Source organism: Panthera onca, chromosome A1 (genome assembly GCF_046562875.1).
Source record: "Panthera onca isolate mPanOnc1 chromosome A1, mPanOnc1 haplotype 2, whole genome shotgun sequence".
Classification (NCBI taxonomy): domain Eukaryota; kingdom Metazoa; phylum Chordata; class Mammalia; order Carnivora; family Felidae; genus Panthera; species Panthera onca.
In genome coordinates this window covers 137913523-138057701 of record NC_138339.1, presented here as the reverse complement: position 1 = coordinate 138057701, position 144179 = coordinate 137913523, and the positions used below count along the sequence as shown (strand labels likewise).

General features: G+C 44.7%; 1 protein-coding gene across 1 annotated transcript; it reads left to right on the top strand.

Annotated features, from left to right (window-relative positions):
• The first annotated feature begins 37855 nt into the window (after positions 1–37855).
• PRDM6 (PR/SET domain 6) lies at positions 37856–143927 on the top strand. Its single transcript, XM_060636266.3, has 8 exons — positions 37856–38037; positions 38528–39140; positions 48070–48377; positions 110164–110291; positions 113882–114006; positions 126365–126707; positions 135186–135362; positions 142918–143927. Exons 2-8 carry the CDS (start codon positions 38543–38545, stop codon positions 143030–143032), a joined length of 1794 nt encoding a protein of 597 aa, XP_060492249.2. The 5' UTR covers positions 37856–38037; positions 38528–38542; the 3' UTR covers positions 143033–143927.
• Positions 143928–144179: the final 252 nt, after the last annotated feature.

The following is a 144179-nucleotide window of genomic DNA, read 5'->3' as shown; positions in this document are numbered from 1 at the left end:
AAAAATTCGTTGCTTTGAGACCATCTTCCTTGAGTTGTCCACATGAAGAGACAAACATGCTAACTACATGACTGTAGATTTCAGCTATCCTACAGACATGTACAATTAATGTGCATTTCAGTATTATAATAAAAACTTTGGTTGTTCATGAGTTCAAGCCCCACTTTGCTCTGGCTGCTATCAGCGCAGAGCCTGCTTCAGATCCTCGGTCTCCCTCTCTCTCTGCCCCCTACCCTGCTCCTGCTTTCTGTCTCCAAAATAAACATTAAAAAAAATTTCTTAAAAAAAATTCAGAATTTCTGATCATTACCTCATGGTTACTCTAGCTGATAAGGTGGTTATAAAAGAATCATATTTATAGAAGTATCATAGTTATTCAAGATTATCATATAATCTTGAATTACACACTTTACACAGTTGGCACAAACACTTATAATGGAGTAGAAAAAAAACACAACAGAGTTTTCTGGATGACTTGGCAGATTGAACATACTTGTCTAATTTTGCTCCTTCTTGAAGCCCTATGAAGACCACGGTAAAGAGGTTTAAGGTAAAAGATAAACTTACCAGGCCAGGATGGATATAACAGGAGATAAGAGCACCGTTTTGTAAACTGAAAAATGGATGGATGGGAGGCGTTTTAGCAAATGCAGGGAACCACATTCTAAACCTGGAGTGGGGCAGTGAAGACCCAAGCTGACTAGTCTGTACAGTCCTCACAGGCTAGGAACTGGCCGCAGAGGAGGCTTCTGGAATCTGAGGGGGAGGGTTGGAATGCAAAGCAAAATCAGGAGGCCTGATGAGAGCTGTTGTAGCCTGGAATATACCCCTCACTGCCCTCCACCCTGGACATCGGCCCCTCACCAGCCCCGTGGGGCCCTGGAGGTTAATTTCCTGTAGAAGTCCAGAGGATGTCCAGACTGGAAGATGCCAGGCAGCACTAAGCGGGAGGGCGGAGAGGGGGGCTACCATATGTAAACAGCAAAACCAAGCAAATGTTTGTGGACTAAATAATCCTCTCAGCCTTTTCTGCTGTTTAACTCTCCAAAGACAGATTGCTCTACAGCGAAACCCACCGTGAGGAAGCCCAAACCAAACATCTCAAAACTTCCTCTCGGCTTTCGTTTTCGCCACGTTAAACATAAGCCAACAGCCAAAGATTGCCAAACATCTGAGGGATGTCACTAACCCTGAAGGTAGACGCTAAAATCAACCAAGAGGGAGAAAACCAAATTGGAGACATTAGAAGCAGTGCAGAGAGAAGAAAACAAGGCAAAACACCCCCCAATTCATTACTAGTTTCAGAGAATTAAGGGAAGATACTGCATCTAGGGAACAAATGCTATTAGCCAAAAAAAACCCAAAACAAACAAACAAAAAAACAAAACCCTAAAGACTTCTAAAGAGCAAAAAATAACTTTTAGAAACTAAGAGCAAAATACCAAAAATAGTGCTAGGGTTGGGATGAGAAATGTTGAAGAAGAGGGGTGCCTGGGTGGCTCAGTCGGTTAAGCATGCGACTCTGGCTTAGGTCATGGTCTCATGGTTCATGAGCTCAAGCCCTGCTTCAGGCTCTGTGCTGACAGCTCACAGCCTGGAGCCTGCTTCAGATTCTGTGACTCCCTCTCTCTCTGCTCCTCCCCTGTGAGCATTCTGTCTCTCTCTCTCTCAAAAAAAAAAAAAAAAAGTTAAAGAAGAAAGTTGAAGAAATTTTCCAGAAGATGGAGAAAAAAGATAAAGAAATGGAAAGTAGAAGATTAAAGACAATAAAATTAGGTAACTAATACAGATGTTTCAACAATAGCTTAGAAAAAGAGAGCATAGAGAAAAGAGGGGGAGGAAGCAAAAAAATTTTTTTTAATTTTTAAAAAGGTTCCCAGAACTGAAGAACACATATCTCAACTGAAGGAGCCACTAGGTGTCCAGCACCATAAATTATGGTGATCCACAGCAAAGGATGTCATTTTAAATAGTTAAAATAGGAGGAAGAGTCTAAACGATTCAGAAAAGGAAAAAAGCATCACATACAACGGATTAGGAATCACGAGGTGCCCAGGTGGCTCAGTCGGTTAAGCATCCCACTCTTGATTTCCGCTCAGGTCGTGATCTCATGGTTCGTGAAATTGAGCCCCATGTTGACTGTGCTGACAGCACAGAGCCTGCTTGGGATTCTCTCTCTCCCTCTCTCTCTCTCTGCCCTTCCCCAGCTGGCACTTTCTCTGTGTCTTTCAAAATAAATAAATAAACCTTAAAAAAAAAAACAGTGAAGGAATCAGAATTCACATTTCTCAGCTGCATCATGGGCAGCTGTAAGGCAATTGAGGAGTAATTCCAAATTCTGAAGCAAAGTTATTTCCTGCCCAGAATGCACTGCCAGCCGAAATATCAGTCCAGTGTAGAATAAAAACATTTTCAGATGTGAAAGCTCTAAAAATGTTTACCTTCTGTGCACCCTTTCTCAGGAAGCTCCCGGACACTGTGCCACCAAGGCAAGGGAAGAAATAAGCCAGGAAAGAGGAAGACACAGCATGCTGTATGCAGAGCTGGAACACATGAGCATGGTCACAGCAATCCTCAGGATAATTGGGAACAGGATGCCAGGATGACAGCTGCACAACAGGTGAGGAGGGAAACCAGTCCCGACTGGAACAGTGTGACTCAGGAGATAGACATCGTCCCTTATGTTCCTCTTTTCTCCTCATGAACCTATTAGAGGCCGTGTTCTGCCAAAATGAGGGGGTGCGCCAAGCATGAGAGTCAGGAGACAGGGATTCTAAACCTGGAGATAGGCAAAGGCAGTTCCAGATGGCAACCAAGGGAGAGTAGAGTTCTCTAAGAGAGATGTCTAAAGAAATAAACCCGTGTGTGTGTGTGTGTGTGTGTGTGTGTGTGTGTGTGTTAATAAGCCCATACGTATGTGTGTGTATATATATATATATATATATATATATGGCCTATATATGTGTGTGTATATATATAGCCTATATATACACACACACTGATAGACTGTGCAGGGGCTACTTAATGTTTTAAAAGGCTATTGAAGGATGGGTGGCTCAGTTGGTTAAGCATCCAAGTCTTAGTTTTGGTTCAGGTTATGACCTCACGGTCATGAGATTGAGCCGAGCGTCAGGCTCAGTGCTGACAGCATGGAGCCTGCTTGGGATGCTCTCTCTCCCTCTCTCTGTCCCCCTCACCCCTGCTTGCATGTGCTCTCTCTCTCAAAATAAATAAATAAATATTTAAGAAACTAAAAAAAAAAAAAAGCTATTGAAGGTACAGGAAGAATTAGTAAGAAACTAAGCAAAGACAGTAAGAAAATGAAAAAATATCAAGGCACTTATTCATTTCAGGAAAAACAAAGAGTATACAACATTGAATATGTTTACCCAAAAATTGTACTGTAATGATACTGGGAGGATGGGGGATGTGAGAGAGATAGATGCTGGTATACAAAACCTCAGTCCTTAAATCCCTTAAACAGAAAGTCACATGATAATGTCTAAAAGAGAGGAAGCAAAGACAGCATAATTACATATAGTATCTAAGACTGATGGTTGCGACTTACTTGTTAAAGAATTCATCAAAAATGTGAGTGCATAACTATGTGGATGTAGATACATGTTTTTTGTAATTTTTCATAATAAAAATTTATGGATAAAGTTATAGGACCTAGAAAAACAAAGCTGTGTAAATGCTGGAAGCAACAATTCAAAAGGGTACTCCCGGGGCGCCTGGGTGGCTCAGTCGGTGAAGCAGCCGACTTCAGCTCAGATCATGATCTCGCAGTCTGTGAGTTTGAGCCCCGCGTCGGGCTCTGTGCTGACGGCTCAGAGCCTGGAGCCTGTTTCAGATTCTGTGTCTCCCTCTCTCTGACCCTCCCCCGTTCATGCTCTGTCTCTCTCTGTCTCAAAAATAAATAAACATTAAAAAAAAATTAAAACAAACAAACAAACAAAAAAAACAAAGGGGTACTCCCAGAAGACAGAGATGAGAGGTATGGTAAAGGGGTGAGTCAGGGACCAGTGTTTTTTATAAAAAGCCTTTTTAGTTGATACTTTCTGACTTTGTGAATGATGAGCATACCTCACTTAGATAAAAATAAAAATTTACTCAAAAATTTTTATTATTTTTTTAATTAAAAAAATTTGGGGGGGCACCTGGGTGGCTCAGTCGGTTAAGTGTCTGACTTCAGCTCAGGTCATGATCTCACAGTCTGTGAGTTCGAGCCCTGCATCAGGCTCTGTGCAGACAGCTCGGAGCCTGGAGCCTGCTTAGGATTCTGTGTCTCCCTCTCTCTCTGCCCCTCCCATGCTCATGCTCTGTCTCAAAAAAATAAAAACATTTAAAAAAAATTAAAAAAAAAATTTTAATGTTTATTTAGTTTTGAGAGGGAGAGAAGGAAAGAGAGAGAGAGAGACTGAATATGAGAGGGGGAGGGGTAGAGAGGGAGACAGAGAATCCAAAGGAGGCTCCAGGCTCCAGACTGACAGCACAGAGCCTGACTCAGGGCTTGAAGCCACAAACTGTGAGATCATGACCTGAACTGAAGTCGGACGCTTAACCGACTGAGCCACCCAGGTGCCCCTGCTTAAAGATTTAAAGAAAGAAGAGAAAAAAAGGACTCAAGGTCCAATTACATTCTACTCACTACTAGTTACATGACTAGGCAAGTCCTTAACCACAAAGACCACGGCGTTCTGAACTGTTCTGTGGAGAAGTTCCACTGGCCCCTCTACTTCAAGTCGAAATCATTGCTACTCTCTTCAGATACAGCTTATTTGTTGATTTAAACCTTATCTTTCATAATTACTTTAAATTTTGTGTGTCTAAAGGTCCCAAACTCTTTCCTGATTGTCCATTCGCGCTGAATAGAAAAGTAACTCTTGATGATGACTTTAGCTGTTTGTCACAGAAATTGGCACTTGCACTTGGGTTTATCTTCTGTACGGTCAACAAGAAAACCTGGTCTTCCTAGATTCCTAGTCTTTAACATGGAAAAAAATATGGAGCATGTGGAACAAAAATAGCTCAAATGTAGAATCACTAGGGAAATAATTTGGACTTACATAGTTAAATGAAAAATCTCCAAAGTCATATTCGCCAGAATTACATCCAAGAACAACGTTTTATTTAGCAACTAACTGAGATGAATAGCAGCTTCAGTAGCTCTAAGCAAAGGCCCTATTCATCAAATTTAAGGACACAGGCAAAGGAAATTGATTCATTTCTGGACCTGATTGAGTTTCCACAGTTGGATGCATTGGAGGGAGACACAGCCTGAATGCTTCAATTCTGTGGTCATTGCCTGCATGTAATCTGGTCTGGAACACCCTGCCCTTATGTCCTCAGGTCCGACCAATTCCCCCACATGGAAGGGACTCTTGCAGCTGTACCACTTTCATGATAATCAATGAGATCTTTAAGAAATACTTGTGATCTTTCCATGGAAGCACAGCTTTCTCTTAGGAGATGCCTGTATTTAGGAAACAGGAAATGCGTGAAACATTGGAATACCCTTATGAAAAGGAAGGCTTAACTTGGTGCCTTGGACGAAGGTGGTGTTCCAGCAATGCTTGTTAAATCAATCACAGGTCTCCTATTAAACTTACCATACTTGACACAGTTACAAGATTTATGTTCTCCTCCTCCCCCTCATCCTGAGAGTCTGCTTGGGAGTCAGAAGGCCCCTCTCCCATGCCATGTTATCATTACCATTTCTGTAGTTCTTTTGAGTCACTGAGGTGCACTGGCTTTAGAGATGTCTTAACTCACCTCTAGACTGTGAAGGCAGGGGCTGTGTCTGTCTAATTCACCCTTCACAAGGCACCTAGCAGGTGCTTAGAAAATACTTGTTAGAGGAACAGGCTTGGTTCTTGCTCTCCAGTCTCATCACCCAGGAAGCTCGTTGGGTGTCTAGATGCTAGGTTCCGTAATTAACTCATTAACTTGGGTTTGTAAGCCTTGCTCCTAGAGTCCAAAGACCCTGGGTTTGAGCCCTAGTTTGACCTATTGATTATGGGGCCTCAGACCACCTACTTAAACTCTCCGAGCTACAGTGTCTTCATCTCTAAAAAGGAGGTGATAACCTTCACAAGATTTTGATGAGAGTTTAGTGAAATTATATATCTAGGATGGTCTAAGAATCGAGCACATCATACGTACTCAGCAATGCTGGATTGTTTCTGTTCACCAAGCAGGTTCCTGACTAATAGAACTTGAAAGTAGTAAGAAGGGGCTGCTAACTAGTTTTAATGGTTTAAAAAGGCGAACAGAACTGTTATATGGACTTCAACTTTTGTTATATTAACAAAAATGTTAAGCTCTTTAGGGAAATGTATCAACTTACTGTCTTATGTTAGTAGGCAATCTTTCTCAGAACATGCATGTCTCAGATTAATTAAAAATGAGCTATTCATATATGTAACTTAGTGTACAAACACTCAAAATTTAAGAAGTGTCCTTGGTTTCTTAGAACTACGTTGGATCTTTGGTTATATAGGATGACCCGTGTTTGGGGCCTGGCTCTCACCTCTGTAATTACAACAGGCTTACAGAATTTGGAGGACTGGGTGTTCACCTCTGGACACTTTGAATGTGTTTAGCAGTGAAACTGAACCAGTTTTGGGGTGCCTGGGTGGTTCAGTCAGTTGAGCGTTGGACTCTTGATTTCAGATCGGGTCATGATCCCAGGGTTGTGGGACTGAGCCCTGAGTCCCGGGCTCTGTGCTGAGCTTGGAGCCTGCTTGGGATTCTCTCTCTCTCTCTCTCTCTCTCTCTCTGCCCCTTCCCTCTCCTCAAAAAAAAAAAAAAAAAAAAAAAAAAACAGTTTTACAACAATAAGAACACATATTCCAACTAGACTAAGTGAGTATAATTTTGCCTGAAACTCATCACAACTGCACACATCTAGTTTCTGTTAGAGGATTTTCTTGCACATTACTAAATAGTGGATAATGACTCATTTTACCACATGCTTTTATTATTAGATGGCCAGAATCTCACAGTGGCATGAAATGACTATGGCCTTCTAAAGAAAAATAGAGTAATATTTAAATAGTCCAGATTATTTGTGAAATCCTGTAAAACCCTCAGCTCACTTGCATTTTACTCTTTAAAATGTTTCAAGACATGATCAGCTAGAATGCTTTGGGGAGATAGGGTAGAAATATAAAATCAAAGAAGAGTAACAATTTACCAGCCTCCTGAATACACTATAAAAACCCTAACGATTTCATGAGACTTCATCTGTTTATTTGTTTATCACCAAATTCCTATGGGACTGTTTGTGGCATTAAAAAAAAAGCAGAAGGGAGAGGAAGAGAGAGATCTTTTGATGTGTTGGTACTATTTCTTAATTTCTTTAATATGTAGAGATTTTTATGTTACTATATATATTAATTAATATATATTTAATATATATCATATATATATATATTTAATGTTTATTTATTTTGGAGAAAGAGAGAGACAGAGTGCAAGCTGGAGATGGGAAGACAAGGAGACAGAATTCGAAGCAGGCTCCAGGCTCTGAGCTGTCAGCACAGAGCCCAATGCAGGGCTTGAACCCACGAACCGTGAGATCGTGACCTGAGCCAAAGTCAGATGCTTAACCAACAGAGCCACCCAGGTGCCTCTGTTATTTTATATTTTTAACTCAAATTTCCCATGATCCTGATTTGAATTAGACTGAAACCAGATTGAAATTGGGAGGGAGGACCTTATGTTTACTAACAGAGCCTCTAAACATTAGGTCCTTGCCACCATGAGATAAATCCTATTTATGCTTTCTTAAACCACAGATGTTTTTACTGTCCCTGCCTATATTCTTATCACTACTCTGTTGAAAATATTGTGAGAACCTACTCCAGGGCAGACTGATATACTACAAGGAACCATGTGTTTGTGCCTGTTGGGCATGTAAAATGACTCACATTTCCGTCACCTGTCCATAAAAGAATTTGTGTCATGTGTTTTATCTTCCTCCCTGAGGGTCAATTCCATAATGAGGCTTGATAGCCTGGAGTAAATTTTGAAGATGTTGCTTACTTATTTGGATAAGGATTGTCTATTTTAATCCTTTGCTCATAATATGTAAATTAATTAAAAATAGAATGTTGCAAGTACATTTATCATAACTCGGATCTTGCAAAAGTATGAAAGGAAGCTCTCGATGTTCTTATCAAGTGTCTATTTTTTAAAAATATTTTTTAACGTTTTTATTTATTTTTGAGAGACAGAGAGACAGAACTTGAGCAGGGGAGGGGCAGAGAGAGAGGGAGACACAGAATCCGAAGCAGGTTCCAGGCTCTGTGCTGACAGCTCAGAGCCCGATGTGGGGCTCGAACTCATGAACCCCAAGATCATGACCTGAGCTGAAGTCGGACGCTTAACCGACTGAGTCACCCATGTGCCCCTGGAGTGTATATTTTAATGACTAATACCTGAATAATCGTATCTAGTATAGTAAAATCTTGGTTTGAGAACATAATTCATTTCAGAAACATGCTTGTAATCCAAAGCAGTTGTATATCAAAGGAAATTTCCCCATAAGAAATAATGAAAACTCAGATGATTCATTCCACACCCCAAAAATATTCACATAAAAATGATTATAATACTGTAATATAATACAAAATAATAAAGAAAATATAAAGAAAAAGAAACAAATTAACCTGCGCTTACCTTTGCAAACTTCTGTGGCTGGTGTGAGGGAGACAAGAGAGGAGGGTGATTGTGTAGGACAACTTTCACTATCACTAATGGAATCACTGCTGTATGTTGGCTCAATGGAATCTTTTTCTTTTCGTGCAAGTTTTTTTTTTAACAAGGAACCTATCCAATGACATTTGCTTTTGCCTACTTCTGAGGATTTTGTGGAAATGTGACATTGCAGTGATGATCACCCCCAATCCCACAGCGAGAGAGAGAGAAGAACCATGGGCTCAGTTGCGATCATGTGACATTTGATCTGTTACCGCTTGTTTTGCAAGACATTACTTGTTTATCAAGTTAAAATTTATTAGAAATGTTTGCTCATCTTGGGGAACACTCTCAGAACAAGTTACTCACAATAGAAGGTTTTGCTGTATCTTATAAAACTGTGACATGACAATCATATGTCCTAAACAATATCTCATTTTGTTCTTACAATAGCCCTATGATGTGGATGGTACAAACATTATCAGTCTCACTTTACAGATGAGGAAACTGAAGCCCAGAGAGACTTTAATTTACATTCCTGTAGTAAAATGGCTAACAAGTAATAGATCAGGATTCAGTCTCTGGTCCTCTTACTCCTAGTTCTGTATTTCTTTTTCCTCTTTTAAAAAAATGAGGTGGGGGTGCCTGAGTGGCTCAGTTGGTAAAGCGATGATTCTCGATTTTGGTTCAGGTCGTGATCTCTTGGTTCGTGGGATTGAGCCCCATGTTGGGCTCTGCACTGACAGCACGGAGCCTGCTTGGGATTCTCTCTGTCTCTCTCTCTCTCTGCCCCTCCCCAACTTGTGCATATTGCTCTCTCTCTCTCTAAATAAACAAATAAACATTTTTAAAAAATGAGGTGAAATTCACATAGGATGAAATTAACACTTTTAAAATGTACAATTCAGTAGCATTTAATACATTCACAATATTATTCAATCACTTACCTCTATCTAATTTCAAAACATTTTCATTGCCCCCAAAGAAAACTCTCTACCCATTAAGCAGCCACTCTCAGTCTCTTGGATCCACCAATCTGCCTTCTGGCTCCATGGGTTTACCTCTCCTGGATGTTTCATATAAACTAAATCATACAGTACATGACCTTTGGTGCCTATCTTTTGGTTAGCATACTGTTTTTGAGGTTCATTCACATTGTAGCATGAATCATTCCTTCTCATGGGTGAGTAGTATTCCATTTTACGCTGATATCATGATTTCTTTATTCTTTGAGGGATGTTTGGGTTGTTTCCACTTTTTAGTTTTTGTCAGCAGTGCTGCTAAGAATTTGTGGACCTTTGTTCAAATAATGTTAATTGTTGCTCATGGATACTTGGATTGTTTCCACTTTTTGAACATTATGAATAATGCTGTGAGCATTCATGTATAGATTTTTCTGTGGGCATATGTTTTCAATTCACCGTGTGTATACCTAGGAGTAGAAAGGCTGGGTCATGTGGTCATGGTACGTTTAACTTTTTGAGGGGCTGCCAAACTGTATTCCGCAGTGGCTGTACCATTTTACATTTCCAGAAGAAATGTATGACGGTTCTAATTTACCCACATTCTCGCTGATACTTTATCTTGTGTGTGTGTGTGTGTGTGTGTGTGTGTGTGTTTTAATTGTAGTCATCCTAGTAGGTGTGAGCGATATCTTGTAGTTTTGGCTTGCATTTTCCTAATGACAGATAATATTGAGCATCTTTCCATGTGCTCATTGGCCATTTGCATACCTTGTGCATATCTTTGCATATGTTGTGGGAAAATGTTTATTAAGTCCTTTGCCCACTTTTGAACTGGGTCATTTCTGTTTTTGAAGAAATTGTGATTTCTCCGCTAAAATTCTATATACCTTCTCCCTTGAAAATTTACCTTCCTGCTCCCTAAGTGTGTAATCATGTACAGAAAATGCAGTTACACATTCTCAAGATATTTTGTGCGTGTGTGTGTACGTGTTAGGGGGTCTTCTTCACTTATGTGTAACATCTGAAGTTCTCCACAGGTGGAGCTCAGAGCCTAAGGCTTGAAGGCCGAGATCCTTCCTCGTCTCTTGGTTCTCATTTGTGGTCATTTGTCAGTCACCATGGTGATGAACCAGGGCTGAGCAGTATGGTGGGTGGCAGATTTGGAGATGTGCGTTTCTATTTAATGGGGACCAGAAAGAAGAGTTGCCTGGCTTGCTGTCGTGTGTCAGACAATAATATGACACCTGCTCTAGAGTGAGAGGTAAGGATAGGGGTGACAGCAGAAATGGCAGAGAAGAGAGAAAGCCACACTCTTTATTTTTTTTTTTAAGTTTATTTATTTATTTTAAGAGAGAGCTCAAGTTGGGGAGGGGAAGGGGCAGAGAGAGTTGAATGGAGAATCCCAAGCAGGCTCTGCACTGTTAGCACATAGCCCAACGCTGGGCTCGAACCCACGAAACGTGAGATGGTGACCTCAGCAGAAATCAAGAGTCGGTTGTTTAACCGACTGAGCCGCCCAGGCGCCCCCAGACACTCTTTTTAGCCAGCTGTCACAGCCGGCTGTTACCATGGCCAGACGGTTGCCTGATGGAGTCATAATCATTTTTATGCTGTTTGTATTTTGTGTAGCTGTTTCCTTCTGTCTGTTTTGATACTGAGTACCACTCTCTGTGAAAGTGCCAGCCTGTCTTAGGTGTGCTGAGGGAAGCACGGGCGAAAGTTCTGTGCAGATTAGGGGCAATATTTTGAAGGGGAAGCAGGGTGCCTTCAGAGCCACACGGGCTGATGGCCGCGGTGGAAATAAGGGTGAGAAGTCACCAGAGGGAGAGAGAGGCTGAAGAGCCAGCCTTTGGGCGGATTTCCTCCAGGACCCCTTCTTGACACGCCTCTGCCTTTATCCCTCACACAGAGCTATGTTGGTTTGCAAATGTGACTGGATAATACTTTGAGATATTAATTTACAGACTTTTGTCACATTCCCCCCTTCACCTCCCATCTTTTAATCAGATGGTTTGCTCTGGTCCATAACCTCAGGAAAAGGAGGTACCGGGCCAAAAAGCAGAAGCACCCTAGAAATTACTTATGTCTGTGCTACCATAGCCCAAATCTTGGGGGGAGCTTAGAAGATTCTGGATCTGAACAAAATGCCCCGGTGGGGGTGCTTTCCTTTCACGTCCAAACTTGAAAAAAGGTTCTCCCGGGCTGAGGCGGGGATGGGGAGAGCTAAGGGGCGAGTGCATGGACACAAACGTGAAGAGGGGTTCCCAGAGCAGAGGGGGTTGTGCCCTGCTTTCCAGGAGCGCCTGGGAGGCACCAAGGCCCCAGGGAGGAACGACTCTGTGAGGTGTGCTAGGCTGAGTCATGGCCCCTCCAGAATTGCAGAATCTATGCATTTGTGACCTTACACGGCAAAGGGGACCTTGCAAATAGCATTAAGTTAAGGAACTCACGATGGGGGAAATCAGCCTGGAGTACCCAGGTGGACGCCGTGTAAGCACAAGGTCCTTGCCAGAGGCAGGCAGGTGAACAGGATCACCGGTGGTGTGGTGACATCACCCTGCTGGCTTGGAAGATGGAGGAAAATGCTGGGAGTCCCAGCACCCAGGTGCTCTCTCCCTAGCCCCCCACAAAGGTGGCAAAAGCAAATGGGCAGATTCTCCCCTCGCACTTCCAGGAGGAGCCAGCTGGTCCTGACAGCTTGACTTTAGTTCCTGAGACCCATTTTGGCCTTCTGCCCTCCAGAACTGCAAGGTAGTAATACATCTGTGGTGTTTGTGGTAATTTGTTACGGCAGCACTTGGGGCTCAGGTGGAGGCAGTGGGGGCAGGGATCCCAGGAGGCTGTGTGGTGAACCTCCCGCGCCCCAGGTGGCACCCAGCAGGAGGCCGGCAGGAGCGCTCAAGGAACCACATGCAGGGGCAGGGGAAGCCCTCCGCTCCCCCCATGACCGTGTTGGTTGGTGACCAAGGACCCAGTTGCCCGGTGGCACAGGAGTGGACCAGAATTTCCTGTCACAATCCAAGGCAAGGCGAGCTCCCTCCAAGCAACATGAAATGTGGGTCACGCAGCCTAAATGAGAACTCTAAATAAAGCAGGTGAGGATTCTTGCACACTGGGCATGGGGGCTGGGATTCCTACTCTCTACATAGAGTTTTCATTTCAACAGAGGGGACGAGGCAGCCATTGTGAGCCCTGTGCTTGCTATACGTGTGTGCTAGTTTTCACAACCCAGTGACATATAAGTATCCCTCCTTACCAATCGCATTTGCTCCTGAAAATGTGCCAGATAGGGGATTTGCAGAACGAGAGAGACTATATTCTGTTATTTTAAATATAAAAAAAAATCATAGAGAACTCTAGGCTTACCCAGAAGTGCAATCAAGTTGCTCCAGATTTCACCAAACATCTCAGATGTCTATACAACCGTTCATCATGGATTTCTGCATCATATAAAATGTTAAGAACACCAATCATCGAATTTTTATGATTATTTATTTATTTATTTATTTATTGAGAGAGAGAGAGAGAGAGAGAGAGAGAGAGAGAGTATCCCAAGCAGGATCCTGTGGGGAAATAGGTTCTACTTACATAAATGGTTAGAAAAAAAGCTTAGGGTGGAAAGCCACCACCATGGGGCAAAAACGCCCGAGGTGGGCGGGTGAGATACTGTAATGGGAACACGAGCAACTTGTTATATCACCTGCAGGAAATCACTTTCCATCTGACGCCAATATACTCTTCCACTCTGATCATAAATTCCACTTGTCACCCAGGCCCTTTGCTTCTTATACAAGTTAATGATTACTATCTGATTGTTTTCTCCATGTTCACATGTGTCAGATCTTGTTTTCTTCACGTTCACCATATGGGTAAGGTCTTGAGCGCTCAGTAAATACAGAGAAGAAACCCCGCTTCGGGTCTCTTCTCTCTTCCCGGATGTTAACCTTTCTGGTATTCAATTCTGCATCCACTCTCTTGCTGGAAAAGAGAGAAGTTCAGACTCATAGTCTGCAACAGGCTCCACATGGTCAGCGCAGAACCCAATGTGGGGCTCGAACTCACAAACCATGAAATCGTGACCTGAGCCAAAAACCAAGAGTGAGGCGTTTAACTGACTGAGCCACCCAGGCACCCCCCCCCCCCGCTTTTTTTTTAGAGAGAGATACAGTGCATGCATGCACATGAGCAGGGGCGAGGGGCAGAGGGGGAGAGAGAGAATCTCAAGCAGACTCTACACTTAGCATGGAGCCTTTTGCAAAGCTTGATCCTACGACCATGGGATCATGACCTGAGTTGAAATCAAGAGTTGGACGCTCACGGAACTGAGCCTCCCAGGCACGCCAATCATCTAATTATTAAACACACTGGTTATTTTGTGTTCGATACACAATATTATACAGTCCTACATACCGACTATATTTTCCATCTGTACTGAAACGAACTGTAATGAAAATAATATGCATATATGTGAAAGATACACAGTGAGGGCAAGTAACGCTAACTGCATCGCTGTAGGGCGCATGCCTGAGATGATTGTGGTGCTCTGTGCAGGGTCCGGCCAAGGTCAGGCTCGCGTTGTAACTTTTTCTCTGCCACGTCCATGAGAATTCCTCAAAACCTGGGCGACTATAGAATTCATGACCGACAGTGGGCCAGTTTTTGTGAGTGCAAGGGGAGCTGTTGATAATCGTGCTGGGATAACAGCAAAAACGGGAAGTATCTGGGGCCCAATGGCATATGTGTTCATTCCACTTAGAGCACCTCTGGACTTTGGAGAATGGATTTTGCCAGCTTCATGGTAAACATTGCGAAAGTAAGAGTCCAGTACTGTCTTATTCCTGGTTTTCAGGCAGGAGAAACCAGGACTGAAAGAGAGCTTCCACTTGCCCAGGGTCACACAGTAATTTCTGCCACAGAGTGGAAATTCAGGCCATCTGTATGGTTCGGGCCGGTTTTTGTGAGTGGTTTCAAAGACTTTAAACTTGGACGTCTTTTCTGAGACTCCAGAGTTCGTTCCAGCCCCACAACAGGCGTGGGCAGGCCTGAGGCCGCTTCTCTTTCCCACCCCTAACTTACAACCTACAGTGCTGATTTTAAGGGGCCATCCTGAATGGCCCTTCACCTTGAGGGCTTGGGCCTGCTTCAGAGGCTTCAGTGCAGCAGGGGAGATGGGACACGGTCGTTCCAGTGATGAAGAGCCATTAATCCATGCATTGAATCTTTGAAACGATATTTACTGCTATTTTGATTGTAGCCATGATTCCTGTCAGGCCCCCTCAAGTAGTTTGCTGGGGCTGCCCTAACAAAACATTACAAGTCAGCTCATTCAGAACAACAGAAACATGTTCTCTCACAGTTCAGGGGCCAGAAATCCTAAATCAAGGTGTTGGTCACTAAGGTCATGATCCCTTGAAAGGCTCTAGGAGAGAATTCTTCTCTGCCTGCTTCTGGTGGCTCCCGGTGTTCAGTGGCTTCAGGCAACGTAACTCCCTCTGTGCCTCCATCTTTTTTTTTTTTTTTTTTTAACGTTTATGTATTTTTGAGACAGAGACAGAGCATGAACAGGGGAGGGGCAGAGAGAGAGGAAGTGTGCCTCCATCTTTATATGGCTGTCTTCTCTGGGCGTCTATGTCTCCATGTGGCCTTCTTATGAGGCCATAGGTCGTTGGATTTAGGACCCACCCTAATCCAATATGATCTTATTTTAAGTACTTGGATCTGCAAAGATCCTATTTCCAGATAAAATCACATTCTTAGGTTTCCAGTGGACGCTCACTTGGGAGAGCTGGGGTCAGTATTCAACCCAGCAGCACCCCCTTTTACTTCTCACAAAGTCACCACCTCTGTGCTCTTGCCAAGGCATGATCAAGCGTTAAACATCCCTGGAATATCCACACGGAGAGAGTCCTAGGTGCCACAGTCTGGTGGCAAAAGATGGAGTGGGGGCAGGGCCAGGGGACTTGTGAGGAAATGATGTCGGCATGATTCTTTTAGTGAGATCGGAGAAAAAGCCATTCCTTTACATGAATACGGTTTAGGGGGGTCAGATTTTCTGGGATCCTTAAAGCTATCCAGTGCCTGGGCACCTCGCTGGCTCAGTTGGTAGAATATGTAACTCTTGATCTCGGGGTTGTGAGTTCAAGTCCCACGTTGGGCTAAAGTTTACTTAACAAAAACAAACAGGGGTGCCTGAGTGGCTGTCTGTTAAGCCAACTTTTGATTTTAATTCAGGTCATGATCTCACAGTTTTGTGAGTTCAAGCCCAGTGTTGGTCTCTGTGTTGACGTTGTGGAGCCTACTTGGGATTTTCTCTCTCTCTGCCCCTCCCCAACTTGTTCTCTCTGTCTCTCTCTTTCCCTTTCTCTCTTTCGCTCTTTCTCTCCCTCACTCTCTGTAAAAATAAATAAAAAGTTTTAAACAAACAAACAAAAAATGACTATCCATAGTCACTTGTTGCCATCACCATTCTTAGGAGAGCTCTTTAGAAACAAGAAATTCTTCTTCACCTTATTTATAAAATATCAATCTTAAAAAATTTTATTAAAAAAAATAAACCTTGGGGCACCTGGGTGGCTCAGTCGGTTGAGCGTCCAACTTCGGCTCAGGTCACGATCTCACAGTTCGTGAGTTCGAGCCCCGTGTCGGGCCTCTGTGCTGACAGCTCAGAGCCTGGAGCCTGCTTCACATTCTGTGTTTCCCTTTCTCTCTGCCCCTTCCCTACTCAGGCTGTGTCTCTCTCTGTCTCAAAAAAATAAAACAAACATTTAAAAAATTAAAAAATAAAAAACCTTTACCCAGACGGGGTAAGTTGAATAGATATTACTTGAATGATTCGATATTTAGAGTTAAGGAATTTGAAAGAAAAAAAACAACTTTCTGTGTTTTCCTCTCATCTTGTTTATGTCCGGTCCTGAACTGTAGAGTCTTGTCTTTTACCGTTTCCTTCCCATTTCTTTTTTTTTTAATTTCACATTTTCTTAAATGTGGTGTATTCTTGTCACATCTAACTATCACCGCATCATGGGCCACATACCTTGCATATCGCTTAGTTTTCCTGATTTGCTTCAATGCCTCTGAAGGAATGTGCCAGACGCCTTGGGGCAGTGTCCCCTCGGCAGTTACTAAACTGTGCACATCTTGGGAACACAGACTGCCCCTTTTCATCTTGGCATCGCCTGTCATTTACAACATGCCTGGGACAGGGATGGTGCTCAACTACATGCTTGCTGAATGAGGGACCACATGTGCGAAAGAGACAAATTTTACCTCCTCTGCTCATTGGAAGTGCTGACCTACTTCACAAGTTTTCTCTCTTCTCTCTCGGCTGCCCCGTTGCATTACGTATTTGTTCCCGTTACTGCCGATAGCAGCCTCTGTTGCTATCTCTGCTCATATGTTAGCACACGTTCTGACCCTCCAACTAATAGCTCTTGTTGCTCTGGGACCTTGTAACAAAGACAGTGTGAGCTGCGAGTCAATGGTGATCTGAATCTTCTAGATCCCAGGTCCATGTTCAGATGTCAGGCACCTCAAAAGCGCGTAGAGAAGATGTCTGGACCCACGTCTGATGAGATGACTACTCACATGCCATGCAGGATAGACACCCTGCCCTGTTGTCTTGTAAAACTGCCCGGTTTTCACAGGAAGAAAATGGCCTAATGAAACTCATGCTCCATGAAGTGAGATGGTGGGTAATTCATGACCCAATTCTAGGACGAAATATGGATCATTCAAAGTGGCATGCTTCCATCTAAGCTTTCAACACTTACCACTTCAGAATCACAGATCCTAGCTTGTCACTGTTTCCAAGCAAGCACACGTCAAGCATTTCCAATTCTAGTTCCCTGGGGGAACTGTTCCCCGCAAAGCTCTCTCCTAACTTCGTGAGGTGTCTGGAGAAGCACTAAGGGTGATTCTCGTCTCTCAAATCGCTGTCACCTTCCCACCATTAATTTAGTTTTAACGGCGGAGGGGTATCCTGAACCGTATACAACATATATCGCATTTTAATCCAAACAAAGAAATGGAGATAAAGACTTTCAGACCACAGGAAATCAAATGAGTTTTCCAACTTCCTCCTCCCATCACACTCGTGATAAGCAACATGACACGCTTAAAGTGCTGGGGGTCATGTTTGGTCTTTCTCTAGATTCCCTCTTTGATCCTGGGTAACAGCCATTTGAAGAGACTTCACTAGGATTCAAACCCCAAGTGATGATGTGTCCTGTCTTTATTTTTTAAAATGTTTTAATGTTTTTTCTTGAGAGAGAGAGGGCAAGGGATGGGGCAGAGAGAGAAGGAGACAGAGTCCCAAGCGGGCTCTGTGCCATCAGCACAGAGCCTGGTGTGGGGCTCGAGCCCACGCACTGTGAGATCACGACCTGAGTCGAAACCAAGAGTCAGATGCTTCACCGACTGAGCCACCCAGGTGCCCCTGATTTGTCCTGTCTTTGCCACCATTTACCTCTGCACCACAAAGTCTGTAGACAATTGGATTGCCGAGCCTTTGGGATACAGCTGATCACTTCACCTCACTGGACAAACTGTCCATTCAGTGTTGACCATGTTTCATGGCTACAAACGCAGTGACTTGTATTGGGCCACTCAAGGGCCTGCCTGTGGCCCTCGATACTGGGCGACCATTCTGTGACTACCCGGTGGCATGCCTCTGTTCCCACCTGGTGGAGGGCAGAGTGACCCCCAAGGCCAGAGTTGGACACTGGAAACATAGCAAGGCATAACGGGAGACGAAGCACCTCATGACGTCACGTGTTAATTCAAAATTCAGCACATGCTAAGAGCAGGAGCTGTTCTAGGCACTGGGAGAGAGCAGGAAACTAAATAGGCAAAGATCCTGGCCCTCAAGAAGCTTACATCCTCTTGTGTGAGACAGATGCTAAGCAAAATAAGAAACAAAAACATGCTCTGTATAAAAGGATGATACAGACCGTGGAGAAAAATAAAGCAAGGAAAGTGAATAAGCAAAAATGGAGAAATCAAGGCAGACCCCATTGGGAAGCTGACATTTCCCTAAGGCCTGAAAGGGAAGAAGGACTGAACCATGAGAACATCAGGGGGGAAGAAAGCATTCCAGGCAGAGGAAAGAGCGAGTGCAAAGGCCCTGAGGTGGGAGCATGCCTGTGTGTCCTGAGGAACAGTGAAGACAACAGTGTGGCTAGAGTAGGGTTGGCAAGGAGGAGAGTGGAAGGAGATAAGGCCTTTCAGATACTTGAACAATAATGGATTTAGCATGGCCTAAGGAATATTTTATTTTTAGCATTAAAAGAAGAAGAAATATAAATTATTTGATGGAAAGGAGAATAGCTGTGGCTATCTTTGATTAGGTCAAGCTCCCTTTTCTTAGCTGAAGAGCAAGAATGTTGGAAGAAGGAAAGGGGCAAGAGAAGAGGGGAGGGGAGAGAGGAAAGGAAGGAGAAGGGTGAGCGTGTCCAGCCCAGCCTGGTTTAGTCCAGCCTCCCCACCCCACCCCAGATCTGTGTGTCAGGACCCATCTGCCTATAGTGGCTGCATCTGGACAGGACATCCAGAAACCTGCACAGAACTAACCTGTCCTGAGGAGAAACTCAGTAGCTACTCTGAGACACATCTTCCGTCTGGCCTGCCTGTGGACTCGATTCCACAGCCGACAGCCAGCTCCGAGTGAGAAGGCAGGATTGAGTTGTATTTTCCTGACCCTCATGGAGAGGAACAGATTACAGGGGACACAGTGTGTTTATCCAGCATTTTGTTCATTGAACAAATATCTCTTGAAGGCCTACTATGTGCCAGGTCCTGCTGCGTGGGATCAGACATTCCTGGCCCCGTGCCCAAGGAACTTAGCCACCTACCACAAGTAAAGGGCACACTATTCAGGTGTTAGGGTCTGCATTTTTTCATCTGAGGTTAAAATGAGGACAAGAAATGCTTGAACAGGGATGCCTAAGTGGCTTAGTCAGTTAAACATCTTGGTTTCGACTCAGGTCATGATCTCATGGTTTGTGGGACTGAGCCCCACGCCGGGCTTTGCCCTGACAGTATGGAACCTGCTTGGGATTCTCTCTCTGCCCCTCTCCTCTCTCTCTCAAAATAGACAAATAAGCACTAAAAAAAATTCTTGAACAGCCTCTGCCCACCCCGAAAGACCTGTGTGTAGATAATTCAGGCAGGAAAGAAGGAGATTCCACTCAGGATGCCTTAAAGAGCCCAGCCCAACCCAACCAAGGCTGTGATATCCTTAAGAAACAATAAAACTCTAAGGGTGCCTGGCTGGCTCAGTTGGAAGAGCAGGTGACTCTTGATCTCTGGGTTATGAATTGGAGCCCCACATTGGGAGCAGAGATAAGTTAAAAATAAAATAAAAAAGAAAGAAACAATACAATTTTAGAAGATGGGTCATTAGGTCCCCTCAACAGCTGGCATCTTTTTATTCCTCACTTCTCTATTATGCTACTATGGGGAGACTCAGTTTCTTGCTCTCTATTTGCAAAGAACTTACTCTTAAAGACTGAAAGACTTTGTCCCAAATTCACACTACCTGAGAGAAGAGATCTGATTGGTCAGCCAGTCCCCCTGACTCCACATTGTGTCTCTGGGCTGAGATCATGGAGAAGGCTACGTAGTCATGGACAGACAGCTATGCTGGTGTCAGGCTCTCTTTCCTGGTCACATTAGCTGTGGCCAGTGCCCTGATGTCATCTGACACACCTGGATGTTACATTTATCCATAACAACCCTCTTACGCCGGAAGTGGTAGAAATGACAGGCACAGTGAGGTTTCCCTATCAAAACCCCAGCTGGGTTTTGTTTTGTTCTATTTTGTTTTGTTTTGTTTTGTTGTTGCAGAGTTTGACAAGCTGATCTTAACACTCCTGTGAGAATCCAAAGGATCTAGAATAAGAAAGAGAAAAAAAAAAAAAAAACCTTGAAGAGCAAAGCTGGAAGACTCACCCTTCCCAATTTCCAAGCTTGCTACACAGCTGCAGTAATCAAGACAGTGTGACGCTGGCATAAGGATAGACATAGATCTCAGTGGAGTAAAATCGAGGATCCAGAAATAAACCTCATGTTTATGGTCAGTTCATTTTCCCCAAGGATGCCAAGACCATTCATTCAGTAACGAAATAGTAGTCTTTTCAACAAAGGGTGCTCAGTTGACTGGATTTCCACAAGCAAAAGAATGAAGTTGGACCCCTACCTCACATCATACTGAAAAGCTAATTCAAGAGAGATTATAGAGTTAAGTGTAAGAATTCAACTATAAAACTTATAAGGGAAAACAAGAGCACATCTTTGTGATTTTGATCCTAATATGACGCTAAAAGCCAAGACAAAAAGAAACAAATAAATAAATTGTACTTCATCAAAATTTAAAACATTCATGCTTCAAAGGACACCATCCAGAAAATGAAAGGACAATTCCCAGAATAAGAGAAGAGATCTAATAGAGACTTGTATTCAGAATACATGAAAATTTTTTGAATCCAATAATAAGAATGCAAATAAGCTAATTTTAAAATGGGGAAAGGATTTTAGGGGCACCTGGGTGGTTCAGTCAGGTAGACACCCAGCTTTGGCTCAGGTCATGATCTCGTGTTTCGTTAAGTTCGAGCCCCACATCGAGATGTCTGTTCTCAGCACAGAGCCCGCTTCTGTCTCCCTCTGTCTCTGCCTCTACACTACTCTCTCTCTCTCTCAAAAATAAATAAACATTTAAAAAATGTTAAACATTTTTTAACATTTAAAAATTTTTAACATTTTAAATGTGAACAGTTAAAAAATGGGGAAAGGATTTTTTTAATTATAATTTATTGTCAAGTTAGCTAACATACAGTGTGCTCTTGGCTTCAGGAGTAGATTCCCATGATTCATCACTTATATACAACACCCAGTGCTCATCCCAACAGGTGCCCTCCTCAATGCCCACCACCATTTTCCCCTCTCCTCCCTCCGCCCCATCAACCCTCAGTTTGTTCTCTGTATTTAAGAGTCTCTTATGGTTTGCCTTCCTCTCTGTTTGAAATTATTTTTTCCTTTTCCCTTCCTCCATGGTCTTCTGTTAAGTTTCGCAAAGCCCACATATGAGTGAAAACATATGATATCTGTCCGTCCTTGACTTATTTCACTTCACATAATACTGTCTATTTCCATCCCCGTTGTTGCAAATGGCAGGATTTCACATCTTCTTTACCCATTCATCAGCTGATGGACATTTGGGCTCTTTTGCAGAAAGCATTTTAAAAGACAGTGTTCCAAAGAAAATATACACGTGGTCCATGAGCATGTAAGATGTGTAACATCATCAGCATCAAGAGAAAATATCGATGAATTTAGTTACATAAAAATAATTTTGAATAATCTGCATTGCATAAACCACCATAACAAGCTTAAATAGGAAACAATATTCTGGAGAAAAGATACAGGCAATTCATATCCCACAACAAGTCCTTATCTTCTTAACATATTAGGAGCTCTTACAAGTAATATTTATAATAACAAATCCCACAATCTAAAGGCAAAGGATATAAATCGAGTTCTTTCTAAAGAACATTTAAAACTAATATAAAAAGATGTCTGTTTTCAATAACAAGTGGTGTAAGTAATACAACTTCACTGAGAAGCCCATTTCCCTGATCAAATTGGCAAAGATCAATAATTTTGATAACACCGTTAATGAGAATTCAGGAATAACTTTTATACATTGCTGGTAGAAACCCATGAAGGCCAGTTTGGCAATATATATATATCAAGATGGCAAGTGTTACATACCCTCTGAATTAGCAATTCCACTATTGGAAATGTGTTCATTGAAAACTGTACATACTTAACAGCCAACTCTCTACCCAAAATAAGGAAATGCCTTTTATGTGTAGATATTGCCAGGTTTCTTTTTTTAACTTATTTCTTTTGAGTGAGAGAGAGAGAGAGATTGAACATAGGCAGGAGAGGGGCAGAGGGAGAGGGAGGCAGTGAATCCCAAGCAGGCTGCATACTGTCAGCTCAGAACCTGTTGCAGGGCTCAGTCTAACCAACCAAGAGATCATGACCTGAGCTGAAGTCAAGAGTCAGATGCTTAACAGAGCCACCCGGGTGCCCTGATATTGCCAGTTTTATTCTTTTATTTTTTAAAATATATTGTTAAATTGGCTTACATACAACACCCAGTGCTCATCCCAACAAATGCCCTCCTCAGTGCCCATCACCCACTTTCCCCTCTCCCCCACCCCATCCACCCTACGTTGTTCTCTGTATTTTAAGAGTCTCATGGTTTGCCTCCCTCTCTCTGTTTGTATCTATGTTTGTTCCCTTCCCTTCCCCCATGGTCTTCTGTTAAGTTTCTCAAGATCCACATATGAATGAAAACATATGGTGTCTGTCTTTCTCTGCCTGACTTATTTCACTCAGCCTAATACCCTCTGGTTCCATCCACATTGCTACAAATGGCCAGATTTCATTCTTTCTCATTGCCAAGTAGTATTCCATTGTATATATAAACCACATCTTCTTTATTCGTCAGTTGATGGACATTTAGGCTCGTTCCATTATTTGGATATTGCCATTTTTAATGGTATATAAATACTCCTATCAAGGTTAATTTCCAACTATTCTCCTACCATCAACCAGAGCTCAAAGTTCCTGAAATTGTAACAAATGGCCCTCAAAAGCCTATGCAAGCCTGCAACACTACACCAGTAAATATTCATCAGAATATGAAAAAGAATATGTGCAAAATTGTGCCATTATGTGTCATAACAAAGATTTGAAACAGTCTAAATGGCCATCAGCAGAGTACAGCTTAACTAATGATTAGATCATAACATTATTTTAAAAAGTTGAGACCGCTCTTTATTCATAGATATGGAACAATCTCTAAGCTTTATTTCTTAAGTTAAAAAAACCTAAGGTACAAAGCAGTGTGCGTCATTTAACATTTGACCAAAAAGTGGGGGGTACATATGAATAGGATGTCTCAGGAACAGTATTTAAAAAACTAGAAGCATTGATTTCCTCAGGAGAGGGGAAACTGGTCACACACACACACACACACACACACACACACACGCACTGATCAGGACTCTGCTGAACACTCTAGGGGGCTCTCTGCAGATTTCTGTGCCTTCTCTATGCAGCTGTCCTTTGAACTCTCTGTTCTGCAGATTCCAGCTACCTTGGACTCCCCCACATCTTGGCTCTGTCTCCTCAACTCCGCAAGTGTGCTGGTCTTCACCTCATTGACTCCTTTGTCAAGGCAGTGGGCTGGGGCAACTGTAGACCTTAACCCTTCTGCTTTCCACTTCTGAAGGATCACAGTCCTTCACTGCCTGGTGTTCAACGTGTTGACAACTATTGTTGTACATATTTTGTTGAGTTTCTTGGGTGTATTGACAGAAGGGTAAACTCAGTCCCTGCTATTCTGTGATGGCTGGAAATACAAGTCCAATAATATTTTTAGAAAGAAATATATAGAAGAATATATTTGTGACCTCGAGATAGGGAAAGATTCCTTAATGAAGCATTAAGCATAGATCATACAAAAATGATTAAGATTTTGTATTTAAGGGGCGCCGGGGTGACTCCATCTGTTGAGCATCCGACTTTGGCTCAGGTCACGATCTCACGGTTCATGGGTTCAAGCCCTGTGGCAGAACCTGTGCTGACAACTTGGAGCCTGGAGCCTGCTTCAGATTCTGTCTCCCTCTCTCTCTGCCCTTCCCCTGCTCATGCCCCTCACCTGTCAAAAATGAATACACTTTCAAAAATTTTTTTAATAAAATAAAAATTTGTATTAAAATAAGGCCCCATCAAGAAAGTGGAACTGTGAGTCACAGAAGGGAAGAAGGTATCTGCAGTGCATACAGTAAACAAACGACCAAATAAGCAGACCAAATAAGAGGGAGGAAAAAAGGAGGCTTGCAAATCAAGATCGAAAAATCAGATAACCCCAGACAAAAGTCTTGCAAAAGTCATTAATGGGCACCACTCAAAAGAGAAACTCTAAATAGCCAGTGACCATACAGAGTGGTGCTCAACTCATTAGTGATCAAGGAAATGCAAGTTAATATCAAAATGTCAAAATTTGCCAATGTAGACCTTAAGAAATACAAAAACTAACAACTCCAAGGGTTAACAAAATATGGTATAGCAAGAACTTTCTTTCTTTGCTTGCAGGAGTACAAATTAATGTAACCATTTTGGAAAAGAGTTTGGTACTTTCTAGCAAAGTTTAAGATATATAAACCTCAGGATCCAGCCTGTCCACTCATGGGTCTATACCATTCAGAACCTCAAGCATACACCTAACAAGATACAGGTTCGGCAATGTTCATAGCACCATCTTTCAAAATAGTCATATAATGAAAACCATTCGCAAGTCCATCAATCTAAAATGGATAAATTATGGTGTATATTTTTATGATACGCGACATTAAAAATCAGTGAGTGAAGTCACATACAACAATGTGAATAAAGCTTAACTTTATAGCTTTGAGCAAAAGAGGCAAGGTTCTAGAGAAAGCATTTGGTATGATTCTATTCACAAAATTCACAAAAATTCAAAAATTATTTGGAGATAACTCTTTTTTTAATGTTTACTTATTTATTTATTTTGAGAGAGAGAGAGAGAGCAGGAGGGAGGGAGGGGCAGACAGAGAGGGAGAGAGAGAATCCCAAGCAGGCTCTGTACTGTCAGCATGGAGCCTGACATAGGGCTTGATCTCATGAACCATGAGATTTAGACATGCACTCTTAGGTGGTAAAACTGTAAATAAAATAACCTAACTGTTTCCCTTAAAAGGTAGCTCATATCAAAATGAATACTCCGCGAAATGATACCTGAGAAGCATTTAACCCATTACTTGGTGCATAATCTATGCTCAGTAAGTTTTAGCCAAAAGTATTTACCTCTGTCCTAAAACCCAGTCCTTTTCCTGGCAAACAGCATGTACTTGAGTTGGGGGTGAGGATGTGTTAAGGTAGCCAATTAAGTCCAAGATGAGTGGCCTCATGATCAAGACGGTGACCTACTACTTAGCCTACTTGTTATAGACTCTACAATGGCATCCATTTCTCCTGAGGCATTTCTTTTTGTATGAAATATAAGTATTCTCAATCATGATTATTGATTTCATATCCAGACGCTTCTTACAGTCAATGAGAAAACATATTCAGCCAAGGCAAGTAAATGTGCATTTAAGAGATCAGCCCAAACACTGGAATGAGTATCTCAGGAGCAACTAGGGTCAAGGTGCAAGAGAAAGGATGAGATCTCTGGTCGAGGGGAACTCACAGGTGCCACAGTCTTGACCACACAGTCTCTGTATGGCTAGGGTTGCGGTTCATAAATAGTTAACCATAGTGTCTCCATGCCATGTGCTCATTCCTGAGTGATATGGTTTTTTTAAAAAATTAATTTATTATTATTATATTTTAATGTTTATTAAAAATAAAGAGAGCATGAGCAGGGGAGGGGCAGAGAGAGAGGGGGACAGAGGATCTGAAGCCGACTCTGTGTTGACAGCAGTAAGCCCAATGCTGGGGTTTGAACTCACCAACTGTGAGATCATGACTCGAGCCAAAGTCAGACACTCAGCCGACTGAGCCACCCAGCCACCCCTGAGCCATATGTATTAACTGGAGTTACCCCTAGGATACCAAAACACAGAAGCCACAAAATTATAAATAGGTTTTTAAAAAGCGATGCACATTGTAAGCTATAACATATAGAGAGTGCTTTCTGTGTCCTAAACATTTTTCCAGGACTAAGGTATTGAATGCTCATGACACTAAGAAACTACGATGGGGTCCTTGAGGTACAAAAATGTTTCAATAACCTATCAAAGGTCACACAATTGCCAATTTTAGTGTCAGAGCCACGTTGGAGTCCAAATGCCACTAACTGTGCTGTCCAGGTATACTGCCTATGTGGACAGTGTATGTCTTCCTAAAGCATGAAAACCATGGCCTCGCCACCGAGGTATCAAGAATAGTTAACAAAAATTGAGAGCCCCCAGGTACGCCTAATTAATCAACACTTCTGTAAACCACATTGTGAATTACACAGATGATTTGGAGGTTTGTGTATGAGGTGAGATTGCATTTGGCTGCAAGCAGAGGGTTTTTTGTCTTGCTTAACAAGAAAGCTAGGGGCAGACAGTCTAAGGCTCGGATTGTAGCTCAGGGATACCACACGGGACCCGGGCTCCTTCTGCATCCTGGCTTTTCCCTGTTTTGCTCGTAGCTTTCTTCTTCAGCAGTGCTACACCTGTACCTCCACTCGTTATATTTGTGCTTGAGGACGGAGGAAATGGGGAAGAGGAACAGACAAAAGTCAGAAGTCTAAAAGGCGTGGCAGCTCAAACTCTCATCTTTTTTTTTTAATTTTATTTTTTTTTAATTTTTGAGAGAGAGAGAGAGAGGGACAGAGTGTGAGTAGGGCAGGGGCAGAGAGACAGGGAGACACAGAATCCAAAGTGGGCTCCAGGCTCCTAGCTATCAATCAGCACAGAGCCTCAACACGGGGCTTGAACCCACAAGCTGTAAGAACATGACCTGAACCGAAGTCAGACGATGAACCACCTGAGTCACCCAGGCATTCCTGAAGCTTTTTCTTCTTAAAAGCATTCTTCAGAGCTCTTTGGTGGCTCAGTCGGTTAGGCATCTGACTTCAGCTCAGGTCACGATCTCATGGTTCGTGGGTTCAGCCCTTGTGGGGCTCTGTGCTGACAGCTCAGAGTATGGAGCCTGCTCCGGATTCTGTGTCTCCCTCTCTCTCTGCCCCTACTCCCCCCTCCCCTCAAAAATAAATAAACATTGAAAAAAATTTTTAAGAATTCTTAGAAGTTTTACCCAAGGATTTCTGCTTGGGTCGCGTCAACTGCTTCTAAGTCAACTCTAGAAGGTGAATAGGGAAAAAAGGGTTGTGCAGATTGCACATGGGAGCTGGGTTGGTCAACCACTGGTGTGGGTCACACAGATCACTTGGCTCTCAGAGCCAAACTCGTTCATTACAGCCTCTGCTCCTAGTAGACATTTATGGTGGTTTCAAGACAGAAGGCCAAGTACAACAAGGAACGAATACAGATTTGCTGTAACAACTGTGGGCTTTTCAACAGCAATATTCCCTATAAAAAGGGACCTGTAGCTATTAGTAGGCAAAGCCTTCCTAGGGGAGGGGCTACCTACTTTAACTTGTTCAGCGTTCATTCATTCATAAATCTTCTAGTAATAACACCCGGTTTTCTTTGGAAAACGATTCCTGTCCCAGTCTCAGTCTCTGGATTTAGTTAGGACTACTGTCCACGCTTGGACAGTCAGTACACTGCATTTTCTTGGCTGCAGTGATCATTAATTCAGGGTCAGCTGGGTGACTCAAATCAGCCCATGTGAAGACGTAACACCAGAACTCTTGTTGGAACAATTGGAAGGAGTGAACTTTTCCCCTGGGATTGCTATCTGGAAGATTAAATAAGGTGAACTTGGAGTTGCTGGGGGCAACCACATGGCAGGTTTTACATGAAATTAAAGTCACAACAGAGGAAGCCAGAGCCAAGAGATAAAGAGAAAGACCTAGACTACATGTTGTTTGAAGCCCTGAATCCATCTAGACCTGAAAACCCATAACTGGACTTTGGTTTTTAAGGTTATTTATTTATTTTGAGAGAGAAGGGCAGAGAGACAGAGAAAGAATCCCAAGCAGCTCCTCCCTCAGCAAGGAGCATCAAGGTGGGGCTCGATCTCACAACTGTGTGATCATGACTTAAGTCTAAATTAAGAGTTGGAAACTCAACAGACTGAGCCACCCAGGCGCCCCAACCAGGCTTTTCATATGTAACCATCAAATACTCCATTGTTTGTTTTTTTTTTTTAGGTTTATTTATTTATTTATTTTGAGAGTGAGAGAGAGAGAGCAAGCACGGGAGAGGGTCAGAGAGAGAGGGAGAGAGAGAATCTCAAGCAGGCTCTGCATTGTCAGCACAGAGCTTAATGCAGGGCTTGATCCCACACATGGTGAGATCATGACCTAAGAGCCTCAGTGGCTCAGTTGATTGAGCTTCTGACTCTTGATTTCAGCACAGGGCTTGATTCCAGGGTCATGGGATCGAGCACCGCGTCGGGCTCTGCACTCAGTAGGGAGCCTGCTTAGGATTGTTTTTCTCTCTCCCTCTGCCCCTCTCCCCTGTTTGCGTGCTCTCTTTGTCTCCAGTTGAAAAATGAATGAATGAATGAATAAATAAGTAAACAAGTAAGTAAGTAAATAAATGAAAAGAAATATATAGCCAGACTATATCATCGCAGATTCTTCAAATCCCAGTGGTCCTCTGTCTTCACACACACGGCACACGGTCACTCAGAGAGTCATGTGAGGTTCATCCTCTCCTTTTTGTCTGGGAGGAGGGAGCAGAGGGACCCATGCCAACCACTTTCCCAACTCTGTATCTGGAAGTCAGAAGACCAGTAGTGCCAATAATCAAATCACAAGTAGAATGGCATCAACACAGATGAAACACTGCTAAATGGGCGTGTACTTCCTTCCATTCCCTTTCAACAAAGAAAAATGTCATCTTGAAAATGCTTGCATTTGTCGTACAAAGCTTTTTGAGGGCTGGCCTTGCGAAGCAACCCTTTGAAAATCCGTAAGAGGATGTGACCAATAGAAGATCTTGTAGGTGACAAAATAATAGTGATGAACGTATTGAAGAGATTTATTGGAATGCTTGGCTGCCTCTGCCGGCTCCAAGATAAACATTTGTTTGAGGAAACAATGGTGAGAAATGCTTCTGTTTGAAAAATGGTTGCTTATGGAGCAAACATTTGATGTTGAAATCTATACTTAAACTGTTAGGTTGCTGCCAAATAAAATACTTGTCCACCCAAACATATGTTTGAATTGAAAAATGCTTGCCAGTGTAGACAGACAAAAAGGAAATGCCCGAACCTTGGCCATACTTAACAATATGTTTAAAAGTCACGTTGTTAATTACTGATTTTTTCAAAATGTTAATTTTCCAATCAATGTCCCAGTGTTACCTGTCAATTACTATATTATAAAGATGAGCTAAGAATGTATTCCATGTTCGTGCTTAGCCTTTTACAAGTTTCACTTAAGAATCTGGGAGTTTTGCCAATGAAAAAATGGTTATTTTTCTTTGAGTCTCAAGAATCTTGTCATTTTTGTGTAATATCTTTCTTTGTTTTCTTTTTGCCGCGGGATTAGCCATAATTAGTCTGTAAGGATCCTTGGGAAATGTATCTGCATATTCTAAAATATTTTCAGGGCCCCTGAGTGGCTCAGTCCGTTAATTGTCCAATTCTTGATTTCAGCTCAGGTCACCATCTCGTGGTTTGTGGGGTCAAGCCCCACATCAGGCTCTGTGCTGACGGTGAGGAGCTTCCTTGGGACGCTCTCTCTCTGTCTTTCCGCCCCTCCCCAGCTCTCTCTTTCTCTCAATAAATAAATAAATAAATAAGTAAATAAGTAAATAAGTAAATATTTTGAAACATTTTCCTACATGATTTTTTACTTCAGAAGTATCTTTTAAACTTACCTCAGGCCTAATATATAAATATAATATTTATATATTTATTATTATACTATTATATTAAGTTATATATATATTTTTTTTTCCTAAAGCTTATTTATTTTGAGAGAGACAGAGACAGTGCAAGTGGGGAGGGGGCAGAGAGAGAGGGGGACAGAGAATCCCAAGCAGGCTCCGCATTGTCCACGTGGAACCCAATGCGGGGCTCGAACTCTCAAAACTGTGAGATCATGACCTGAGTCGAAACCAAGAGTCGACCAAGAGTTGAAGGAGTGGGTTGGAGAGTCATAGACTGTACCATCCAGAGCCTGGAAATAGCATTGCTGAACTTACTGAACCATGGTCCCGTGTACCTTCTGTGCCAATGGCTGTATACTGGAGCTCTCAACAGTTTTCACTTACCGTACTTGTGAGGTGATTGTCAGATTTAAACCTGAACATATTAGGTCAGGAGATTCTCATAAAAACATTTTTCTGAATCTGGACTAGGACCGCAGGGCCCTCAAGGAGCTGGTGCTCGGCCCTTGAAGGAGGGCAGTCATTCCATTGTTATTCTCCTGAGTGGATGAAGGAAAGACAGAGGAGCCTCCCAGTTTATTTTTGGTGGGTCCTTTCCTTGGGCAGCTTGGCTCAGGCAGTTCTCCTGTCCTATAATGCTTTTCCTCACTTCTTCTCCCTGCTAGCCAGAATGCAGGCGGTCCTCACAGCCCTTCTCGTTTGTGAAACTTTGCTTGATCATCTCCTGGCCTCAAGCAATGATGGCTTCCTCTCCTGAACTCTTATGTCACCCACTGGCTCCAGATCCTGGAGATCAGAGAAGGAAAGTGGGGACTCCGAAAGTTATCCCCGGAACATTGAAGGTAGGGGCACTGCAGATTTATACTCTTTTTTTTTTCTTTTAAGATTTTTAAAATTGTTTACTTTTGAGAGAGAGAGAGAGAGCACAAGCAGGGGAGGGCAGAGAGAGGGAGAGACACAGAATCTGAAGCAGGCTCCAGGCTCTGAGCTGTCAGCACAGAGTCTGATGTGGGGCTTGAACCCACAAACTGCAAGATCATGACCTGAGCCAAAGTCGGACGCTTAACCCGACTGAGCCACCCAGGAGCCCCTATCCTCTTTTGGCTTCCCCCAGAAACCTGCACAGGTTGCTTTATCTTGGTCTAAAGGCAAGTTTTTCTGGTTCCAAAAAACTGAGAGTAAGTTTTATGTATCTAGCTAGCTAGCTATCATCTATTTATCTATCTATTTATCTATTTACTTATTTGCCGGGAGGCTCTTATACAGTATGAGAACATAGACTCGCCAGAAATAATACAAGAGCACACTTTAGTGTCATCCTTTGACCCCCTAACTCAGAAGAGGGCAAGAACACCAGTCCATCCAGGAGAGAGTATGATGAGGGGGCAGACAGGACTCCCAGGGCTCCCACAGGGGTGTGTGTGTGTGTGTGTGTGTGTATGTATGTGTGTGTATATATATATGTATGTGTGTGTATATATATACACACATATATATATTACATATTACATATTATGTATATATGTAATATATATATTACATATATATATATATATATATATATATATATATATATATATATATATGTAATCCCCTAAGGTGTGGGTCCGATTTCCTCAGGCTGCTCTGGGACAAAATCTTCAGGGCCCCTCATGAACGGGGCTAACTAGAAGCCATCCTGGTTCCTAGACCGCCGCCAGGCATTTAGGGGGACCCAGCAGGCACTAGGAAGCACCGACCCTCAGAATGCCAATCAACCAAAGCATATGTTCCTAATTTCAAACAGATGCGCTGCAACATGCTTGCCTCGTCCTGATTAGAACTTAAGGCCTACGGGCTTCAGCCAGTTGAGGCAATGCTCTGGTGACCCAAAGCAGCCCGTGTTAGAACCAGGTAGCATTTGCTAGAAGAAATCAGAGGAGATTGTCCCAAAGATCCCTGCCCATAGTCTCTTGCACATAGTAGGTGTCCATTAGATAGTAGGTATAGCTGTTAATTTGTAGCTAACTTCAATTGGTCTTATCCTTAACAGATTCTGGGGAAAAGGGAAGAGCAAATTGGGGGAAATGGAAAAGTAGATAAAGAAGGAGACAGTAAAGGAGATACATGAGTTTCTGAAGGGACAGTTCTCCGTGTCTAATTATTTCTCTTTTACTCGTCAAGACTTGAAAGAGGGGCTGGTTTTCATTCCTTGGCTATTCAGGAAATCTTTAAGGGACCGAACTTCCCCAATATGTTTTAAACTTACGAGGCCTTTGTAAATAATAATAGCTGACTTCCCCACAAGCAGAAGGGATATCTTTAAAGGCTTTCCTGGGAGAATGATCCGGCCCTGGGGGACTGGTAATGGACGGGAGAGCCTTTCACCTCGAGGTCAGCAGGTCAAATCCAAATCAGGCCTGGGGTGGCTGCGAGGCATTGTTTGAGTGACAGCTGTTGGGAAACCCTAGTGAAAGGCGCTGGAGGGTTCGGCTGCATTTCAAGTGAAGTGAACAGGTGCTGTCTGCAGTAATTTTGGCAGAGGATAAAAGAGAGTGGTCAGAAATAGGCCAAGCTTGGGCTCCTGGCCCCAGAGGCCATCTCTGACCTCGCAAAGCGAGGCACTTGCTTTCCCAACGCAGGCGTGACAGGAGGCAAGCTGAGGAGGCAATGGGTCTGAATTGCCAAGGCCTCAGAGGAACAGTTTCATGCTGCAGCATTTCAGGAGAGAGCTGGCTTCTTCCTGGGGAGTTTTCCAGTCCCTTCCACTCCCCACCCCCCACCAACTCTAGCCCTGTGTCTTCCCTCTCACACCCTTTCTTTCCAACACACTGTTTGCTATCACTGAGTAAGGACAAACCAGCCAAGATGCAAAGGGGTCAGTGGGAAGATGGCAGTGATTCACATAAGTGGCGTCCGTTTCCTTGTTTTCAGTTTCTCTGTACATTTTACGCACCATACATCTTAGACTCACAGAGGTGGGGTATAAAATAGGTAGCAGAGAGGACATCAGAATTGGGTAGCTCCTTTATGAGAATCCTTAGGGTGGAAAGCCACAGGAGCCCCATCCTTTTGTTTGATGTTGAAGAAACTGAGGCCCAGGGGGGTTGGGGCAGGCCACTGTGTAAGTCTCTAAGCAGCCAGCAACAGAGGGGACTTGCACTGATGTAAACAATGAGCAGATGTATTTGAAAGGACACTGAGGCGCTCACAGCATCTCGGGGTGGGGGTGGGGGGGGCAGGTGGGAACAGAGAGAAGCAGGGGGAGCCAAGTGTGGCCAGAAGCTGACAAGGCAGAATCCTTGGCGGTTCTTCAGAGGAGGCCCCTTTTACCAAGTTCGCCCTGGGGCCCTGAGGATAGGGCCAGGAATGCCCCCACTCCACGCACAAAGCAGTCATCCCCTTACTGTTAAGTATCTATTCAAATTTCACCTTGGAAGGGGTGCCTCCCCGGACCACCCTATTTCAAATACTAACACCCTTTATCGCTCTTTATTGCACTTATTAGCATCTCACAACTCCTTTACTTGACCATAAACTTCATGCAGATGTGGACTTTGTGATTTGGTTTTGTTTGAATGCTGCATTTCAGAAATCCCCATTTCTGAAGGGGTAGTGCCCACCAGAAGCTGCCTGTGCCCCTAGGAATGGAGCTTCCTCTGGGCCAGTTGCAGAGTTCCTCTGGGAACTTCACAGGGCCGGGGGAGGGGGGTTGGCTGGTCTCTACCCAGAGATTTCCCCCTTTTGCCTGCACTGCCGGGTCCTCAGAAGGCTCTTCCGATGTTAAAGCGGGGAGGAAAGGGGCTTTCTGAATAAGGGCTAGTGAACGGATGTAGACACAGGCAAAGGAATGTTGGAGGCCACGGTCCCTGGGCTGTTCGGATGCCACATTTTCTACCAAGTTTTTGTCAGCAGGCTAGAGGGACCTGTCCGTGAATCTGGCCGAACAAAGATTCCTCCTAGCTGTGTCCAGCTCTCTCCATTTCCCTTTTCCTCCTCCTTCCTTTCACCTGCAGCTGGATAGTTCCCCCCTCCCTGCCATTTCCCAGGAAAATAAATCTCTGGGAGGAGGCGGGAGAGCGGGTCTCAGAGAACCCTTCTGAATAAATGTCTATATTAATGAATTATTAACTCAGCCATCCATGACCTTAAACCTAGAAGCGGGAGCGCCGAGGGCAGAGAGCTGCTGAATCCTTTATTGGAGTCCTGTCAAAGGCAACCGACCATTTGTCCCCCTCCTCCATCACGAAAAAAATAATTAATATGAGAGGCAAACTTTAAAATTGTGTGTCAAACGAAATCAGATAGAGGGTCTCTCTGACCCAATCCTCTTGTCGCTTTCCTGCCCCTTCCTGGCACTCCCTCCCCACTCTCCCCTCCAGCTCCCTTCTTCCCCTCCCAGCGAAGGGTACAATGGGCTTCCCGAGAATAATTTTCAGGAAGAAAAAAAAAAATTGCTGGAGAAAATGATGAATTTGGGTAGTTAATTTATCGATCCCGGCTCCTCTTCCCACTTGTTTTATTTTAGAGGTCATTAATCAATGAAGAAAAACACCACCGTGTCCCCCCGTTTGCATTTAATACACTCACGCTCCTTATTTATTCCTCTGGAACAAATTCCCAGCAAATATTCACCCATCGATTTGGGAGCGATGGATTTTTATAAAGGTTTGATCGCTTCCTAAGTGGTCCAAGTGATTTGTTTCCGCGGTCTTCTTCTAAATAATGAAGAGGAGGGGGGCGGATTTGGGGGGTGCATGTCCTGGCGACGGGTGGCCTCACTTTCTAAACACCCCCACCCCCCACCGACGAGATGTGCCAAGGCGAGCCGCGGGCCCAGGATCAGCCGGTGGGTGGGGGTGGGGTGGCGGCCCCCGCAGCACTTAGTACCCCGGGGCCACGGGCGGTCGGGACTACACAGCTCGGCGCCCGAGGGTGGGGGGACCGCGCTGACCTCTGTCCCAGCCCAGCCCCTCGGGCCTCCTCTGCGTGAGGGCAGGGCCCCGCCCCGCGTGGTGGGCCGACTGGGGAGGCACAGGATTCCCGCCACACTCCCCTCCAGACCTTTGTGTGAGCTTCTGGATTCCCGGGCCTTCTGAGCGCTCGCTCTAACTTCCAGTCACCTCCTTCACGCAAGTTCCCTAAGGCCTCTGGGCCCTAGGGTCCCTTCGCCCTGAGACCCGCCTACTCCCAGGGCCGCAGGGGGTGGGGGCGAACCTGATGAGTCTGGGACTCCACACTCTGGCCTAGGAAGAGGCTGAGGCTCCGCTCCAGTCCCTGCTTCTCCCCTTGGCCCTCACAGCAAGGGAAGGCCAACCTCCCTGGAGGTGCCCCTACACCCCTCTGGCGTCGGTCTCGAAGGTGAGGGTAGAGGTTTGACCAGGGTGGGCAGGAAAATACACGTGTCGCCTCACTGACGCGGTTTCCATCACGCATTAGTGGCGGGACCTTAGGCAACCTACTTTCTGAGCCTCAGTGTCCCCATCTGTAATATGGGGTTAATGATAATGTGTTCTCCGCGCGGTTCCTAGGCGGAATGAACTTGAAGCGCCTACCCGCGCCTGGCCAATCCGAAGCTCTCCCTGACCGATCAGCTAATCTTGCTACGAAGGGGACCCCCCCCCCTCCGGCTTCCCAGGGTGCGGGCGGCAGGAGGCCTGGGGGCGGGACGACAGTTGTTGCAACTAACTAGCGTCTCAAAATCTCGAGATTTTCAAGTTTGTTTGGAGGGCGGTATGGGGAGGAGTTCTCCGAGACGGCCAGCCCTGGGGACCAAACAGTTGAGCGTAGCCGGCGTGGCCCCAAACAAGGAGGCGGCGGGGCCGCTGCCGCAGCGTCCGGGCTCCCCGTCTCTCCCAGAGAAGAGAGAAGCCTCCTCGTTCCTCAGCAATGAACCGGGAGAGTGTCAGAGAGAGACAGCTTGCCCCTTCTCCCGAGGGCCGGCAGCTACTCTTCGGCAGTTCTTCCAGCAAATTAATTGAAACGGGCCTGGAACTTCGTAGTCTCCTTCCGATGGGGTTCAAAGCCCGCGCTCAGAGTGCTCGGTTAGCCTCGGGGGTCCACAGCACGTGGGTTTTCCCTCGTGGTGTTGGCCTTAAACTTGGATACCATCAATCTGTCCAAGAATGACTGATGACCTTGTCACAACGACGCCAGTCAAAACATTTTCGTTCCAACTGTGTTCCAATCAGCGTCGAGGCATCCTCCGTGAGACCCGGACAAAGTCTAAACAGCGCGGTTCCCAGGCTCAGGCGACAGGAGTGGTGGGAAGACAAAAAGAAACAAGAAGAAATCAGTAAGGAGTGGCTATTAATTGTTCAGAGTGGCGGGTGTTAAATAAGTTGGCTTGTTTGGGGAAAGACAAATGTCATTTCTTCCCTCTGAGTGTGGACAGAACTCCGGCTTTGGGAAAGCGCCCGAGCCGATCATTTTCACACACCCTGTCCGTGCCCTACCCCCACCGAGCACTGCCACTGCCTGGAAGGGCAGGGGGCTGGTGCCCAAATCGTGGAGATGAGAGCGCGCAGGGAAGGGCAGCGGGGCATTCCAAGGCACCTGGAATGGTCAGAGTGGGGGTGGGGCTGCTCTCCCAGCCTGCACCGCCGACGCCACGTTTGGGGCAAGAGACTTCTGCACGACCCCCCGGGGCAGCCCCTAGCAGCAAAGGCAAAAAGCTTCGCCGGTGACCGGGAGCAGTTTAACCAAGTGTAACGCAGCCCGGGATACTTGCCGCCGCTGCCCACAAGGAGAAGGAGCGAGTTCCCCAGGCAGACCACTCGAGAGTGGGTGGGCTTAGCGCTAAGCCGTGTGACACTCCACTGCGGCCGCCTCCCAACTCCGCGGCCAGACTTGAGTCCCGCCAGGACTAGCTGCCCTTTAGAGACCCTCGGCCTCACGCCCACCAGCTCACCAAAGCCTGCCTTCGCCGCTGCAGACCGAGCGTTTCGTACCAGTGCGCAACCCGCCCCGCCCCTGCCTCCCCCGGCCAGGATATCTGCTGAGAGTTGCGTGGCGGGCTAGTCGAGCAGTTACTCCTGGAAAAACTGAGCCGGACAAAAGCGCAAACCCGGTACTGGGACTTGGTCCACTCGCCGGCTGGGCGCGCCTACTCCGATGCGGACACCCAAGCGCGTGAGGAGATGCATTCCGGTTTTCGTGTTTCCCCTGCTTTCAGGATCAGGGCAATGAGCTGGTACCTAGAAAAGACTTATCATGGGCAGGAAGAGACAACAGGAAAGCGGGAGACGTCACGCCAAAAAACGAGCGGGGGGTGGGTGGGTGGGAAGGCGTTGGAGGTATCTGTGCTGGAGAGGGGCACAGGCCGTGTGTGGATCCAACCGAGTTAGAACTTCCTTCTCTCTCTCTCCCCTCCCCTTCGTTATTCTGGCCTGCCTACCGCCTCCCCCCACTCTCCATCTCCACCTCTCTCTCTCTCTCTCTCTCTCTCTCTCTCTCTCTCTCACACACACACACACACACACACACACACACACACACACACACACACTTGTATTTTGTGCTGTCGTAAAACCCACGTGTCCAGCCGGGAGGCTGCCAGAGCGTGGAGCCGAGGAACCGGGACGCGGCGGCAGCCGAGCGCAGCAGCCCACCGCGGCTCCGATCCGCGCGGCCCGCGCTCCCGGCTGAACTGCTCTAGCGCGTTCCGCGGGCCTCCACGCCCATCTCTCGCAGCCCGGGAGGGTTCCGGGCGGTCAGATCACATCTTGGGCTCTCCCCTCCGCGGCCCAGGGGCATGTAGCGCACCCGGGACGCACACTCTCCCCACGCCCACCGAGACACACGCACGCACGCACCCGCCGGCGGCTCGGAGTTTCCAGGTAAGGCGCGTCTCGTCTGGGGCCGGTGGTCTTGGGCCCCGGGGATAGGAGGCTGGAGGTCCCGGGCTGGGGGCGGGGGGCGAGACTGTCCCGCCTCCTGGCGCCGGAGGCCAAAGCCGCTCCGGCTCTGCGCCACTCCGGCTCGGGTCGGCTCCGGGCGCCGGCTGAGGGCGGGGGCTGCGTCCTGCCGCCGAGTTCTGCGGGCGAGCGCCCTTGCGCCGGGCTTCAACAGTGCGCGGCGGGAGCCGGGCGCCTCGGACTGGAGGCAAGGCAGGGTGCACACAGCTCCCTTCGCGAGGCGCCGCTGCTTCAGAGTAAACTTTGCGCCCCAGCGGAGTTGGAAAGAGGGAGCTGGGGAACCGGGCTGCCGCAGGCGGAGCCCAGGGCTGAGCCCTTGCTCCACGGTCTTGGCGGTCATCCTCCCCGCCCCTCTCGCACCCAGCCCTGGGCCCGGCTCAAGCGCACCCTCCTCTCTGCCCTCTGCCCCCAGCTTGAGAGGTCGGACATGCTGAAGCCCGGAGACCCCGGCGGCTCGGCCTTCCTCAAAGTGGATCCAGCGTATTTGCAGCACTGGCAGCAACTCTTCCCGCACGGCGGCAGCGGCGGCCCGCTCAAGGGCGGCGGCGGCGCCGCGGGTCCCCTGGGCGCGCCGCAGCCCCTCCAGCCCCCGCCGCCGCCGCCGCCCCCGGAGCGCGCAGAGCCGCCGCCGGACAGCTTGCGCCCGCGGCCCGCTTCGCTCTCCTCCGCCTCTTCCACTCCGGCTTCCTCCTCCAACTCGGCCTCCTCTGCCTCCTCCTGCGCCGCCGCTGCTGCCGCCGCCGCCGCCGCGCTGGCGGGTCTCTCGGCCCTGCCTGTGGCGCAGCTGCCGGTGTTCGCCCCTCTGGCCGCCGCCGCCGTCGCCGCGGAGCCGCTGCCCCCCAAAGACCTGTGCCTCGGCGCCGCCTCGGGCCCGGGGCCTTCCAAGTGCGGCGGAGGCAGCGGCGTGGACGCCCGGGGCGCCCCGCGCTTCCGCTGCAGCGCGGAGGAGCTGGACTATTACCTGTACGGCCAGCAGCGCATGGAGATCATCCCGCTCAACCAGCACACCAGCGACCCCAACAACCGTATGTAGCCGCAGCCCGCGCGCGCTCTCCAGGGGCGCTGGCGCCGTCGAGCGCGGGCGCCCATCGGGGAAGCGGGTCGGATGAGTGGGACTCCGGGTGGTGGGCTGGCCCAGGCCGCGGCTCTGCACGTCCCAGACCGCGGTGGCAACATTTTCCCGACGTTAGAGAAGGAAAGAGAACGGATGGGATGCCGGGTGGCACTTCGGGGTTACCTTGTCCTCCTCTCATTCCCTGCCTCGCAGCCCCAAGCCTTTAAGACCCGCGCTGCTCGAGGACCGGACTTTCAGATCTCCGCCCTCCCGCGGGATTGTGCCCGGGGCCGGGAGGGTCCTAGAAGCATACGCTGGGGAGTGTGGGAGACGGGCTTCGCCTGGCCTTAGTGGGACACGGGAGGGACTCTCAGCATTTCTGGGGCGCGTGAATCCCAGGGCTTGGGTCTCCTTCTCTCTGCCTTCTCTCTGGAGTTAACTACATCAGCTCATTTTCGGGCCGTGGGGTTGCAGGGGACCAGCCGCGAGCTGCTGGCTGGCCGGGCCTCGCTGGAGTAGGAATTTTGGACGACGCTGGGTCAGTCTCTCCCTGCAGGCAGGCATGATTCTTGGATCTTCTGTTTATTTAGAAAAGGGGAAAAAGAAAAATTGCCAACTGCTTAATGAGAAAACATTTCCGACTTCAGGGTAGGGTGGTTCCCTGCGGATCCCGCGTTCTCCGTGCACCCTTGATCGTGTAAACGTTCGCAGTCCGTAGGCATGCTTGGTGGTTTACTTCTTTCTTTCTCTTTTTTAAAATAAGAGTGACAGTAGTTAGTTTCGTACAGTGCGCTTTGTTCCCGAGTAAATGGCAAGTACCTAATTAAAGCTGGAAGTTCTCTTCCCCGCTTCGATCCTTTATTCAAAGTTTCAGACCTCACCAGTACAGGTCCATTGGGAGGTCTTGAAGCAAGATTCTAAATGAAGACCAAGAATGTGCATTGCTTGGTCTCTAGTTATTTTCGTAATATCAGAAGTTATGATATGCTTACACCTAAGGCAGTTGGTGTAAGTGTTAAGTGTACTTCCAGAGTCTCTGGAGAGACTATTAAAGCAGGTTAAGAGAGTCAGGTGGAAAGCAATACAGGATTGCAGAGATCGGCATTCACTCAGCTATTTTCATCTCATTTCTTCATTTAGTTTCTGTATGAGGAAAGTGGATGATAAACATGTATTATCATTCTCCGTTGGACTAAGTCCCCTCTTGCAGAATGTCTCCCGCTCCAAGAACTTCTTAATTCGTTGTAAAAACAAAATAACTCCAGGTTTTAGCGAAAGGGCTCCCAGTGTCGCTACTTTGATGAGAAAACACTGGACGCGAACCTAGCGATGGAGGTATTTTAGTCTTTTCATAAGAGATGGGGATAATTTTTCTGATGGAGGTAATTACAACTAACAAAAAGATCAGTTGTATTTACTTTTTTTCCTCTCTAGAGTTTGAGGCTGAAGTACCGGTTTAAAATGAGGGTTTCAACTCGAATTTGCCCTGCAGTTAAGAAGACTTTTGTATTTCAGAGCTTTAGAAAATTTTAGAAAATTATATTGTCCTAGTGGATTTCAAAAAAATACTTCTACTGAATTTCTTGAATGTGTTGTTTTCAAAGCAGTTCTTTTAAAAAAAAATGTGAATTAAGAAAGACAAGAAATGCTTTTCGGAGAAGATATTTTCTGACCGCTAAGTAAAACATAGTGATTTTGGGCTTAGAGTGCGTCATCGAGCTTGCAGTTTCTCTTCTGAGTTAAACGAGTATTGGAAAAAAATGCCAGCAGTACACCCCAAAAGCCCAGGCTGTGCCCTGAGCTCCTATACTGTTTGCAGAGCAATCTTGAGGTTCAGGGCATTTTCACCAGAGAAGAACCTAGATCAATCTGAGAAAGAACTGGGATAGATTGCTAATTAATATGTGGCTCTTGAACCAGTGTATTGCCCAGGTAACTTTTTCCTCTGGCTGGAGGAGATGATTTATGATTTATCTAAATTATTCCTATCGTGTTAATCTTCTGGTATTCCCTTTTGAGTGGACTGGACGGCTTCCCTGTGCCAAGTGCAGGGGAAAACAGAAAACACGAAGGGAAAGACAGTCAGATCGTCCTATTAGAGTTACACTTCACGTCTCTCCCTAATTAAGGGGCAATTGAGAAAGAAAATAGAAAGCTGAGGCGTTCTGTGTAATGCTGGCGGACCAGGCCTGCCATTCTATCAGAAACTTCTCTGGGCAAGAGCCCTCGCTCTTTTGAAACCTTGGGATGTGTTTTTGCAAAGATGGAGTGAGAAGTGATTGAGTTTAATCTAGCAAGCGGATCAAAACAAAACAGAAATGCAAAGGGTGGGAAACATTTTCCCCCCTGCCTTAGATGGGGGGAAGTTTCTCAGTTACTTGAAAGATGGTGAAAACCACAGCTTCGCCCCATTCCCAGGTTCTAAGTGGGTGGGGGTGGGGGGAGGTGGGGGGAGAGGCAGGCAGAGGGAAGCGCCTATTTATCCTGCGGCTCGTTTTCCTGGTTTCCTTTTAGCCTCTTGCCATCTTCCTCTAAAAGAATTCTGTGAAATGACCATTCAGCATTGCTTCATTTTATTACTTTATATTAAAAAGGATATTGGGACATTTTCTCTTTTTTCTTACAAGGCAAAGAAAGGGACCTCCTTACTTCCCTTATCCCTTTAGAAGAGTAACCCTTTGCCTGGGAGAAACAACCCAGTAACACATAGGAATCATTAACAGTCCTTTGACCTTGAAACTTTATTGGCATCTTTGGCAAATGCCATAGAGAAGGTCCTGTGGCTTTCTTTCTCACACACACACACACACACACACACACTTAAAAACAGCAGAAACTGTAAAAGCTAGCCCCCGTAAACTCTTCCATTGTATTTCTCTTATCTAACTCTGTGGGTTATCGCACAATTGAAGTACTCTTTGAACTGACTCTCCCAATGCTTCTTTGCCGGGTTTTCTTCCCACCTTCCTCACACCGGTCAGCATTGTGTAGTAGAAACGGAGGATGGGGTCTCTCTTCCTTTTCTTCTGTCACTGCCCGCTTTTGCTGCCTGGTTGCCCAAAGCCATTGATTACGTCAGGCTCCTTCGCTTTGGCCTCTTGCGGGGTTCCGGGAGCTGGTGCGTTGCTTAAGACCCCATCACTACTCTTGCAAGGTAGCGAAAGGCGGCCACAGGGCGCCCCTGGTGTTTGTACGAATGATACTGGGCAGTCACTTGGCCGGGCTGATTGCCTCCTCGCATACCTTTCATGTGAAGATGTTCTTTTTTGTGTGGGGAGGGAGGTGGGAGCTAAGTCCGCCCTGAGTGTCTCTGCGTGGAGTAGGGGCACTTTGCAACTTCCCCAGCTGGAGGTCTCTGCCTCCTTCTTTTTCAGAGGGAGCCCTGCTGCACAGGGAACAGTAGTGGGAACAGCACTGGCAGGTGCCCAGGTGTAGGAGTAGGGTGCAAAGCATTCCTGTTGGTAGCGCTACCCTTTCCTAGCGCTTGGGGAGAGGGGCTGTGGGAGAGAAAGAAATCTGGGGTTTGTCCTGTTGAGGGGTTAGAGAGCTGAAAGAAGGGTGAGTATTTTCTGACCTTCCCCAATCTCTTCCCAACCGGTTGGGACACGTAGGTCCCGTTTTGGGGAGCTCCCGAGCCCAGTAACCCCCCAGTGGCGTCCTCCTGCCACCCAGGCACCGGCTTCGCTACCCCCGCCCAGCGACCCCGCTGTCAAGCGCCTGCGACTTAGATTTCAGACCTGGCCCCTGGTGGGAGGGAGGCTCGGAGTCAGTGTGTGGGCTTTTGTGTTGTTCTATTTTTCTTTTTCTCTTTTCTCTCTTCTTGTGTGCAGGCCCAGCCCCATCCCGTAACACACATAATTTAGCTATTTTACATTATTCGTTATCTAGCGCCCTGAAACCGAACATAGAGCCATATATTAGATTGAGGTTAGGAGTGGTGGCGACTGTTTATTTAAGGTGATAAAATGGTCCATCAGCAGTAATCTCCATCGATATGTGCCACCAGGAGATGAAGGATGAGGGGACAAGCCACAATTAATTGCCCTATAGTTTTGTAGGAGAGAGTGGAGTCGGCCCAGGCCCGCTTCGATCTCCTCTCCCTCCTATTCATCATCTCCGCAATGTATATGGCGGCCTCGCAGGGGCAGGGGCCGGCGAGGTTTATCTCGGCCCAATATTCTCTCGCCCGCACACGCTGGCGCTCCCATTTAATTTATTAATACGGTCATCGAAAGACAAATAAAATCCACATTGCCTCCCCGCTTCTTTCTCTCCCTCCCCCTTTTGTCTCTCCCTCTTGGTCCCTGGGCCAAGCCGGCAGCCAGGCGGAACAGGGAAAGCCCAGCGCGCCCGCGATTCGCGGGGAGCTTTAAACTCCCCTCGGGAGAGTCCTCGAGAAGGTTCGGCGCGCCCACATTAGGCTCCCCTTCCCGGTGGCCGGGCTACCGGCCTCGCCTTCTGGGTGTGCCTCTAGAGCCCCTCGGGGGAGCCTAAAAGACCCCTGCAGGGTGGAGGCACCGATCCGTGGGAGGGGCGGCAGTGGCGGCAGTGGCGGCGGCCCTTTCTGGTTTTCTAGGAAAGGCCTTGGCTGGCCGGAAGGGGCAGGGGCCTGGGCGTTCAAGGTTCAGACTTCGGTGCGGGGAGTCCCCCGGCGGGCCTGGCCGAGCCTCCCCTCCAGGCACGGGGCTGGAGTGGGAGGACGCGCGGAGAGCGCGGGTTGGAGTCCCGGGGGCGTGCGCCCCGGCGTGGGAGGTTCCGGCCTGCAGGGCTCAGCCCGCCCCCCCGCCCCGTCGCCGCACCCCGGCGACCCCGCGCCCGCACCCCGAGCTCTCGCGGAGCTGCCAGCAGGCGGCACTCCCGGGGCGCCTCCCCGGGCGGGATCGATGGGCGCCCGCCCCGCCGCGCTCGGCCTGCGGGACCGGGGGCCGCGACCTCGGCGGCGGTCGCGGAGGATTTATAGCTTAGCTGTTATCGCCGCCCAGGCGGAGAGGCCGGGTTCTCGGCGGCTCCTCCGTTTCTTTTCCAGAGGATGAGTGAGGGCGCAGGCGAAGGCGGCGGCCGAGAGGCGTCGGGGAGCCAGGGCCTAGTGTGGCGGGGGCTTCCCGCGGGTCCGCCAGCCTCTCCAGACAGCAACAAAGTCCCGAAACGTGTTAAGTTTCACCTTTCCTAGAACCAGAAATGAAACACCAGAGAAGAAAACCATGGCCTGCTCGGCCCCCTTTACATACTCCATTTTCATTTGCACAAGTAGTGCACGCACTCGAAAAAGATTCAAACAGCGTGCTAGGGTGTGAGATGAAGAGTCAGAGTCTGCTCTTCATTACACTGGGCCTGGCCTTCACAAGTCAGTAGGGAGGTCTGGAACTTGGTGACACATCCTTCCCTTATTCAGGGACCCATCAACAGGAGCACTAACGGATCTATTCAAGGTAGAGGAGGGGACCCTGGTCTCTTCTGTTGCCTAGTGCTAAAATGGCATTTCAGCCTATCTTGCTTGGAGAATCTGATAGTCGTTCTCACAGATGGAGAAAACACTTTGCAAATAATAATGATGAACTGTTCAAAAAATTACCCTAATTCCAGGAGAAACGAGGAACATGCATTTGCTTGCTCTTTATGAATACCAATGGACTTGCATTTTATGTATTGCTTGGTAGGGAATGCTGCGTGTAATGTATATACATTTAATATATACATCCATATATAAAATTCATATAAAAAATTCATCTTGGGGGGTGTAGTTTGGGCGTCTAGCTAGCTTCTCCCTCAAACCTTTTCTAGGTGTTTATGGCTTGTCTCTAGAAAACACCCTCTGAGTACTACCTCACATGTTTTAAGCTTCTTCAGACTCCTTTGGGACTCAAGAGACCTAAGCCAGGGACCAATTATTTTCAATGGCAGAGGTTTTGTAGAGTAAAAAACAACAGCATCAGGATAGAACTGTGTTTAGATGTAATTGGTCAACTTCTCTAGCAGAATATTTTGATGCAACCTGAAGTGGTTTCTAAATTAAGACTCATGTAATTAAAGTGGATTGGCCTCCCTTGCTCTGCTGTGGACTTCACACACAGGTAGTTTTCTCAATACTGGGAGACACTCAGCTTTTGATTCAGCAAAATGCCACTACTGGGTTTTTCAACACCTGCTGGAGGCCAATGAAACATAGCAAGTAGAGAAGTAAAACTATCTAAAGAGGACTTCTTAAAGAAAGGACTAGCCAGAGTTTTACCGCGCATCACAAATACTGGGAGTGTGTTTGCTGTCTGTGGGGGTGGTGGCTGCAGTTGGTACTTTTCCTCATTTTATTACTGATGTAGTCGGTGTGATATTGAACGTGGTGGAGACGTTGGAAGTTGACGGAATCTCTGGGGTTGGACTGATAGGGAGTGAATACCAAATGCTCTTGCTTCTTATCCTGGTTCACTGAGCCAACCAGAAAGGAGAGTGGGTTAAGCAACTCCCTGGGGTGATTTTATTTTTATTTTTATGGGCCTGTTGCCTTTGTTCATTGTCATTTGTTTTAAGTTCTTTTTGCTCAGGTGCTGAACGGTCATCTCTGAGGTCAGACACTAAAATTCAAAATTGTAGACATCACCTCTTCACTTTTCCATACTTCTCACAGCCCCAAGCCCAAGGGTGTGGGAGAGAGATCTAGAAATCTTTGTAATTGACCGGTGCTAGAGCAAATTTTGCATCTCCCCAAGAGTGCTGTCAGTGAAATAATGCTATCGATTATGAGTTTGGGTGTACAATTCTCCCAGCTTTCATTGGTCTCCCTACATCTTTAGGTCTGGAGGCTTTGGAGTCAGGCAAACCTGACTGAATCTTTCTCTACCACTTTCTAGTTTCTGAGCCTTGGTCTCATTACATTGCTCATGAAGCCTCAAATTGCGTCATCTGCAAAACAGGGATCACGATAGGGTGATTGCTCGGCTCAAGATAGGTGTCTGGAACACTATGCGGCGGGTGACTTTGAGTTTTTATTGTCTTTCTTTCCATTCCGCCTTTGTCTTGAAGTTTCTGTTTTCACAATCAGAAGCTTAAGAGGATGTGTGAAGCGTATCTGGAAGGGCTGACGTATGGTAAGTGTAGGACTACCTTCCATCTAGTCCCTGAAGTCAAAAGCAGAGCCTGACGGTATTTACATTAGTGTCTGTTACTGGAAGAGGGAGCTTTTGTGCGATGCAGGTCCAGAGGCATGGACACTTCCTGCCTGTAGAGCCAGGTTGTTGCTTTTCACTTGAGAGGCCTGGGGACGCCTCCAGGACGCTGCAGTCAGAGGGTCCTGTCATTTCCTGGGCTCTCTTGGGAGGAGTGAGGGAATAGCTGACTGAGGGGAAGGCGCAGCCAGCTGGAGCCCTTCTCCACGGAGATAGGATGCTCACATGATGGTCACCCCTCAGCTTGCTGTGAAACAAGGGGGGTTCGCTCACCATGGCTGGTTGCCATTAGGGGTTCCTTCCTTGATGATCCACTTTGTCCAAAGTTACGTGGGTGTTTCCTCTGTTTGAGCACGGAGAGGGCACACTTAGGGTGATCCACCAGGACTGGCAGTGACCAAAGCTAGGCGGAGGTGCTTCGAGACCCCAAGGACGAGCTGCCACCCAGCGCTGGCGTATCCACTGGTGCCCCAGCTCTCGCCTGAGAGCATGCTCTCATGCTCGGTGCCATAGGACTCCGTTGCGCCGGGTCGCGCAGGCGGGTGCCCAGGCTGCCTCCCTGAGGCAGGTCTGCAGGGCCCCGGGCGCAGACACCGCGGCTCCGCCAGGCCCATTAATAACCCGGAGGGCGCTGGGATCCGACAGCGCGGTCGCCGCAGGCCCTGCTTCCCGCGGCCGCCTGGCCTTTTCCCATCCAGTTTTTAGTCGAGGGACACTGGGCATCCACAGGTCCCCCGCCCAGAAGGAGGGTGAGGGATCCCCTTGGCTGCTGGCCGCCCTGAGGAACGTTGGCGAGAGACCTCTTCACAACAGCTTTCCCTTCGCTTATAACTCAAGATAGTCGCATTCAGCCTGGGGATCGGCCGTCTGGGCGGGAGTTGGGGCCCTCTCCACCGAGCCATTATTCTGATCCTTAACGACCCATTATCTTGATCCTTAAATTCGCTCTTCCTTTCTTTGTGGCTTCTGGGAGGAGTTTACACTCCAGGACAGGTACTCCAAACCTGCCAGAACATTCCCCTTTTCCACCCGTGCCCTTCTGGCTGGAGTGGCCAGAGCGAGTGCTGCCGGGGCTCGGGAGGGACCCCAGCGCCAGTGCGCCCTCTTTGGCGGTTGTCTGGGGTTCCGGCGCCACGGGAGCCAAGACCGGCTCCGCCCTCTGGTGCGGGGGCCCCTAGGAGTAGGAAGGACGCTCTGTGCTAGGTGGGTTGCCCACCTGCCCTGGTGATTCTAGAAGTGTTTTCTTTAATTGTAGAAGGTGGAAAACCAGATATGCCCGGGTGATCAAAGTGCAATCTCTGTTGACACAGAAGACAGAGCAAGAGACACGCTCTTTTCGCGTATTAAACACACCTGGAAATCCGGTAGAGCGAGAACACCTGGGAACCGAGAAAGGGAAGTGGGAACTAGAGACCGACGGGAAGAGGGGGAGAGGGACAGACCTAGAGGACAAGACGCGAGCCCTGGGCTCCGCAGAGACGGCAACGCCATCCTCACCTACCTCGCAGGGCTTTTGGGGCGCCCCGGGTCTCGACTCCTACCAGGCCGATGTGGGTGCTGCGATTTCTAGGGGAGAGGTGCATATTTACTTCTCCCCCTGTTCGCAGTGGCCTCCCCTCCCTCGCAGGTGGCTTACCCGGGAGGGGGATGTTGTTGTCCCCGGGGTTTACCCGAGGCTGGGCCGCCTCGAGCGGCAGGTTAACCTTCTTCCTTCCTTCCCTCCCGCCTGTCTCCCGGCAGGTTGCGACATGTGCGCGGACAACCGCAACGGCGAGTGTCCCATGCACGGGCCGCTGCACTCGCTGCGCCGGCTCGTGGGCACCAGCAGCGCCGCGGCCGCCGCGCCCCCGCCGGAGCTGCCCGAGTGGCTCCGGGACCTGCCGCGGGAGGTGTGCCTGTGCACCAGCACTGTGCCGGGCCTGGCCTACGGCATCTGCGCGGCGCAGAGGATCCAGCAGGGCACCTGGATCGGGCCCTTCCAGGGCGTCCTACTGCCCCCAGAGAAGGTGCAGGCCGGCGCTGTGAGGAACACGCAGCATCTCTGGGAGGTAAGTCACTCCCCGCCCAGCACCTTGCCAACCAGCCGGAGCTCTGGCCGGCAAAGAGCCTGGCCCTTGGTGGGGGCAGGGGCGGAGGAAGGCATTTTTGGGGAGAGCCTCCCTTGTTCTCCAGAAGGTAGTGGAGAATAGATTTCTCTGGTCACGCAAATGCCCAATATCGGCAGCACCTGCAGTAAAGAGGTGCGCAGCCAGGAAGACAGGGGCTCCAGGTTTCTGAAGTTGGAACCCCCTTAACAGGCCTCTACTCCAGCTAGTCTCCCTGGATCTTGAGAAAAAGAAAACGCAGGTGAGGTGATAGAGCAGAGGAGGGTGGACATTGGGGGTGTAAGCTAGAAGAATCTGGTGCCCCATTCTGAGCTCTTCCAGGATGTTTTTTGGGCACTGGGCAAGAAGGAACATAAGCCTGACCAGGAGGAAGAGAGCCAGGCTCCTTTTCCCAGATAAAAACAGTTTTGTAAACCCTGAATTAGACTGCAACATGTTTCATAACTTCCCAAGCGTCCGAAGGAAGCAATTCCTGTCGTGAATGAGAAATCACAAATTCTGCTTCTTCTCTGACAAAGTACAGTTCCACCGTCTTCAACAAGACAGGAAATCAAAACATAGGAAAACTCGGAGCACTTTGATATCACCCAATTAATGGCAATACTTCAGTGGCACAATCTTATCTCACGCTATTATTTAAAAATAAACAGTGTACTTGAAAAATGTTAATCTGAGATTCCTCCCAAAGCTTTATGGTTGATTATGGAGATCCAGTTCTGAAGAGGCAGATTCTTGGCCATAGGTAATCCCCCCCCCCAACCAGTTGTAGCCACCTCTCACCCATGGAGTGATTTATGAAATACAAGATGCTATAAGTTTTACTCTTAGGGCAATATGTAGATCTTACTGAGGCCAGGCAGTGTAATGCAGCGGGAACAGCCAGAAAACAAAGTCTCTCAAGTGCCAGCGGCCAAGTTGGTGTGGACTTTAAGTCCCCGTTCATGGTCATTTCTATAGCAACGTGTCTCCCACACTTGGTTCGCTGGCCTGTCAAGATGGGCATGCTCATTGTGAGATGCCCCATGGTCAGTCACCAAAACTCGGGAGACTCAGTAATCCACTCGGATTTTTGCTGAGCACTCTGGCCAGCACTACCTTAGGGCCTGGAGACACAGCATTGTGAAAAACAAACCCGGCCTCCAGAACTGTTACAGGGCTGTTGGCGATGGGCTGCTGGGGCCTGTGTTTGTAAAACCTCCTTGGAAGGGGGAGGAGCTAAGTGTATGAGCTCCCAGCGCACTGGCCCAAGATGACCACGTGGCGGCCATGGGTGGTGTAGACCTTACAGTTATCTGCTAGGGCTGTGGGCCCAGGTTGCAGGTTCCATTTCACTCCTAAATTGGAAAACAGTTACACGTTTTTAATCTTTCAGACCAGGATTCTTGAACAAGGGGCAGATTTATGTTACCAAGTAGTGTTTGCTTTTGTTTTGTTTTTTTGTTTTTTAATAGAAATTTTTACAGGAAAACATGGTGGGAGAAAAATGGCTTGGTACGTGGAGCCAGGTTAGGAGTTAGAGCTCTGGGGTTTGGAAAAACTGACAAGCGGGAAATAAAGCATCTGGTTTTGAAATATTTCCCAGTTGGTTTTTGTTTCTGACTAATTAGTTGTAACCTCCAATGCGGTTTAAAGTTTATAAAACACTTCCAGGCACTTTTCGTGTTCCAGTAGTGTTATTAGGAGTGCTAATATCATAGAGTTAAAGGTCTGCCAGTACTTTTCTGAGATCTTAAAGCAGTTGTTCAATGGTACAGATTTGCTCTATGTGCAAATGTTAAGAACACTGTTATACTGCCCTCGGTTGCCTCACGTTTTGAGCTCATCTATTTTTAGAGTGCCAGGGGACAAAGCCATAAACATGAAAAAAATCCCATCGTTCATTGTTGTTGTTTTTTTTCTTTTTTTGGTTTTTTTTCTTAAAGGATTTGGATTCTTGGTATATTGGCTGGAGATCGCTACACAGATAGAGTAAAATGATAAATCTTAATACTGAAAACTGTAGAGTCTTTCTCTCGTACCTTTCTTTGTACATGAAGTTGAAATTGTTCAGATAAGGAGTGGGACTTGAGGGTTGTTGTTGTTGATCCCTCAGTCGATAGGAAGTGCGTCTTACCTGTAGCTTCAGGTATGTGAGTTGGTTCTGTGCTATAAAAAGACTTGCTGGGAGTATGCACGCATAAATGATTTACGGGCCCCTCTTCCTAATTTCAGGACATGATCTGTTTATTTTTATCATCTGTAAGAACAGTTGGAATAAGCAAACATTGAGGGGATCGAAGGGATATTAAAACTGCAGCCGTGCAAAATATATCTGTCTCCTGGGAGATCCTATAAAATGTGACGGACTGGGGCCAGGTAACTTAGTGCCGATGTCCATTTGTAAGATACAACACTTACTTTAATGGGTTTCAGGTTTTTATTAGTATAATTTTTTTTAAGCTATAGAGTCTGAGTTTGTTAATTTTAAGCATTATGATTTATTCTTTTTCTGAAATGTGCCGATTTGAATTTAGTGAAATTTATAACAGGAGGTTCCAAATGGTGTTCCTTACATGTCAGCCTTTGCTTTCAAACCTGAATTCTACTGTGAAAAAATTTTAATCACTGTATGATTCGTATTAGGAAAGAATCCGTAATCGGGATATACGGTAGATCGATAGGAAACTTTTGGCAATAATTGTTTCATGACTCATGTAATAATTATCCATTGAAAAAACACATTCTTTCAGATATCTTCCAGAATCTCAGGTTGACATAAAACAGACCTTAAAAAACTTAAAAGCAGTTGAAGCATTACCATTTCATTTTAAAAGTCAACTGAAATCATTTCTCTTCTCACATTTTTTCCAAGTCACTGGCTGATGGAGAAATGTCTTTATATTTAGAGTTCAATACTCAGGTCCTGATGGATCTTCCCAGGGTTACTTATCTTTATTTCAGTACAATAAATGGATTGCTAATCTTTTCCCGTCACTGTTTCCAAGTAGATGATGGATTTTTGTTTCAGTTTACAGTTCATTGTTTTTAGTATGGCTGTACTTTATTATACACATGAAGGCTTATTACAGAAACAATCAGATTCACCTTAGTTACTCCTTTTGTTTAATCATTAAAACCTCCATTTTCTTTGTAGAAAATGGCTCTTTAATATTTAACATACATCAGCCATGGAGAGCTTGTCTGATTGTTTTGTCAGTGTGCTATCATCTTTTAGTTAATATTTGCTTTGTGTATAACCCTCGTTCTTAAAAATAGAGCAATTTAAAGAAAGTTAAATATCATTCCGTTACCTTCCATATATTTTGACTCTTTGGGGTACTTACGGAAAATTCTAAGAGTTTTTCTTTTCTCTCTGTCTCTCTCTTTTTTAAGGAAGAAGTCCAAGTGATTTTTTTTTTTTTTTTTTTGGTGTGTGTGACTTAAGGAGATTAACAAACTGAAAGCCAAGTTACTAGTCTTTTTCCTGGGGAGGGGCTGGGTACAGTTTCTTTTAGAATCAGATTTTAATGTGTTTTACAAAAAATAATAAATTCAGATAGTTTAAAACAAAAACATTACAGGATGGATTAAACAATCACTCACTTTGCTTATAGACATTTATTCCGGTAAGAGTTGGATACATGGTATATTTCTAGTTACTTGGCCATAATGAGAAAAATCTTTCTCAATATTTTGCAAAGAAAACATAGTCTTTCTCAGCAATTAGGTCTTATTGATGAGAGTGAGATAATTTTGCTCTAATGTGTTTTCTAATAAAGAAGTGAAAAGGCACATTTGATTCTAACATTTATGAAAACATTATCTCAATTATTAATGTGCCCTTTTTCCCTAGAGATAGATTAATCTAATTGCACATGGTTTCCCCTTTCTGCTTAACATCAGAATTTAATATGACTGGACCTGAGGAATGTACATAGTGTAAACTTGAAATTCTATTGGATATAAAATACGGAAGTTTAAAATAAAGTTACCATTTAAGATAGGCCAGAATTGCTCAGGCCTTTCAAATCAAAGTCTGATTTAACTGGAAATTATTTTCGCCCTAGAAAAATTGTTCTGCTCATTGAAATAAGGTTGTGACTTGTTAGGATTACAGTCAAGGAACTGGAAAGGGCTTTAATTTTATAGAACCTGTCTTTGCCTCAGTAAATTTGAGTGTCTCCTTTTCATTTACACTACGTGAAAACCTTCCATTATTTTTCTTCAGAAAATCAAGGGGGATAACATAATGCGGGTTTTTTTTTTTTTTTTTTTTTTTTTGTGGTTTGATTTTATGCCATGATATTCTAGATTTAATAAGAGGTTTGCTTTTAAGCAAATGGTCTATTTTTCATCATTACCATTTAGCTTAGGTCAAAAGATGTTGATGAAACCAATATTAAAAATATATTACATGTTGCTAAATGTTTATATTTCACAACCATCATACATAATTGGTACTAGAAGGAAATGAATTGATTTCATATTTTAAATGTATTACTTAGCTTTTTATAAATACCCAATTGCATATATAGTACTGTACTCATTTGTATATATTTAGGTGTTGGAAAAAAATCATTTCAAATGAATCATTTCAAATGAAATTAAAGTCATTTAAAAATGAAATTGAAGTCATTCTAAAGTTGTTCCGGTGATAGTACCATAATTATACGGTCCATATTTTTGCTTTATAGACTTTGACGCATTTGGCCTGATTCACCAAAGCACTAGGGGATAGAATTATGTGGCTGTTCCAGTTATAATGAAGTAGAAATTGTGTTTCTTAGTGATTTATCATTTCATGTGATAGACTGCTTGTCAGCTTGGTTTTGAATATGTCAATTTCATGAAGTCCAAATATGATTTCTCCTTAAAAATAAACTATAGTCATAGTACTGTTAGGTTTTAAATTTGCAGAGTAACAGCTGATGTATCTCTTTGGCTTTGCCTCATTTGATTCGAAGATGTCTTTTATAGTGGTGCCCATTTGATAGAGTGCGAGCATTTTGTAGTTTTACATACACTGTAAAACCATCTGCCGCCTCTTGGAATCGTTTCCAGCATTGTGCTAAAAATCAAAACTTAGGACTTAACGTTGGCTTCGAAAAGGGCCCTTCCAGTCCTGGTCCGTTACATTTACATATCGCCCTGCACAGTGCCACTGGTGGTTTTCTGGGTCTGAAAATGATTCTGCTTTAAGAAAATAAATACGTAGAGCAGCCGTTTGGAAATTCTCACACTAGTGAGGTTTAATCTAAATATGCATGTGACATGCCAGTGATTTAACTGCAAATATTTTATGAAGAGTGATGTGTTCTGTATCCATGGGACTATATTTCTCATTAGTTCATTTTATCTATTGTTTACAGATGGCTTTTACTGATGGCATTTTGGCTATGTGAAGAAAATAATTCATAAGTCTCTCGTGTCCACAACCGCATCTTTTCTTACATCCTATGATTTTTTTTTTTTTCCACACTGACTTAAAAACAGGGTCAAGAAATTGAAATCCCAAGCTCAGAGGTTACTGGACAGATGAAGTCTGTCCTCCCCAGTGGTAGCAAGTGAGCTGATGAAAATGTGGCTATGGTAACATTGGGCTGACGGAAGCTTGCTGGGGAGCCTCCGTCTTTTACTGTGTCACTTACGGCACTTTTAATTATTTGAGTAAGTCTGTTTTGCTCCCCAGAAATCACTTATAGTGGTAGTATAACCTTATGGATTTGTTAGCTGAGGAACCACATCCACAATATCCAAAACCTCTTGTTCTGCCGATCTGAAGAACGCCATGCCTAGATCCACTGCTGGATTGCCCCCCCCCCCCCCCCACCGTCTCCCTCTCTCTCCCTTTCTCCCCCTCCCTTTCTTTTTTAGAATCTCGTAGACTCCAAGATTTCATGGGTCCCGACATGCCTTGTGTATTTACACAAGAAATACAGACTCCGGTACAACTACTTAGCATAAAAGCCAGAGAAAGCAGAGCAGGGTAGACTTTTCCTTGTAAGCATTAGCCACCTCGCTCAGATAAGTTACAGAATTCCATTATCCAAATTGTTACACATGTGTGACAGAGGTTGACCTTTCGTCATGTCAATCCTTTTTGCGTGGGCCCCAGGCTCCAGCCTAATGGCTCAAACCCTGATTTACTCACTGTAATAAGGGCAGGAGGTCGAGCAGTTGTCAGGCTGCCTGTTCGTACTCTTCTCGGAGCCCGGTTGAAGGCTGTTAACACAAAGCTTTTCAAAGTGAATTTACAACCCGCACCACTGACAGAGGCCAATCAGTGCACCATAAATGTCAGGTTAGTGAGATTGAGCAGTAAGTAAAGTACTGACAGCACACTATTGGCTGGAATCAATTGGCCAAGGTTTGACTGTGGAGCGCGAGCTACGTGCCTTGGCGGGCGCAGGGCAGGGGCTCAAGTGCGGAGCCTGGCTTTCCAGGTGGGAGTCGGTAGAGGTACCTGGGAGCAGGTGTTTGAGGGTTGAGACGCCGCCCCCGTTTGTTGGGGCGTATGGGTGTAGCCAGCCTCGTCCGTGTTGATGGGCTGCACGGTGTCTGAGTTCACGGCGGCCCCGCCTGCTGACTCTGAGGCTTGGAGGAGAAGGGCCCGGCGTTAGACACAAAGGGGCAAGAGGAGAACGATCACGGTGCGGTACCTTCAGAACCAGGGGACGCGTGCAGTGCGGTCCTGTGCGGCTAAAAGGTAACGTGTTCAGACTCCACAACCCTAACAGGGATTTCCACCAAGGCGCCGACCCACACACAAGCCGCCTCTTCTGCCCTTCTGGAGGCTGAGGGATGTGCAACTTTCACGGAAGTCACTAATGAATGATTATGGGTTCAGGGCCTGAATATCCATGAGGTGTGGTTTCCCCACCACACGGAATGTTTTTATCATTTTGTGTAATGACAGCCTGGACAACAATTCATTTAGCTCTGAAGGCATCAGCATTAAAATGGAGGAATCCATTAAAATGCTGTACGCAAGGATTTATAAATTAGGCAATTTCCTTGATTATTGCAATCATTTACAAAATTGATTGTTGCAGTGTGGTATAGACAGATTTCAGCAACTGTCATTGACAACAAGCACATTCTCTGATATCTATGGTTACTGGTCACTAAACCAGGTCACTGTCCCTTACTCCTGCCTCTCTCCCGCTCCCCCTCCCCCCCCCCCCACCTTGTTGTGCTTGGTCACAAGGTCAGGCAGACTTGCAGAGAACCTTAAAACTCTAAAGTTTGAGTTGCCTTCAGAAGAGACCCACTTGGGCTGTGAGGGTGGGTGCAGGTTGTTGTTATAGTCGTAGCATTGTTTGCACGTGTGAATTCTAATTTTGGAGCCGCACGAGGATGATTCTCATGTGCCTCAGGTCAGTAGCGGAGATTTTGAAATGAGGCCAACCCAAAAGGAGATAATTTTTGCAAATTGCAGCTGTAAATATTTGTTTGATTGAAGCTCTAAAAGTCAATAATGTGTTTTATTTGTTGGTCCTTAGAGTTCTAATTATCCGATAGATATATCGTAGAGTCACTGGATTTTAGGTCAATTAATTCTGGAAGGCATAATAAAGACATTGTTACAAGCGTGAAACGCTCAAAATGCTGCAGATTTTCCTGTTCGAGGACACACACAAAACAAGTCGACTTGGTGCTTAATCACTAACCACAAACCACAGAGTTGCCTTTATTCGTGCAGTCTCAGACACGGGCATGCCCAATGTGTCTGCAGAGCTCCAGCCAATGAAAGCTAGCCGTGCGGTTTATGCTTAGTACCAAATAACTGACTTCGGACATTTGTTTTTCATCATCATTTTGTTTTTAATCATAATTTTTCCCTTTTGGAACTCTAAAAGAAACCGGGGCTTGTAAAATAATAACACTTTGGAAAATTGTTTAACGCTGTTGGGAAGACAAAAACGTTTTGGTTTGTCCTGATTTGAAGACATCAGTATTTGATCTCATGGTGGTCTTTGTTTAAAAGGGAAGATGCTGTGTTTTAGGAAGTCCTATGGCTTGGTGACACCTTGCGTCTATTTGGCTATTGTTGGGTCAGAAGTCAGAAGTTCCTTTTCATTTTTAATTAGTTGTACTATTCATGGCTTCAAAATTCAGCAGAGAGGCAGTATTTTCATTTCAGTGCCTCGATATGATTGCCTCGTTTTTATCCAAATGTTCTTTTCCACAGGTATTTCTGGTTTCTGTTAAGACTCAAAAGCCATGTGACTAGATCTGTTTTGGGTGAAGTGTGAACGAGGCACTCACTGCTAAAGCTGTTTCTGCCAGTGCCCTTGTACATGAATTTAATACACCAAAATCTACAGCGTGCAACTGTGAAATGATGATATGGGGCTAAGCCCATTTTATTAAAATGAACAGTGTTTTTCACTCTCTGTGATCATTTTAAATTAAAGCTGCCTCCGGTAATGAAGTGTCTTCTATGTAGAAACATTCAGTGTAATCTAATTCAGCAGAAACTTCTTAAGTGCTTTTTAATTGGAATCAAATTAAATGTAATCAAGTCATGTTTTCAGGGTCTTGTAAAGCACCGAGACCTAAGTGTTGTTAGCAGGCTTGGGAATATTAATGTTGATCACAAATTTAGTACAACACTACTAAATTCTCAGAGGTCCATGCAAACTCCAAAATGGTAGATGACCAGTACATATATGTTTGGTTAGAGTACAATGCTTTCGGAATCTATTTTGTTTGTCCCCAGGCTAATACTGAGGTTCCTTTGTGATACTAAAAAAAATACAGAAATCCTTGCTGGGAGATAAAATCCTGAAAAACTTGGGGCTCGTGCAAAATGCACTTAATTTCAGTTTGTTGCAATTAATTGCAGTTTATAATTTGACCTGCATAATCTACAAAGTGGAAAATCTGAAAATTAAGCTTTAAATGATGGAAATGAGATTTTCTACAGAAAATGTTTAATGTTCATCCTAAGCAATTCAAACTACACAAAAGTATACGCTGGCAGTAACTGTTGTTGATGGTTTTTTTTTTTTTTTTAAGATTTTATTCTTGTTTTCAAATAATCCCTACACCCATCTGTGGGGCTTGAACTCGCAGCCTCTGAGATCGAGTCACACGCTCCACTGACTGAGCCAGCCAGGTGCCCCCCCCCCCCCCCACCTTTCTCGATGATTTTTATAATGGCCTTTTGGGAGACGACTATGTAATATAATGCATATTTATTTCATTGAAATCACAGTTTTGGTAAAAATATTTGTACACTGTCATTGATACTGCAAAACAGATCTTGAAAGCCGCCGCCAAAAGCACTGTTTTTCTAAGATCTTCTGCAGTGGTTAAATTTGGCTCAGCCATGAATGGATTTTGATTTTGTGTCTAGTTGCGTCCTTCCCTCTGTGTATTTCTCTTGGTAGGAAATTTCCTTAACAGTCTGCCAGCCTTGCTGTATTATAGAAACACTTCTTGTGATATTTTTGTATGTTTTTAGTGCATGTCTTTAATATGACCAGAGGCTTTCTGGAGCCCGTAGGGAGGTTTTAATGGTTCTCAGGGGGGAAGAAATTTCTGTGTTCCTTTTTATACGTGGAGGTGTTAACAAAAAAGGATCAGATTGCTTTGAAATGCTTTTCTAAGTAGGAAGACTCATTAATTTACCGACTTGCATGTTAGACTTCAGGCAAACTACTAAATTTCTTTGTGTCGCCGTTTCTTGTATAAAAGAGTCCTGCACTATTGTGCAAGTTAGAAAGACCGTATGTATGGCTTTTGTATAACAAAAGGGATTTTCTGTTTCCATTGGGATTTTTATTTTATTTTTCACTTGGGATTTTAATAGTAGCCTGTAAGTTTCTACTGTACTCTGCACATAATTATAAAGAATCTCATTACTTGTTAAAGCGAAACCGTAGACTATGACACACAGTTTGAATGGATTTAGTTACAAAATCAGGCTTAAATAATATCTAAATGCACATTTATTTAGTGCTGCTTATAAGGAAGAAAGGATTAAAGAGATGCCATACGACATGGGTGGAAAAAAAATGATGAGATGGCTTTAATTTTTAAGACTACCTTTCTAATGGAGAGCAAAAGGATAACTGTAAATATTGGACATGTAAATAGAAGTTTCTAGGTGTGTGATTTCAGTAAGTCAAATGATTGCTCTTCGTCCTCACAACAGAGAACTGACTTGCAGTATGAAATGTGAGGGGAAATGACTGAGAAACATCTAGAAAGATCACAAGGAAGCCCCCAAACCTGAAGGTCCTTTGACCGTGGACCTCACGCCAGGAGCAATTCATTAGGTAGGTTTGACACTGGGTATTGAATTCTGTATAGAACAGCATCTCACTGCCTAGCATATGGTGGCTTGTCAATACATATTAAATGACAGCAAATCAACATCGTGGCACATTTGCCACTGTCCATAAAAACGTGTGTGCCGCTGTGTGTGTACTGGTGAATACTGACTTACTGGCACACCGTGCAAATTGTGAATCTGTCAGTGTTGACCCTGTGAAATGCACGAATTCTGAGTAGCGGCTTGCAATTGGGAACTGTTATGTTTGGGGTGCCTGGGTGGCTCAGTCAGTTGAGCATCCGCCTCTTGATTCATCTCAGGTCATGATCCCAGGGTCGTGGGGTCAAGCCCTGCGTGGGGCTCCATGCTGATGATGGAGCCTGCTTGGGCTTCTCTGTCTCCCTCCTTATCTTACCCTTCTCTGCTTGTGTGCACGTGCAAGCGTGCTCTCTTTCTCAAAATAAGTAAACACTAAAAAGAAAATTTTGTTTTATTTTATTACTTTTATAAGCAGGCTCCATGCCCTAGCGTGGAGCCCAATGCAGGGCTTGAATTCATGACCCTGAGATCAAGACCTGAGCTGCTATCAGCAGTTAGGTGCTTTTTTTTTTTTTTTTAAATGTTTGTTTATTTTTGAGAGAGAGAGAGAGAGACCAAGATAGAGTGGGGGAGGGGCAGAGAGAGAAGGAGACACAGAATCTGAAGCAGGCTCCAGGCTCTGAGCTGTCAGCACAGAGCCTGACGATGGGTTCAAACCCATGAACCTCGAGATCATGACCTGAGCCGAAGTCGGATGCTTAACCGACTGAGCCACCCAGGCGCCCCAGGAAAATGTAGATGAAAAAGCCAAAATAAGATAAAAACAGAGAGGCAGGCAAACCTTAAGAGACTCTTAAATACAGAGAATGAACTGAGGGGTGTTGGAGGGGTGGTGGTGGGGGATGGGCTAAATGGGTGACGGGCATTTAGGAGGGAACTTGTTGGGATGAGCATCGGTGTCCTATGTAAGACATAAATCACTGGGTTCTACTCCCGAAGCCATGACATCCCTGCATGTGAACTAACTTGACTTTAAATACAAAAAAAAAAAAATTCAGATGAAGAAGTGAAAATCGAAACACACTCTAAAGAACAAAAATTTAGGTTGAGATTAATATTTTTAAAAATGTATATTCATTTTACATGAATCATTTCTCTTACGGTGTCTGGAGTTATTACTTAGATGTCACTCAGAGCAGGGGTGATGTTCAAAGTATTTGACAACCAATGCAGCCTAGACGCTGTCCCATAAACCTGCGTGCCTGCCACTGTATCGGTGTCTTGGGTGTGGCGTAGAGGTTCTGAATCTAGGAGAGTTAGGTGGGCTTTAGCAAAGCTATTAAATACACAATCAGTGGCAATAACAATCTATTAACAGGTATAGGGTTTTTGTTTTATGAGACAAAAAGTTCTGGAGATGGGTTGCACAACTGTGTGACCATACTTTACTAAACCGTACCCTTGAAACATGGTTAAAATGGGGGCGCCTGGGTGGCTCAGTCAATGAAGCCACACATTTGATCTCGTGGGTGGTAAGTTCAAGCCCTACCTCCGCTGTCATCACGGAGCCTTCTTGGGATTCTCTGCCTCCCTCTCTCCCTGCCCCTTCCCACTCACAATAAATGAATAAAGTTTAAAAACATAGTTAAAATGGCAAATGTTATGTGGATTTTACCCCAATTAAAAACGAAGAACGATCTACATTTTCAGCGATTTTTCTTCTAGCTCTTCTTAAAGTCTAGCTTACGTAAGAGTTTTCAGGTGTAGGGAGCCAAGAAAAAGTCACTCTAGGGTCCTGCCCCTAAAAGATTCTGGTTCAGCCCTCCTGCACTGGGGACCCAGCAGTCTGTTTTCTTAACAAATGTCTCACCGGCTCGTCCAGCTGCACTTTAAGCAAACAGAAAAAGCCAGACTCCACCTTTTTCTACCTTACTCCTGGGGTTGTCCGCTTCTCTTGTTTGGGCTCCCTTGAGCAAACCTGGTCTAGTCTCTTTTGCTCCTGTGTTAATTCTAGTCTTGCTTTCATTCCTGCTGCACCTGGACTAATCTCTGGGTATTTCCCATCTCCTCCCTTACCACCCCCTCCAAATAGATAGATGAATAGATAGGTCGATAGATACAGAGATAGATACAAGTATTGCTAGACGTAACAGACAGCGAAATGGACTTCCGTGACTTTCCTCTCTTTGTATATTTTGGAAGTCTGCCTGGCCAGGTGTAAGGAAGCGAGCAAAAAGGCAGAAAGCTTTCCACAGTGTGTAAACCACAGTGTGTCATTAGCCCCTAGGTAATCAAGGCGTGTTTCAGAAGGAGGTGGCTTCCTGGACGGCAGGCATTCAGTGCTGCTCGCTAGGGCCAGAGCTCCAGCACTGTCTGGGTCTGAGCCGTGTGTGACGGCAAGCAGACCCCCGAACTCCCTCTGCTCCTACCATCGCTGCTTTCCTCCCCGCGTCACCTGGCAGCCCCTTCTGTGCAGTCCTCTACCACGTGGAGAGACCATATGGTCCTTGTGTGACATTTGCCATTTGCACAGTCTGTAAAGTTTCCATATGCCAACTTCATTCTCCAGGTCTGCTGATCTTTTCCCGTCTTTTGCCTCCGCCTGCCGTTTCTGCCCGTTGATGGAGGGAGGTCTGTGGGCACGCAGCCTGTTGTCGGGTCTGCCCTTCTTACACTTACCTCCCCTGTTCTTACGGTTTCTTCCTTTTTGTTTTTGATTAAAAATACTTTTTTTTTAACGTTTGTGTGTTGAGAGAGTGCGAGCAGGGGAGGGACAGAGAGACAGAGTCACAGCATCGGAAGCAGGCTCCAGACTTTGTGCTGACAGCTCAGAGCCCAGTGTGGGGCTCGAACCCACAAACTGCGAGATCGTGACCTGAGCTGAAGTTGAGGCCACGCAGGCGCCCCTCTTCCCTTTTTTTTTTTCTTTTAATAAATGTTTATTTTTTAGAGAATGTAAGTGAGGGAAGGGCAGAGAGGGGGACAGAAGATCTGAAGCAGGCTCTGCCGACAGCAGCGAGCCCCATGCGGGGTTTGAACTCAGGAACAAACTGTGAGATCATGACCTGAGCCAAAGTGGGTTGCTCAACTGACTGAGCCACCCGGGTGCCTTTCACTCATTCTTACTGTTTCAGTTGACTTCTCTGAGGGATGGCTCTCACGTTCCAGTCCCCACGCTGACCTCTCCTAAGTCTTGTATTTCTTTGAGACCTCGCTCTTTGGAGATGTAGTTACACATTGAGTGTGCTGACTGCCCTCGTCCTACGTCTCCCCACAGAGGTGGCCCTTTATCCTTAACCTACAGTGTTCTCTTAGTCCTTTTTGGCCTATGAGCCCAACATTTTGGAGTCCCTCTAACGGTTTTTTTAAATATTTATGTTCCTGGCAACCAACAGGGTATCTAGCACACAAAAGGTACTTAGTAAGCACTGTTGTCCTGATGGCAATAATCAGAGCTAACACAGCTCCTCTGAGACTGTGAACCAGGCGCTATGCTAAAGAGCTCTGCGGAGCTGGTCTTAATTCCTCCTCAGAACATCCTGGTGAGGTAAGGACTATTGCAACTCCTTTTTCAGATGAAGGAACTTCTCAGATGAAGGCAAAAGAAGTTAAATTACTCACCCAAGGTTGTATGTAGTGAAGGTAGGACTCCCCCTGAGGTGGTGTGGCCCGTAGAGTCCTTGCTCCAAACCATTCTGTCGTTATACTGCCTGCTCCCTTCCACTCTGACCCCTGAACTGCCATTACGTGATGGGGCTCCAATGTCTGCCACAGACTTCTCCACACAGCTGACCCTAGCCTCTAGGTCTGCATATGAGCTTTTCCTCCTTGGTAGACAACGCTTTGGCTTCTCAGACACAGCCCAGCTGCAGCTTAACAGAGACCTGGTACTTAGTCTCATGATGTGCTTGGTCCACCTTGGGTTCTAGGACCATCGGCCCCATGTTTATTATGCTAGACAATTCAAACTTCCCAGCATTCAGAGACATAAATTTACTGAGAGCCTACCTGCGTGAGGTGTCGTGCAGGTCACAGAGATGGGCAAGATGAACTCTGCCTTCAAGGGCCATAGAGTGGTAGGACCGTGAGTAATTCCCCTTGGAAACAGGAGCGAAAAGTGCTTTTTCAGAGCCCAGAGGTGGCTTCCTGCTCAGAGCCTCAGGGAAGGAGGAGAAATTGACCCGGGGACATAAATGGTTAATACTAAGGGAGGCAGGTGCTTCCTGGGAGAAGATCAGCCCCCATCAATGGGTCCACAGTCCTTCCTTTCCCAGCTATGTTGCCTCTCTGTCCTTCCTCTCAATGAACTGCTTCCTGTCCTCTGGTATACCAAGATGGTGTGCCAGAAGGCTTGCCCTTCTGTGGTCAGCCTGCGTCTTTCACTTTTTTTAGAGCCACAGTTCCCAGGAATTCATTTTAGCCTCATTCTGGGTCTCCACCACCCTGTTCACTTTCTCTTGCCTTCAGCCATCCCCTTAATAGGTGTTGAAGTTCTGCTTTATCACCTGATGTTACAGTTAGGTCCTCACTTGGTAAGCTCATATTTGGGACTTACTTACACTAAAAAATATTTGATTGTTTATAATTCAACTCTGATTGGGTGTCCTGTATTTTACTTGCTCACTTTGGCAATCCTATTAAGGTGACAACTGAGGAGAGACCTCATGGAAGAAGAAATGGTCCTTGAGATCGTTCGGGAAGGCCAGCGTGCTAGAAGCCAAGGGGGTTTGGAGAGACATGGTGGGAGATAAAGTTGGAGGGACTATGGGAAAAGACTGCATTTTATCGTGGGTGAAGTAGATCTTGAGGCAGAAGTAGCCTGAACTGAACTGTCCTCTGTGTTATAAAAACGTTCTTCTGGGTGCTGTGTGGAGAAGGCTCTGGTGGGGCAAGGCTGGCTGCTGAGGGCAGGAACTCACTGGACCGGGTGGAGAAGTGGATTTGGAGTTAGGGGAACATTTGGTGATTTCAGTCTGTAGGGCTCCTTGAGCTCAGCTGGTGAGGGTGGGAAGGCAGAGCTCTGACTGGAGGAAGGCTAGTTCTATGATCGCTAGTTCTCTATGCCTCTGTGAACTGCCTCTGTAAAAGTCTTATGTGGATTAAGGACCGTGTAGGTTGGTACAGCCACAGATGGCCTCATCTCATTTCCGTCCCCTGCCAGTAACGTCACAGGTCTTCACATTTGCCCCTTTGGTGGGTGTGGCAGTGAGGCAGTAGTACAGCCAGCCTTCTTAAGGGCTTTGGAATCTGTGAACCATGAGACGCTTAGAGACTCCACTTGAGGTCTATGCAGAATACCTTCCCCAGAGAGAGGGAGGGATGCTTCACCTGACTCAGCTCGGCGTTGCCTCAAAACTCGCCTTTAGCTCCTCTCCTGTGCAGCTGTCTGCATGCACAGGTGCGTGTGAACCTGCACACGTGCTCGGTACTGTTCTCTGGGCTTTTCGCCGTGCGTCTTCCGATGTCTTCGTATTTTTTCCGATTACAAAGGGTAATGAGCGAGAATCTGGAAAACGCAGAAAAATGCTTTTGAAAACACGAGGTAAAAGAGCTGTAAATAACTTGGTGTCATTCGTACTGCAGTTAGGATTTTCTTTTAATACGTGGATAACAACATATTCTTTGCTCTTAGCATAAAACCATACGCACGTCCCCCATGTTGAAAATTCTTGGAGGAGCACCTGAGTGGCTCCGTCGTCGAAGCATCTGACTTTGGCTCAGGTCACGATCTTTGGTTTGTGAGTTTCAGCCCTGCTTTGGGTGAGCCCCGCTTCTCTCTCTCCCTCTCTCTCTCTGCCCTTCACTCATGTCTTCTCTGTCTCTCAAAAAAAAAAAAAAAAATCAAAGAAATAAAAACAAAATTCTTTGCATGTATACCCAATGATTTTTATGGCTGTATACTCTCAATATGGTTGAATCCAGTTGTTGAACATTTGTGTTGATCCTTCCTCCCTGTCTGCCTCCTTCCCTTTTTTCCTCCTTCCCTTCCTCCTTCCCACCCTCTCTCCTTACTTTGAAAATATTACTGATCCTTTGGTCTCCTGAGTGTATCGGCTCAAGCTTGCCAAAATAACCTGCAGGAAAACACACACATACAGAGAAACTCTTTTTTGTGCAAACAGTAAGAATCCTAAGAACGACAGCAAATATTTATCCATCACTTTGTAGTTTGAAAGAGATTTCATAACGGATATGCTGATTTTATTGCTGTGCCCTCTGCAGCGCAGGGAGCGCTCTGTCCCGCCGGGTGCTAGTGACATGGGGAGGCTGGATCCACGAGGCCAGGCGGAGCTGGCTCTTTTGACCCGTGTCAAGTGGAGCTTTCCATCTGTCCAAATGTTAGGCTGGAACTAAACGCCTCCACACAGCGTTGAAATCCCTAACAAATGTAGTGACAGCGCAGAACATAAGGCCTTAATTTTTTTCAAATTGCTTGCATTTACAGTGAATTCAGTTTGAACGATAAGTCACCTCCGTGCGAATGACTCACGCGCTTGTTATTGTGAGCTTTGTTTTGCGGAGTACATGAGACAGAGAGAGGTGGGTTCACAGAGCGAACCCAGCCAAGGTAGTGGCGACTCGTTTCCAGCTGAGAAACTTGTTCCGTGTCTTTACACATGGTGCATTCTGGGACTGGAGTTGCACAAGGAAACGGAAATACCTTTTAAAAGCGCATTTGGTCCACTGTCCACAGGGGCAGTTGGAGGGGATAAATATGCAGACGAAGCTTACTTAGGTAGCAAAGTGAAAAAGTGTTTTTTTTTTTGTCTTCCAGGACGTTTCACTTCAGGTCCGCTGAAACCCCTTTTCCAAATCCAGACTGTTGGGGTTCTAGAGAGGGCAGCGAGATTAGGCCTTGCAGACTGTGACAGAAGGGAGGAAATGATTTCCAAAGCAAATCACTTCCCCACTGTAGAGAAGCCTGGAGAGAAACAGTAAAGAAATGTCTAGAAAACAACCATATAAATAGCTGATTGCTAAAATATTTGGATAATTTTGAGAATAAATGCAGGCTAACATTTTTGGACAGTGAAATCAGCTTTTCATAATAACTCTGTCTCCCAGCCAGTAATTTCCTTGTTCTCCCTAATTTATTTCATTTCTCTGTAGCTGGCAAATTCCTGTGTTCCGTACCTCAAATACACCAGCTTTCCAGCTACCAATTTCTGTTGTGAGACTCTTGCTTCGCTTCCTGTTTTTATGCACAAACTGGTTCTTGCACGGAGCTGGGGGGGGGGGGGGGCTCTAGAGCTGAAAGAGATTCGTGCTTTCTGATGACCTTCTGAGCAGTACCTCCGGAGATGCCCAGGGTCCTGGCGCTTTATTTAATTTTGGACCCAGGTCCGGAGTAACTCCCGAGTTAAGCAACTTTTAACAGTCTTAGAGCTCCTGGTAAGGGCAGTAGGGACTGGGAGAGGACAATAAACAGACCCAGGCCATCTCCACTGGAGGCTAATGGCACAAGTGGTCCCTGCCAGGTTTGTACGGCCCTTGAAGGCAGTGGGTCATTCAAGGTGCCTTTGGTTTTTGGCCTTTTATTTTTTCCCCTGACCAAGGGAGAGGAGCAGCAGTGACTTCTACTTCTGAAAACTCTGTTTAGCGGCCTGGCTTGATGGAAATTTTCATGCTCTTGACTTTGGACCACAGCAAGTTTGTGTCTGGAAAGTTTAAAATGGGTATCTTAGAGACACATCAGAAAGGACTAGATAACCAGTAGAAAATAGGGTGGGTTTCATTTTGGTGCTCTGTCACCTTTCTTGTTAGGGTAAAGCCACTGATGGGTTTTTCTCAGATTCACCCTGATGGCATGGGATCACTAATGACGGACTTTCTCTATTTTAAACCTTGCTAGAGCCAGGAGTTTCATTCAGAGCAACTGCGGACCAGGTTGCACAGGGCTGAGTGTGAAGCACGAGCAGTGTTTGCTTTGCATTGTATGCTTGGTGACCGAGAACTGGACCAGAAATTGTAGAGGTGTGCCCCAATTCTGGAGGACGAACGAGAGCCATTCGGCCCGTCCAACATAGGTTCATTTATCCAGGATGTATTGGATAAGCTTCTCTTATGTGCTGGGCTCTGCCCAGGGTCGGTGGAGGATGGTGTTGTATTTGAAAGACAGAGTTTGTGCCTGGGAGGAGCTGTCTGTAAGGTATTGAAGGGAAATAGACAAGTCAGAGGGAGTATCGGTGGGCCCCTGATGATGAAAATGCAGAGGAGACCTGGGGAGGTGAATGAAGGTCCACCTGGTGAGTGCTGTCACCTCGGGAGGCAGGTTTGCTGGCACGCTTTTCTGGGATGAGTGTACTGGGAAGCCTAACCAAGAGGAGAGACGGAATGTGAGAGGGGATGAGTCAGGGAAGACCGGAGGAGGAGTAAACGAACTGTTGGTGTCTGAAAGGTAGGCTTGGTCCGTGGGTCGCTCTCATGGAGGTGATAGAAAGAAACGAGGCTGTAGACGTAGGAAGGCACACGAGTGAGCTGCTTGAAAACTGGTGCGAGAGTTCAGATTTGACGTGTGCATAGGAAACCACGACGTGTTACTTGGGAAGGGGACTTGAGGCTGGCTGCTTGCAAATGAAGAGGGACATGGGTTTGACTTGACAGGTAATGTTTTCACAGGCATCGCGATAGGTAATGGAAGTCTCGCCCGTATCTGAGATCTCCCCTTCATTGAGATTGATGGAGACTGCGGTAAAGCTGGGACCACCCCTTAACGGCAGCGGATTTCAGTGACTAGAGCCCAGTGTATGTTACACACGAGCCGTCAGTACCTGTGCACAGCCCTTTTAGGGCAGTTGAGTATCGCAGTGTCTTAGATTTGGTACATAACTCTTAGTAGCCTCTAATTAGATGGACAGGGAAGCAAGATGGCAGGGGAGCAAGGAGTTGTATAGCAGTGCTCAGAAGGGGGAATAGGAACCCCTCTAAGGTCTAGAGAATTCTCTGGGTTAGAAGCTTTTTTTTTTTTTTCCTTCCCCTTTCTGATGGTGATTGTGGTACAATTGCTCACTGGGGTGTACGATCTTCTGTTGGAACAAAGAAGAGTATCTTCTGCTTTGTGCCAAATGCGTGCATCTTGTTAGGTTCAGGATGGGCTTGACTCTGCCCGTCTGTGGTCCTTCAGCAAATGGCGTAGACTGAACTGTAAAAATTTAAAGGAAGAAAACAAGCACAAACCTAGAAAACTCAGCTGTCTAGGAGCCCAGAGTAGAAAGATGTGTGTGTGTGGGGGGGGGGGGGGGGTTGGGGTGGGAGGGGAGTGTTCACATGACCCTTCCAGGAAAATTTGGATAATGGACTGAGTGACTAATGTGTAGCGGGCAGCGTTCACTGTTATTATTTCTTACACACAGAAAACAAAAAAGAGAAACCATCCTAAAGCAGCTGAGAGCTAAAAGGACCAGTAGGAGCTATAACTTTTTGAGTGAGTGGAGATCACAGTAGGGCAAACCCATATGACACATAAAAACATGAAAGAATGAGAAAACAATGGGTGATCCAGGTTAGGTATTGGGAAAGACAGGACCTGAGCAGTGGGATCCTCTGAGAAGACAGAGTGAAGAGTGCTGTGGGGTGGGGGTGGGAGTGGGGTCCCAGGGACATCAGCTGTCACGCAGGTGCTGGGTACAGGCGGGCTGTGCAGTCCTGCCACCTTTGGGGCCACCGACTTCTTTATTCCTGCTACAGTGACCAGAAACTTCCGTGATGATGCCTGGCCCTGCCCCCTCTTGGAATTAGAGGAATGCATCTGTTTGCGGGCTGGAGATTAGAGTTTGGGGCTGGGGGTGGGGGGCTACAAGGAGAGCTGTCTTTTTGGGTGGCCTCACAAGACATGCTTCAGACCCGAAGCTGATACTTCAAAACTTCCTTCTCTGATAATCTATAATATTCTGTTTTTAGAACTACACTGTCAGCGGTGTCGGAGGGACTCCTCTCAGATGATTCATCCATTTAAGACGAGCAGTAATATCTCTTGTTTGGAAATTAAGCAACAGAAAGGAATTCAAGGGGGCCAGCTAAATATGGGCATTTTAAATGAAAATATATCCGTGGTTATGCTACCAAGTTAAGTCAGATGGGTTTTATTCCAGAGTCTATATACAAGGTTAAAAGATTACGTTTGAATGGTTTCAGTTTGTTTTTCATTTGAAAAGTTTAAGTTGAGTTAAAAATTATTGTTAAAAGTCTGTCCTTCACAGTGTCTTCTAGAGTGTCGATACACGGGAGGTACCTTGTAACGAGTTTTTGGTGAGTTTGGGGTATGTTTCGTTTTATTAGAAACCTTTGTTCATTCTCATTGCACCTTGTTCCAGAAAAGACTTGAAGCGGCTCAGTAGAAAATCTGAGTTTAGAGATGGATACATGTTTGAGATGAAACCGAGAAGTTCTAAGGAGAAACACATGTGCATAATTTAACATATTCTAGATAACCTCTTGATGCTGGAATGTGGTATATCCAAACAGTGTTGTCTTGGAGAGGTTACTTGATGAACACCTTCTCTGGGAGTTGTGTTGTTTGTTCGTGTGTGTGTGTGTGTGTGTGTGTGTGTGTGTGTGTGTGTGTGTAGAATGGAAATGTTACCATGATGGGATGTTTTTTGCTCCATCATCTGGACACAGTGTCACATGGGGGTAGAGGGAGATGGGCAGTCTCAGGGTGAAGTCTCCTGACAAGTTGTGTAATGCTAGATTTCTTCATTCCCCCTTTTTTTGTCTTATTAAACAAGTATTTGGTTTTTATTATCAAAAATACAGAAAATACGGGAAAAAATGTTAATTCCCACAATCTACTACCTGGAAACAAACTCTAATATTTTACATGTATTTTTTTTTCTAGAAAACTTTATATGCATTTACATGTGTGCTTTCTGCTGACTTTTTTTTTTTACTTAAAATTATTACCTACACATGTCCTAGCATAATTAATACTCTGCGTAATCATCCTGTGTAACATATCGTCTATCAAATGAGTCACAGTTTGCTTAACTGTTTCCTTATTGTTAGATGTTTAGTGTTTTTGTTGCATGTAGTTTTTCGTTATTTCACTGAACACATCTAGTAATGTTAATCTTTTGGAACTAGAATTTAGACTTTTATATATTGGGAATTATTTTTTCTCTTTTTGGGTTATAGTAATAATGAATATGGTAATATATGATAAATCAGTGTTTATGAAATATGGGTCCAATTTTGGTGATCTTTGGACTTCATAGGGCTGTCTTTAGTATCTGGAGTTGATGTTTATAAACATTAACTGCTGATGTTATGCAAATGCTAATTCCAAAAATGTGCAATTTCGTATTTTATGCAAGAGCGAGGTCTGGAAAAATTGCTTTAGGTCCAGTTTTACAAACTGAATCGCCTTAATCCACAAAGGGGTGGTGTCCAAGCCACTGGGATGCTTTTTACTCTCTTAAGTTTTTGTAGAATTTTAAGTATAAAGGAGTAAAGTAAGTAAAGAGAAATAGTGTAATACATTCTCTTATTTCCAGGATGCATTTCAAATAATTTTTCTTTTTTTTCTTTTAAAATTTTTTAAACTTTTTTTTTTAAGTTTATTTTTGAGAGAGAGCGTGAGTTGGGGAGGGGCAGAGAGAGAGGGAGACACAGAATCCGAAGCATGCTCAGGCTCCGAGCTGTCTGTACAGAGCCAGCATGGGGCTTGAACTCGAACCCACAAGCCGTGAGATCATGACCTGAGCGGAAGTCAGACGCTTTACCAACTGAGCCACCCAGGCGCCCCTCAAATAAGTTTTCTTAACGTTTTTGTTTCTTCTGTTCTCTCCCACTTTTTTTTTTTTATTTTGTTATGTGTTTTTTTGTTGTTGGAATATTGTAAAGTAAATCTCAGATACAATAACGATTTACCTCCAAATACTTCTATCTCTAAGAGATACATATTAAAAAAAAATACAGTATAACCACGATACCATTATCCTACTCAGCAATATTAACATGTTAATATCAGCAAATTTCCATATCCCATCATTTCCCCCATACATTATTTTACAGTTGGTTTGTTTGAATAACAATCAAAACAAGATCTTTACATTGCATTTTGTTGACCTATGTCTCCAGCATCTTTTAATTTCTAACAGCTCAGTTGGGGAGCTTTTTTTTGTCTTTTCTTTTTCAATGAGAATACTTGAGTCACACCTCTAAGCTACTAAATCAGAATCAGCAGGAACGTAGTCTGATGGTCTGCATTTTATAATAGCTCTCAAGGCGATTCTGATGGACAAACAGCTTTGAGAACCTCTATACAAGGGAATGTATTTCAAGACACCTTAAGATTGAGTATTTTAATAAAGATGTAAACTTTTTGAAATGTAAATAATCACTCTTTGTATGTCCTAGTTTGTTTATTTTATAAATGTGAATGCTTTTTTACTGGATTTCCCCCACGTGGGACTCCCTTCTTGTACGGATGATGGTTGAGAGGCTCTATGGCGTCTTTCTACAATTTGCATCATATCTTTAGTTATCTATCTTCCCTTGGCAAGAAATTTTAAAACTGAAAATACACAGGAAATTGGGAAGAAATACAAATTACCTACAGTCTCCCTGCTTGGTAATCACTGTTAGTATTTTCACTATTTTTCGTTCTAGTCTTTCCCTAGGACAGTAAAATCTTAAACCTTTTAAACCTTAAAAAACAAAGCGTAAACTCTTACTTTGAAAATTTTTGTCACTCTCACACATAGTATATTGCGAATGCCTTTTCAGTGACCATACATTCTTTATTGTACTTTGAATGGCTGCCTAGTAGTCCATGATTTAGGTGTGGTCTAATTTTGGATTTTTGTCTTCCTTAAATTTTGTTATTCTGTGTGGATAATGCTCTTTTAAAATGCATATATTTTTTCTTGCCCATTTGTGATTATATTCCTCATTTAAATTTCTATATTTCCGAATTAAAATGCTTGTGCATTTCAACAGCTTTTAATTTTGCCTAATGTTGCCTTCAAATGAGTTAAATCAATTTACATTCCTCTGAGTGGATGAGGGAGGATTTATTTTTCCATGCAACCATTCACATGTCCTTCTCTCTTTGGTATTAGTGTTTGTTTGTTTGTTTGTTTTTTTAGAATGAGAGAGAGAGAGCATGCTAGAGAGAGGGGCAGAGGGAGAGAGAGAAGGAATCTCAAGCAGCTGAGCATGAAACCCAACACAGGGCTCTATCCCATGACCCTAGGATCATGACCTGAGCCAAAATCAAGAGTCGGACACATAACCGACTGAGACACCGGGCACCCCTCATATCACTGGTTTTTAATATAGGCCCTAGCTTATGCTTTCTGAGGCACGTCATATCTGATGATGTAGTATTTGCGCCTGTGACCATTGTGGTGTTAGGAGAACACTTGGAGGTCAGTTCAGAAGCCCTCAGCTCTCATTGCAGGGATAAAGGACGATTGGAACCATGTAGCTGGCTAGTATTTTTTTTTCATTGAGTTTGACTATTTTAGATATTGCATCATTGGCAGAGATAATGAAATGTTCAGCTTCTGCAGGTGGCTGCATTTCAGGGGTAAGTAAAATGAATCCAAAATAAACAAATTTTGTCCATTATCTTTAGGATCCTTGGGGTCCAGGTCTCTAGAAAAAATATTTGACAGTTGGTTGCATGGTTTTCATTTTTGTTGCCCTTTGGTCTCTTTCAACATTTACACTGATGCTGTAGTTAGTGTATAATCCCTCTCTCCTCCTGTGCAAACTCTGATCCCGCTCTGATAGAGTTTGAAACTTTAGCCCCGTTTTAATCCATACCCTTCGATGTACCTCCTGATTTCTTGTCTGGTTTTTCTGGCTGTCCCTAGTCCAGTCTCTTGCCTGAAACGGGAGCTCTGTGGGCTCGCATTGTTGCAGAGTGACTAAAAAAAGGGGTAAAGTGGAGAAGAAAGGGGCAGACAGCTGAAGTTTGGGTAGAGGAAAGGGAGAGCCGGAATATTTGAATATTTTGAAAAATTGTAGAGATCCACAGTTGTGTGTGGATTAAAGCCCCTCTACAAAGCTCGCCAGAGTGGAATGGGCAAGGTAGGGGAAGACAGGATCTTTGGCAACTTTCCGCCTGGGCAAGAGTAAGCCAACCTTGGAGACTGACCTGCCAGGCTGGGTGGCTATTCTGTGTGTGTTGAGGGCAAGTTGAATGGTGCGTCTCCGTTCTGTGCTGTGCTTCTCCTGAGCAGCAACACCAAAACGCTTCACTTTTGTGACTGTTTGTAGAGCACAACAGGAAGAGCCAATCTGGTGGTTTTCTAAATAATTATTTCAGGGTAGATGGCCAGCAGGATAATTCAGACGCCAATGGAAATGATTTTATCTTAAATTGTCCACTTTAGGCCCTCACATTGGTAGAAAGAATGTTGCCAAATTGCAGTTTACTTTTGGGCTGTTTAGACACACTTCATATGGTGCTTTGTTTAAAAGGCCTCAGAGTATTTTTATGGAAGTATTTACAGGAAGTTTGTTCTCAAGGGCGCAAAGGCAAAAATATCATTACCTCACTGGTGAATGTATTTATCCTAATCTGCTTTTTAAGACAATAGCCCAACTTTGGGCACTAAGTGGAATGGTCCCGGTCTTTCACAGATAGAGCATCTAAGTCAGAAACTTTGCTGTTTTTGGCAATCCCACGGTCTTGATTTAGGTGGGACAGGGATCAGGGATTAAAATGGCTCTACCCAGGAGGAAAGGAGACAAGTCTGACAGCAATGAAAACCAAGGCATTGCTGCATCCAGAAAATTTATGGTTAAGACCAGGGAAGTCTGGAAAGTTAGACAGCTGTGTCATTTATTAATTTATCACCCTGTGCAGCATGTTTTACTTGAGAAGAGTGATGTATGATCTCTGAAAGGGTATGTCTTCAAGCTCAGGGTTTTTTTTTTCTTCATATAAAGATACTCTACTTACGGTTTTCTAAAACAGAAAACTGAAGGAAAAAAATCTATTCTTTTGCCTCTAGATTTGTGAAAAAAAAGTAGTTTTTCTCTGGCCACATTTTGTATACCCCAAAATTTTGATGGCAGAACTTCATCATTGCAAATATTTCCCTGGAGACTGAGTGCAGGCAACATGTAAAACTTAAAAAAAAATTTTTTTAATGTTTATTTTTGAGAGAGAGAGAGACAGAGACAGAGCGTGAATGCAGGAGAGGGCAGAGAGAGAAGGAGACACAGAATCTGAAGCAGGCTCTAGGTTCCAAGCTATCAGCACAGAGCCTGATGCGGGGCTCAAACTCACAAGCTGTGAGATCATGACCTGAGCCAAAGTCGGATGCTTAACCAACTGAGCCACCCAGGAGCCCCCTGCTTTTCTTTTAAAGCCTTATGCTGCATTTTCCTGAAAACTCTCCCTATCCCCTGCCCAATCCATGTAACTACACACACACACACACACACACACACACACACACACACACACACACACACATGCCCAGAGACTCTTGAGCTCTGGGTGTCTTGTGTGCTGCTCACCCAGCTGTGCTTGTAGTATATCTTAGATCTTGGTGACTCACAGTCTATTTGTTTTGTTGCCTCATTGAAGTTGTGGTGTCATCAATCACTCCATTTTTTAATCATTTGAGTAGCAAACACCCCAAAGCATTAAAGTTAAACAATGTTAATGGAGATTTACTTTGGATGCCATTGTTTTAATATGACAAATGGCCGTGCATCAAGCTGCGTAGCACGGTTTATTTATGCAGACATAATGAGGCCTTTGAAATGAACTATACACTGAGCCATTTGCCAGACATTCAAAGCCTCGTAGACATGGTCCCTCCTCCAGTCTTCCTTCTCCTATGTGCTTGATAGGTTTCAAGCAAAACGTAAGCTAGATGAACATTCTTGGTTGGGAGACATGGTAAGTGGGCTTAGGAGAGGAATCGCCTGGTCTTCAGAATGGAACACTTCCTCCTCCAAGTCTTTGGCCTTTTTCGGGACTTTCAGTAGGGCAGACTTGAAAGTTAGAAAAAAAAAAAAAAAAGGTTTTTTGGTTCCAGACATGTGAAAAAGAGGCATTTTCCAAAAGTGGTCTCAGTGAAGAGAATGGGAGTTTCAGGCTCTGAAGAACACTGAGCTGCGCCGTGCGGGTTCTAGAGAGAGACGGCAGGAGGCCCCTTCTAGGAAAGCCTGAACAGCATGCATGTGCTCATTTTCAGGTCTTAGTGAAGGCCCTGAAAGGTCCTTGTCCCCACGATTGTACATTTATTCTGTTGTGCTTATGTTTGTGTGTGTGTGTGGGGGGGGGGGGGGTGGAAGATGGAGGAGTACATTTAGTGCCGGGTAGATAGTACTTGATGTTTTTAATTGCTGACGCTTCAGCAGCCAGCAGGTGGGGACTTAGTGGGCACAGGGGACAAGTCCAGGGAGTGAGGAGCCAGCCTGCAGGGAATCTCGCAAATTCACATCAGCTTCTCAGTCTTATTCATGCATCACTAGGCCTGATCTTCCTCGTTAGTCTCAGAGGGGGTTGTGTAGTATCAACAAAGGTAGAAAAAGGGACCATGATTCCACGAGTTACGTCGCATTTGTGGCTATTACCATATCTCTTTCATTTTTTTTTAATGTTTATTTTTGAGAGAGACAAAGCACGAGTGGGGGAGGGGCAGAGAGAGAGGGAGACACAGAATCCAAAGCAGGATCCAGGCTCCGAGCCGTCAGCCCAGAGCCTGATGCGGGGCTTGAACTCAAAAACCATGATATCATGACGTGAACCAAACTTGGAAGCTTACTGAGTCACCTAGGTGCCCCATTATTACCATATCTCTTGCTTGGTGTGGAATGTCAAGGAGATGGGTGACTGCTTCAAAGTTGGAAAGCAGGGAGTTGCTGACCCTAATCGATCATGTTTTTTCAGGTGAAGTTTTCAAGGTAGTATCTCTATATTCCTGGAGAGCTGAGATCATACTGGCAGTGATCAGGGAACTGGCACTATTTGGGATGAGCATTTTTTTCTAGGCTCTAGCTAATTAGTTATGGAAATGGTCTCGCGTCAGCCTCCACCATTGAGCAGTAAATTTCACTGAAAAGCCAGACTCCCAAAATGTCAGCCACCACCGGTGTCTTAGATTCCATTTTAACCAACTTTTGGCTGTTGAAGCAGGATGTATTTCCTTGAGGACAGGTGATACATATTCTTACGTTTTCTTAGAATGTCAGAAATAAGATTAATTTTAAGGGGAAAATTCCTAGCCAGTAAAGGTTTTTACACCTGTCCCTAATTTGGTTTCCAAGAAAAAAATCTTGGAGCTGCTCACCTGATTCTACCCTCCAGAGACTTATTATCATAATCATGATCATAATCACTAATAAGCTTTTTGTGTTTTATAATGTGACACAAAGTGGCTTCTACCATTGGTGTAAGGAAAGTTGATCGCTGTTTATTGTTTTTGTTATTTTGGGATGGTCACTTTAACTGAAAAGCCAGACTCTCTAAATTTAGAGGTGGGGTCTTTCTTTCTCTTACTTTCCCTCACATTCTCTTACTCCTATTTTTTTAAATCTCTTTTTCTTTTAATTTTTTAAATTTATCTTTGAAAGAGAGTGAGAATGCATGTGCATGCACGTGGTGGGGGCGAGCAGAGGAAGAGAGGGACAGAGGATCGAAAGCACGCTCTGTGCTGACAGCAGAGAGCCTGTTGTAGGGCTCGAACTCACAAACCATGAGATCATGACCTGAGCGGAAGTCAGATGCTTAACCAACTGAGCCACCTAGATGCCCCTCTCTTAATCCTGTTTGCTGGAATCACTGGGAAAATCTTGACAGTTGAGGTTGAAGGAAAAAAATCAAGAGGTTGGGAAAAAGTTCCCATGTCCAAGCCTTAGAACTGTCAAGTTGATGGTAGAGGGTCCGTGTGTCTTATCGTCATAAAATGGTATGTAACCTCACTTGGAGGGAGAAGCGACTTTTGGGGGGTTGAAACAATGAAAACATTGTTAGTTATGAGACTTAATGCTTTTCAAGATTTGTTAACGTTTAAACCTATGCCTGGAAAAATCTGTGAATGAAAATAAAGCCAGGGATTTTGATCCTAAAGCATTTTTAGAAAAAAGATTTTCTTAAGGGATTTCTCAGATAAAATGTTAGTATAAAGCCATTTAGCATCACGTTGAATCCAGAACTTAGTGTACAGATTATTATTAACAGCATCCTCACATGCAGGAAGGACCTCCTGGGGGTATTCACTTAAGCCATAGGTCTACCTTAAATCTGTAGGTTCAAGGTCTCTGGACAGCACCTTGCATTGTAAACAAGCACAAAAGCATTTGAGGACATTACATAAAGGTCGTGGTCGGACTTCCCATGTATCTTTCCTCGTTCAGGGCTTCACTGAGAATGCATTTGCAGGATGATACAATGAATAAAGCCTTAGTAGTCCTCCAGGTTGGGTCAAACCTTGACTGCTTCATGTGACTTCGGACAAGTCACTTTTAACTTCCCTTCCCTTTAGTTTTCTCATTTGTCACATGAAGATCACCAGTCTTTTTTTTTTTTTTAACGTTTTTTTTATTTATGTTGAAAGAGAGCATGCATGCCTGTGGGGGAGGGGCAGAGAGCGAGAAAGAGAGAATCCCAAGTGGGCTCCATGCTGTCAGCGCAGAGCCTGACACGGATTCATCCCGCAAACTGTGAGATCATGACCTGAGTCAAAATCAAGAGTTGGACGCTTAACTGACTGAGCCCCCCCAGGCGCCCTGAGGTGATATCACCAGTCTTCTCTAACTTTGAGGATTTAACAAAACGGAAGTTCTATGAACTTTATAGCTTGTTGTTTCTCACCTAGTACGTTCTCTGTAAATGTTTCCTTTTCTTTATTGCATTCAAAAAGAAATCTAGAGTACGGAGTTCTCTTCCACTTAGGATCTGAGTCAGAGAGAATCAGAAAATGCAGTATTTCAAAGTAGGCAATTCCTGTGTATAAAAATATCACCTGAACGAATGAATGAACTGTCTGCTTCCCTTCCTTCCTTCCTTTTTTCCTTCCCTCCTCTTCTTTCCTCTATTTCTTTCTCAATAGCAGTTAGCCCTGGCATGTATTTTGAAGTATCAGGAAATCCTCAAGCATGGGGAATAACTAATTACTTCGTACATGCTGCAGTGCTTGTGTGTTTTTGGGTTCGAATCAGATACAGAGGATCTCTTTTTTATAATGGCTTTATTTAAATTGTCTCATTTATTTAGTCCATGTGTTCCATTAAAGTGTTTATAGTACTAAGAGACTAAAAATTGCATTTGAACCAGAGGATAGTCAGTAAGCAGTTACTAATTCTCTCAAGGAATGGGCTGAGAGGTTGATACAGCTACAATTCCATTTGTATTTCTTTATTTGTAATAGCACAGAATATTTCCTGCTACTCTGTTCATCATGTTAAAACTGATCGCAGTGGATGTTAACAATACTTAACCACGTGCCAGCCGTTATTCTGTGCACTTTTCACACATTGTCCATCTTAACCCTTGCGTCATCCCTTTGAGGGTGGTTTAATTATTCCCATTTTGTACGTTGAAAACTGAGGCCCTGAGAGGCTGTGTCTATCATGACACCATGATGCATTTTAGTTATACGTTTTAATACCTGTCTTTCTCAGTCGACTGAATGAAGGCATCTTGAAGTCAAAGGTCCTATCTGACTCAAATGTATATCCTCAGGTTTTGATAAATATTTGCTGAAAGAACAGTGATGATAAGAGTGATTTGTCGATGTTGAGTGCTTATTATGTGCCTGGGACACAATCAGACGTTGTCCATTCAGAATGATGGAAGTTTGGGGCTCAGCTTTGTTCCCTAGTAGGAGTATGTCCTGGAGCGATTTGCTTAGGCTTCCTGTGTCTCAGGTCCTTAAAAAGCAACATGGGCATCATAATAGGAGCTTTTTCCATAGGGCAGTTTGGGGATTGAGTTAGTACATAAAGCACCTGGCAGCCTGTAAATATCAACTATCATTTTCATCTTAGGCACGTCTCATTCCCAAGTATGCATCCACGCTAGAAAACACCTATCTCTCTTGAAAAAGGTTTATCTGTCTTCAAGTAAGAATTGTGTATATGTGATTCGTACTACTTGATGATTCAGTGTACATAGACATAGCAAAATGATGCCTGCCTGTAATCAAGCTACTGTATCACTACCTCACATAGTTACCATTTTTTGTAGCTGTGCTGAGCACACTTGAAATCTCTCTTGGCCTGTTTCCAGCGTTAAGTAGAGTGTCATTATTAAGTCTAGTCACCATGCCTGTACATTAGCTCTCTTGGGGTCACAATTAAAAATGTTCATGCAGAGAAATCCACACTCCCTTTGTTTAATTGCTCAAGCTAAATTCCTACATTGTGGTCTTTTCAGCGCTAAGAATCCCATCCATGAGTGCATGGGGTGCCTAAGTGTAGAGAAACACCTCAGGCCTTTGAAAATTAGAATTATTGCTGGCTCACCCTTCACATAAGTGGAATAAACACAATCCACTGTCCAAGTGACAGACGAGTTTTGTGGGTTGACTTGTTTTGTTTCCCCTTCCTTAACTGCTCAAAGAGAAGTTTCCCCATCCTGGATGTTCAGTAAGTACTTTCTAATGGGTTTTCCTTGTTTAGTTTTTCACAAGAGCAGGTATATCATCCCCGTATCTTTGGTGGAGCGCTCTTGGAGTGTGTTGACATTTCAGGAAGCTTTGGATGTTTCTAAATGCATCTGTGTTTTGGGCTAAGCAGTTGGCCCAGGCTCCGGGAAACGTGTCTGCACAAGATCCTTTCCAAGTATGATCTCTAACATGATACAGTTGTGGCTGTTCACACACGTGTGCATAGATGGGTTGGTATCCTGTACGGACCCTTTGCTTTTTCTTAACGTCCTTATTATCTTAGGGGTTTTATTTACGAAGTATACTCTCTCCCAGACATATTAGCTTTCTGTTAACGTTTTTCTGTTCTTTCCCAGCATGGAAGTTTTAGAACTTCACGTTTGCTAAAGTATGAAAAACTCTCACAGGTCATCTTTAACCAGTATTATCTAGACCATTTGCTGACGACAGATGTTTTGTCCATTCAGTCCTCCTAGAGCATGAAGTGTATGATAGTCCTGTAATTATCTCCCTCGTAAGGGGCCTTGTAAAGAGAAGGACACACTGATACTGATGACACAATTTATGTTCTGGAAGGAAGATAGAAAGTCAGCAACCCTGGGGGCAGGAAGGCTGTGAATGTGGAAGTGAAAAGAAACACGCCGGGGTTGCAGAAACCATATTAATCATATTTGTCATAATGTCTTTTTCCATTTAAAACAAAATATTCTTATTAGGGGTTATGCATTTTGCCAAACTAAGAAGAGAGTGGTAGGAATCTCATAAATTCCTCCTGTTTAATGTGTATTTCGCCTGTGAGAGAAATAACCATTGTTGATAGTACTACCAGGCTTCTCCTTTTGAAATGGATTCAGACTGAAAATATCCATTGTAAAAACAGGAAAAAATTCGTTCTAGTTTATTCTGCCTCCTTTTGGGCGGGGTGGGGGGGTGGTGGGAAGAAAAAAGACAAAAGAACAAAACACAACCAAAATACTCCTTTTCATTAGAAGTCAGAATTAGCATTGCAAATACAATCCAGAACTTCAGAGCTGTCATTTTGGGTGAACCTTTTGATAAATTGGATCTTGATATTTACAAAATCTATTAAAACACAACCAATAGTGTGTGTGTTTATATGTTGACAAGATGATATACATCCTGAAGGTCAAGGGTGATGTGAACTGTTATGGTGTTCTTGTCAAAGTAGCTAAAAAAGGGGGGGGGGGCTCTTTAAAGAGTTTTGATGGAATAATGGCTTCACCACAATGGGACAGCAAATGGAAAGATCATCGTGAACAAGTTGGATTGATTTGAAACAAAATCTGTGATGTTCATCAATCAAAAAAAAAAAAGTTTCTCTTCCTTCTGTAGCATGTTAAAAAAAACTGGCAGCTCAAATGGAAAAACAAATAGTGAAATTAAACAGAAAAGCATTGATTTAACTGCTTGGGTGGTTTATCAGAATGCCACAACGAACTTTTCATTCTGTCTTGTCATTTATTAATTAGCATGTTTTAATCAAACCAGTGAAGGATCACTTTATAAAACTTTTGGGCTACCTCTGTAGAAATAGTTCCAAAACTGAAAGTCACTTTGTCTTTTTAGCAAATGTCTTTTCTCTGATTGTCAGCCAACTTGTAGTTCTTTTTCCCTTGTAAAAACTCAAAATGTATCTGAGAAGGAAATGTTAGGTTTACATAACAATATTTTTCCTAGCGTGATTTTACCACTGCCTTTGGGTCCCTTGTTCTCCTTTCTTTAGCAGTGGTAATGTCCGTAGTTATTGGAGACTTTAGCTCCAACGTGTAACACCAGAACGAATGTAGATGCATCAACGGCAGTTAAGTTTTTCGGTAGAGATCTTGATTTGAGTGCCTCAAACTAGCATCTGTAAGAAACGGAATAAAAATTGTGTGTGTGAGCTTCAAAGTAACAGATTAAGCTTTAATGAAGAGGGTTTGTTAACAGGCTGTTGACAAAACATGAACTGATATAAATGGGGAGATAGATTTAGACGTGAGATCCCCTCCTATTTAGAGAGCATTTTAATTTTTATGTATTTTAGATTATGGAAGCACACACAGAAAGCCATTTTATGAGCGTGTTGGAATTTATTTTTGAAAGGAGCCGAACTTTTTCATGTGTCTGCCATCAAATGGATTAATTAAATGAAATTAAGCGGGAATGACTGTACATAGACATGAAAATTATTAACCTCACATCTCCACCAATTTCAGTGTAAGTTTTCTGCAAAACGGTATGTGGTTTTGCCTCCAGGAATTAATTCTTTGAGTACTTTTCAATAAATTGGTTCATCTTCAGTTACTGCTCACGCAGAAATAAGGAGTAGAATGTTACGTAAGACATCAGTGTTTTAAGAAGCTAATCATACTGCAGCACGGGTACATTTAACCTGCGTTGGTTGATACATTCCATTTCCATGGGCGGTAAGGACAAACAGATCTTACAAAATAAATCCCCCCAAAATGAGAGCAGAAATAGGCTTTAAGAAGTACGAATCTGTGTTCTCAAGTTAATTCAAAACTTTGGCTGAAAACACATCTCTCTGGTTGTCTTGATTTAAAGGGTCAACCCAAGGGCACCTGGGTGGCTCAGTCAGTTAAGCGTCCAACTTGGGCTGAGGTCATGATCTTGAGGTTCATGAGCTCGAGCCCCATGACAGAGTCTGTGCTGACAGCTCAGAGCCTGGAGGCTGCTTTGGATTCTGTGTCTCCCTCTCTTCCTGCCCGCCCCCCCCCTTCTCAAGAATAAACAAACATTAAAAAAAATTTAAAAATAAAGGAGGTCATGGTCAACCCAGAATTAGCTATTGCTAGATGGTTTATATAGCCTGCAAGCCATAGTGAAGGTAACTACATACAATAATTTTGAAAACACAACTTGTCATTTGAACATGAATGAAGCTACCTTTGCCTGTGTGCCTTCAAAACCTATCACTCATCCTCTCCGATGAAGTTTTAGAAACCAGCAACTCATATAAAAGCATTATTGGAAAATCTTTAAGGTAGTACAGGGTTGTGAAAGGCACATGCTGAAGAAGCTAAGGCTGTTCCCCAGAAGGAAAACAAAACAAAACAGAAAGGATCACAGGCTACAAGAGCGAATGCAGAAATTTCTCCCCCAGGGTGACTCTACTCTTTGAACATGTCCCAGAGCTACAGTTCAGCTTCTTACTAAAGACCTGTGGTTTTAATAAAACTTCATGGTGTGTCCATTAATGGTTGCGATAGATGGATGTTGGTAACGCAACATTACCTCAAACCACCCTCAGTTCCCTAGCTCAGAGCCCTAAGAACTATATCTAAGCCACCAAACTGTTACTAAAGCTGATTAATCACCCCTGACTGCTTCGAAATAAAACAAATGATTTAAGAATTAAAGTTTCTGTATCCCATTATCAAACTCATTAAGTCATCTCAGACTGCTGAATTTTGGATGAATTTCTAAATTCCTAAGCATCGATTCATGCACATTCACCACCCTCCAAACACAGACTGCCCCCCCCTCACACACACACACACACACACACACACACACACACACACACACCCATGTTACACAAATCTTAACAAAACCAATCCCTTTGGATAGCACAGTTCAACATAATTATTTTAGGGTTTCATTAGTTTGTTTTGTTAACGGTCACATGGCTTTGGGATATTTAAAAATTTTTAATTACTTTTCCATTCTAAGTAAAGGAAATTAAAGTATTGGGTTTGCAGTCTCTGATCTTAACCAAAAAATGAAACTTTCTGGTTAGGCCAGGAAGCCTCACCGTGGAGATGGGGACACATGGGTTTTGCAAAGGTCTCTGTAAATGGAAGGGAGTAGGTTTTATCGTGAGTTTCAAGGAAGACTTAAATGAAAAGGCCATATTTTCAGCCCTGTGCTTCTCGGAAGTCAGACCTCTGTCTCCTTTTGGAAATCATTCCACTTGTATGTTTCAAGACTATGATCGTATGGCTACAGTTTTGAATGTATTCCTTGGTGCGTTGTGTGGTGTAACGTGAACCATGTAGGTCCTAGTGGGAACCATGCTCCTTCTATTTCGTTTCTTCCCTGACCGTTTTTCTGTGTTTGTAGGGTTCCTCTTGGCGGAGACAGCAGGAAGCTATATGAGGCTATTCACCCAGTATAGTAGACTGTTTTAGTAAGTAGATACCTCAGAGCCCAGAGTGTTGCTAATTGTTATTATTTGCTGTTCTTTTGTAGAGAGAATGAAAGTGTAAAAAGAAAAACCAACCTAATTAGAAACTACTTAGGTAGCCAGTAAATCTAAGAGATTACAAATATATTTTAGGACCCTCGTGCGAAGCTATTTGGGAACATTTTGGACACAATTTAAAAAAAAAAATTAATCTTTTTGGTGAAAGAGGCTAGGACTGTAATGCTACTTGGCTTGTGTTTTTGCTCTGGTTGTTTGTAGTGTTATTGAGAGGTTTCCTGTTGCTGACCTTACATATGCAAATTTATGCAAAGGAATACCTGTTGTAGCATATTTCCTTCTCATTTCCCAGCTCCTCTTGACTTCCCCGTGTGTGTTCTCTTTTGGTAAAGATAATGTCCCCCCCACTGCTCCACTCATACCCTCAGCCAAGTGTCCACGGGGACCTCAGCAGCTGAGGGGCACCCCAAATTTGGTGTGGTGGCAAGAGCCCACACTCTGCAGCCAGGCTCCTGGGACTCCAGTTCCCAGCTACATCACTCCCCAAACAACACTCTCATCTTGTGCGAATTACTCCACTTCATGCCTCAGTTTCTTATCTGTGATATAGGTTGGCAGATGGTTGGGAGGATTAAGTGAGATAATGCATGATGTGCCTTTGGAAACTGAAGGCATGCGCTAGATACGCGTATGCTCTCTTGCCCCATTACGCTCATTTCCAGATCACTTACACATTTGTGTGCACGGAGAGTGAGAACAAGAGAGCACCGGATCAGGAGTCCAGAAACCTGAGAGTTGGATCTGGTTCTGCTCTTGATTGTGCCAGGAGACCATGCACATCACGAGAAGTCCCTGGATCATCAGGTTTTAGAATTTAGAGGGGACTTCTCAGGTTATCCAGATATTTGACTTATGTACAGGCAAACCAGGAGATCCACAGAGGTTGAAATGGCTTGCTCTGTGACACACATACCTAGGGCAAAGCTGGCCATGGGCACTGTAATCTTTCCTTCCTTTTTTTTTTTTTTTTTTAAATGCAGTTTATTTAATTATTTATTTATTTTTGAGGGTGGGGGGGAGGGAGAGAGAGAGAGAGAGGGAGAGAGAGAATCCCGAGCAGGCTCAGCACTGCTAGCACGGAGCCTGATACAGGGCTCGAACTCACGAACCATGACATCATGACCTGAGCTGAGACCAAGAGTCGGACCCTTAACTAAGCCACCCAGGTGCCCCTGTAATCTTATTTCTTAAGCCTTTACCAAAGTGTGGCATGTTGTATTCAAAATAATTTTAGGTAGTATGCAGAAAAGTGGTTTTTAATATACCTACTATACCAAACACCACAATTTTATACATGTCGTTGCTTTTGAGGATGCCAGTGTGAACAGACTGATGTGAAGTCATTTGAAGAAGAATACTAAGTACGTAATGGTACCGGCTGTGTGAAGACAAAGCAAAACTCATACTGCTGATGCCGAAGTATTGGAAATGCTGCCTCCTCCGGGGTCAACCCCATCCCTTTCACATACTGCTTGAGGCCAGAGCTCTATGACAGCCTAATGATTTCTGTGATTTAAGTTTTTTTTTTCTCCTTCATGGTTATATATACAAAGAGAACAATCTTTAAAAATTTATTGTTAGTATTTTTTAATGTGTATTTATTTTGGAGAGAGAGAGAGCGAGCAGGGGAGGGGCAGAGAGAGAGGGAGACACAGAATCCGAGGCAGTCTCCAGGCTCTGAGCTGTCAGCACAGAGCCCGACGCACGGCTCGAACTCATGGACCGTGAGATCATGACCTGAGCTGAAGTCAGGCGCTCAACTGACTGAGCCACCTAGGAGCCCCCACAGAGAAAAATCTTTTAGGCTTGAGGAGTTTTTCCTGTTCTCTTAACTTGTTGTTTTGTTTTGTTTTGTTTTAAATAAGAGTATCAGCGAATATTGGCTAATGGTATGACATACTATTCTGGAATCCTAAGTGCAAAGGGGAAGCGGTAGTTGTTGGCAATAGCAGCAAGCTGAGGGAAGTGTGAAACGCACTTTAGAAGGAAAAGGCAGATATGAAAACCAAAATGTCAGGAATGGCTCTGATAGCGGGTTATCTTATCACATGCATATGAACATTTACCCATTGGCTTTCAGCAAAGACTGTTAAGCGCCTCCGTGGTCTCTTCTCCTTATCTCTGTGTACGTACAGGTAGACCCCATTTCACACAGTGGCTGTACTTTCGAAGTGTTGTAAATACGTTGACTTGTTTCTTCTATTCGAGTCACACTTTAGGGTTCTCCGGAAATTGGATGTTGTAAGAAACACTGGGAGAGCATTTTGTCAAGCAGGATCACCCCTTTATGTCTTGTAAGTTTGGATTTTGATGCATCACATTTTCTTAAAGCAAAGCAGACAGAATCAGAATGTCCAAAGTTCGGGACATAGGAGATAACAGGTACCCGGTTTTGTTTCCATCGTTTGTGCTGTTTGCTCTTTATTTGTGAAGGCATGAGGGAGGCCCTCGGAAATGTCAGCTGGTCCCGTGGAGAGGAGAGGCATGGCTCCTAATGACTCCTGTTAAGCGCCACACTCCCTTCCCCACCCCCCACCCCCCACCCCCCACCCCCACCCCCACCCCATCTCCACCTTTAAAATGCACTTGAAGGTCATTTTTTCAATGAATGAATATTCTAATATTAAATTGCAGTTAACTTTGACAGATGAGAAAAAAAAGGAGAAAAAGCTTATTATCTCTCAAAGGAGAGATCTAGCCTGGCTGAAATAAGCTTGAAAGGATACTGTGGAGGGGCGCCTGAGTGGCTCAGTCAGTGAAGCGTCCCACTCTTGATTTCAGCCCAGGTCCTGATGTCACTGTTCATGAGTTCCAGCCCCGCATCGGGCTCTGTGCTGACGGTGTGAAGCCTGCTTGGAATTCTGTCTCCCTTTCTCTCTGCCCTGCCCTTGCTCACTCTCTATCTCTCTCTCAAAAATAGATAAAAACTTTAAGGCTACTGTGGAATCTCTTGGTAGATGCTGAGTCCCATTCCTTTTGAAGGTGTTCTGTGGACCGATCTAATAAGGACTGTTCAGAAGGAGCCCAGCTCATAATTACAGCAAACGCTTCATGAAGGTTAGGTCCTGCTGTTGTGTTCTTAAATTAGCACCCGTTCTGTGTGTGCATGACTCGGCGTGCTTCAGAGCGAGGAGGACGTGGACAGTGTGGGCCATAGGACCTTTTGCTGTTCTCAAAAGGTTCCTTGGAGAATTCCCTCCTCACTGCCATATGCTGAACCCATCCTTGGGGACACAGGCTTCACGCAGTGCCAGCAGGCTGTGCTCAACCTTGGTGACACATTTCTATGGAGTCACCACACCTACTGTTTTTGGTTCCATTGACTGATCCACCCAATGCTTAAAATGTGCAGATTTGGACTGGGGGTGCGGTATTGAATGGAAAGAAGGTAGAGATTCTGGAATCAACCTGAGCTGAACTCAGTAGGAGAGAGAAGAGTGTGAGGGATGGGCTGGGTGACAGGAGGGGGGAGGATGAAAGGGGGAAGAACGCATGGCCAAGAGGATGCTGCAGGAACGGGCTCCATTTGACATAAATGTTTTTATGATTTGTTTGTGAAAAGATGCTGACAGAACTCTAGCCCTTATTTCAAACGGCACTAAGCCCTGCATTTGATGTTTTTTAAGAAAAAGGAACTGTGTAATTGGTAGTCATAGTTTATATTAAACCTTTAAAAATACTCTAAGCACTGTTGCAAGCTCCTAAGACTTTGTAAGTGACATCATAATTATATCATAATTACTGTGATTGATGATTGATGAAAAAAATGGGCTACGTTCTAAGATACTGTAACATCTTTAATCTGAAATTATCTGTGCTGGCCAAATTGGCTTGCCTGTATTTTCTTTCACAAAACATTTGGTCTCAATTGTAGTTTTCTTCCTTTAAAAAAAAAAAAAAGTAAAAAGGTCAGAAAAAGTTCAAAATGACATGATGGAATATATATTTGTTTGGAAAAATGATCTGGTTATTGCCATGGCAGCTATATTAAATTTTTAGGGTTATGTGATATAGTTTTTATATTAATACCATCTTTGAAATTTATTTACATGATGTAACAGCTCTGATGGTTACATTACATCCTTGAAAGCAAAAATGTACAAACTAGCTAAGATTTATGCAGCTTCTTAGCAGGATAAAATTATTCCGTTTTAAGGGGAAAAAAGATACTCGTTGGGTTTTAATTATAGCGTTTAGAATATGACATGTGTTTAATTTATTGCGAAAGAAATGCCAAGATGGTTTATAGAAAGAAAATTCTTACCTAATAAAAAACGGCACATGTCTTAGTAAAGCTGTATAGTTTTGCTTTGGAATGAAAGCAGTGGTCTGAGAAATGGGTTTCATGAATTGAGACGGTCTTTGTGTTCATTCCCTCTTGTGTGTGGAATTGTTATACGTGTTTACTCTTGCTCAAGCTTTGGTTTCTAAAGAGCTTAGCGATCAAGAGAGGACACGTTGTTCTTTTTTTTAACGAAATTCTAATTTGGGGGATTATTGCTTCTAAAGTTGTTTGGAGGCCTCTTCCTTCATCAGACATGTCTCCTCCCTTTTTTAAAAAAAAATTATTTTTATTTATTTATTCTGAGAGAGAGACAGAGCCCAAGCTGGGGAGGGGCAGAGAGGAGAGACAGAATCCCAAGTAGGCTCCACACTGTCAGCGCAGAGTTTGATGCAGGGCTTGAACTCAGAAGCTGTGAGATCATGCCCTGAGCGGAGATCAGGAGGAGATGCTTGGGACGCCTGGGGGGCTCAGTCGGTTAAGCGTCTGACTTCGGCTCAGGTCATGATCTCGTGGTTCATGAGTTCAAGCCCCACATCGGGCTCTATGCTGACAGCTCAGAACCTGGAGCCTACTTCAGATTCTGTCTCCGTCTCTCTCTGCCCCTTCCCCACTCATGCTCTGTCTCTTTCTCAAATATAAACAAAACATTAAAATAAAATTTAAGAAAAAGAGCAGACGCTTAACCAACTGAGCCACCCTGGCATCCCAACATGTCTCCCCTTTTAAAGTGAAATTCAGAATCTGAGTTAAAACATTTTTAAAAAATGAAATCATTTAGTTTAGGGAGTTAATTCTGAGTTATTACAAGGGTGAGTATAGAAAATTAAGTATTACTGCCGAAGTAGGGAAAAGTATAAATTTTCTGAGGCTTCTCGTTATTATACTTCCTTGGTTTTATAACTCACTTTTGAGTGATTATACCCCAAGCACAGAAATTTTCTGTAAAATACATATCCAATTCTGATTGTTTTGAGGTTATAGAAATAATGTTATTTTCCCCCTTTAAGCTCTTATTTTAATTTAAAAAGAAATACCATATGATCCATTGAGCTAAAACTGAGATGATTTGGAAATTCATGTTCAAGTTGGCCTGTGCCTCCATTAATACTGTAAACATTATTGAATGCCTTGGCATTTACATTTTTAATTGATAACTGTATTTAAGTTAATAAAATTGTATAGAGCCTTTTAAAAATGGGTTAAAATTTGGTGCTTTTAATATGTAAGGTAATGGGGTCACTGAGCTATGGGAAAAATTTTTATTTTTCTAGAAATTGTCTTTGTAGTTGCATCGTGAGGCAGTACCCTAAGCCCTTTACATGCCTTATTTTCCTTAATCCTTACACACCCTGTGGGGTGGTTATTCTCTTTTTACACATGAGAAACAGAAATTAAGTAATATGCCTGAAATCACCCAGCTGAGGCTCCTGGTTCCTGCTCTGCCTAGTTCCACTTAATTAACACATCACACTTGGGGATTGAAAATGCTGTCATTTTCTTGTGTAGTTTTTCAGAAATATTGAAGTAGTGGACATGTGTTGTGGAAGGGAAAACCTGAGCCCACCAGTAAAAAGCAGTGAAAATGCTGCAGTTTACTGAGCACTTACTACGTGTTAGGCACTTATGTGGATTTTCTCACTTCATCCTCGTGGACACCCTTGGAGGTCGCCCGAACATCTTTCCCGTCTTACAGATGAGATCAGTGCTTTGCTCAGGATGACACGGCTTGTGATTGCTGAATGCAAGATTCGTACCCAGACTGTCTGATTCCACTCCTGTCGGGTCTCCTTTTCACTAAACTCGAAGAGCATCCGTTGCACGTTTGTGGAATTGAATTCACTTGCAAGTCCGTGGAAGTTAAAAGAACATAACCGTTGAAAAGTTGATTCTTGCTTGTATTCTGCCGGTTGGAAACTATAGATGGCAACTAAATTTGCACAGGTGTAATAAAAAAGCCTGGGTCTTAGGGTTAAGTTATCCTGCCCCTCTCCGGGGCATCCAAATATTTTCATGTCTGCTTAAAATGATTGTATTATGGCTTTTATCCTGCTGGATTCCAGCTGCCAAGTATTTATATTTAAGACACGTTTTTACATAGTTGTCATTTCACAGGATCATACGTGTTGGGCTGGGGCGTCTTCGTCTAATTTAATGTCCGTGCTTCTCAGTGGAGGCTGTGGAGGGTCAGGTTAAGTGTGACCTAGGGCACAAAGTTAGTACTGCCAGGCTTAGAATTAGAGCCCAGGCTTCCTGATCTGCAGCTCACCCAACAACAAATCCCCTAGGAAATATAAAGGCATAAGCCAAAGGAAGATAAACAGTGCTTTCATTTATAAAAATTTTACAGGTTACAAAGCAAGTGGTTCTACCAGGTGGAGTGATTTAATGTGAGCGTAGACTTTCTCCTGAGTAGGAAAAAATGGCGGCATCAAAGGGTTTGATCAAAGCCGGAAGGGAATGCTTTGGAGTATTAATAACTATTCACTCACTAAATCCAGCAACAGGCAGTGCTTAATGTTCACAGAGCTGAAACGCTGAGCTGCCTGATGTAATCTGGGCCACTCACATGATCTCTACCCTAAAAATATCTGTCTTAGGAGCTAAACCAACCTAAGGACTCTAGTCCAGCTTGCTCTTCTGGTGCTCCTGAAAATGTGATCCAAGGTTTAAGCACAACCAACACATCAAAACACATCTGCAATCAAAGACAAAAGGAAGGTACCGTAAAAGGACCATGGGAAGGCTAGAGTCTGTAGATCTGGAAGGAAGGAAATGAGAAGTCAGGTCTGGTGCTTCAGAGACTGAGAAAGCTATCAGACTCTGAAGGGAACCTCCTCAAAAGTACATAGGACACCCCAAGAATTCTAGCTCATTTATTATTGGTGTTCTGATTTCCGTCTCTCCATTCATACTGTCCTAACTGAATGTGTGGAATTTGGCAGTAGTTGTGTGTGTGTGTGTGTGTGTGTGTGTATAAACACACCCCTTTGAGAATCCCTGAAAACTCTGAGCCTTCTTCCAATAGATGATTCATACACACAACCAGCATCTTGCTGAGACTTCTGGGTGTTGGTAGCCTCACCTGAAACCTCTTTAAGGATCCCGTTGTGAGAGATCTCTCGACATTCATTCCTTTTGCCCACAGGTGCTTCCTGTGGAAAGAAGGAAATCCTAAGTCTTGTCTAAAAATGAGGAAGCATACAGGTTATCACAATGTGGTAATTAGACGGGTGCTTTCTTCGGGTGTTGACGTTAGTCATACCTCTGCTCACCAGAGGATTTGCAAACCTGGTGCCCCAGACATTGAGGTTTACTGGATCTCTTGGTTGGATTTCCGGGGAAGCATGCCTTGTGGACTGGACTGCCTCTCCAAGAACACAGGGCTGTCTCTTTGAGAGAAAACTCTGTGTCCCGTCCCTGGCTGCACACTTGGCGGGTCTCTGGGCCCAATGGCATCAAAGGGGCTTTATTAACAAGTCCACACCAGCGCTGTTCAGAGAGGCCTGGCCACTTCCATTTCTTGAGGCCCTTGATGGATCGAAAAGTGAAAAAAAATGCCAAAACAGGGGTTACAAAAACAGTGGTGTACTTTAAATGTTTACCTTCAACAACTTTGTGCTTTTAATACCAGAAACATAGAATTGCACTATTCCTAAGTTAACTACAGGCTTTATAAAAGTGTCCATTTATGGCTGACTACAGAGGACGTGCATTTAGAGTGTGCAGAAGAGGCCTCTCTATCCTGTTGGTCTGTTTCTGTGATTGTGTCCATAACCTCATTGGGAGGTGACTTCAAAGGTCTAAATTTGAGGCTCTTGGTGAAAGTAAGGCGGAATGGCCTGGCTGGCAGCCCCTGGAGAAAGATCCGTAGCAACCTGTTCCAGAAGGTCCTGGGTTGTTCCTGTCACCAGAATTCCTTACCGTCTCCTCTGAGCTGCCTTTTTTTTTTTTTAAGAAGTTTATTTATTTTTGAGAGAGAGAGAGAGAATCCCAAGCATGTCAGCGCAGAGCCCAACGCGGGGCTTCGTCTCACAAAACTGAAACCGTGAGATCATGACCTGAACCAAAACCAAGAGTCAGATGCTCCGCTGACTGAGCCACCCAGGCACCCCTCCTGTGAGCTTCTTTAGATGCCTGAGCTCTTGTACTGGGACTCCAGCTGTACAGTCAGCCCCCTTGCCCTGCATCTCTAAGAGGACACACTTTGGACTAAGTGTGACGGGGGAACGGTGTCAGGAAGGGGTATCTGTCCCCCCCCCCCCCCCCCCGCAGATGACTTCGGCCCTCGTTAGGGTATTTGAAATTCCTTTAAGAGGGCACACCTCTTTGAAGGATCACTTGGAGATAAAGCTCAAAATGCACATATTCTTTCTGGAGTAATACTTTGACCTAGGTTCACAGCTCCCAGGATCCTAGTGAGGGGAGCCCTGGGCCTGGAAGAGAGGGCTTGATACCTGTTGGAGGGACAGCCACAGTTACCTTGAGGGAAGAATGGGGATAGTGACAGCCCTCAGCAGGGGCCAGATATGGGGGTTGGGGTGGGAGGAAGAACCCACATTTGCAGAGAGGCAGGTATGCCCGGCTCTGGTAGCCTCTGGCCGTGCCCTTGACAGAAGTCTCCATCCAGGCGGCCTCCCCTCTGCAGAGACTGTTGGGCTATTGTATTCTATTGTCTGTTTTCTCCCTTTCTTCTCCCCCCCCCCTTCCTTTTTGAGGGAGAGAGCCCTGTAAAAGGGGCAGAGAGAGAAGGAGAAAGAATCCTAAGCAGGTTCCATACTGTCAGCACAGAGCCCAAAATGGGGCTCACTCCCACAAACTGTGACATCATGACCTGAGCTGAAATCAAGAGTTGGATGCTTCACTGACCGAGCCACCCAGGCGCCCCTGTTGGGCGTTTTTAAGAGAAATGTTAATTTTGGCCAGTGAGGCAAAACACACACTTTCAGCCTACGTTGCATCTTTTAAAATTGTCATAGTTGGGTTCAACTCTGCTTTTGCTATGTGGGTCTTCCCAAAGAACAGATAGACGTGGTCCAGCACTTAAAACTTAGTTACCTAGAAGGCATCCTATCCTTTGATCTATATCCTTCTGACTGTGGGTTTGTCTACATACCCATCCACAAAATGGTCCACACCTCTGTCCTTACATGTATCCACACCTCTATCCGTACCTCTGTCCACACCTCCATCCACACTTGCGTGCACACCTCCACCCACACCTCTGCCCATATCTCCATCCAGCCGTCCAACCAGCTAGCCAGCCAACCCACCAACTGATATTTGTTGAACACCAGGCACTACGGTATGCCAGGCTCTGTGTTAATCACTAGGAATACTGTGGCAAATATGACAGAGTTCGTCTCTGCCTTCATTGAGGTCAGAGTCTGGCAGATTTTAATCAGATGTTTGTTCAAGGCTGCCTTCACCAGTCCAGAATTTGGTTAAATAACTACTTTGAACTCCTTTTTTTTGCAAAATAGTAATGGATTACCCTTCCTCCCCGTAGGAACCCCATTTTATGGACATAAAATGTCCCATGGTTATGTGGCGAGATCTACAGATTGTGGTGCCAGAATAAATGTCTTCCGATTTGCTTTTTGTGTGTATGTCTCCTGTTGAACTGTAAATTCCTTGAGGGGTGGGGACCAGGCCTTAAGTTTTTCCTGCCCTGCACCAAGCATGGTGGCTGGCACATGACAGCTGCATACTAAATGTTGAAACAGCTCTGTCTGGGAGATCAGGCGCCCACATTTGAGGCTCACTATTACATTGCCTTCTGTCCTGGGTGCCTCATCTCCTGGATACTGATGGGAAGGAGCACTGTGGCAAACCACTGTATTCATTCATTCCTTCCAGACAGATGGTTCTGAGAACGCCAGACCCTTCCCTCTCCCAGGGATGAGTCTGTCTCTTGCTCTGGGACAGACTTAGATTTCATTCGTTTTTTTTGTTGTTGTTGTTGTTGTTTTGTTTTCCTGCGAGCAGTTATCTTTGGAAGACAGCTGTCTAAGGGCCCAACCTGGGGGGCCAGGCTTGGTCTGGGCCGCTTGTGGTCTTTATACTCCCACACTTTATACTCTCGAGTACTCTGACTCTGGATATTGGCTCCATCTCTGCCATTGTCCTCTGATCCAGGGTAAGATGGTCTAAGTTGAATGTGTTGCTCAGCACTGTCTTGACTTGACGTAGTCTCCTAAATCATCTAAGGTCTGAAAATATGTCTTTTGCTCTGGCCGCATGGTCATTTTCCCCTTAATAAAGTGTGTCTGACAATCACACTTTATTGGTGTGGTGAGGAAAAGAATGTCGTAGACTTGGGAAAACATAATAATTTAAGGAGTGACACATTTCAGTGAAGAAATAAAGCCGTAGACTGCTCTGAAAAGAAGTAAAACCATAGGAAACCATTACGTCATTGGGACAAACATTCAGTGCCTTCAGAAAGCTCTTGACTAAAAAAAGCAGGTGAGCTCTAGGGCCTGGTGTGCGTTGGGACTACGCATACATGGAAGTAGGTTTTCTCCCAGGGACATTCCCTCTACAAACATTCCCTACTTAGTACCTTGTAAGTATTTAATGTGATTGCTAACGTCGCCGTTTGCGCCTAGGCTCTGGTCCAAGCTGCTTCTTGGAAATCATACTCCTCAGTAGCTACCATGCTGAGCTGTAAAATTAGTAATGGTTTTCACCAAGGCCTGTATGGTGTCATACTCAGTAGAATTTATAAGCCAGAAATTTCTACTCCAGTAAGGGTTGAATACTACTCCTTAAGACCCACTGCACGAACCATAGCTCCTTCAGATCACACTGATAGTATTTCTGGGATTATTTTAACAACATAAAGTTCCTCTTTCCGGGGCGCTTGGGTAGCTCAGCCAGTTAAGCGTCCGACTTCGGCTCAGGTCATGATCTCATGGTTCATGGGTTCGAGCCCCGTGTTGGGCTCTCTGCTGACAGCTCAGAGCCTGGAGCCTGCTCTAGACTCTGTGTCTCCCTCTCTCTCTCTCTGTTTCTCCCCCTCTCTCTCTCTGTTTCTCCCCTGTACATGCTCTGTCAGTGTCTCTCTCTCTCTCTCTCTCTCTCTCTCTCTCTCTCAAAAAAATAAAAAGAGACATTAAAAAAACAGAGCAAACATTAAAACTTCGGTTATTCATACTCATTCAGAATAATGGGCATAGGTTAAAGCAAAACTATGCTTCATTGGGGCACCTGGGTGGCTCAGTCGGTTAAGCATCTCACTTCAGCTCAGATCATGATCTCAGGGTTCATGGGTTCGAGCCCTGCATCGGGCTCTGTGCTGACAGCTCTGAGCCTGGAGCCTGCTTCGGATTCTATGCCTCCCTCTCTCTTTGTCCCTCCCCTGCTCACGCGCTCTCTCTCTCTCTCTCTCTCTCTCTCAAAAATAAATAAATGTTAAAAAAAAATTTTAAAGTTCTCTTTCCAATTTCCTTGCCCTTTTTTTTAAATTTTTTTTTTTCAACATTTTTTATTTATTTTTGGGACAGAGAGAGGCAGAGCATGAACGGGGGAGGGGCAGAGAGAGAGGGAGACACAGAATCGGAAGCAGGCTCCAGGCTCCGAGCCATCAGCCCAGAGCCTGACGCGGGGCTCGAACTCACGGACCGCGAGATCGTGACCTGGCTGAAGTCGGACGCTCAACCGACTGCGCCACCCAGGCGCCCCTCCTTGCCCTTTTTTAACACTGATCCTTTCTCACATGTAGCACATTGTTGTGGTTGTTTATATCTTTCTCGAAATCCACCTTCCAGTTATGTGAGAAAGGAGGACGAGTAACTGAGCATGTGTCCCAGCCGGGGTCTGAGATGAGTCACACGGGTGCACAGCAGGACTCTGATGCTGGGCACTGAGGTCCAGTGCTGCCAATCCCTTTCCATCTCAGCAAAATGAAAATGAGAGAGAAGAGCAGGAAAGAGAGGGTAGAGCGGGGAAGTGTGCTGTGTTACCCATTCATTTCAGTATACGGAGAAAAGCATGGTGATAACGTGTCCTGCCCTTTGTTTATGGCACGCACAGTTCATGGCAGCAGTCTGTATAACCCCCCGCTGGCACTTAATAACTAGGAGAAGATACAGGCTTTCTTGATTGCTTAGATCTAAATGTTTATTCGAGCTTTCAGGAGCATTTTCCTTCATTTACAGAGTTCTCTCTGATGAACGAATATCCATTTTTAAAATGTGGGCTCTGTACATATGAAGCAGGTTTTCACAGGCTCCAAATTTACTTCATTTGTAAACATATTTAGTGGAGGTCAGGGCTTCTTATTGGTTGCTTTGATTAAAACTGGGTTTTTAGGGGCACCTGGGTGGCTCACTGGGTTGAGCCCCCGACTTCAGCTCAGGTCATGATCTCGCAGTCTGTGAGTTCGAGCCCCATGTGGGGCTCTGTGTGGACAGCTTGGAGCCTGGAGACTGCTTTGGACTCGCTGTCTCCCTCTCTGCGCCTACCCCACTCATGCTCTGTCTGTCTGTCTGTCTCTCAAAGATAAACATCAGAAGAAAAAAATTTTTTAAACTGAATTGAGGCAGTTTTTAAATGGGTAGATTGTGACAGTTCGTCAGAGACATTCGTGCTGATACTTAAAAAAAATTTTTTTAATGTTTATTTTTGAGAGAGGGACAAAGTGTGAGCGGGAGAGGGGCAGAGAGAGAGGGAGACACAGAATCGGAAGCAGGCTCCAGCCTCTGAGCTGTCAGCCCAAAGCCCGACGCGGGGCTCGAACCCACAAACCGTGAGATCATGACCTGAGCCGAAGTCAGGTGCTAAGCCAACTGAGCCACCCAGGCGCCCCATCGTGCTGATACTTTTAAAAAAGGGTCGGGGTAGGAAGAAAAGAAATTGTTGCCTGAAAATATTTCTGAGGCTGTCCTCGGCACTGGAGGATTAACCGTCTTTTCCTTCCTAACGTTGATGTCGTATGGGCACTGGAGACAGCTGTGTGCTATGGATATTATTGCTGTGACGGAGGAGAGGGAGAAAGACAGGATTGCAGCAGAGCCCGTGGATGGCACCAAGCCAGTGCCCTGAAAAATGGCAGACGTGTCATAGCTAACAGCTGGATGCAGAACTATTTCTCTTTAATTTGGACGGAGAAAATTTTTTTCACAGCAGGGCGCTCTCCAAAGAGTACAACATCAAAGAGGGCGGGTCTCACCAGTCAGACATGGGCTGGCTCCAGGATGGAGCAAAATGAATGAACTGTCAGGACTTTCCAGCGTAGACCGTGCTGCCAAGTGAAAAGTTAAAGGTTCAGTGGCTTGTTCAGATCACAGACAGAGTCCTGATAATGGAAGCCTGATTCCCCCAAAGTCTTCCTCTGATCAACAGACAGGGGATGTCTGAAGAAGACTCCAGATTGATGGATGGCAGGCCTCCTATCGACGGCCGCCGCTGTCCTCCGAGATAAGTGGGATTCACCCAGTGCCCTACCGCTCGGCTCCCGGGAGTTCTTGGGTCTCCGGGCGGGAATCTTCCCAACTGCCCATTGTCTTCTTCCAGCCCGCCACTTAGCAGCGGCTGGCCCGCAGTGTGACCAAAATATCCATTTGTGTTGCTTCACGTGGCCAGCTCTCTGCTGCAGGCTTCACGAACATCACCACGGGTGTTTTACAGTTTATTGACACTTTTCAACTGTTTTTCTGATTACCATATTTCAGTCTTGACGTATATGTTAGTATTATCTGCAAGCTCCACATAAACCTCTAATGATTTTCTAATATTTCTGGAACTTGATGAATGGGAATTGACAGAGTACAGTATATAGCTTTATATCAGCATTACTGAAAATACAACAACGGTGTATATAACCATTACTCATTTATTTTATGGGGCGTTTATTACTTGACCTTTGAAGCCTCGTCTTAAAATCTTGGCATTCCAGACATTCCAAAATAGGCCAAACCAAAGGGAGAGCAAAGGGTTTGCCTTTTAGAAATAACAGCGCAGTAAGTTCATTCTGCTGGAAGGAGGAAGGAGAAATTGTTGACACGAGAAACCTGTAGTTAGATATTTGAGGTAAAAGCTGAAAAACTGAACACGAGCCGCTTTGTGCTTGAATCAAGAATCTTTCCTTCTAAAATAGGCTTCTTCATCTGTAGACTTCAGTCTCACCCAGTTTTTTGATGTTCTGTGTCATCATTTTTTAAAAAATTTTTTGTAATGTTTATTTTTGAGAAAGAGAGAGGCAGAGCATGAGCGGGGGAGGGGTAGAGAGAGAGAATGAGAGAGGGAGACACAGAATCCGAAACAGGCTTCAGGCTCTGAGCTTTCAGCACAGAGCCCAGCGCGGGACTCTAGCTCAGTAACAGCAACATCATGACATGAGCTAAAGTCGGGTGTCCCCCCCGCCCCACCCGCCCACCGGGTCATTATTACCCCTGGAAGGAGAGTGAGTTTTCACAGAACTGGGGAGTTGTATCTCTCCTGAATTGCATGGTGGCTTTGTGTCAGTTTTACTAACAGATTAAGTAATTCTCAGTAAAAGGGCGTTTGCTCTGAAATTAGGGGTTTGTTTCACACATGACATTATTAATTGTTATGTACATTTTTATGAGCCTCACTCGGAGAATTTCTGATGCTTTTAAAGAAAACGCTTTCCATTTCTCCCTGATAGAACAAACGGGAGATGATGGAAAAAAGCCATAAGGGAGTGGCTGGCCTGTGACTCAGGGGGCATTTGTCCTGGTCACTTGTTAGTATAGATTGCATGTCTGGGGGCAAGTCCTTTAACCCTTGTTAGCCCAAGGTTTCTTGTCTGTAAAATGGAGTAATGGTCCATCCCACCTGCGAGGTCCGTTATGAGGATCAAATAAGCTTAGGACAGTATGTTATAAACTAAAGTACCATACAGATGTGTATAATGCAGTCATTCACTGCTGTTCCTTCTTTGTGTTAAGGAGGATGCAGATTCGCTCCTCATTTTTTAAAAAATTTTTTTAATGTTTATTTACATTTGAGAGAGACAGAGTGCGAGTGGGTTAGGGGCAGAGAGAGAGGGAGACCCAGAATCCGAAGCAGGCTCCAGGCTCCGAGCCATCAGCACAGAGCCCGACGTGGGGCTCAAACTCATGAGCTGTGAGATCATGACCTGAGCCGAAGTCGGTTGCTCAACCGACTGAACCACCCAGGTGCCCGATACTCTCTTCGTGTTTAAAGCATTGCTCAGTGGCCTCTTAAGCTTTGATCTAGCTTGATTTAAAAATCTATGCTCAAAGAGGTCGGGAGCCCACAGTGCCGGGGTTCCTGCTGTCTTCCTCTCGAGACTGGGAGGCAGTGGCCCAAAGCCCTGACTCACAGAGCTCCCTGTCGATCTGATGCTCTAGGCTGCCATCCGTACATGTCCCCTGCTCCTTATCCAGTATGCTTGTTTGCTCAGATGGCTCGCCTACCTTGATTGTGTTCAGTGTTCGCAGAGGAACGAGGCGCTCGCTGTACTTTGGGGCCTCCCCTGGCCAAATGATGTCACTGACTTCAGAGGTCAAGCAGTGCTACGTAATAGGTGATGTTCAATGAGGGGGTTTTGGGGTCTCGAAGCCACAGTTAATTAAAATGCATGCAAGGACTGTCTGTTCATTATAAATAGGCTCCAGGTATGTTCTGAAGGCGGTGAGGTACCTGTGTCTTTGGGATGACATTTTTGTAACCCTGCATTAAAACCGAAGGCTGAGTAAGCTTAGGAGATGGGAAATTTAGCACTGAAGAGGTACTTCCTTAGCGTTTTCTGTGTGGTGTTCTCATCCATCCAGCACTTTAAAATACTTTGTTTTATCGTTTAATAGGCTCATCTGGGAGATAAAACTAGAATATCTATTCTGGGTTTTTAAAATTAATTTTTTAATGTCTGTTTATTTTTGAGAGAGAGAGGGAGAGCCCGCGCGCCCGCATGAGCAGGGGAGGAGTCGAGAGAGGGAGGCACAGAATGCAAAGTAGGCTCCAGGCCCCCACCTGTCCACACACAGCCTGATGCAGGGCTCGAACCCACGAACCGTGAGATCGTGGCCTGAGCTGAAGTCGGACGCTTAACCAACTGAGCCACCCAGGAGCCCGTAGAATATCTGTTTTATTCATACACCTTGCTTGTGTCGTTTCGGATCCGTTTCTTCTCTCTTTCTGTCTTTCAGCAGAAGTTGATTTCCTGGTCTGTGTAAAGACTCGCATAAGGTGCCTGTGGGTAAATTTAAAAAGCAATTACAGTGTATTCCTGCCCCCCGTGAGCTTACAGGCTGGTTAACCCTAGCAGCAATGAGTCTGCTTACATTATACATACTATGTTTTGGTCAGGGGCCACCATCTGGTTGGTTGGTTATGTTTCGGCTGAGGTTTCTTAATTAATTATAGTGATGGCCTAAGGATAGCAGATGTTCTTATACTGAGTGCCCAGCTCTGGTTTAAGAACTTCACATACACCGGCCCATTTGATTTTTATATTCGCCTGTATTTTTTTTAAGTTTATTTATTTATTTTGAGAGACAGCATGAGCGTGCGTGGGGGAGGGGCAGAGAACAAGAGAATCCCACGCAGGCTTCTTGATGTCAGCCTGACGTGGGGCTTGATCCCACAAATTGTGGGATCGTAATATGAGGTGAAACCAAGAGTCAGACACTTAGCCAACTGAGCCACCCAGGTGCCCCTATATTAGCCCTTTGATGTAGGGACTATCATAAGCACCATTTTTTCAAAGAAGGTCTCAGCATCTTCAAGAGGTTAAGTCACTGCCTAACGTCACTTGGTTACTCAAGGGGGAGCCAGGCTTACAACTCCACATGCCCTCCCCAGTTGTCTTAACCAGAGTGACTCCTGGGGCATGTTTTCCCTGGTAATACTTAAGAAAGTCTCCCTAACAACCATACTGTTGAAAGTGAGTTTTGATTTAACAGCAGAGGTATTCTGGTTTGTAAGTGTTCACGGTCAAAACAGTGAAGAATTATTCTTTGTGGCATTAGTTGTGTTAGCTCTCCCTGAGCCACAAAATATTTGCTCCCTGTCCCTCCTGACCCAGAGGAATCCCACAGTAAAACGTTATTATGCATCTTGGCAAACAATATATTTTTTCAATTGAGGTTCCCAAATCCCTAATACACTTGCTTATTGAAACCTTGCTTTTCTGAATTTTACAGAAAGAGGGGGCCAGATGAAGGCACTGTGGAGAACAGGCAGAGAAGATAAGAGAAACCATCTTTTTTTTTTTATGTGTATTTATTTTTGAGACAGAGACAGAGCATGAATGGGAGGAAGGGCACAGAGCAAGGGAGTCACAGAATCCGAAAGAGCTTCCAGGCTCTGAGCTGTCAGCACAGAACCCGACGCAGGGCTCAAACTCAAAGACCGTGAGATCGTGACCTGAGCTGAAGTCGGACGCTCAACCAACTGAGCCACTCAGGCACCACAAGAGAAACTGTCTTTGTAGCTCTTCTTCCCTGCGTCCTCTGTGTGCTTAGGTTTTCAGATCTAAACCGAAAACCCCCCAGAGACCACTTCTTGGCTCTTGTTGTAACAGCTGTTGATTACATTTTAATAATCACGTGCAATTTGTCTTTGCATTTCATAGAATTGGAAGAAGTTAGGTTCAAGGAGGATGTAATATTTTCTTTTAAAAAGCCCTGGTGGATAGTGTTTGGAATGGAGTTTAATTGCATTTAGCGGTGATTTTTTTCCCTCAGGCTTCGAGTAAAAGCTAAGATCTTTAGGAAGCCACAGAATTATTGTGAAAATTCATTTCAGTTCATTGCAGCGTGTTTTGAGGTCCTCCTCAGGGCACGTGCCAGGCCCTGTGTTAGACGTTTGGGCATAAAATATGCTCTGTCACGTCAGCCACCCGGTAAAGACTGAAAGTGGCTGGCATTTCAGCGCACAACCAAATGCTGGTGTCTGGGGCCTGGGCACAGGGACAGGCCAAGGTGTGGAAATGAAAGAGGGGAGCCAGAGATGTCTCCCTGCTCACTGAAAATTGGCTAATCATTTTCCTATAAAACCTTGGGATCTTTTTTTTTTTCTTTCCATGCCAGAGTTCAAGGACCCAGGTTCTGGAAGGAACAGATTAGTATTTATGCTATTATAATGCATGGTCCTTTGGTCTGCAGTCACTGGCTCTTTTCAGGGTACTTGGAACGGTGGATGAGGTGACCCAGGCATGGCATCTCCCAGTGGGAAAGCAGAGGTGTGGAGGCTGGAAGAAGACCTGGAGATGAGACCTCCATTTGCCACTGACTAGTAGTCTCGCTTTGTCTAAGCCACTAACTTTTGGAGCCCCCATTTTCTTAGGTCAAACCTGATCAGTTTGGAACAGATGGTCTCTGAGGTCCCTTCCAAATCTGATTCTCCTGGGCTTTAAATTTAACCAAGGTACTCAGCGTCCTAGCAGAAGAATGGGCGACCGAAATCTTCACGGAGGTCTGTCCACCGGAGAAAGTGCTCTGCCTGTGGTGTTTTTACAGATAGGTCCCCCCAGTTCACTGCGAGTCCTTGGTGATGTCCCAGCAGCCGCCTCCAAGAGCAGAGGTGAGGTTAGGTGAGCTGGCTGGGTGCTTTCTGGTGGACTTTCTTTTTATCTGTTTTTATAGTGAAATTACTTTTATAACTTCTTTGAGTTCAAGGGGGTCCTTTGGTTAAAAAGATCATTGAAAGCCTCTGCTGGTAAAAATGAAAGAAATGAACCCAGCTCTCTCACTCCCTGGGAAACTACAGCACAGATCGCTTTGGATCGCAATCAGATGGGCTTCTGGGCAGCACAGGCGTAATGAATGTTTGCCGTGTTTCCAGGTTATCAGTTCAAAAGGGTTTCCTTCAGGGTGCCCCCAGCTGTCACAGACTGATTTTTAGTCGTACCAATAATTCCTTTAGGGCTGGGATTACAGACTGAAATGCTTCATGAGGCCAAGCTGATAAGTAAATTACTGAAGTTGGGAGCACGTAAGACAATAGGGAGTGGTGCAGAACCACAGGGCTGGCCTAAAGGGGGTGATCTTTTCTCCGCCTCAGTGGATTATTGCCAGAGAGTGGGGACTCACCTTCTGATTTTACTTTTTGAGAACAGTTGGAAATTTCCAAGTTTTTAAAACACGGTGGAAGAAAAACCAAGTTGGCCACGTGCCCAAGTCCAGCCCAAGAGCCTGCTGGGTTTGCAATGCTTGCTTCAGAGAAACTGATGGCTCAGAGCCACCGATATGTACGAATTACTGTCATTCAGAAGGAGGTTTTACTGCTTTTTATAAATTAAAAATGAGCCCAACTTACTTGCTTCCTTACATTGTTTCTATGATGATGATTATCATTAAATGTAAATTGGCAACACTCGTAAATGACAGAGCCGTGGACAAACCACTCAGGATTAGGATGTATAACACAACCTGGGTGGATTTTTTTTTAAATTTTTTAAGCTTATTTATGTGTTTTGATAGAGCACGAGTGGGGGAGGGACGGTGGGGGGGTGGTGCAGAAATTCCAAGCAGGCTCTGTGCTGTCAGCTTGAACTCACGAACCGGGAGATCATGAACGTGGATGTATTTTTTATTGCTCTTGTTGTCCTTTAAAGTAGACTCTTCTTGGGGTGCCTGGGTGGCTCAGTCGGTTGGGCGTCCGACTTCGGCTCAGGTCACGATCTCGCGGTCCGTGAGTTCGAGCCCCGCTTCGGGCTCTGGGCTGATGGCTCGGAGCCTGGAGCCTGCTTCTGATTCTGTATCTCCCTCTCTCTCTGCCCCTCCCCCGTTCATGCTGTGTCTCTCTCTGTCTCAAAAATAAATAAACGTTAAAAAAAAAAAATTTAAAGTAGACTCTTCTTCTAGGACCCTAAAGTCATGGGAGACCGTGGTGCTTCCTGGTATCCAGGATTGAAATAAATACACACCTTTCACACGGTGGTTTTCATTTGATGTCATGTGTGGTTTGTAATAAGCAAGAACGTGTGGTCATTCTTTCCACCATGTGTGGCATCCGAGTAAATATTACTGGATTGAAAACTGCAAAAATCCCCTTAAAAAGGTAAGAATTAGCCTTCACCCTTGCTTATCTCTCCAGTCGCATTGATAAAAGAGAAAAGAGAAAGCACAGACCAAAAATAATGGTTTTAAAATAGCAACACCAAGGATCACAGAAGAAATCAGGGGCTGTTGACATAGTCGTACATACTCCAAACATTTTCCTAGGAAGATAACACAGATAACGTTTTAACCTTGGGTAATATAGTCAGCTTCTCTATTTTAACAACACATGCAAACACCCAACTACAAAGCAATGAATGCCTAGGTTTTCTTTTATTTTTCTCTCTCTGATTTTTTGGAAAAGAATCAGAAAAGCATAAAGTATAATATAGAAATGCCAGTATGTGGGCCAGCCAAAAAGTAAGTGTTAAGATTTTGCCATATTGGCTTCAGATTTTTTTTTTTCTTAAGAAAAATGAAACTTTTCAGGTAAATTCCCCTTATTTTACCTCCATTCCTTTTTCCCCAAGGCCAGTGCTCTCATAAAGTTATCAGGAACCCCTCCGGTGAACCTTTTCAGAATTTTACTGTATGTATCTTTAGCTCTCGCTACTTGTATATTGCAGTATATGCTTTCATAAAGTATGCTACTGAGTGTTGTATATTTTGAAATGTTAACAAACAGTATCATGTGTATCAATCTGCAGCCTGTTTTTCCTCAATCTTTCTTTGTTACTGTTTTTTATCTTATATTTATTTATGAGAAAGAGAGACAGAGTGGGAGCAGGGGAGGAGCAGAGAGAGAGGGAGACACAGAATCCAAAGCAGGCTCCAGGCTGTGAGCTATCAGCACAGAGCCCCATGTGGGGCTCGAACTCATGAACTGCAAGATCATGACCTGAGCTGAAGTCAGACACTTAGCCAACTGAGCCACCCAGGTGCCTCTGTATTTTTATTAGAGAGAGAGAGAGAGAGAGAGACAGACTCAGAGAGAGAGACTCAGAGAGACTCTAAAGCAGGGTCAATGCCCAGTGCAGAACCCGATGCAGGACTTGATCCTACAATCCCTGGGATCATGACCTGATCCAAACTCAAGACTTGGGCACTCAACTGACTGAGCCACCCAGGTGCCCCTCAACTCTCTGTTTTTGATATTTATCCATATCAACTAGATCTGAATGCAAACATATCTAATTCATTTCCTTTAAGTGTTTTGTACTATTTTATTGGGTAATTAAAGCACAGTTTGTTTTTCTGATAAAGGGTATTTCCATTATTTCTCATTATTTACTATTACAAACAGTGCTACAGTGAATGCCCTTGGACTTGTCTCCTGGGGCACTGGGATTTCAGTGGGGTAATTTCCTAGTGTGATATTGCTGAGTCATAGGATTTACACATCATCAACTTTATTTCAATATTGCCAGAGTGTTTTCCAATATGACTGTACTGTCTTACACTCATTTTCAGCAAAGCTGGAGCTACCTTTCTAAAACCAATATGCCAGATATACACTTGGTATAGTTTGGAGAGTTTTCTACTTGAAAATTTTACTTCAATTCCCACCAAGTATCCTGTGTGTGTGTGTGTGTGTGTTTTACATGTATTTCCTCCACTTCCACACGGTTACTGGTTTGACTTCCTTAGAACAGAGCATGGGGCACCTGGCTGGCTTAGTCCGTTGAGCATCTGACTTTGGCTCAGGTCGTGATCTCTCAGTTCGTGGGTTCAAGCCCCATGGGTTCGAGCCCCATGGCAGGCTCTCTGCTGACAGCTCAGAGCCTGGAGCCTGTTTTACATTCTGTGTCTCCCTCTCTCTCTCTGTCTTCTTCCCCTGCACATGCTCTGTCAATCTCTCTCTCTCTCTCTCTCTCTCTCTCTCTCTCTCTCTCAAAACAATAAAAATAAGTGTTAAAAAGAACAGAGCAAACATTAAAACTTTGGTTATTCATACTCATTCAGAATAATGTGCATAGGTTAAAGCAAAACTATGCTTCATTGGGGCACCTGGGTGGCTCAGTCAGTTAAGCATCTCACTTCAGCTCAGATCATGATCTCAGGGTTCATGGGTTCGAGCCCTGCATCGGGCTCTGTGCTGACAGCTCTGAGCCTGGAGCCTGCTTCGGATTCTGTGTCTCCCTTTGTTTCTGGCCTTTCCCCACTCATGCTCTGTCTCTTTGTCTCTCCAAAATGAATAAACGTTAAAAAAAAAAAAAAACACTCTGCTTTATTCAAGTGCTCTTCCAGAATGAGTCTTTCCCTTAATATAAATTTCACTCTCTTAACTTCATTCTCACTATTGGAATGAACAGAATTTGTGACCTTGTTGACATTTTCATAGATCTTGAGAGGATTGTCTAAACACTTTATGCATGGTTTCTTTTGAAAGGACATGAAAACAAAATAAATGTCGGTATCAGCATTAATTGATATCCTTAAATTCCTTAAGTTTTTTTTTTAGACCTACAAGTATCTAAATTTTCATTTTACTGTCCCACAAATATAGATGTTAATGCAATGTCCAAGAACACCTTCTTGAACTTGGAATTGTTGCTCTAGCTTGAAACTTGTTGAAACATTTCTTCACTTCTAGTTCCTTCTGCCTTTTTTTCTTTTGATTTAACTTTATTTTTTATTTGTTAAAATTTACTTCCAAATTAGTATATAGTGAAGCAATGATTTCAGTAGATTCCTTAATGCCTTTTACCCATTTAGCCCATTCCCCCCTTCCACAACCCCTCCAGCCAGCCTCAGTTTGTTCTCCATATTTATGAGTCTCTTTTGTTTTGTCCCCCTCCCTGTTTTTATATTATTTTTGTTTTTAGTTCCTTCTGTCTTGGAAAAAGAAAGTTGGGCCCTGCCTGATACAGTAGATGGATATAGGCTCACTGTCCTTGTATAGTTTGGTTACATGCAGAATTTTGCACATAGTTCGTCCTTTAAACAACAAGAACAACAACAACAAAAAACACCTGAGCTCTTAAATGGAAACAAAGTTGAACTGATGATGGATGGTGATGATAGGGCCCAAGTGAGTACCTAGGGCTTTTCTTAGTTCCTGCTCAGTGCTCACATTTGGGTATCTTCGTTTTCCCACTTGGATTCCCCTTCTACTCGAGGAATGAACAGAAATAGGTGTCAGTGCCTTCTGGCCCATTGTTTCTTGTTCTAGAAACACTGAGTTTAAATGTGAACTCTTGGGGGGGGGGGGTGGCGCCTGGGTGGCTCAGTCAGTTAAGCATCTGACTTGAGTTCGGCTCAGGTCATGATCTCACAGTTGGTTTCTTTGAGCCCCTCATTGGACTCTCCGCTGACAGTGTGGAGCCTGCTTGGAGATTCTCTCTCTCCCTGCCCCTTCCCCCTCAAAACAAAGACTTTTTTAAAAACCTTACAAAAAAAAAAAAAAAAAAAAAAGATAAATGTTCACATTTAACATCACAGACCAGAAGGGGTCCAGGATGATCTTGAGCCAAGTATACAGGCATACGGTTTTGGCCCCTCTAAAAACTTTGTTTGGGGACCACGAACCAGGATGAGGAGGCACTGGTCTTCTTATGATGAGCCCCCTTGAGGAAAAGCCACGTGCTGTGAATATATGTTGTTATGATGTGACATAGTTATGACATTTATTTTGGGGGGACTTAGGTGAAACAGATGGTGTCACTGAGGACTGTGGTATAGTGCACGAGGAAGGTGACTCGGGGTGATGATGGTGACGGTGGAGAGAGAGAGAGACCGTTCTTGGAAAGCATGTAGGAGGCAAGTTCAACTCCGTTGGGTGATGGCTGGGCACTGGGGGCCGAGGGAGAGAACAACATCAAGGTCGAATGAGTTTCCTCAACTCTGGGGGCACAGCTATGGGACCTAACAAAGTACCTGCGATTTTCGTCACTTTTCCATTTGAATTAGCGTAAAGTCAGTATTAGCGGAAGCCAGGGAGGCACAGCCTCATGTCCTATGCTACGTTGTGTGATGTTGGGAAAAAGCCTGACAAATAGCCACCTACTTTTCCCCTCAAGGCAAGTAGCAGTTCCAATCAAGCAGGCAAAAATGATAGGATTCCTGTAGTCACACTATATTTAACTTGGGGGGATTTTTGCTAAAATGAGAGTATAGGGAGAAACCTTTTTATACCCATTTTCAAGACTGACTGGCTTGTGCCTGGTGTTCAGATGAGCCAGCGTCCAAGGTGGCACCCATTACATATAAATACTAGAGTTTCATGTGCTGCTGATGAAATGGGCTAGAAGCACCAAGGAGAATTGTCCTCCTCAAAACGCTTCATTATTGTTTTCACTCGCAGCTCTCAAGGGAAGTTTGTTCATGGAGGAAAGGATAGGGCAGAGGGGCTGGGTCGTCAACATTTCTGGCTCCATTTTAGGTAAACATTCGTGTCTGAGGAACTAATGGCTTTGTTCAGCGTCCCACGGGTTGTCAACAGCAGAGTCACGGTTGAGACTTTGCATCTCGGAACCAGTTTCCTAAAAAGGAAAGCAGAAACCACCGCCACATAATACAGTGGGATCTAACCTAAATGCAAAGTCTGTCTTTAGGTGGTTCAGGGAGCAGATACATCTACCTCATGAAATGATTCCATTCCCTTGCCCTCATCTTCAAACTAGGAATTGCAAGAAGTCATTAATCTTAACTATAATATAATCCAGGAGTCTCTTTATTCTTCTCAGGCGACATTGATTATCAGTTGCGATCGCCCTGCTGCGCTACCCAAAGCTTCTCCAGCAGTTGCCTCCATCAGATTGATGTCTTGTCTTTGAGGGGTGGGGGAGTTAGTGGAGAGGTTGGGGGTGGAGACAAATGAGCAAAAACAACAACAGCAACAAAACCCAAAAACCAAAAAAAAACAAGTCATCTGTTTTAAAATGACTAGAGATAATAAAAGAAACTGTCATCACTAAGCCCTTTGGCCCCCAGCACAGAAATGCTGAGCTAAATTAATCTGAATCACTGTACTAATTTTAGTGTCTCATGTAACCAGTGAGGCTCTCTGTAAGACTTGTTCTCCATGTGTGTTTGGAAGAGAGCAGTGGAAAAGGCTGATGAGAGGGTAAGCGACATGACTTCCAGGATGCTGTGGGCAACACTTCAGCAGTTACCAGGATCCCATCACTATTTTATTTGAAAAGGACCAGTCGCATCATGGTTCCTTCTGAGACCTGCACCCCTTGCTTCCCAGATGCCCCCTAGGACTGGGATTCCCTTCTGGAATGGCTGTATGTATGTAAGCCCCCAACCTCACACCCCTCGAGAAACCACATCCTCCAAGCTCCCCAGGGCTCACCTGGTTTCTGGAAGCGGGAGCTGATGACCTCTGTGGTCGGCTCAGACTTTGCCTGTGCTGGGTTGGGTAGTGTTACGCATGAGACTTTGTGTCCCATTGTCCTTGCCTGGTTTGAAACAAATTTCATTTCCTTGTATGTGATCTTTAAGAAAAATTTTTTTAATGTTTATTTTTTGAGAGAGTGTGCGCAAGCGAGGGGGGGCGGAGAGAGAGAGGGGAACAGAGGATCTCAAGCAGGCTCTGTGTTGACAGCAGACATCCTGATGTGGGGCTCGAACTCACGAGCTATATAAGATCATGACCTAAGCCGAAGTTGGACGCTTAATCGACTAAACGGCCCAGGCCCCCCTCCTTGAATGTGATCTTGAAAGAAGAGTTGCTTAGAATGACCTCAAGCAGTCATTAGTAGACCAACCTCAGTTAAGACATTTACAATCCCTAAGAAATAGTCATTCTCTGCCCCCCCTTTCTCTTCTTGAGGGTCTCTCTTTTTTGATGGCTGCCCTAATAGTTTCAGGTGCTGACAACAGCAGTCCCATATTCTCTGCGAGGTGAGAGTCCTTTTATTTCATCTGAATGAGAGCCTGTTGTGTTTTGTTTTAACCAGTTCTCTGCACGTCTATAACACTCCACCTGCTTTCTTCCCTGGGGTCGCCCGGCTCGTCTAACAGACGGTTACTGCGTCCCGAATGCCTTCGAACAGTTACGTGTTTGAGCCCGGGGGCCTCTCGTGTGGATGTTCCAGCCATGTCAGCGTGGCCTCTCCCTTCAGCTTGTTTTGTTTATCCGGCAGCTCATTACTTAGGAGTAGCCTGTCAAAATAGGTTAAATATCCTTTGGGAAACATGGTCACTCACATCCTCGAGATACCAGAAATATGTTGAATACAGGGGAAGATCGGCTTGATAAGAAAAATGGGATCGACTTGCATCACCCAAAAATATTTTCCTGCTATTCCGGTTGAGTTTCCGCAAACATCAATAAAGCTCTAGCGAACCTACAGGCCATAAATTTCTGCAGCCGACGCATAAAGACACCAAGGGAAGCAGGGAAAATGATTGCTGATGATTCGTTCTAACTACTTGACCTTCTGACCTCTTCTCTAGATATATGACCAAGATGGAACACTACAGCACTTTATTGATGGTGGGGAACCTAGTAAGTCGAGCTGGATGAGGTATATCCGATGTGCAAGGCACTGCGGAGAACAGAATCTAACAGTAGTTCAGTACAGGTAACGTATGTACCTTGATTTACCACTTCAACGTAGCTGAAGCCCTTTGGCTTGCGTGTACAAATTCAGGCTTGCTGCTGGTTTTAAAACCCTGCAGAGTCCTGCAGAACCCTGTGAGGACTGGCAGAAATTGTTTTCCTAGGTTTTTGGAATCTCCTTGGTTCTTGCAACCACACTATCCCGAGAGTTCAGGAGTAAAGATGCTCCCGGAAGGGCCTCTTTTACTCGGTGCACGTGGTGTAGTTACTTCCACACCACTGCCTGAACATCCACAAGCGCCTGAATGAGCTGGGAAAACTTGCCGATGCGGGGTGCTTCCCCCACAGCCGGTGTGTGCCTGCGCGTAGATAGGAGTTCAGAGATGCAGCCCCAGATCCCGTGCACCCTGCCGTCTTTAGGCTTTCTCCCTCGGGAAACAGTGTCATTTGCACAGAGACGTGGGAAGCCAAGAACTAACTCTCAGCCTGCTCCAGGCTGCTTTTCCCGAACTCTTCAGCTCAGCAGCCATGGCTGAGCCAGAATAGCCCATCCCGGTCCCTTAAAAGGTGTTAGAGTGTTTGGCTTTGGCCCTTTGACCATTCAAGATACATGTCGGGTGATCAGGCGGTTCCAGAACGTGGAGAAGCCGCCGGTTCCCTGAGAAGTTTGGGCAAAGCCCAAAGGGTAACAGACCCAAAGTGGAGCCAGCCTCATTTTCCAGAATCCCGTTGGGAGGCCTGTGGCTGGGGCGGGGTGGGGGGAAGGTGGGGAGGGGCATGGGAGGGGCAGAAAAGCAAGGTGGATTCCCAGATGCCCTGCCACATCCGCTCAGTGCACCTGTTGGTCAAGCATTTCCACTTAGTGCTAAAGAAGGCTGAAATGGAGATGGGAACACAAAAACAGATCACAGAGAGGGGGGGAGAAAAACCCTTTCCTCAAAATCCCTCGAAAACATGTGCCGTATAAATATATGACCTCAGTTATAAACAGCCATGTTCCCTTTAGAATCAGAAGCAACTGGTTAGCTTTATTAGGCACCACAGACACATCAAAGCAGAAGGTCCTGTACTCTGCAACTTGGCTTCTTGCCTGTGGCTATTTATTTTCTTTCTTCTTCTTTTTTTTTTTTTCTTTTTTAGTTTTTAAACATGAAGCTTAAAAAAAAAAAAGGGCTTTATACCCCTCGTAGGTGTAAGGCTGCACAAATCTGGCTGGCTCTCCGAAGGTCTCCAGTTCAAAGGGAACATATTTGGGCAGCATGTGACTCACTGCCATGGTTTCCTGGGCAGTTATATTTCATTAAATAATGGTTTCAACGAAACCGTGCATGACGGTATTTGGTTACTTGACTGCAGCCACCTTTCTGTCATGAAGTTTTTATGAAAGCTGGAGCTAGAAAATTAGTAAAGGTTGGGTTTGTCCCTCCAGCAAGAGATAGTCTGGCCGGTTCCATAATGAGCACCTGGGGAGCTCTTGAGGCAAATTCTGAATTTGGGGGAAACAAGAAACCCCTGAAGAGTAAGGCAGTTACCTATCTGTCAGTAGTAAGTGGATTTTACAGCTAGCCTTTCATGATAGTGCTTCACCTTCTAGATCTCTCTGCCGATCTGTTTTCGATTACTTCGGATCTTTCTAAAATGAACTACAAAAACACAATTTAAAAAACTGGCATCCATCACCAGTGACCACGTCCAAGAGTAAGAAAATAGAAAAGTTGGACCCCGAAGAGCCAGCTTAATTTTTATTGTACATGAACGTCCTCTTCACAAAAAGTCAGCTGGTTTAGATTCATTCTGTTATGATTTGTAATATCTAAATGGAATTTTCTTCAAAGCGCCCTTGATTGATTGACCCTTAGCTGAACGTTTTGTTTTTATTTTGAGGCTGACAATAATGTTTGTTGGCGTGTGCTGTGCTTCAACTGCGTTGGGACGCCATGAAGCTATCTTTATGAGTCATCCAACCACAATACTAAATACATGTCAGCAAAGGAAATATTATCTGAAGAGGGAAAAATTCCTTTGATGTGCTTCAACATGCAGAGATTTCTGCGAGTTTTGGAAGCTTTGCCCGCTTGTAAGGAACGGTGTACCCTTACACTTTTTTTTTTTTTTTTTTTTAAACCCACCCCTCCCTTTCGGCTTACTCTGTGCCTCAGAAGACCACCCATTGCTTGAAAACAGTTCTGTTCTTTCAGCGGCAAAGTGTGTCATTTGGTTTTTAGCACATTCATTTGCCGGGCGCTGTGTTTATATTAAGGGAAGCCAAACCGAGAGATGAAATGTTACAAGGGTGAAGTACAAAGTCGACTCAATTTTTCTCAAGTTAGGAGATGCCGGTGATTTATAGCTCGGCTCCAATTTTGATTTTTTTATGTAGCAGTGGAAAGAATTAATAAAATGCACAGCTCTTGGAGATGCGGAGGGAGGCAGGGTGGCGAGGTCCGCACAACTGGCTGGAGTTTTTGTCAGATATTCATAGAATGTTGGGAAAAACATTCTGCTTAGTTAGCAGTGCCCTCGTGAGACAGAATGGCAGCAAGTAAGGAAAATAACAAGATAAATGAAATTTTTGCAGCTGCAAGTAAAATATTGAGAATCTGCACTTTTTTTTTATTGATCTTTATGATCCTATTGCCAAGAGCCACTTTGTGGTGACAAAATATGTTGACAAGTGCATATCTCACTGCCATGAAAAATGTGGAGAAGGATTTGCCTTATGTCTGCAGTGTTCTACAAGGAGCCAATTGCCCTGCCACGGCCAATTCCTTACAGAAAGGCTAAATTTAAGGCCCACCAACCCTAAACACTTTTATCTTGAACTTGAGGCTAATATTTGTAGCAATTCTTCATCGAGGAAACCAGTCACGGTCTCCTCTTTTTTTTTTTTTTTTTTTAATCCGTAGGTTTTTCTTTACAGTACCAAAGCTGTTTTAAAAAATGTTTATTTCTTGGTACCTTCACTCTGTCATTTCAGAGGGTAATCTTTCAGCCAGAGTAAAGTGCTCCCTTGTATTTAATGAATTTCCATTCCTTTTCCCCGGAAGAGGGGTTTTCTCTTCTCTTGTGTCAAACTTGAGAAGATAGGCGATGGGGAAGATTTTTACTTTCCTCTGTCCTTAAATCACAAAGCCGCTTAATTTTATTACGGATTTGGGGACTCCCATTGCCAAGTTGCAAGAATACGTGTAATGCTTTTCCTTCAAAAAGGAAATCAATAATATTAATTGATAGATGAAGGTGAGGCACCAATATCTACAATTTGCTGAGAGATGGAATTTTCTCATTAATCTGAGATGGAGTTTTTTGTTGTTGTTGGTTTTTGTTTTTAATGAGCCCCTGGCTTTATGCCAGCCCTTGAGCCCTGTATGTGTCTCTTCAGCCAAGATGTTCTGTGGAGGGACATTGTGGAAATAAACTGTAAGGGGTTTATTATACCGGGGTAGAGGCTGTAATTGGTTGCTGGGAATGATAAGGTGGGTGCAGATTTTATTGCAAACAAACTGTTTAGATGGAGCCGGGCAGAACTTTTTCGGGGCAATGAAAATGTGGAGGGGGGGGGCACCTGAATCCTACCTATTACTAAGCTGGGTTTTCTTTTGTTTTGAATAGGTCGAATATATTCTACCGAGCCTGTATAGATATTCCCAGGGGTACCGAGCTTCTGGTGTGGTACAATGACAGCTATACGTCTTTCTTTGGGATCCCTTTACAATGCATTGCCCAGGATGAAAACTGTAAGAATTTCTTTTAGCTCTGAATTCACATCTCAAAATACTTATTTGAAAGCTAACCATTTAAGAGTGTTGCTTGAGACTCCTGAAATCCAATTCACCCTGATACGTGATGCAAACGTGCACGAGTCTGTTCCATCATTTTCTTCTCCTGCTCCTGTCCTTTGCTTTTTTACAGGGCATCTTATGTAAGCCCGTCCTTTCCTCACCTGTATTTATTGTCAAAGCCATTGTCATAGTTTTAAGTAGTCGCTGGTAGCAGTAATGAGGCAGCTGGTATTTAAAAAAAATTTTTTTTAATGTTTACTTATTTTGAGAGAGAGAATGGAAATGAGAATGAGTCAGGCACAGGCAGAGAGAGAAAGGGGGGAGACACAGGATCCGAAGCAGGCTCCAGGCTCTGAGCTGTCAACACTGAGCCCGACTTGGGGCTCAAACTCACCAACTGGGCAATTGTGACCTGAGCCAAAGTCGGAGGCTTGACCGACTGAGCCACGCAGGTACCCCTGAGGCAACTGGTCTTTATTGAGCACCTACTCTGTGTCTGGTACTGTGCTTGCCACCGCATGGGGTTACCAGAACAGCACAAGCTGTAACTCCTGCTCTGCAGGGGTTCACGATCTTGCCAGAGTCACATCATAGGCAAAAATAAAATAATAAGAAAAGGGTGCTGTCTACTTAGGGGTCAAAGCCCTCCAGGCAACTGGGGGTGCTAAGTAGTCATTGGAATGAGAAACAGTAGCAAAAATCATAGACATGTGACTGAGGAATTTGTCTTTGCAAATTTCCTAGTCTGACATGAACTATTTAATTTGTATCTTTATTACCACGGCAGTCATTATCTCTAAAAAAAAAAAAAAAAAAAGTCTTATCTAGGCAAACAGGACCTGAGAGCCATTTTTATTAAAACTTTTATTTTTGTTTTTATCAATTCTTTGCAAAATAAGGCGATTTCCAGGATTTGGAATAGAATTAGGTAATGCTGATGCGTTTCAGTGAGAAACACTGGTTTCACTGACACCATTTTAATAAAAGAATGGTGTGGCAATAAAGCCACCAAACTGATAACGGATAATTGCAGTGAACTAATAATTTGTCATTCTGTAACAGAAAAAGGAGCAGAGAGAACAGATCTATTGAAGAAACTTCAGTTTGGAGGAAAAAAAGTGTTATTTTTCCTTTCCCACTTACTTTCTCACACACACACACACACACACATACACACACACACAAAGACCCCCCCCCCCCAAAAAAAAAAAAAAAAGTTTGTGTTACTCCTGATAAAAATGCTGCTGGTCAGATATTTCTTTTTCATGTTGTCTCTATTTTCTTTGCCAAAAAAAAAAAAAAAAAAAAAGAACTCTCAGGAAGCATATTGCCATCAAATTTCTCTTTCTACTTTAACCCCAAGCCAATCTCCAATCAAAAAATGAATCTTTGGACCTATAGTACATTCCTCTTACTTCCCAAGTTTCCATTGGAAAGTTTCTTTTCTGCAGTGATACTTGGGTTTGAAGGAGTGTCTGTTTTTGTAGGAGAAAAATCTCAGTGTTGGACATGGAGTGTGTGGTTGGTGTTTGAGGCAGAAATGGACAGGATACCAGAACGTTCTGTCTTCTCAGGACGGCTCCATGCCCCTGCTCCCCCAGACTAGGCCGAAGTCCATGTACAGAGAAACACCAGTTTCCGGCCCTCTAGCCTGCTGACATGGGCCTGTCCTGTGAACCTTGACGTAACCTCACCTTCTGAAGTGTGGAATTTGATCCAAAAGCCTTCCAGAAATCCTGTAAGGTCTCCTGTTCGCTCCTTTACCACAGCCTGCTACAGACTCTGAAGATGTTATTGTGGTGTGTGTGTTGAGAAAGGTCTGAAAATAAGCTTATTGAAGACTAGAGTTCTCAGGTACCTAGGCACATAGTCCAAGGATGTGTTCATTCATTGCGCAGATGCTCATTGAACACCCGTAGTGAGCTAGTGTCTTCGTAGGCGCTGCAAATGCAGCAGCCAAAAAGCAGATGGGAATTCCTGCCCTCAGGGCACTTACATTCTAGTGGAGAGAGACACAGGAATGAATGAATGAATGAATGAATGAATACATGGCTTGTCAGGTGGTACATTTTGTAGAGTGGCCAAAGCAGGAGAAGGGGTGAGGCATGCCAGGAGTTGTGAGTTGTGGTTGGCAGGAGTGAGCGGGGAAGGCCCTCCCTGGAATGTGCCTTTGGGGTGAGATTGGCGAGGGAAGGATCAGCCACGTTTGCTATTTGGGAGACGAATGTTCCGGGCGGCAAGATGAAAAGAGTAAAGGCCCCATGATGGGGATGTTTCTGGCCTGTTGGAAGAGTATCGTGGAGGTTAGCATGGGTGTTGTGGAGGGAGTGAGGTGAGGACGAGTTAACTCAGATGTGGGGTGGGACCGGAGCGGGGACCCTGTGGCGCCCAGGAGGCCCCTGTCGGAAGCCTGGCTTTTCCTCTGTTCGAGGGCCAGGCGAAGGGCGCTATGGCAGAGTTCTGAGCCGAAGAGTGAGATGTTCTGGCTGCAGTGGTAACAAGATTGCGCTGGCCATTGAGTGGAGACCAGACAGTAAGGGCGGAGGGTGGAGCAGGGAATCCAGTTCCAGGCTCCTGCAGGACTCCAGGGGAGACGGGGTGGTAGTCCGGGCTAGTATAGACTTGGTAGAGGTGGTGAGAAGTGGCTGGATTCTGGAAACGTTTTGAAAGTCAAGCCAGGAGTGCTTCCGGACACACTGGATGCTGAGCGAGAGAGAAAGGAGTCCAGGATAACTCTATGGCTTTGGTTTGAGGAACTTGAAGAAAGGAATGGCCAGCTACTGAGTTAGGAGTCAGAAATGGAAAGCACCGTGGAATTACTTCTATTTAAAAAAAAAATAAAAAGCTTATTTATTTATTTTGAGAGAGAGAGCGTGCGTTCATGTGTGCAAGCAGGAGGGGGCAGGGGGAGAGAGAGAAAGAGAGAGAGAGAGAGAGTGTGTCCCAAGCAGGCTCCACACTGGTAGCATAGAGCCGGACTCGGGGTTCACACGAACACGAGATCATGACCTGAGCCGAAATCAAGAGTTGGCGGCTCAACGAGCTGAGCCGCCCAGACGCCCCTAAGTTTTAAAAAATGGTTTCAGGTTATTTACTTGTTTTGTTGAGAAATAGTACCCATGCACGTGAGGGGGAGCCATGGAATTACTCCCTAGGGAATGCATTTCTTACCCTTGATGTGATTTCTGGGGTGGCAATCACACATTTGCAACATTGCTTGTGCTTGGTGTTGCTGTTACATGGATGAGACAGATGTAGGGGTTGGGCTGGAGGATTTCGGGATCTTGTGTGCCGTTCACAGCCACCGACAACAGGGATCTGAGAGTGCACCCTCTGGTCTTGAGATTCATTGCCACAGTGTCATCAAAAGGGTACTTTCTGGAAACACCGGATGCTTTGCTTTTTAATCCTTCTGCCTCATAGAGTCCGACCGTGTAAAGCACTCTTGAGGTTGCTGATTAGAGTATTACGTTAACTCCACCGGGATAGATGTTCAACCATTTATTGAAATCCTTGGAAGACAATGTGGAAAGCTATAGCAGCTTGAAGTATCGCGGATTCGGTAGATAAATGAAGCGGCTCTTTTGGGTGTTGAGTTCCAAGCCCAAAGTGAGGGTGGAGGGAAGCTTCAAGAAAATTAAGTCATTGACTTCAACGCTCACCAGTGACAATCCCCCTTCCCCCTAAGGGTATTATAGGAATTTTATTTCGGTTCCTGTCTCACAGTCATATATCTGTCGTGTGATTGGCCACCCAAGAAACCAGCAGAAAGCTTCATCAGATAGCGCGGGGGAGATATATGACTGTAACTCTAAGATGGATTCCCATTCCGCATGATTCACGGAGAGGGCTGGGAGTGCCTTATAATGAGGGTTCCTTATTCTGCACAGAGAAAATACTCTGTGTGATTTAAAAGCACAAATGTGTGAGAGGGCATGGGCAGATAATTTAACAGATAGCCTTCCACAGCCCTGAGTAATTTAAATCATCTCAACTGGATTAGCAATTCTAAGACCATTTTTATCCCACTGAGCGAGCCACAAAATAAATTAGGTACCTTAAAAAGCTTCTTGATACTAGAGACAAAATACCTCCACAGGGCCTCCTTCTAGTGCTCTGAACACACCAATTACTAAATGCCCACCCCCCCCCCCCAGATGAATATTGAGAATTTTTTTGCCATTATTTGAGGGGATTAAACGTTTCAGCCAGATTTTTCTTTGTTAACGAAGTTAATACATGGCCCAAGACATTCAAGGGAAATATGATTTTAGTTAGCAAATAATACTTATTAAGCCCTTTCATTTATTAAAATATCGTTTTCTTCCCATGGTTCTTTCAACAATGAAAGTACACATTTCCTATTGAGCGTGTGCGGTGGGTTCAGGCCTCAGTGACTGCCCCCCTCCAGCGGCAGCTGAGAGGCGGTGGGGGCACACTCAGGTGCCCAGACAAGCCCCCGAAAGCCGCCTTGCTGCTCAAAGAGAAGGCATCATTTGACACAGGCATTTGGGTTCTGGAAGCAATTCCTATGTTATTTTCTTTGTAAAAAACCACGGTTATAAATGTAATAGAGCTCCAAGCAGAGAGCCGCTCCATCCACCCTAGACCTTCCAGAAGAGCCCGAAGGAAAGCCTGTGTCGACAGATTGCATCCGCGAGAAGGAATGAGGCTCCCCAAAGCTTCCAGTGGGGGATTAGCTCCTGCGGAGTGTAAAGACCAGAGTGTATTCATATTCATTTCAGAGGAAGTGGAAAAAAAAAAAAAAAAACAGGGAATAAATGTTAAACAAGTCTTCCTGCTGCTTTTTCTGCCTTGGCAAGGGAAGCCAAGGTAACAGAATGTGAGAGGCAGTGGCCGAGGCAGTGGGCACACTGCCCCCCTCCGCTCCCCTCTTCCTCTTGATTTTACAGAGCAGAAAACAAAAAGGGGCACCTCCGCCTCATGCCCCTTACCCTGTCACACCACTAAGAGGGAGGCGCTAGGCCCAGGCTCAAGCTTACATCTGGAAACACGGAGGAGTTTCCAATCCAGTTGGGTCCCGCAGGGCCATCTGTGTGCCAAGCCCCATGGGGAGGATTGTGACGAGGTAGAGGAGCTCAGACCCTGTCCTCAAGTCTAGAAGAAAGCACTGGAACACACAGCGTACCAACCAGATACAACACAGGAACCGGGTGACATGGCCACGGCTGTGAGCCTTAGCTCGGGGGGATTGGGCTGGGCATTCGTGAGGTTGGTAGGAGTCCAGGCTCCAGGCCCTTTGAGTACCATGGGCAGCTGGGAGTTGCCTCTTCACTTAAGCCTGGGAACTAGAAGTTCCTGTTCTCTCCCTGACTGAGGACTAGAAAAATACTACCCACAGTCCTGGAAGCCAAGGAAATGTCCATCTCAGGCCACTGGTAAAAGCAGTGCCTGGGGTGTCTGGGTAGTTCTGTCAGTTGAGCATCCAACTTCAGCTCAGGCCACGATCCCATGGTTCTTGAATTCGAGTCCTACAACGGACTCACTGCTATCGTTGCAGAGCCTGCTTCGGATCTTCTGTCCCCCTCTCTCTCTCTGCCCCTCCCCTGTTCGTGCACACACTCTCTCTCTCTCTCTCTCAAAAACATAAAAACAAGCAAACAATGCCACACTCTAAAAGCCAGCCCTGGCTATGGGATGTTGTGGGGTTGATTTTGTACTGCCTGCCAGGTCTGGAAACCCTGGGCCAACAGAGATTGGTCAAGAACTGGAGAAACCTGTAGGGTGCTAAAGGAAGCAAGGAGAAGTCACCCCCTAGGGATGCCTTGGTACCTGCACAGGACTCCTAACAGAAGGCAGCAGCTGCTGAGAACGCATCTGCAGTGAGAAGTGACAAACAACACAGGGAAACCCACTGTTGTCAGAGATTTGGTCTCTTTGGGTGCTTTGGAATGCTCTGGGGGTACCACCTAGATCCCAACCTTGCTGTTAGATTGAGGCACTCATTCCCCTGGTGGGGGGGAGATGAAGGGGCTGCCGGCCGTCAGAGGAATTTGTCTCCAGGAAGTACCTTCAGCCTAAGAGAGCCACTTTGCCCTTGGTCCTACTCCCCCTCTGTGTAGGCCATGTTCAATGACTGGGCAGTGTGGGTGGAGGCTACTAGGGACTGGTTCCCTTGCCCCAAAACAGGACGCCTGTGAAGGACCTCCATCTCCAGAACTGTCCCGTCTCCTCCCTGGACAGAGTTCTCTTGCCTCACTTCCCTAGAGGTATTGATCCCAGGAGCATTCCTCCGGGAACCTCGTGCACACAAAACTGCAAATCTGCATTTCAGTGCCTTTCCCCGGGGGACCCGATTTAGGTGTTCCGAGATTTGTGTCTCCAGTCCAGACCTCTGTACTGATCCCCGCATTCCTATCTAGTTGTGTGCTCCGTATCTGTCCTGGTATCAGACCGGAGTGCCCAGCGGGGCACATACCACTGAAACCATTCTGCCCCTCCTCTAGTTCAGTAGCTCAGCCCCATTCATCCAGTTCTTTCTAGAAACCTTGGCATCTCACTTTTAGTCACCCTTCTATCTAATCACTTACAAAGCCCTGTTGATTGTATATTCTGGGGTTTTTTTAATTTAAGTTTATTTACTTTTGAGAGAGAGAGAAAGAAAACAATCCCAAGCAGTCTCTGCACTGGCAGCGGGGCTCGATCCCATCAACCATGAGATCATGAGCTGAAATCCAGAGTCGGATGCTCAAATGACAGAGCCACCCAGGCGCCCCATGGCTTGCCATTACTCTTATAATGGGTCCCCAGGTCTTTAATATGGTAGCCTATGGGCCACATAGAGTCTCCAGAAAGTATTTCCTATGGTTCACGTCCTGTTTTACAAAATCAGAACTCGCGCGTCATTAGACTGGCCATGACCCGTTCAGTTTGTTACAGACCCTGCGTCCTCCCTTGAGCTCCTTCTCACCTCAGCCTGTCAGGTAGACCCCGTAGCAGAGCTGCCCATGTTGCATCATCTCACATTGCCTTTTGTTCCCCCTTCCCACCTGTCTGACACCTGTGTGCCTTTTGGGACTCACATTCAAGGTCACTGCCTGAGAGAAGCTGTCCCGCCCCCGCCCCCCCCCCCCAACTTTCCTGGCGCCTCTTCGTCTCTCTCATAGCTTGCGTCACACTTGGAGCACCTGTGTCTTGTAAGTGCTCACGTACATGTCCCCCACCACCACCCCCCCCCGCCACGTTTTGTTCTTTTTGTTCCTTCTGAACCTGGGAGATGCCTTACAGTTAATGGCGCAACCTGCACTTAATGGGATTTTAGATTTGACGAAACTGAGAACTTACTTGCAAAAACCTTTTGTTTGATAGCTCTCACTCACTAGAGTGTAAGTGGTCTGAGGACAGGGGTTGGGGCTTGCTTTCCCCCCCGTACCCACGGCACCAGCAGCTCACGAAGTATTGGTGGACTGAATGAATGGACAGAGGGTGGTTGTACGGATCCTGCATGGGCCCCTCTCACTGTTGTAATTTTCCAGGGTTTGCCAAGTTCGTGTTCTTCCTTGACTCTATACCCTGTAGGGCTTTGCCAGTTTTCCCTCTCCCCCCTTAATCTTTGTCTGGTAGAAGGAAGAGATTTTCCCAGCTCACTGTGTCTTCGTGTGGAAACCCCTCATTTTCTAGGCCACTTTAGTTCATCATCTCTGGGCCTTTTGCAGGCGTCTGCAAGGTCTGTCACCTTTCTGGTCATTTTGTTCATACTTTTGGATTGCCATAGCCCATGGGGCTCTAATTTAGAAGAATAGTCTTCTGTGTCCTTTAAATCCTTCTTTAAAAAAACTGTAATTTGTAGATACCAAGAGTCCTATGAAAGTGTGCAGGAACTCTGTGGGACAGTTTAGAGATCACATATGGTTGCTTTTGTGATAATTATTTCTTCCTGCCATTACTTTGTCCTCTCTACGTTATGTGCTCATTTGATTCATTTGTACGGACGATTGAATTGATTCACTCGTACAATAAAGGATCCCACACCAAAAGTAGAATATACAGTGTAGAATATAGAGTGTAGTTGCTACTTCTGTCTTGAAAGCGTATTACCTTTGCTTTGAGGTGTCCCAGAGAAGGAAATAATGAGACAGGGCATAATTTGGTTCCAACCATCTTCACTGTTACTGCCTCATATTATCATCATTACCTCTGATCCCAAATATCCTGGATTATTTTACAAACTGGTATACGTTTTTATCACCCTGTTGACATTGCCCATTAGAGTTAAATTCATTTGCTTACCCATTCTCGTGCTTAATATAAAGGTGAGGCAACCGTAACCATTTTTGAAAATCTGTGAGGTTATTTTCCAAGAGAAGTTGGAAGTCAGAATTCATAATCTATACTTAAAGTATTCTTTATATTAATTTCCCCAGAGTGAAGTTTCTGGCTGGTTACCCTGCTCTCATGCACACTGATGACACCTTCGTTAGACAGTCTTTCCACGGTGTCTTCCTGTTAGTCTGCCATTTCCAAACCTGCAAGAACTTAGTGTTGCCTAGAAATGTGTGTGTTCCCCTGTGCTTTGTCTCTTCTGGATAAGTTATAAACAGGGTACACAAAACGAGTTCTACACTGATCTCTGACAATGCTGCTGTTATTTTTTACTAACAAAGTGCTGGAGCGCCCGGGTGGCTCAGTCGGTTAAGCGTCCGACTTCAGCTCTGGTCATGATCTCGTGGTCTGTGAGTTGGAGCCCCGCGTTGGGCTCTGTGCTGACAGCTCAGAGCCTGGCGCCTGTTTCAGATTCTGTGTCTCCCTCTTTCTCTTCCCCCGCTTGTGCTTGGTCAAAAATAAATAAACGTTAAAAAAAAAACTACTAAAACATTCCTCCTGATTTTGCAGTACCTATTTAAAGAGTAACAGTCAGGACGCCTGGGTGGCTCACTTGGTTAAGCATCTGAGTTTGGATTCAGGTCATGATCTCACAGTTCGTGGGATCCAGCCCCACATTGGGATCTGTGCTGACAGCATGACAGCACAGAGCCTGCTTGAGATTCTCTCAGTCTCCATCTCTCTCTGCTCCTTCCCTGCTTTCTCTATCAATCTCTCTCTCTCTCTCTCTGTCTCTGTCACACACACACACACACACACACACACACACACACACACACAATAGATGAACATTAGAGGTGCCTGGCTAGCTCAGTCAGTTAAACATTTGACTTCAGCTCAGGTCATGATCTTGCGGTCCGTGAGTTCGAGCCCCGTGTTGGGCTCTGTGCTGACAGCTCAGAGCCTGGAGCCTGCTGTGGATTCTGGGTCTCCCCCTCTCTGCCCCTTCCCCGCTCATGCTCTTTTCTCTTTCTCTCTCAAAAATAAGTAAACATTTAAAAAATTAAATAAAAAAAATAACGTTCTGTGTGCAAAGATTTTCTTTTGAAAGTCTGAAACATATGGGCAAATTTCATATTGATTATACATTTTTGCCTCAAGTTGAAATTACGTGTAAATATTTATATACAGAATATAGACATATAAACATGTATATGGGTATGTATCAGTATTTTTATGGTATATATGTACATATGACATCTATGTTTATGTTTATCCTATATTTACATACATGCCAAACCCTATACTATCTATAAAATGTTCTTTTTACTTTTGAAACACAGCTGGTGAGTGATGAACAGTCTAGGAGTGTGGCTAGAAAAAAACGACTTGGCAGTTAGAAGGCTAAAGCTTCCAGCTCAGATGTGTCCTCTGTATGTGTGACCTTGGTCGAGTTACAGTATTGGACCTTCTGGGGCTTCAGCTCTTTTTATTTGTCATAAGAGAGGGTTGGATTAGATCAGTGATTTTTGAACCTGATTGTACATTAGAAGTACTTGAGGGAGCCTCTAAAAATGCAGATGCCCAGGCCCTACCAAGAGCTTGTGATTTAATTTTTTTAAGCGTATTTTATTTACTTATTTGAGAGAGAACTGGGAGGGACAGAGAGAGAGAGGGAGAGAGAGACTCCCAAGCACTGCCAGCACACTGCCTGCACAGAGCCTGATGTGGGTCTTGAACTGATGAACTGTGAGATCATGACCTGAGCCAAAACCAAGAGTTGGATGCTTAATGGACTGAGCCATCCTGGTGCCTATGGGATTTTAACTTTTTAAAAGCCTCCCCTGTGAGTATAAGGTGCATTCAACTACATAGACTTCTTCCCAGGTCTGTGAATCTCTTTATTTTCCCTTCCCAAGACAGGACGGGCCATGCCGACAGAGTCCTGTACACAGAGCTGTTCCTGTTATTGGATGCGTGTCACTGCTGTGATTGTACAGAACACTGTCTGGGTTGGAAGGTCCTTAGTGGCAGCCCATCATCCCCCATGAGTCTCTGCACATGGTCTCTCCCTGTCCACTCAAGTGCGGAGCCTCCCCGGGTCCACAGTCCACTACCATTTTCTCTTTGTAGTCGAGCATGCTTGAGTTTGCATGCTACGTGGGCATCTCAGTGATGGTCTGAGGGAAGGATGAGAGCCCTCACTTCGTATGTGTCCTCCCTTGTGGCCTTGAACCAGTGGCCAAGGGCCATAGGTTACTTCCCACGACCCATCTTTTTGCCTGTCAACCTCTTCAAATTTTTTGGTCTCTAATTTTCTTCTTTGGCCACCCTATGACTTTTTTGTTTAAACTTTTATTTTAATGTTTTTATTTATTTTTGAAGGAGAGAGAGAGACAGAGCATGAGCGGGGGAGGTGCAGAGAGAGAGGGAGACAGAATTCGAAGCAAGCTCCAGGCTCTAAGCTGTCAGCACAGAGACTGATGTGGAGCTCGAAGCCACAAACTGTGAGATCGTGACCTGAGCCGAAGCCGGATGCTCAACCGACTGAGCCACCCAGGCACCCCTCGGCCATCCTGTGACTTTTAATCTCTTTGACCCCTGAAATAACCAGTGTTAATACATTTTATTGCCACAGTACTGACTTAATACAAGAATAATAGTTTGAAAGCATATTCTAATCACCTTTCACCCTGTGGGTTGACCAGCAAGTGCATGATGTGGATTATTAGCACCGTAACAACTTAAAGAAAAACAGATTTCACATGTATTAGGTTTCCTTCCTCAAAAATGTTTCTTACTTTTGCTGCTTTTACCACCATTCCAGTTTACATCCATCTTCCTTCATTCCAGTGTCTTCCCTAAAATAAGAGTAATGGTGGTCGTCGTTGATGGATACTTCCATTATTGCATTTCCGTGTCATGACGGGGTTTAAAGATGAAGCCACTGCTCTTAGGCCTCAACATCTGTGGCGTGGCACTTTCTACATTCTGTGCATTAACTTAATCCGTAGGGTGACCATTTTACATCTTACCAAGGACGCGGCTGTAGATGTCAACGTTCTGTACTTGCCGCTGGTCGCAAGAGTATTAAAGAGCAGTGTGAAAATGGAGGCTGTCTCAATCCCTTAGCCCTGCTGTGGTTACTTTTAGGATTATGACTCCCACTGTCCTCATCTTACAGATGGGGAAGCGGAGGCACAGGGCGATTTTGAATAACTTACAGGAGATGACTAAGCTAATACAAGGCAGAGTCAGGATTCGAACCCAAGTCTTCCCGGTCCCAAACCCGAGTTGCCAGCACTATGCTGTGTTGCCTTCGACTCTGACCTTAGCTACTGCACCCTGTCTGTAAGTCCACCTGACTCAAACCCTTTTTACTTGCTATTTCTGTACAGAAACGGTCTGTGTCTGTTTCTCTTGCACCCCTTGTTCCCATGGGGTAGAGAACCATGCCATTTGGTCAGCCTGTCTCCCTCACCATCCTACTAAGGTGCCAGACTATTGTCTCTAGGCATCTTTCACCTCGTTCCATTCATCTTTCAGCTGGTTTTTCTGGAATGTCCCATGCTGGCAAGGTTCGGTGGAAGGCCTAAAATCCTGGGAGCCCAAATCTGTCTTCTCAGACATTGCTCGGGGTTGCCTTGTGGGCAGAACCCCCCCACCCCCGACATTCTCTCCCCTCTCTTCTCCTTTTGCTGTTTTTGCCTTCTCGACTCTCTCCAAGCCTAGGGTGCAGTGTGGAGCCTCATTCTGGAGTCTTTATGTCTCTACCCGTAAGTGAACTGTGAGGCAAAGACGATGTGTAAACAACCCTGAGCATATAGTATGTGCTTAATGAAGAGGCACTGAGTGAGATAGGAATTTGTGACATTAGTGCTTTCTTTTCCCCTTCAAGTCAAGTAATTTGGAGTCCAGAAAAACGAATGTTGACAATGGTGATGTAAAGGAATTTTTAGAAGCATGTGTAATGGTGCTTCTTGGAAAGGCTCACGAAACTGATCTTCTGACACTCTTCCTGTTCTCCCAGTAAACGTCCCCTCCACGGTCATGGAGGCCATGTGCAGACAAGACGCCCTGCAGCCTTTCAGCAAGAGCAGCAAACTGCCCCCGGCCGCCCAGCAGCGTTCTGTGGTTTTCCCACAGACGCCGTGCAGCAGGAACTTCTCTCTCCTGGATAAGTCTGGGCCCATGGAGTCAGGATTTAACCAAATCAACGTGAAAAACCAGCGAGTCCTGGCGAGCCCGACCTCCACGAGCCAGCTCCACTCGGAGTTCAGTGACTGGCATCTTTGGAAGTGCGGGCAGTGCTTTAAGACTTTCACGCAGCGGATCCTCTTGCAGATGCACGTGTGCACGCAGAACCCCGACAGGTAACCCCGACTCTTGGCCGCTCCCCTCGTGTTTGCTCAGTGAGACCCACTGCCTGCCTTCCGCCAGGCCCCAGGCGCCTCCCGCAGCCGCCCACGACGGGAGGTGTGTGCGCGCGTTCTGGAAGGTCAGAGATGAGTGGCGGGGCCACTGATGGACTTTTTACTGTGTAGCCGGGCTACGGGAACAACAGAGGTCGCAGGGAGGGACCTTGCTCTCGCTTTCCAGACAGTTCTGTCCGGGTCTAAAGGGGAACAAAGCAGACAGCGCATGTATGAATATCGTAGATGGAAAAATGAGGTCAGGAGCATTAGAATCCTCTCTGTCTTCCTAAGATAATATAGTTGGCTGCCTTGCTTGCTGTCACAGGCATTTCAGGGTTCACCTCCAGTGTGCCGTGGGTATGAACTTAATTAAGTACTAAGAGGTAATGAATTGGAATTTTTTGCTTAGTACTATTTTTCTTCAGAGCGTGCAAACCCATAAATCCTGCAAAGCTGTCAAAAGGAAATACCTACTCTGCTAGTGATGTGGAGGAAAACAGATGCCACTTATTCAATAAACTAATATCCACACAGAAGAAAAATGTTGACCAGATACCTCAGAGTCAAAGTTGGTTTGAAAGTTTGTCAATAAAGAATTTTATGGCCATGAACTGAGGATGAAATTTAGCTGAACAAGTGAATTAAAATTTCAGGTGCTTTGACGAGTGGCACAGTAGATATAATGGAACTATTATTTATGAATCAAAACTCGTTTATTCGACAGTCTTGAGAGCCAGGAGCGCAAAAGACAAAAATCAAAATAATTCAATAAGAAAGGACCGTGCTTTCTCTCCCTTTCACATCCTGTGAAGATGTGATTAAACCCCAAATATCTAAGAATAGCCTGGAAAAGGCACTTTGAATATGAAATGAAATAAAACCTGGAAAATGATTTTTTGGAAGGAAGATACGAGCTTGGAAGCACGTCTTCTGAATTATTTTCTTCATTTGGCCACTGATTAACCTTAAGCCCCTCTGTTCTCTTTTCCTTATGTTACACCCCTAGCTGTCCCCTCCCAGCTGAGCGGGGTATTATGACAGCGTGTTGGCGAACCCGGCAGGGACACAGAGGGTGGAGATGTGCTGGGAAGGGGGTGGATGTATTCTAAAATAATAATAAGAACCCCTTTTAGTATGCATATGCACATTTACATGTGTCTTTGTTCTTTATTTGTGCTTTTCTAGAAACCCCTTGCCAAGCATCAAGCATTGCTGTAATTAATTAATGTTGAAATGGTTGCGTTAGGGTTATTAAGGTAGCTGGGCCTTTCCAGTCTTTCACTTTCCAGGGAGAGATCCCGGTGAAACTGTCATCAGACCTCTGCACGTGTTAGTGCTTTGGGCTTTAGAAGTGACCACAAAAGTTGTGCAAATGTTTTCCTCACTCAGGAAGGGTTTTCTTTGAAAGCTTCTCTGTCTTGCAAGTACGCATGTAGCTTCGAGATGCTTCTCTTCCAAGTTTGCAATGCATTTTAGGAGTTTTGAAGCCTAAAAGAGGCGTTAACTTGTGTTACTAGGAGCTTTGCGTTCAGATGTATGGATTCGTTAGTGGCCCAGATACGTTGTTATCATAATCACTAAATGTGCAAGGTAAGATGAAATGATAGTTGAAAGTTTCTGGGTCCTGAAACGCCAGGCTTAGCTTTGAGTATGATTTGATTTCATGCTGAATATCACAGAAAGCAATAAGAATATGTTTCAGTAAATGGATACTGAAACAGACTATTTTGTCCGACGCCAGTTACACTTGGAAAACCATATGCATATTATGGTTTAAGTCCCTGTGAAGTCTGTCCCATCAAATAATACTGTCATGATTTGTAAAACATCTATGTAAACTGTCAGAAAAACAGCTGATAAATTCAGAAAACTTAGATACACCAAATACATGTGCAGGAGGGGTTGTTGGGTGAGCGCTGATTTAAAGTCAATTGAGAGTTACTGGCAGAAATCCACATGGCATGAGTTTTCCATTCTGTGCTAGACATGGCTGGGCTTCTTTGACTCATGCCCAGGTGTGGTGTGGCCAGGCCTTCCCAGATGATGCACAGTGATGGGTGCTTGATATCCAGGTACATAGACAGGGTGGGATCAGATGACTCAAGCAGCGGGTACTTCTCTCTTCCCTGTCTTTGCTCTCTGTTCAGACATAGTCACCATCATTCACGAATAAGTTGAATTTAAGAATTAGGACTTCAAAAAAATTAGGCCCTTCATAGGCAAAGTAATCAAGTTCGTGGTTTCTTAGTAACGATGAGGCAGTGCTTAAATTACTCCATCATATCCGAATTGATTATTGGAGATATGGGCAAAATTGGGGAAGATACCCACTCACTTTGATGCACTTGTTTTAGGCACCTGATTTGCTTTTTGCCTATAGTACTGGGATAGCTCTTTTCAGTTCTAGAATCTAGAATGCGGTCTTTGCACCAGCAAGTTTGGAAGTAGAAGATACTCTCTATGATTCTTAAGCACATGAGTGAATTGCCAAGAAAGAGGAAGAACTCACTTTCAGTATCAAATTTGTGTATGATGGTTGTGAAATTTGGAGCTTTTTCTCTTATTTTCCATGACTTATTTTCAGACTTAGAGCTGCTGAGTGTACATATTTTCTTCAGTTATTGACTCCATAAATCAGCCGGCTTTCCATCTTTGGCAGTTTGTGGCCATTCAGCCGTATACAGTGATAAAGCTTAGAACCTTCCAGTCAGACACCATTTCCCCTCTCTTTGAAAAACGCACACGCTTATATTTTGATAGGAAAATCGTGCTAGAAAACCAGGGGCAAAAAAGACATCGAAGACAAAGTCAGAAGGTAAACAGGTTAGAGTTTCAAACACGTCCAAATTTGAAACAGGCCCCAGAATCCGAGGTCCAAAAGATTTTTCACTCAACGGACTGAATATTTGGCCATGAAACCCAACCCATCTGAACCTTCATCAAAAGAGACTTTGTGTGTCTGTATCCGTGAGCTTTTCCATGGGAGAGACCATCAAAAATTCTCTGCCTTGATATAAAGGAAAAAGACCCGGGGACGCTTAGAGTTGCCAGATCGCCCTTTTTCATGACCACGCTGTTTACACTAAATGCAGAAATAAATTCCATTTGCCCTAGCCAGGTAAGAATTAGCACTCAAGATCAAAACACATCCGTGGGGGTCCTGGAGCCACAGAAGTGTTATTTCTCGATTCTGTTCTGTTAATACTTTGCAAACAGACTCCCAGTTCTTGTCTTCCTTTTTCCCAGGCTACTAACTTTTTCTTTGCCCTGAGTGGATTCAAAAGGAAGAAGCTGTTAGCATCTACACGCCCCAAGAGTTTATTTAGGAACTTCATAAACACTAGGCGTTTTGCATTAGCTTATGACCTAGGCCAGGGCAGCTGAAATCCCTTTTGCTTGAACCAGGAGTTAGAAATCCCTTTTCTCTTCTGTTTTTCTGCTGCAGAAACCCTCAACAGTCCCACTGGGGGGGCTCCAGAAAGGGGTAAGCAAAGCCTTCAATCTCAGTGGATTATTTTTTGATGAACCTGTCATCTTTTTTTGTCTGCAGAAAGTATCTTTCTAATGCTTATCTTTATGTTGCCTCCTTTTTCTTTTCTCCTTGGGTTTTGTTATTGTTGTTGTTGTTGTTGTTGTTGTTGTTGTTTTTTGTTTTTTTTTCATGGCACGTTTGCCTTTTAGCCTCCCAGCTGTACCATCAGCTGCTCACATTTGTGTCGTTTTGAGTATCATTGTTTGTAACTGGATGTGGTGGTACCAGAGGGGAAAGTAACCCTAGAAGGTGCTCTTTGGTGGGAGGAGCCTGGAGATGATCCATCACTGTGATCATTTGTTTTCAGTGTGCCCATGTTCTTGTGTTCCGCTGTCCCCCTGCCCCCAAATGCGAAGCTTCTGTTCTTTTTAGGGTTTCGTGTTCTCCAGGTCCTTTTGGCTCTGTACTTTCACCGCTTTCCTGCAATCTTTTCCTTCTTACATACAGCTGCATTTTCTTCTCACTCCGCATGGCCAGCAGTGACCTAAGTAGCACTCCCTTTGAAGTTCTGGAGGATGTACACGTGGGAGGACTGGTGTGGGGCAAGGAGAGAACGTGGCCCCAGCTGAACGAGTTTTGTCCTGGAGGCTTTCATGCCATGAAAGAAAAAAATCAAAGGATTAATATTTTAAACCAAACCACACTTAATTTTGTTAAGTGCTTCATCCTTGTTCTTTGTGTACACAAAACCGATTACAGACCCAAAGTAAATGAATTGCACATTTTACTAGGGTAATCTTTGGTGTAGATGCTGCCAGTTACAGAGAATGCCAGGGGATGTACAAAATTTGTCTTTTTGCTTGCTTTCTGTTTAAATGTGTACCAGCATCGATAGATGCTAACTAACTTGACCCAGGCTTTGTCTGGCTTTTAGGTACTTTTTTTGTTGTTAATATTTGTTTATTTTTGGGAGAGCACAGTAGGGGAGGGGCGGAGCGGGGAGGAAGGAGGATTGGAAGCGGACTCTGTGCTGACAGGATGACAGCAGCAAGCCTGATGTGGGGCTCAGACTCTAGAACTGGGAGATCATGACCTGAGCTGAAGTCAAATGGTCAACTACTGAGCCACCCAGGTGCCCCTGGTTTTTAGTTAGTTTGTTACTGCGTATGGGGCACCATACTCTGGTTTTTCATGAGGCTTTGATATTTCTACGTTGAAACTCATGAGGCTATTTAAGTTTGAAGTAATCAAAATGAGGTAAATAGTGTGTCTAGTTCTCAGTCACCCTAATCACATTTCAGGAGCTGAACAGCTCCAGGTGGCTCATGGCTCCCACGTTGGACAGTGTAGATAAAGAACATTTCCACAATCGGACAACAGTGCTAGATGTCTCCAGTAGTTAAAAAAAAAAAAAAAAAAAAGCCATAAGCTTCTTCTGGTTGTGAAATGTCATCACTTTGTGAGGAATGCTTGTTGCCTATATTTTCAGAATAATGAAATGGTGTCTGTGTATGATGACGTGGGGGGAGAATCAGAGTGCTTTCTTAGAAAGTATATTCACATTTAGCTGTTGAGTCACCTAAGATCCTGGGAAGAGGGGAGCTAAATGTGGTGCTTGATGATGTCAGTCCTTCCATGCTCCTGCCAGTAGGACACATCGTCGGGAGAAAGAACTTTGGAGTTGAAATCGATTGGATCTGCAGGTTTAGTACAGGAAGCCTAACCTTTTGGCCGCACCTTGACATGTTTACGAGAATGTTAGTTATCAGAATAAAAAGCAGAGTAACGGCAGTGAATCCTGTGCCCTCAAATCACTTCCGTTGTAAACTGTGAGCCTTAATTCCTCTGACCAGTTGTTCCAAAGAGGATTCCATAGCGGTGGTCATGTTTTCGAAGGCCTGCCCTTGGACTTGGAGATTTCATTCCGTTTTGAATGTATGCCTACATCCTTAGGGGAAACCCTTTGATGCAGTCAATGTTAAAATTACTTTTGAATCTGTTCCTTTCATTCATACTTTTTTTGTGGGAAATAGTGAAAATCCAGGAAAAGAAGGAATCTTGTCTACTTGCTATATAACTTCCAGACTTTCTGAAGGCTAACTTCCTGTAAATTTCTAGGCTGAGAGAGACAATCTGTTATTATAGTGGCAAGTCGAGTTCACATTTTAGTTCTGAACTCTACATAAAGTCAGCTTCTGCAGAGGTGACTGTAAGCGTGGGATATAAAATCTTACTCTTCAGGATATCTGAGAATGAAGGGATATTGCTTTGTTTCTTGAGATCAGTTCAAGTAAGGTTTGGTTCTCCATCTTGGTCCTGGATTTTCTTGTTGCCCTGACTTCTCAACTGTTTACCAAATAAGATTAAATGGGTCGTATTCTAATTAGTATGTATACTCACAAAACCATGGAAGGCTCTCCGTGCAGGGAACCGGCTGGTGCACACAATACAAGATGGAGGTCATGTTGTTGATGCTATGTCTTGGGGGGCTGTGTCTTGGGACAGATTCTCAGGCTGCACGTGTTGGTTGATTGTCTGGAAGCAGGACCAGAGCATGATGGGAGGCTAGAGAGCAGGTAAATCACTATGTCCCTCTTAGCGGAGAGACGAGGAAACCATGGGGAAGTGGACTTACCAAAGTCTCACAGCTGACTCAGGCTAGGGGCCGAAGCAGGACTCCCCGGTGCTGCTTTCCCTGTCGTGCAGACCCTTCCATGAAGTCAAGCTAAATTCCACGAAGTTTTTAAAGTTGTGCCTTAGGCCACTGGACACATAGCAAATGCCTCTCAGGCCATAGTATTGGGCAAAATGGATGTGTTAGAATTCTCTTTGTCTTTCCTTGGTCTTACCTTGATAATAGACTTCAGGATAAGCCTCCCCATGGTCATTTCTGCTCTTCTGTGTGTAAATCTTCGCGATTGTGACTATTAACATAAAAAGGATGGATTGACTCCTGACTATGGGAAATAAATCACCCCAACTTTTGACAGCAGAGTTAGAAAAAAAAGAAAAGATTAATTGGCTTTATTTAGTGGCTTATTGTTTATTGTGATAGCTATTAAAAATAGATAACCAGAGGCTAATAACTGTTAATGGTCCCTTCACTATTAGAAAAATCAATTGTCAGTGGATATAGCATATATTAATAAATTATTTTGTTTATAATCTGCAATAGTTTAAAAAGTTCACTCCTGAGAGAATGATTTCTTGAGGAACACTTTAAGGTTAACGGTTACTATAAAGAACAGACTTGGCAGGCAGACATTTGCATTTACATATCATTTTAATGGCTTTCAAAGCAATATTTAATAATTGTAATAAAGTGCATGTGCAATTTATCAAGATTGATAAACTCCTTTACCAAGGATGCTTATATATATTTTTTGAAACTTGTTTGAGAGCAGTTAAATAGATTTCTAAATGTAAGTAATTAAAATTGTATAGTATTGAGTTATTGACCAATCCTGGACTATTAATCAAGCTAAAAAATTCTACAATCAGTGCTCAGTGTGCTGAAGCCTGGTAAAATAATAGTATTTGTGTTCAGTGAGGCAAGTAGCCACAATTAAGCACTTCACTTGACAAATGAGAGGGTACACTTTATTTTGCACTTAATTGAATTGTTTTACATGCTTGCTCGCCATTGTCTCCTCGCCCTTCGTTTTGGTTTCTGGTCTTTGGAGCCTACGCATTTGTGAAAGCTAGAGCAATTAAATCTGCTTTTGCCATTGGCTTTCTAAATGCAGCCAGAAACGTCTGGGCCACAAAGCAGGGCTTCGTGAGTGCTGTTAATATCGCTCATGACAGATTATTAATTTTCTTAACAAAAATTTTGATAAATTAGAGTTCCATCAAAGAAGGATGAGAACTAGTTTTGTGAGTGGGGAGAACTCCCCAGGGTTTCTGTCACTCATCGGACTCTGCTTAAGTAAGCAGCAGAACTCTGGTAGAGCAGACAGAAGTCTAATGTCCTTTATGAAAACCCCAAATCGATTTACTTCTCGTGAACTGGAAAGAATGTTCTCTGATAATCTCGCTAATTATCAGGTATTTGTCACAACTTCCTTCAATTGGCTTTCCCATCACCGTCCTCCCTCTGCAGACACAGGGACATCCTGTCATTTCTGTGCTGCTCTAAATCGTTGCTTGCCACGGATTAAACCGGAGAGCTAAAGTTTAAGAAGATGACCCACAATGGATAAATATTAGTGTATGTGTATGTGTGTGGGGTGTGTGGCTGTAAAGAGTAAGTACAAGTCAGGACTTTTGTCACAGAGAGACAAATTGGGGTGCACACCGGTGCTGACACACTATCAAATGTCTTCGTTGTAGACCCCAAGGCAGTTGCATATTTATTGAAACACACAAGCAGCTTGCTCACTCTTCTGCATATTTACCTCAGAATAAAGTCCTAACACCCTGCGGTGACCTTGGCATCGAGAGTTTATTTCCCCTGAGGACAGTTGGCCCTCAGTTTTCTGAACCGACAGAGATAGTAACAGCTGCTTTCCCTGCCCCTGAGGATTATTGTAAAGACTAAACTACGTAATTGTTCGTAAAGCACTTTGAAAAGTTAAAAGTGCCACGGAATCATGAGAGACAATTCTGTATCTTCTCTGGTAACGTTCCTGCTTAATCACGCCCGTACTCTCCGTGCTCCCCAGAGTGCCCTAATATTTGCCTCGGGTGGGGATAAAAAACAAGAAAGCGAGGGTTCTTGAACCGGGGATGGTTGATACCCGCAAGGAATATTCGTTTGGGAATACTGATGTGTCTCAGAAGCTCCGTGAATTGTGTTCCCAGGGCCACAGGCACGGTCTTGGGGACCCAGCCGCCAAAGCCTTAGGTGCGGTTTTAAAAACAGAGAAAATGTCAGTGGAAAGTTAAGGCCCTTGCCTCGTGACGCTGATTTCCGCCGACTGACACAGACAGTGATGACCAGGCAGTCTCTTTATTTGTTTCAGACCTTACCAGTGTGGTCACTGCTCGCAGTCCTTTTCACAACCATCAGAGCTGAGGAACCACGTGGTCACTCACTCCAGTGACCGGCCCTTCAAGTGCGGCTACTGCGGTCGTGCCTTCGCCGGGGCCACCACCCTCAACAACCACATCCGAACCCACACTGGAGAAAAGCCCTTCAAGTGAGTAGAGCCTGACCCTTCACCCCCTCTTTCCTCCTAGCCTTCTCCAAGAGCCAGCAGACCAGCTGGCACAGTGCCGCTCGGCTCAGCCAGCGGGTGGAGAAGGTTTTGGAAGGTGAGCATCCAGGCTCCGAGAGGACTTCCTTGTTTGGTGGTTGGCATTAAAAGAACGATGTCCGGAAGCCTATACCCTGATCCTGGCTCAAGCTGTGCGGCCATGGACACAAGATGATCTTTCTGGGTCTGTTTCCTCATCAGTAAAATAAAGGAGAAGGAGTAGGTCATTTTAAGATTCTAGTTCCTAGGGGAGCCTGGGTGGCTCAGTGGGTTGAGCGTCCGACTTCATCTCAGGCCATGATCACGCGGTTCGTGGGTTTGAGCCCTGCGTCTGGCTCTGTGCTGACAGCCCAGAGCCTGGAGCCTTTTCAGATTCTGTGTCTTTCTCTCTTTCTCTCTGCCCCTCCCCCACTCACACTCTGTCTCTCTTTCTCTCAAAAATAAACATTAAAAAAAAAGAGATTCTAGTTCCTGAGGGTCTGTGCTTCTAGAATTTAAGCGGAGAGCCCCTACAGTGTCCTCTTTTGGCCACCAGCAAGTTTATGACCGTGGGTGAGGTGACCCCAGTTTAGGACATTTAAATAGTGATCTCTTGGGGAACTTGAACATTTTAGGATTCTGGTGAACTATTTCCTCCTCTTCCCCATCTGTTAAAGTGGTTTGACTCCATGACAGTGGCCAACCTGTGGCCTTTCCAGTGTGTTCTTTGGATCGTAGAATTACGATATTGGTGAAATAAAACAAAACAGAACCACATACTGGGCATGTCTGAATTCTTGAGGATTCAGGCAATGTGGGAAGAGGTGAGAATGAATTCCGAGGGCTTTGGCAAGGTAAGAGCATCTGAGTGAAAGACTGTTTCTAGATACGGCACAGTCATGAAAACAGTGGACATCTGAATCATGCGAGGTGAGCTGTTGGTTCACTCACTCGTTCAGTCGTTCATTTATCCATGTACGTATTCATTCATTCAGCACATACCTACTGAACATCTTCTTTTGTACTAGGCACCCACCTAGTCGCGGAAGATACAAAGGTGAATGCATCTCCACTTCCTGGTCTTTGAAGACCACATAATTTATGGGGGTAAAAATTTAGGGTAAAGAGTGCAAAAGTGAAGAGCAGGAAAATAATATATATATATAGTGCCACAGGATAGCACAGAAATGGAGGAGTCAATGCTGTCTGGGAGAGATGATGTTGAAGATACGTCTTGAAGGATGAATAGGAGTTTTCCAGATAGACAAAGCAAAGAGGTACTTCTGGCAGCCCAAGTAGGTGGAAAGGCTTGGGAGTGTGGACTAGCACATTGGACTTGGTCTGGTCAGTTGTCTCTAAGCAACTTCTCCTGTCTTTGTGATGAACTCTGCTGTTCATCCCTCTCTGTCTCTACTCATTTGCCGTACTGGCTTTCGGTGGTTAAGAAGGAAGATTAAAAGGACTTAGACGTACAGCCTATTCATTTTCTTTAGGACAAGTTCAAGCCAGAAGAGAAATAATTGAGGCAATAAGAGATGAATCTTGCTCAATCTCAGCCAAGGAGTCTTGTAGGCTCTCATTACCCATAATTTTCCGTTTGGACCTATTGGCATGGGATGTCATTGCCATGGTGCTCAACCCGAGGCTGAGCTTGTCTCAGGGTGGCAGAGTCCTGCTGGCCCGGGTCCTGCCTGCCTTGGTGTCTGCCATCGGAAGGAGGACTCATCAAAGAGGGTCATCTTTGCTTACCTCCCATGAATTAGTTACTTTTATTCATCATCCTTAACTCGTTTTCATCCTGGTTTAATTTATGATATATATTGGTAGTAAAAATAGTTTTAATTGTTGTCTGTGTACATAGGTGTAGCTTGTTGACTGTGCAAAAGCATCTGGCTAAGGGGGATAGGAAGAGATCTGAAGTCAAGCCTGCATTGCCCCAGCCAAGCTGGACCCTCTAGGGCTGTGATCACCCAAATGGACCTCTTTTCTTCTCATCTCCCCTCAGGGCCGGTGGTTAGCACAGGTTCTAGAGTTTGGTGTACTCTTTCCTTGCCCTCAGTCCTGACCCCTCAGAGGGTTAGCACATTCTGGCTTCATCACTGCCCTGGATGTGGAAGATGACGGCAGCACGTTTCCAGGGCCTTTGAGCAAGAGAGCTTTGCAAAAGCAAAGACGTAGGATTGACGATCCTTCTGGCCCCTTACATTAGAGAGGGCAGCCGGACAGACACGGTGCCAGGAATCAGATTGATTTTTATCTTGTTGCTGTGTAAATAGGTTTTAGTAATTAATTGAAGAGGTTTCAGGGTCAAAATGCGAAATAGATTTCTATTAATGTTAAGGTGTTACTTATGTGTAACCTCGTTGACTCCAACTCAATTTTTTTTTTCTCTAACATCCTGTTTTTGTCATGTTTCCAATAGCGTTGCCATTTTAACTTACTTTGAATTCATCAGGTTAATATTTGAGGGGCTTTAATAATTGTATCATTTACCTTTCCAAGAGTGTGTTTTTGTGACCATCACGTAATTCCATCTGGAAAGTGAATTAAGAAAAGCATGAGAATTGGTTGGATTAGATTCTGTGTGTGTGTTTTAGTTCATTCTGCCTTTACTCTTATTGGGATGATAGCTACAAGCTATATGTATGGTTGGGTAGTTTTTGTGTGTGTGTGTGTGTGTGTGTGTGTGTGTGTGTGTGTGTGTGTGTTTAGTTTATCAAATATATATTCCCAGGGGAGAACTGAGTGTATGCTGTTTTTAATAGTGCAAGACTTAAACATCTTCTAGGAAATGGAAAACTAAATCCTTCAGTGTATACAATCAGATCGTTCTGGATTGAACTATCCCAAGGGAGTTTTGGGAAGCTTCTCACCATTGCCCACAGATATCCATCCCACGGACATTTGTAAATATTATGAAGATACTCTTTTACAAGCTCATAAAACAAACATTCAAAAAAACCTTTGTTGCAGATTAGTCAATAAAAACGGATTTCACCTCAACAGTTAATTTTACTACTTCACCTAATGGGTATTGGCTTAAACAACGTTACAAAGAAAGAAAAGAACCTCGTAAAGCTGCAGAATCCTAAACTGTATGCCTTGAGCAACTTGCACCTAGATGCCTCCAGTGGCTCAGTCTCCAAATTGTCCCACTCGCCCAGGGCCCCGGAGGCTTTCACAGAATTTTCAGGAGCCTGCCATGACAGGGGAGAGCCCTTTCCAAGTTCTGAAATCTGCTGGGATGTGGGTTTAGGCAGATCAAGATTATTGCTGTCCAAAGAAGGCTGGAGAAGATATGGCGTTAAGAGATCAGAGTCTCAGTGTAGGATTTGCCTTGAAATCTGATTGGCTGAGAGCCCACTGAAATACTCCACCCCTCAAGCTGCAGGTAGATCGTGGGCCTGTTGGCAGCCAACTTGGGTATCTACTTAGAACTTCTAAAGTCAAAGAGCCCATAGGAAAAAAAATACCTATCAAAGGAGCATGATGAAGGTCTTGGCTTTCAGTTTGTACAGTGACACTGGAAGTCATGGACAGTAAGGAGCAAAAGCAAGACATCATTTCATTTAACAGCATTTGCCAAGCTCTTTAGTGAAAAGAGGAAAGAAGGAAGGAAGTGAATTGGCATCTAAAACTTCTTTGTAGTAAGGACTCCTTTTTCCTTCTCTCTTACTAAACATTAACCATAATCTCTGAAGATTTTAGGGGGGCGGGGCTGGTTGGCTCTGCCTGGAGGACCCCATGTGAACTGCTTGGTGCCCAGCTTTGGAGTCTGGGAAGACCAAAACTTCCCACAGGAAAGGTTCTTCTGTTCATGTCTGTTAGAAGCAGGGGAAAAATACTCATCCGTACGTTTTTGCCTCAAGGAAAGCCAGATTGGCTCAGTATATACATTAAAAAAAAAAAAAAAAAAGGATATTCCAAAGATCATCTAATATTTTAACAAGATTCATGCAACAGAGCAAATAAAAAGAGCACATCAGTAAAGATGCATTGAGCCCATCGTATGTACAAGCCCTGTGCAGTTCGGTCCAATCCAAGAAGCGTTTGGTGACAGTCTGTAGAGGCACGAAAGAGAGCTTCTTGGAGCTTCCATTCCGTGTAACAGAACTTGACCTCATTTTGGCCTCTGTCAGTGTCAGGTGGCCATGGCTAGGCTCCCTGTACCTGTAATCCAGTCACCTATCAGATTAAGTAAAGAATGATTTCCGATCTAAAAGGAAATCAAATATAACTAAGATACCCATATTCATAGAAAATTGGGGGTTTCTCTGTGCTGGAATATTTGGATGACTTTCCACATCATCGTTGGCGCAGTGTTCCTTCCGTGGCTGTGACATCCGCCTAGTGAGGAAGACGTGTGGGCAAGAGCATTTCTTTGCTCCCAGCTCATTACCCCCATCGTGCTTTGCTCCTTTTTCTGCTGCACTCGATGAAGTCCAGGGTTAAAGGTACCCAGTCTCCCATCTGTGATATAGTTCAGGGTTAATTACATGCCAACACGGATGAAGTCTGGCTTTGACTTGCCAGAACCCAGGTATTTACATGGAGTCCTTCTGATGAGTTTCATTAAACTATGAAAATAACTTGTGAATGGATTTTTTCTAAAATTAAAGGTGATGAATATAAAATGGAGGCTCATTCCTTATTTGAAAGATTATTTTTGTATCTGATTGTCTTCATTTCCTCATTTGGTAAGGAACCAACCCACACAGATACACATATCTGCATGTATTTTCATTCACACTTGGAGCAGATGGCAGTAGAGATGATTTATTTCATTTTGTTTTATTTTACTTTATTTTGTTTTACTTTTATTTTATTTTATTTCATTTTGCTTTATTTTCTTTTAGAGAGAGCGTATGTGCAAGCTGGGAAGGGGGGCGGGGAGAGAGAGAGAATCTCAAGCAGCCTCCATGCTTAGCACAGAGCCTGACTTAGGGCTCAATCTCACAACCCTGGCATCATGACCTAAGCCGAAATCAAGAGTCAGATGCTCAACTGACTAAGGCACCCAGGTGCCCCAAGATGATTTCTCAGTGAGGATCTTGGGAATCCTATAGACAGACTTAGTAGATTTTCTTTTACAACAAGTTATTTCGAGAGAGTAAGTATCTAGGAGGCCAGTTAGGCACACGCTTGAGAGTAATGTAATTCTCCTCTTAATGTTTCCGTCCAGTCTGGATATTTAATTATTACGTATAGATGTACACTTGTGCCTTATATGAAGCACTAACCTTCTCACTTGTGAATTCTTTATCTTCTCATATACAGGGTTAGAGATGCAGAAGTGTGACCCAGGTACACGGTCTTTCCTTGTAATTTTCAAACAGTTTTCTTTGAAATGGATTCTGAAGCTTCAGAATTTTTTTTAAAACAGGAATATAATAATTTGAAAGTTGGTCAGCCGTGAAAGGTAGTATATTCTGACACGCTGATCCAGTAACTGATCGGTTCGCTAATAAACGATCAGCAATGCGATAACATGTCACCAGCCCTTCGGGAGCCCCACAGAGAGGATGAGCTAACCGTGGACGCTAATGAATACACCAAAAATCATTAGCTGATCAATACTTCTGAGTTATTTTCATTGAGCTGATAGGTCTGATACATTAAAGCTGACATTATACATTTGTCAAGATCACAGTGCAGTTTTTAACAGTGGAACGGGCTGCTAAAAATATTCCCTGGAAGACAATCAAAGAAACACAACTTCTTCACCCTGACACATTCAGATGGAACGGGAGCCCTGAAAAATCCAAGCGTGATGGTCAAGTCCCAGGCTCCCAGCATTAAAAAATATACAAGAATCCCCAAAGTGGATGGATATGTTTTGTTTTATTTATTTATTTATTTATTTATTTATTTATTTATTTATTTATTTATTGTAATTATCTCTGTGGCTAGATACTTTGTATATAATGTACTAATAAAAAGAAGAGAGGACTGTCCCCCAGATAATGGGGCACATGGCATATGATGGAGCAGTGAGGGCTTTGTCTTGAGAGCTTTGCCACAATCCAGTCATGCAGGGACCTGAGACCAGTGACTACATTAGTTAAGAGAGGGACAGCAGTCAGGGTGCCTGGGTGGCTCAGTCAGTTGAGCGTCCCACTTCTGCCAAGGTCATGATCTCACGGTTCGTGGGTTCAAGCCCGACTTCAGGCTCTGTGCTGACAGCTCAGCGCCTGCAGCCTGCTTGGGATTCTGTGCCTCCCTCTCTCTCTGCCCCTCCCCCGCTCGCACTCTGTCCCTCTGTCTCTCTCAAAAATAAGCATTAAAGAATTTAGAAAGAGAAGGAGGGACAACTGTCTGCGGCTCTTCTGAACAGCCTTTCCTTCAAATGATTGAGAAGAAGACACTGAGGGGATGGCTGTGGTAGCCACTGTGCCCTAATGGGTGCTCGGCCAGTGCTCCAGGCAGCCCGTGCATGCAGAGTGGTGACAGGAAATCACTGTCTATGCCCAGCTTGCTGCTAGAGTTTGCGTGTGTGTATAGTCATAGACCCCAGCCAGGAATAGCAACCACCACAGAGAAACTAGAGACCACCATTGGAGGTGTGTGTGTGTGTGTGTGTGTGTGTGTGTGTGTGTGTGTGTGAGAGAGAGAGAGAGAGAGAGAGAGAGAGAGAGAGAGAGAGAGATAGGTTTATATAGATTGAGTGGCCATCAAGGTAGTCAGTGTGTTGCATAGGAGGTGGGTTGAGCTCAGGGTCTCTAGGTTACGATCTACTTTTAAAACTATTTTATTTTATTTTTTAACATTAAAGCCAGGAGTTACTCTTGGAGCAGGATGCCACTTTGCTCCTCATCAGACACACTGACTCCTCACTATGGCCCACAGTTACCTTCTTTCTACTGTACCTTCTAGAGGGCTGAGCCTCTTGAGCCACACAAACATGGGTCGATCCTGAATTTTTCTGTCTCCCATCCCACCCGCAAACATTCTTCTTGCCCTGAGTTTGCTCGCACTGTGATACTTCTGCACAGAAACAACCACCCACACCCACCCCCTGCGGTCGCCGCAGACTAATGTAGTGCTTCCTCCACACCCCATGTTCGGAGGTGACACGGGATCTTTGGCTGCTACGCCGAGGGGAGTAGAATCCCCGATTTTAAATTAGCAGCAGGTGAAATTCTATTTGTCATCAATTTCTCTTTGGGGTTACGGAGCAGAAAACTGCAGACAAGCTGCTGCTTTGATGGCTCACTCCTAAAAATCTCTTTTTGTTCTTTATCTATTTGAACTGACAGTGATCAGAGCTGCAGCAGGACAGGGCTCTCTGGAGAAATCACCTTCCCCCTGCCTATTGACAGATCCCTCTGTTCTGCATCAGACGGGCTTTGTCCCGTCCCGGGCATCCAGGCCTTGGAAGGAGCCACCAATTAAACCTCTTGAGCCGGTAAAATCTGAAGCCACTTTGGAGTGTCTGTTCTCATTAGGCAGGATGAGAGGAAGCCCATCACCCTGCAGGCCCCCGCTCCCCGGTCTCAATTTTCTCTCTTGCCTCCACCAGGTGCGAGAGGTGTGAACGGAGCTTCACGCAGGCCACGCAGCTGAGCCGGCACCAGCGGATGCCCAATGAGTGCAAGCCAATAACTGAGAGCCCAGAATCAATTGAAGTGGATTAACTGATTGACTGGTTGGAATTAAACTGCAAGCAAAGTCATGATTAAATGTCATGGACACTTAAGCAAAACCAAAGATTTCCTCTGAGCAACTTTCAATCAGTCCCAGAAAACCAAAAGCAGTAATAAAATAAGTAAGATGTTAAAGAGATATTGATCCTGGCGTGGAAGTCAGACCAGGAAAGAGATTATTTATTTATGACTAGGGATGAGACTTGTTTCAGTGGACCACAACCTGGGACGGTTCACGTTTCCGGTCCTCCCATGTATTTGCTTTGTTTCTAAAAAGCTTTTTTAAACTGTAATTTAATACCAAAGGGAGGAATCGTGTGGGTTCTTCGGCTCACACTTGTGACTAAGAATGCACAGGGACTTCTTTCTCGTTGCACCTTTTTTTTTTTTTTTTTTTTTAGTAGCATGATTCAAGGGGACCCACATTGTACAGCCCTCCTTCCTGCCGTTGGGGTTTGCGTGGCCCGATTTGGCCACCCCAGCAGGACCGCACAACCAGAAGCCAGAGCCTCCGCTAACTCATTGCCACCGTCAGCCCCGCGGGTGGCCCGTGTCTATATTTTCCACGCTTGTTTCCAAGGCCCTTTTTACGCCACTCCTTCCGTCCATCCATCCAGCCGGCAGCCTGACCTTGAGGCAGAGGAGCCTTGAAAAGGAAGAAAACGGTTCGGTTTCAAGATTGAAGGGGGGAAAAAAAAAGTGGGGAACTTACTTTGTCTTGTCAAGATCTCAGAAACATTTAAAATGTACAGAGCTTCATAATACAGTATATCGTTCCGAAGCAGCTAGTGGAGAAGATTTTGTTTTCAATAACATTTTAGCTTAAAAAAAAAAAAAACCCACAAAAACAAAAAATAAAGTTCTTCGGTACGAAGCCGAAACATAAGGTATTAGGCTTCCAGGAATTTTTTTCATTGTGTCTATGAAAGTGTTGAATACGTGAGCAGAAAGGGTGCCCGGGCCCATTGTCAGTGCCCTCCGAGGTAGTTTTGTCTTCTTTCCTCCAGTAGAGGAAGCCCGGGAGACCCCTTTCCTCACTCCTGAGTGTCAGGGGAGCGTTGCTGCAAAAATAAGGGAAAATAGCCCAGACCAGGAAGCAGTGAGTAGAGGAACTGGGGACGGGGTTGTGATTAGAACA

Coding starts and splice junctions, on each gene's coding strand:
- PRDM6 (XM_060636266.3), top strand. CDS start 38,543: ATGCTGAAGCCCGGAGACCCCGGCGGCTCGGCCTTCCTCAAAGTGGAT. Junction 110,292..113,881: donor CTAACAGTAGTTCAGTACAG/GTAACGTATGTA, acceptor TGTTTTGAATAG/GTCGAATATATTCTACCGAG. Junction 126,708..135,185: donor TGCACGCAGAACCCCGACAG/GTAACCCCGACT, acceptor TATTTGTTTCAG/ACCTTACCAGTGTGGTCACT.